At 43.8% G+C, this 144,179-nt stretch overlaps 2 protein-coding genes across 3 annotated transcripts; both read right to left on the bottom strand.

The window, feature by feature from the left end:
- Positions 1-43,278: 43,278 nt before the first annotated feature.
- Positions 43,279-63,772, bottom strand: LOC106565877 (uncharacterized). 2 transcript variants are annotated; one of them, XM_014133511.3, is made up of 8 exons: positions 63,508-63,772; positions 54,035-54,154; positions 52,424-52,665; positions 52,238-52,339; positions 49,241-49,361; positions 49,090-49,142; positions 47,094-47,243; positions 43,279-45,053 (listed from the first exon to the last, which is right to left on the bottom strand). In XM_014133511.3, the coding sequence occupies exons 1-8, from the start codon at positions 63,593-63,595 to the stop codon at positions 44,871-44,873; spliced, it is 1,059 nt and encodes a 352-aa protein (XP_013988986.3). In that variant the 5' UTR covers positions 63,596-63,772; the 3' UTR covers positions 43,279-44,870. The 2 variants fall into 2 exon arrangements, with proteins under 2 accessions (XP_013988986.3, XP_013988987.3); XM_014133512.3 differs by having other exon boundaries at positions 52,238-52,318; positions 63,508-63,767.
- An 11,070-nt stretch (positions 63,773-74,842) lies between these two features.
- Positions 74,843-143,248, bottom strand: LOC106565878 (plexin-A2). Its single transcript, XM_014133513.3, has 32 exons — positions 142,860-143,248; positions 124,168-125,505; positions 122,943-123,125; positions 111,842-111,976; positions 99,353-99,453; positions 93,124-93,247; positions 92,821-92,974; positions 92,575-92,671; positions 91,640-91,754; positions 91,250-91,450; positions 90,525-90,621; positions 89,472-89,671; positions 88,617-88,768; positions 85,897-86,014; positions 85,601-85,737; positions 85,033-85,200; positions 84,009-84,102; positions 83,611-83,850; positions 83,353-83,496; positions 82,924-83,158; positions 82,662-82,804; positions 82,171-82,439; positions 81,219-81,285; positions 80,690-80,836; positions 79,639-79,798; positions 79,433-79,536; positions 78,377-78,473; positions 78,060-78,253; positions 77,787-77,956; positions 77,451-77,663; positions 77,068-77,218; positions 74,843-76,761 (listed from the first exon to the last, which is right to left on the bottom strand). The coding sequence occupies exons 2-32, from the start codon at positions 125,380-125,382 to the stop codon at positions 76,666-76,668; spliced, it is 5,721 nt and encodes a 1,906-aa protein (XP_013988988.1). The 5' UTR covers positions 125,383-125,505; positions 142,860-143,248; the 3' UTR covers positions 74,843-76,665.
- Positions 143,249-144,179: the final 931 nt, after the last annotated feature.

The following is a 144,179-nucleotide window of genomic DNA, read 5'->3' as shown; positions in this document are numbered from 1 at the left end:
AGCATCTGCCTCTAACCCTAGGAAGCTCTTTGCTACCTTTTCCTCCCTCCTGAATCCTCCTCCCCCTCCCCCCCCTCCTCCCTCTCTGCGGATGACTTCGTCAACCATTTTGAAAAGAAGGTTGACGACATCCGATCCTCGTTTGCTAAGTCAAACGACACTGCTGGTCCTGCTCACACTGCCCTACCCTGTGCTTTGACCTCTTTCTCCCCTCTCTCTCCAGATGAAATCTCGCGTCTTGTGACGGCCGGCCGCCCAACAACCTGCCCACTTGACCCTATCCCCTCCTCTCTTCTCCAGACCATTTCCGGAGACCTTCTCACCTCGCTCATCAACTCATCCTTGACCGCTGGCTACGTCCCTTCCGTCTTCAAGAGAGCGAGAGTTGCACCCCTTCTGAAAAAACCTACACTCGATCCCTCCGATGTCAACAACTACAGACCAGTATCCCTTCTTTCCTTTCTCTCCAAAACTCTTGAACGTGCCGTCCTTGGCCAGCTCTCTTGCTATCTCTCTCAGAATGACCTTCTTGATCCTAATCAGTCAGGTTTCAAGACTGGGCATTCAACTGAGACTGCTCTTCTCTGTGTCACGGAGGCTCTCCGCACTGCTAAAGCTAACTCTCTCTCCTCTGCTCTCATCCTTCTAGACCTATCTGCTGCCTTTGATACCGTGAACCATCAGATCCTCCTCTCCACCCTCTCCGAGCTGGGCATCTCCGGCGCGGCCCACGCTTGGATTGCGTCCTACCTGACAGGTCGTTCCTACCAGGTGGCGTGGCGAGAATCTGTCTCCGCACCACGTGCTCTCACCACTGGTGTCCCCCAGGGCTCTGTTCTTGGCCCACTCCTATTCTCGCTATACACCAAGTCACTTGGCTCTGTCATATCCTCACATGGTCTCTCATATCATTGCTATGCAGATGACACACAATTAATCTTCTCCTTTCCCCCTTCTGACAACCAGGTGGCGAATCGCATCTCTGCATGTCTGGCAGACATATCAGTGTGGATGACGGATCACCACCTCAAGCTGAACCTCGGCAAGACGGAGCTGCTCTTCCTCCCGGGGAAGGACTGCCCGTTCCATGATCTCGCCATCACGGTTGACAACTCCCTTGTGTACTCCTCCCAGAGTGCTAAGAGCCTTGGCGTGACCCTGGACAACACCCTGTCGTTCTCCACCAACATCAAGGCGGTGACCCGATCCTGTAGGTTCATGCTCTACAACATTCGCAGAGTACGACCCTGCCTCACACAGGAAGCGGCGCAGGTCCTAATCCAGGCACTTGTCATCTCCCGTCTGGATTATTGCAACTCGCTGTTGGCTGGGCTCCCTGCCTGTGCCATTAAACCCCTACAACTCATCCAGAACGCCGCAGCCCGTCTGGTGTTCAACCTTCCCAAGTTCTCTCACGTCACCCCGCTCCTCCGCTCTCTCCACTGGCTTCCAGTCGAAGCTCGCATCCGCTACAAGACCATGGTGCTTGCCTACGGAGCTGTGAGGGGAACGGCACCTCCGTACCTTCAGGCTCTGATCAGGCCCTACACCCAAACAAGGGCACTCCGTTCATCCACCTCTGGCCTGCTCGCCTCCCTACCTTTGAGGAAGCACAGTTCCCGCTCAGCCCAGTCAAAACTGTTCGCTGCTCTGGCACCCCAATGGTGGAACAAGCTCCCTCACGATGCCAGGACAGCGGAGTCAATCACCACCTTCCGGAGACACCTGAAACCCCACCTCTTTAAGGAATACCTGGGATAGGATAAAGTAATCCTTCTAACCCCCCCCTTAAAAGATTTAGATGCACTATTGTAAAGTGGTTGTTCCACTGGATATTATAAGGTGAATGCACCAATTTGTAAGTCGCTCTGGATAAGAGCGTCTGCTAAATGACTTAAATGTAAATGTAAATGTATATAAACCTGACTTTGAACACATGGCCAGAATAGCCCCTCGTTACACTGTGCTCACACTGCTCCATTGTTCCTCTGTCTATGGTCTCAGAGCCTTGAACTGTGGCTCTTATGATTGCAGGTCCCAGCATGAGGCTTCTGGTATCTGATGCAATGGAGACATTGAGGCAAAACGTCAATAAGTAACGCTTCACAACAGGGAACTGTACTTGGTGAAAATTCCTAAATGATGCAAATAATTTTTTCTGTTTTGGTTACATATGTATTTCATGGATCATCAAAATAAATAAATGTACACATGTAGGCTACACTATGCTATTGTACAAAAAAAACTTGCATTACCCTCAGTCGCTCGTCTAGATGCCCCTTCTCATCCTTATGTTTTCACAACTTTAGTCACAGCATTCACACACCTCATCAGCCCCATGCACAGACAGCCATCTATGGAAACGGAGGCCACAGGACCCTGCTCTGATGGTCTGACTGCCCACTCGTCACATTTTACAACAATTATGGGTATTGAAGTGGTAAAACATGTGAATGTAAGTACAAAACTTGGCAGGAAATTATGCTAAAAATATCTCCATACTGTACCTTCTGCCTCCCCTGGATGTAGACTGGTCATATGTGTAGGCTTTGTTGACAGCAGTTATAGGGCTAGATGCAAAAGCTGCTTTCAAGGTACAGTTAATATAAACCTGCAACACAACAATAAGGCAACAAGTAACAGTGATAACTATGGCCATGGGTCTACCGATAAGCCACCACAGATACAGTATATGATGTTAGGAGTGTGTGACGTTTTTCATGAATGATTTTATAATCTCACTTTTGATATGTCCATGTTTTGAAAGCGGAAGGCATCCAGAAGAATTTGCAGAGTTCTGTTGTCCTCTCTAGCAATGCTGAAGTCAGACAGAGAGACCTGCATTTTGCCATCTACAAAGCAACTGGAGAGAAAGTCCACATCACAAAGAAAAATAAATTCAATCATGGCAAGGAAAGAGGAAGAAATTGAGATTGATGGAAAAGATGTACACGGGTGCTTCCTATGACTTAACCCGTGGCCAGAAATAAAGGGGGATTGAATGGGATTGTTTGCAGTTGGCATGGCAATGCATATGCCCACAAATATGGCAACTCCTTGGTGGCTTGGCCAGTTACAGTCGCCTTGATATAAATAGAGTCATCAAGAGTGGAGAGATTTGTCTCCCGCTCTGTAGTCATCATCTATCCTGAATAAAAGTACAAACGCAACATGGAAAGTGTTGGTCTCATGTTTCATGAGCTGAAATGAAAGATCCCAGAAATGTTCCATAAGCACAAAAAGCTTATTTCTCTCAAAATTTGTGCAGAAATGTGTTTACATCCCTGTTAGTGAGCATTTCTCCTTTGCCAAGATAATCCATCCACCTGGCAGGTGTGGCATTTCAAGAAGCTGATTAAACAACATGATCATTACAAAAGGTGTATCTAATGCTGGGGACAATGAAAGACCACTCTAAAATGTGCCACAGATGTCTCAAGTTTTGACGGAGCGTGCAATTAACATGCTGACTGCAGGAATATCCACCAGAGCTGTTGCCAGAGAATTTCATATTATTTTCTCTACCATAAGCTGCCTCCAATGTCGTTTTAGAGAATTTGGCAGTACGTCCAACCGGCCTCACAACCGCAGTTCACTTGTAACTACGCCAGCCCATGACCTACATATCCGGCTTCTTCACCTGTGGTTTAGTCTGAGACCAGCCACTCGGTTAGTTGATGAAACTGAGGAGTATTTCTGTTTGTATTAAAGCCCTTTTGGGGGGGAAACTTATTCTGATTGGCTGGGCCTGGCTCCCCAGTGGGTCGGCCTATGCCCTCCCAGGCCCACCCATGGCTGTGCCCCTGCCCAGTCATGTGAAATCCATAGATTAGGGCCTAATGAATTCATTTCAATTGACTGATTTCCTTATATGAACTGTAACTCAGTATAATCGTTGAAATTGTTGTATGTTGCATTTATATTTTTGTTCAGTATAGAACACAAGGCTTACCGTTGGCAACCTACTGTAGCTCAGTTGGTAGAGCATGGTGTTTGCAACGCCAGGGTTGTGGGTTCAATTCCCACGGGGGGCCAGCACAGAAAAAAAATAATATGTATGTAATGTATGCATTCACTACTGTAAGTCGCTCTGGATAAGAGCGTCTGCTAAATGACTAAAATGTTTTTAAAAAATGTGTTGATAGTGCCTTCTCCTCCAGTATTATTACATGTGCTGACAGACCTGCAAGTAAGGAGAGCAAGAAGGACATACTGCCTTGTGTCCAGCATGAGTGCCCAAGGGGTGTCCAGGCTGGCTGCAACCCCTTGCTAGACACTCACCCTCCGAGTAGAAAAACACAGTTAAGAGGTGGGGAAATGAAAGTAAATATTTATATTTTCACTACCTGTTAAATTTAGTTTCTCTTGATGGCCTTATTTTTATTTCATGGCCTTCATCCATGATTGATTAATTTAAGCACTGTCTTAGCCATCTTCACAATTCCTTAACAATCATATTTTTTAAGAGTGCTCTAACAAACTTAATCAGTATTTTTAGACACCAACAGCTGTGCCCATGAAGGCACATTTTGCCATCTCTTTAATGGATACATTATTTTGTTACATACAGTACAGCTGGGGTCTAACACTGTGTGCACAGATGTACAAGAACACAGCCCTATATGCAAGATCGCACCAGCGTACAGAGTCAAATTATCTGTGTTATAAAAACATTGCATTTCAAATCTGGGGTATATGCACTTCACAGGCAGCTGGGGTTGGGTTGGTACAAACAATAACCTCAAAACTGATAGAGCGGTAAAGCAGTGTTTTGAAGTAGATAAGAACCCCCTTTGTCATCTGGTTGGCTGGATGGAGGACAACATGTAGGCTAATGCATAGCAGTTGAAAGGTTAATACACATAATAAATATTTGGATTTAACAAATGAATCAAATTATATTATTGCCATTTTAGATTAATCAATGTCTGTCAATTAGACAGACTGATTAGACATTTTCTATTACCATACTTAGTGTATGATGGTGACGGGCTGTGTTGCCTGTCTTCACAGTGAAAGGCTGCCACCTTGTGGTATTAGAACGGGTTAGTGATAAATCTGCAAACTGCACTGCTCTGCATACCGAGTGATGTTTCCAAAGGGTAAGTAAAATAGATCCACTTGGGAGACAAGCAACCGATCCCACCCTTACAAAAAAAGATTGCAGTCAGAGTGCAGTATAACTGCAGTATGCTACAAATACTGCATCCAACATAACCATTTTTATTTTTACTGCAGTCAGTGCAGTGTCACAGATAGAGGAACAGAAGAAGCGAGAGGTAACACGACCCAAAATCGGTCTCCTCCAGCAGGCGGCGTTTTTCCACCCACCAAGCAAGGAGATTTTGTATGGAGGTCAATGAGTGTGTAAAGTTAGGTCAACAAAAAATTGGATGGCTTATTTACCACACCAGATGATTACATGACCCATCAAGTTAGCCAGGTGTATCTGACGGTGATTACGGCTATTTATTGTATAATAATGCTCAGATATTTGTATCTGGAATTTATCTTTCAGCATCAGTAGAACACACCCGACTCTCCTCCACCAGTCATACAAAGAGAATGGTCTAATGCCTCCCATCGAAAAGAGAGCTGGCCCAAGCAAGCATGAGGACTTGCAGCGAGTTGTGAACTTAATCAACCACTACACAGAGGATAATGCAATAATATTACCAGGACACAAACACTTTGGTGGAAAGCTGCTGCCATCCCATGTGACAATAGCAGCGATGTGGCATCTCTTCAAGGAATCGATGAAAACACTTGGTATGTAAAGCATAAACACGTTTTGATTATTTAATTGAACTCCAACATGATTGGCACTACTTTTATTGACCTCACATTATTTCTGTATTTTCCAGAGGCTCCACACCAGTCTGGACCTTCACTTCCTGATCACAGGCCACACCAAGTTTTTCCCCCGACTGGTGCCTCGGCCTCATCAAGCAGCGCTTCAGAAAGACCAAGGCTACTACTTTTACCACTTTTAGTCTTAATCTTTACTACACTACTCACTGTTCAGCACATAACCTCACACGTAAATGCTTAAAGAGATGGGTGGGGCTGGCTTAAGAGGGTGTGAACAATGCTGAATGGATGTAGACAAAGGAGAGCTCTCCAGTAGGTACCAAAAATATTCAAAGGCCATTTTCTCAAAAGTGAGGTTACAAGTTTACCAACTTTCAAAGCAGAATTACTTTCCCATTGTTCCTCAATATACAGTGTATCATATAGAATGTTGTAGCTCTGTGTCTCTGCTTTTATCCAATGAAATGTAAAAAACATATATTTGTATTTTTTTATATAAGACCAAATCAAGGCGGTCGGCCACATTTGGTACATAGCGAACATAAATACAACTGTTTATTATGGACTTTCATGAAAATTAAGTTGGCATACACTATGCAGTGTATGGGAATTGACGCTCTTTACTCTCGCACGCAAAGTTTGACCCTAACGTCGTGTGCGCGAGCGTTGCAAAATACATTTACACATCCTGTACATGTTATTCATTCATTGCACCCCCACTGCTCACAAGCATCTGCGTGGCCAGGTGCTAAAATAGAAATTGGTTCTATTTGTGACACTCAATGCGCTGCAAGTCCGGCCTCTCCTATCTCCTCATTGGTTTTTAGGAGCAAATACCCACATGGGTGATTGAAGGATGAACTTAGTTCCACAATCTGGTCAGTTGTAGTAATGCTGTAAAGTTGGTTGCCAACCGCCATATAAAGTCCAAAGAAGAAAAAGAAGCCTGAAGGAAGGAGAGATGATGAAAAATGAATTCGGTTTACCGTTTTATCTGTGGATTAAGTTACCTGTTTGGGATAGGGGGCAGTATTTTCACGGCCGGATAAAAAAACATACCCGATTTAAACTGGTTACTACTCTTGCCCAGAAACGAGAATATGCATATTATTAGTAGATTTGGATAGAAAACACTCCGAAGTTTCTAAAACTGTTTGAATGGTGTCTGTGAGTATAACATAACACATATGGCAGGCAGAAACCTGAGAACATTCCAAGCAGGAAGTGGCCTGTCTGAGAATTTGTAGTTCTTCTTTTGATTCTCCATCGAAACTACAGTATCTGTGGGGTTACGTAGCACTTTCTAAGACTTCCATTGGCTCTCTAAAGCCTTCAGAAAGCGGATTGAGGCGTCTCCTGTCTCTGGGCAGAGTATAGTAGCTCAGTTTCTCAGTGGTCTGCCTGGTGACAAAGAGATTGGATATGCACATTCACAAGACCACGCTGTATTTTCTTTTCCTCTTTGAATGAATACACTATTGTCCGGTTGGAATATTAGCGCTATTTTACGAGAAAAATACCATAAAAATGTATTTTAAACAGCGTTTGACATGCTTCTAAGTACGGTAATGGAACATTTTGAATTTTTTGGCTCGAAATGCGCTCGCGGGTTACCCTTTGGATAGTGACCTGAACGCACGAACAAAACGGAGGTATTTGGACATAACTATGGATTATTTGGAACAAAAACAACATTTCTTGTGGAAGTAGCAGTCCTGGGAGTGCATTCTGACGAAGCTCAGCAAAGGTAATACCATTTTTCTAATAGTAATTCTGAGTTTAGTGAGCCCCGAACTTGGCGGGTGTCAAAATAGCTAGCCGTGATGGCTGAGCTATGTACTCAGAATATTGCAAAATGTGCTTTCGCCGAAAAGCTTTTTTTAAATCTGACATAGCGATTGCATAAAGGAGTTCTGTATCTATAATTCTTAAAATAATTGTTATGTATTTTGTCAACGTTTATGATGAGTAATTTAGTAAATTCACCGGAAGTTTTGGGTGGGAATGCATGTTCTGAACATCACATGCCAATGTAAAAAGCTGTTTTTGGATATAAATATGAACTTGATTGAACAAAACATGCATGTATTGTATAACATAATGTCCTAGGTGTATCATCTGATGAAGATCATCAAAGGTTAGTGCTTCATTGTGTTTTGGGTTTTTGTGACATATGCCCTTGCTTGGAAAATGGCTGTGTGATTATTTGTGTCTATGTACTCTCCTAACATAATCTAATGTCCCCACGTAGCCCATAGAAGTTAAAACCTCTACAGGAACCTCTACAGAATCGGTGTCCCCCCTGCGTGACGGTTGAGCTAACATGCACTAATGTGATTAGCATGACGTTGTAAGTAGCAAGAAAATTTCACAGGACATAGACATACCTGATATGGGCAGAAAGCTAAAAAGTATTGTTAATCTAACTGCACAGTCCAATTTACAATAGCTATTAGAGTGAAAGAATACCATGCTATTGTTTGAGGAAAGTGCACAGTTATGAATTTGAAAATGTATCAATAAACCAATTAGGCACATTTGGGCAGACTTAATACAACATTTTGAACAGTAATGAAATGGATCATTTAATCAGTCTAATACTTTGCACATACACTGCTGCCATCTAGTGGCCAAATCTAAAATGCACCTAGGGTCCTAAGTCATATAACCTCTTAAGGCTAGGGGGCAGTATTCGGAAGTTCAGATGACTGACATGCCCAAAGTAAACTGCCTGTTACTCAGGCCCAGAAGCTAGGATATGCATATTGGTAACATTGGATGGACAACACTCTGAAGTTTCCAAAACTGTTCAAATAATGTCTGTGAGTATAACAGAACTGATATGGCAGGTGAAAACCCGAGGAGAATCCATCCAGAATTGTTGTTTTTTTTGAGGTCACAGGCCATTCAAATGCTTGTCTATGGAATATTCAAAGGAATTCCTCCCAGATTGCAGTTTCTATGGCTTCCACTAGATGTGGCCTGAAGGAAGGAGAGAGCTACAGGCAGTTAGATTTGGGTATGTCATTTTAGGGGAACATTTTTAAAAGTGTTCGATCCTTAAGAGGTGTTTAATTGTCAGAGTAGAGGACCTTGAGCATTTCAGGTAAAATAACAACCTAATGTTTATGTACCAGGACAAATTAGCTAGCTTTGCCGCCCTGTTTCCAATCATCCACATGGTTGGGAGAACCTATTCAAGTAAGTAAATACATTTTGAAAATGTAAAAAACACGATGTATTATTAGCTAACTAGGTACAGTGAAGGCTAACTCAAATGTGCTGCTAACGTACAGTGGCAAGAATTTGATCTGATCTTCATCTAGGTCACAACAATAGACAAACACAGCCTGCTTAAACTAATAACACACAAACAATTATATGTTTTCATGTCTTTATTGAACACACCGTGTAAACATTCACAGTGCAGGGTGAAAAAAGTATGTGAACACTTGGATTTAATAACTGGTTGACCCTCCTTTGGCAGCAATAACCTTTACCAAACATTTTCTGTAGTTGCGGATCAGACCTGCACAACGGTCAGGAGGAATTTTGGACCATTCCTCTTTACAAAACTGTTTCAGTTCAGCAATATTCTTGGGATGTCTGCTGTGAACTACTCATTTAAGGTCATGCCACAGCATCTCAATCGGGTTGAGGTCAGGACTCTGACTGGGCCACTCCAGAAGGCGTATTTTCTTCTGTTGAAGCCATTCTGTTGTTGATTTACTTCTGTGTTTTGGGTTGTTGTCCTGTTACATCACCCAACTTCTGTTGAGCTTCAATTGGCAGACTGATAGCCTAACATTCTCCGGCAAAATATCTTGATAAACTTGGGAATTCATTTTTCTGTCGATGATAGCAAGCTGTCCAGGCCCTTAGGCAGCAAAGCAGCCCCAAACCATGATGCTCCCTCCACCATACTTTACAGTTGGGATGACGTTTTGATGTTGGTGTGCTGTGCCTTTTTTTCTCCATGCGTAGTTTTGTGTGTTCCTTCCAAACAAGTCAACTGTAGTTTCACCTGTCAACAGAATATTTTGCCAGTAGCGTTGTAGAACATCCAGGTGCACTTTTGCAAACTTCAGACGTGCAGCAATGTTTTTTTTGGACAGCAATGGCTTCTTCCGTGGTGTCCTCCCATGAACACCATTCTTGTTTAGTGTTTTACGTATCGTAGACTCGTCAACAGAGATGTTAGCATGTTCCATAGATTTCTGTAAGTCTTTAGCTGACACTGGGATTCTTCTTAACCTCATTGAGAATTCTGCGCTGTGCTCTTGCAGTCATCTTTGCAGGATGGCCACTCCTAGGGAGAGTAGCAACAGTGCTGAACTTTCTCCATTTATAGACAAGTTGTCTTACCGTGGACTGATGAACATCAAGGCTTTTAGAGATACTTTTGTAACCCTTTCCAGTTTTATGCAAGTCAACAATTCTTAATCTTAGGTCTTCTGAGATGGCTTTTGTTCGAGGCATGGTTCACATCAGGCAATGCCTCTTGTGAATAGCAAACTCAAATTTTGTGTGTTTTTTTTATAGGGCAAGGCAGCTCTAACCAATATCTCCAATTTCATCTCATTGATTGGACTCCAGGTTAGCTGACTCCTGACTCCCATTAGCCTTTGGAGAAGTCATTAGCCTAGGGGTTCACATACTTTTTCTTGGCACTGTAGCTAGTTATCTAGCCAACTTGACATACTATATAGCTAGCTAAGTTAATTAAATATCACTAGCTAACTAACTTCATATTAGCTAGCTTTCTTGATGTATTTATCACTGAAAAAAAAAATCTAAATGCATTTGTCGGTAGCTAGCTAACAGCCATGGAGGAGGGTGAAAGGATAGCAGCCCCAACTGTCAAACGGAGAGAGTTGGCTATTCTGGATAGGGCAGGTACCTTTGTGTAGTTCCAGTCCCTAGAAGTGAGGACAGAGATAATAGTAGCATAATATTCAGTGCGGTCTAATTTGAGTATATTGAAGTCTGTTTCTTGTGAGGTTTTCTGTCCTCAGATACAGAGAGCTGTGAAAGCCTGTCTGCAGATGAAGAGGTCCCACTGAATAGCAGTGGTTCTCAGTCCTGGGGACTCAAAGGGGTACACATTTCTGTTTTTGCCTTAGCACTGCACAGCTGATTAAAATGATCAACTCATCATCAAGCTTCAAGTGGTATTTATGTATTCATTCATTCATTGGGGTGGCAGGTAGCCGAGTGGTTAGAGCGTTGTGTAAGATCGAATCCCCAAGCTGACAAGGTAAAAATCTGTTGTTCTGCCCCTGAACTAGGCAGTTAATCCACTGTTGCTAGGCAGTCATTGAAAATAAGAATGTGTTCTTAACTGACTTGCCTAGTTAAATAAAGGTAAAATAAATAAAACATTTGTGATGCTATACTTGATACAGCCTGCTATTGTCACATGCACATGTGTGCACATGCATCTATCAATCCAATGTTATCATGATTTGTTATAAGGGATATTATACTTTAGTAATCCACAATGACCTGGTGATGTAAAGGCTAATAATGACATTATCTTCCATATTCCTACAGATACCTTGTAACTGGAGATTCCTTCAAAACGATTGCCTTGTTACCGTGTAGGGGACTGCAAGGTTGGGTGACCAGGGCCATCTAGGAATGCCTCCTGGAGGAATTCAGGCTTGTGAAGGCTACCTGTGTCCTGCATGAGGATGAACACGAGGACCAGAAGGGAATCATTCATTTTCATGGAAGGAAAGTGGTGAGAAGCGGAGAGGGCAGGGGACCTTTGGGCGGTGCGAACATGGCGTGGGAGGCGGTGAAAAATATAACATTTTCACAACAATATGCAAATCCGCTGGGGGATGACCAATCATATCGAGTGGTTTCCATGATGAATTTGACGCTATGCGACCCAAAACTGGAGACTTTCTTCAGCAAAGATGGTTGACAAAAATACTAGGATACTCCTGGAGCGCGTGTTACGGGTGGGTGCTGCTATGGTGACCAGTGAGCTGAGATAAGGGGGGACTTTACCTAGCAAAGACTTACAGATGACCTGGAGCCAGTGGGTTTGGCGAAGAAAATGAAGCGAGGGCCAGCCAACGAGAGCATACAGGTCGCAGTGGTGGGTAGTATATGGGGCTTGGTGACAAAACGGATGGCACTGTGATAGACTGCATCCAATTTGCTGAGTAGAGTGTTGGAGGCTATTTTGTAAACGACATCGCCAAACTCAAGGATTGGTAGAATAGTCAGTTTTATGAGGGTATTTTTGGCAGCATGAGTGAAGGATGCTTTGTTGCGAAATAGGAAGCTGATTCTAGATGTAATTTTGGTATGGAGATGCTTAATGTGAGTCTGGAAGGAGAGTTTACAGTCTAACCAGACACTTAGGTATTTGTAGTTGTTCACATATTCTAAGTCAGAACCGTCCAGGGTAGTGATGAGGTAGTTGGAGTGATGCTGGACGGGCGGGCAGGTGTGGGCAGCGATCGGTTGAGGAGCATGCATTTCGTTTTACTTGCATTTAAGAGCAGTTGGAGGCCACAGAAGGAGAGTTGTAAGGCATTGAAGCTTGTCTGGAGGTTGGTTTACCTCTCTAGGATAGGTGGCACCAAATCGTCCCACCTACGTAACAGCCAGTCTAATCCCGTGGCGCGATATTCAAATACCTTAAAAATGCTATTACTTCAATTTCTCAAACATATAACTATTTTACACCATTTTAAAGACAAGACTCTCCTTTATCTAACCACACTGTCCGATTTCAAAAAGGCTTTACAACGAAAGCAAAACATTAGATTATGTCAGCAGAGTACCCAGCCAGAAATAATCAGACACCCATTTTTCAAGCTAGCATATAATGTCACATAAACCCAAACCACAGCTAAATGCAGCACTAACCTTTGATGATCTTCATCAGATGACAACCCTAGGACATTATGTTATACAATACATGCATGTTTTGTTCAATCAAGTTCATATTTATATCAAAAAAACGCTTTTTACATTAGCATGTGACGTTCAGAACTAGCATACCCCCCGCAAACTTCCGGGGAATTTACTAACAATTTACTAAATTACTCACGATAAACGTTCACAAAAAGCATAACAATTATTTTAATAATTATAGATACAGAACTCCTCTATGCACTCGATATGTCCGATTTTAAAATAGCTTTTTGGTGAAAGCACATTTTGCAATATTCTAAGTACATAGCCCAGCCATCACGGGCTAGCTATTTAGACACCCAGCAAGTTTAGCCTTCACCAAAATCAGATTTACTATAACAAAAATGGTATTACCTTTGCTGTTCTTCGTCAGAATGCACTCCCAGGACTTCTACTTCAATAACAAATGTTGGTTTGGTCCCAAATAATCCATCGTTATATCCAAACAGCGGCGTTTTGTTCGTGCGTTCTAGACACTATCCGAAATGGTAAATCAGGGTTACGAGCATGGCGCATTTCGTGACAAAAAAATTCTAAATATTCCATTACCGTACTTCGAAGCATGTCAACCGCTGTTTAAAATCAATTTTTATGCAATTTATCTTGTAAAAAAAGCGATAATATTCCGACCGGGAATCTGCGTTTCGGTAAATAGAGGAAAAAAAGAAAGACGGGGGCGACCAGTGCACGCGCCTAAGTCCACTGATCGGCCACTTGACAAAGGCGATAATGTGTTTCAGCCTGGGGCTGGAATGACGACATTCAGCTTTTTCCCGGGCTCTGAGAGCCTATGGGAGCCGTGGGAAGTGTCACGTTACCGCAGAGATCCTTTGTTTTGGAAAGAGATGTCAAAGAAAGCCAATAAATGGTCAGACAGGCCACTTCCTGTAAAGGAATCTCTCAGGTTTTTGCCTGCCATATGAGTTCTGTTATACTCACAGACACCATTCAGTTTTAGAAACTTTAGTGTGTTTTCTATCCATATCTAATAAGTATATGCATATTCTAGTTACTGGGTAGGAGTAGTAACCAGATTAAATCGGGTACGTTTTTTATCCGGCGGTGTAAATACTGCCCCCTAGCCCTAACAGGTTAATCTGGTTATTACTCCTGCCCAGAAACTAGAATATGCATATAATTGTTTGATTTGGATAGAAAACACCCTAAAGTTTCTTTCGCTTGAAGAGCCTGCATTTCGTTTTACTTACATTTAAGAGCAGTTGGAGGCCACAGAAGGAGAGTTGTATGGCATTGAAGCTCGTCTGGAGGTTAGTTAGCACAGTGTCCAAAGAAGGGCCAGAAGTATACAGAATGGTGTCGTCTGCGTAGAGGTGGATCAGAGAATCACCAACAGCAAGAGCGACATCATTGATGTATACAGAGTAAAGAGTCGGCCCGAGGATTGAACCCTGTGGCACCCCCATAGAGACTGCCAGAGGTCCGGACAACAGGCCCTCCGATTTGACACACTGAACTCTGTCTGAGAAGTAGTTGGTGAACCAGGCGAGGCAGTCATTTGAGGAACCAAGGCTGTTGAGTCTGCCGATAAGAATGTGGTGATTGACAGAGTCGAAAGCCTTGGCCAGGTCGATGAATACAGCTGCACAGTATTGTCTCTTATCGATAGCGGTTATGATATCGTTTAGGACCTTGAGCGTGGCTGAGGTGCAGCCATGGCCAGCTTGGAAACCAGATTGCATAGAGGAGAAGGTATGGTGGGATTCGAAATGGTCGGTGATCTGTTTGTTAACTTGGATTTCGAAGACCTTAGAAAGGCAGGGCTTTTACAGATATAGGTCGGTAGCAGTTTGGGGCTAGAGTGTCTCCCCCTTTGAATAGGGGGATGACCGCGGTAGCTTTCCAATCTTTGGGGATCTCAGACGATACGAAAGAGAGGTTCAACAGGCAAGTAAATGGGGTTGCAACAATTTCGGCGGATCATTTTAGAAAGAGAGGGTCCAGATTGTCTAGCCCGGCTGATTTGTAGGCGTCCAGATTTTGCAGCTCTTTCAGAACATCAGCTATCTGGATTTGGAGAAATGGGGGAGGCTTGGGCAAGTTGCCATGGGGGGTGCAGGGCTGTTGACCAGGGTAGGGGTAGTCAGGTGGAAAGCATGGCCAGCCGTAGAGAAATGCTTCTTGAAATTCTCAAGTATCGTGGATTTATCAGTGGTGACAGTGTTTCCTAGCCTCAGAGCAGTGGGCAGCTGGGAGGAGGTGCTCTTATTCTCCATGGACTTTTCAGTGTCCCAGAACTTTTTGGAGCAAATTTCTGTTTGAAAAAGCTAGCCTTTGCTTTCCTAATTGCCTGTGTGTATTGTTTCCTAACTTCCCTGAAAAGTTGCATATCGCGGGGGCTATTCGATGCTAATGCAGTACGCCACAGGATGTTTTTGTGCTGGTCAAGGGCAGTCAGGTCTGGAGTGAACCAAGGGCTATATCCTTCCAGGATACCTGGGCCAGGTCAATTAGAAAGGCCTGCTCGCTGAAGTGTTTTAGGGAGTGTTTGACAGTGATGAGGGGTGGTCGTTTGGTTGCAGACCCATTACGGATGCAGGCAATGAGGCAGTGATCGCTAATATCTTGATTGAAAACAGCAGAGGTGTATTTGGAGGGCAGGTTGGTTAGGATGATATCTATGAGGGTGCCCGTGTTTACGGATTTGGGGTTGTACCTGATAGGTTCATTGATAATTTGTGTGAGATTGAGGGCATCAAGCTTAGATTGTAGGATGGCCGGGGTGTTAAGCATGTCCCAGTTTAGGTCACCTAACAGCAGGAGCTCTGAAAATAGATGGGGGGCAATCAATTCACATATGGTGTCCAGGGCACAGCTGGGGGCAGAAGGTGGTCTGTAGCAAGCGGCAACGGTGAGAGACTTGTTTCTGGAAAGGTGGAGTTTTACAAGTAGAAGCTCGAATTGTTTGGGTACAGACTTGGACAGTAATACAGAACTCTGCAGGCTATCTTTGCAGTAGATTTCAACTCTGCCCCCTTTGGCAGTTCTATCTTGGCGGAAAATGTTATAGTTAGCGATGGAGATTTCAGGGATTTTGGTGGTTTTCCTAAGCCAGGATTCAGACACAGCTAAGACATCCGGGTTGGCAGAGTGTGCTAAAGCAGTGAGTAAAACAAACTTAGGGAGTAGGCTTCTAATGTTAACATGCACGAAACCAAGGCTTTTACGGTTACAGAAGTCAACAAATGAGAGCACCTGGGGAGTGGGAGTGGAGCTAGGCACTGCAGGACCTGGATTAACATCTACATCACCAGAGGAACAGAGAAGAAGTACGCTAAGGGTACGGCTAAAGGCTATAAGAACTGGCCGTCTAGCACGTTCGGAACAGAGAGTAAAAGGAGCATGTTTCTGGGAACGGTAGAATAGATTCAAGGCATAATGTACAGACAAAGGTATGGTAGGATGTGAATACAGTGGAGGTAAACCTGTGCATTGAGTGACAATGAGAGAGATATTGTCTCTAGAAACATCATTTAAACCAGATGAGGTCACCGCATGTGTGGGAGGTGGAACTAAAGGGTTAACGATTAACATATTGAGCAGGGCTAGAGGCTCTACAGTGAAATAAGGCAATAATTACTAACCAAAACAGCAATGGACAAGGTATATTGACATTAGGGAGAAGCATGTGTAGCCGAGTGATTATAGGGGTCCAGTGAGTAGCTCGGCGGGCCGGAGACACGGCGATTCAGACAGCTAGCGGGCCAGGGATAGCAAGCTAGCAGAAGGGCCTTAAAGGTAGTTGCGACGGAAGAAGTCTGTTGTAGCCCCCTCGTGCTGTTACGTCGGGAGACCAGTCGTAATGGATCAACAGGGCTCCGTGTGGTAAAAGGGTCCAGGCCAATTGGCAAAATAGGTATAGTGGCCAAAGAATTTGTCCGATGCGCCTCTTCAGCTAACAGTCCGATATGCTCTAGACAGCTAGTCTGCCGCGACTAGCAGGCTAGCAGATAGGCATTCTGGGGACGTCGCGACGGAGGAGCCAGTTGAAAAAAACCCTCGGGCGAATTACGTCGGTAGTCCAGTCGTGATGGGTCGGCGGGGCTCCGTGTCGGCAGTAAAAGGGGTCCAGGCCAATTGGTAAAATAGGTATTGTAGCCCAAGGAGTGGCTGATGAAGTCATTAGTCAGAGTTTTGCTCTCGCTTTAAAATGATTTGCTTGCAAGTTTTGGGGTTTTGATGTCTTATTTTTGTTTACAATTATATACATTTTGCTTCCAATTGTTTGGGTTTTTGATTTCAACATCCATTATTTCACCCGTCCTTGAAAATATAATGATTACATTCTCAACTTTATTTTTCATTTTCAGGATTTATTTTATTTAGAATTCAATGCATATGGTGTGAATTTGACTCCATAGGACTCTGGCTGGGCTGAAAAAATATGTGGATTCCGTCTCGCAATGGAAGCTTCAACTGCAAGGGGTGTTGCGTTTCCACTCCTTTCTAGACGTCGTCATTGAAATGCATGACATCTGGCGCAACATAACGGAATGCTTATGGGTAATGTGAATGAGGGGATGGTTTGGGATTCACCGTACGTGTTGCACCGGAAACCGTTTAAGAATCAAACGGAAGCAAACACCAAATGGAGCGAAACGGGGATGGAACTACCTGAATTTGACCAATAGAAACTCCTGTTTTCGATGCAAAACATTTTACGTTTGGAATAAACGGTTTCTGTTGCGAAACATTTTGCAACAGAATCTACGTAATGAATACACTTCTGGTTCAGCAAGGCTTTCCCTTCATCCACGTGTCCAACTTTCCAGAAAGTTCCTGTGCGAACGCAAACTGGAACACCATAGATCAGGGTTGGGCAACTTTGATGGTGGTGGGGGCCACAAAAAAATCTGAACTCATCATGAGGGGCTGCAGTGGCATGCTGAAATTATACACATTTTGCCATAGGGCTGAGAGAAGAGTTTGCAATTTCATAACAAATTTCATGTAATTCTACTCATTTTGCCATTGGGCAGAGGAAAATTAGCAGTTTTACAGCGAATTTACTGCAATTCTACACATTTTTGTCATTGGGTGGAGATAAATGCTTGCCGTTTTTAATGTGAGATCTTAGTGAGAGTGTAACGCCCTGGCCATAGAGAGAGGTTTTTTGTTCTTTATTTTGGTTAGGCCAGGGTGTTACATTGGGTGGGCGTTCTATGTTCATTTTTCTATGTTGGCTGGTTTCTTTGGTTTGGCCGTGTGTGACTCCCAATCAGGCACAGCTGTAGTTCGTTGTTGCTGATTGGGAGTCACACATAAGTAGCCTGTTTTTCCTTTGGGTTTTGTGGGTGATTGTATTCTGTTAGTGTGTTTTCCTGACAGGACTGTTTTGCTGTCGTCTTTGGTTTATTTTTGTAAAGTGTTCTCTTTTTCAATTAAAATTCAAATGATGAACACATCCTCCGCTGCACCTTGGTCTAATTCTGACGACGGCCGTTACAGAATCACCCACCAACAACGGACCAAGCAGCGGAGGAAGGAGGGAATGAAGCAGCGTGCTCGGGAGGTAACGGCATCCTGGTCGCTGGAGGTTTTGGAGTCAAGGATTGACTGGACATGGGAACAATTATTTGACCACTGCAACAACCTGCCGAGGGAGCGCGACGGACACGAGAGGCAGCCCCCAAAATCTTTTTTGGGGGGGGCACACGGGGAGATTAGCGGAGTCAGGCGTTAGACCTGAGCCAACTCCCCGTGCTTACCGGAAGCAGCGTGGTACTGGTCAGGCACCGTGTTATGCTGTGAAGCGCACGGTGTCTCCAGTGCGCGCTCATAGCCCGGTGCGCTATAGGCCAGCCCCCCGCAAGTGCCATGCGAGTGTAGGCATCGAGCCAGGACGGATTGTGCCAGCTCAGCACGTCTGGTCTCCAGTGCGCTGTTTCGGTCCAGGTTATCCTGCGCCGGCTCTGAGCACTGTGTCTCCAGGGCGCTGGGAGGGCTCAGTTCGCCCAATGCCTGCGCTCCGCCCGTGCCGGGCCAAAGTGGGCATTCAGCCTGGAGTATGGGTGAATAGCCTACGTATCAGAACTCCAGTGCTCCCCCACAGCCCAGTTTATCCTGTGCCTCCTCCTCGGACCAGGCCTCCAGTGGGTCTCCCCATCCTGGTCAGTCCTGTGCCTCCTCCACAGACCAGGCCTCCAGTGGGTCTCCCCATCCTGGTCAGTCCTGTGCCTCCTCCACGGACCAAGCCTCCAGTGGGTCTCCCCATCCTGGTCAGTCCTGTGCCTCCTCCACGGACCAGGCCTCCAGTGGGTCTCCCCAGCCTGGTGAGTCCAGTGCCTGCGCCCAGAGCCAGGCCTCCTTAATGTCTCCCCAGCCTGGTGAATCCTGGGCCAGAGCCGCCAGAGCCGCCCGCCTGTCCAGAGCCGCCCGCCTATCCGGAGCCGCCAGAGCCGCCCGCCTGTCCGCCCGGAGCCGCCCGCCGAATCGGAGCCGCCAGAGCCGCCGGCAAGTCTGGTGAGTCCTGTGCCTGCGCCCAGGGCCAGGCCTGCTTCATGTCTCCCCAGCCTGGTGAGTCCTGTGCCTGCGCCCAGGGCCAGGCCTCCTTCATGTCTCCCCAGCCTGGTGAATCCTGGGCCAGAGCCGCCAGAGCCGCCCGCCAGCCCGGAGCCGCCAGGGTCGCCCGCCAGCCCGGAGCTGCCAGGGCCGCTCGCCAGCCCGGAGCTGCTAGGGCCGCCCGCCAGGGCCGCCCGCCAGGGCCATCCGCCAGCCCGGAGCCGCCAGGGCCGCCCGCCAGCCCGGAGCCGCCCGCCAGCCCGAAGCCGCCGGAGCCGCCAGGGTCACCCGCCAGCCGGGCGCAGCCAGAATCACCCGCCAGCCGGGCGCAGCCAGGGTCGCCCACCAGTCCTCCGGCGCAGCCAGGGGCGCCACCTAAGTGGGCGAAGCCGAGGGTGGAGTGGAGTCCACGTCCCGCACCTGAGCCACCGCCGTAGGAAGGCCCACCCAGACCCTCCCCTTCAGAGTCAGGTTTTGCGGCCGGAGTCCGCACCTTTGGGGGGGGGGGGGGGGGGGGTACTGTAACGCCCTGGCCATAGAGAGGGGTTTTATGTTCTTTATTTTGGTTAGGCCAGGGTGTTACATTGGGTGGGCGTTCTATGTTCATTTTTCTATGTTGGCTGGTTTCTTTGGTTTGGCCGTGTGTGTCCCAATCAGGCACAGCTGTAGTTCTTTGTTGCTGATTGGGAGTCACACATAAGTAGCCTGTTTTTCCTTTGGGTTTTGTGGGTGATTGTATTCTGTTAGTGTGTTTTCCTGACAGGACTGTTTTGCTGTCGTCTTTGGTTTATTTTTGTAAAGTGTTCTCTTTTTCAATTAAAATTCTAATGATGAACACATCCTCCGCTGCACCTTGGTCTAATTCTGACGACGGCCGTTACAGAGAGTGACTAACAAAATCAATGGGGGACCCCGGTCAGTAATTCAACCATGATTAGGCCTACTACAAGTTTAGAAAGCTGGCCGCTAGACTAATTTACCAATCTAAAAATGTTTAGCTGACATGGGCTTATTGAGTGACAATCAGTGAATGACATAAGAGAAAAACTGCTGATGCACAACCAAGTTTTGAAATTGCACCTTGTGTATTATACCATTCTAACTAGCAACATAGAATTGAGACCCCGCCTGGGTGGGAGGGGGAATTGATCCGAGGGTGTCACATCCTGACCAGTAAAGGGGTAATTTGTTATTGTAAGTTTGGTCAGGACGTGGCAGGGGGTGTTTGTTTTATGTGTTTCAGGTTTTTTTGGTTAATGTTCTATGTTAGTCTATTTCTATGTCTGTGTCTAGTTATTCTATTTCTATGTTTAGTTTATTGGGAAAGAAGGGAGTGGAGGACATCATGGACATGGGAGGAGGTAATGGCAGGGGACAAGACACTGTCATGGAAACAGGTGGAGACAGCGAGGGAGGAACGGCAACAGTACGAAGAGCGTGCCCAACGACGGAAGCACGAGAAGCACCCCCGAGAAATATTTTTTGGGGGGCACACGGGTAGTTTGGCTGGGCCAAGGGTGAGCCCTAAGCCAACTCCCCGTGCTTATTATGGGGAGCAGCGGATCAGAAGATCGCCGGTCTATGCGGAAGTGCGCACGATCTCGCCCATGCGCACATGTGCACAGTCCGGTGCAAGCAATTCCAGCCCCTCGCAAGTGCCGTGCTAGAGTGGGCATCCAGCCAGGTAGGAGTATGCCTACACAGTACATCTGGCCACCAGTACGTCTCCTAGGCCCAGGCTACCCTGCGCCTGCTCTACGCATGGCAGCCATCAGGCCTCTGCACAGCCCAGTTCGCCCTGTGCCAGCACTCCGCTCGTGCAGGGCTACTGTTACCACCCAGCCAGGACGGGTTGTGCAGGCTGTGTGCTCCAGACCTCCAGTGCTTGTTCATGGCCCGGTGTATCCAGTTCCTGCTCCTCGCACTAGCCCTGAGGTGCGTGTCTCTAGTCTGACGCCTCCAAAGCCAGCACCACGCACCAGGCCTCCAGTGCATCAGCCCAGTACAGTATGTCCTGTTCCTGCTCCTCGCACTAGTCTTGAGGTGCGTGTCTCCAGTCTGGTACCTCCAGTACCAGCCCCACGCACTAGGCCTCCAGTACATCAGCCCAGTCCAGTTTGTCCTGCTCCTGCTCCTCGCACTGGCCTTGAGGTGCGTGTTACCAGTCTGGTGCCTCCAAAGCCAGCTCCACGCACCAGGCCTGTAGTGCGCCTGTCCAGTCCAGAGCTTCCGGAGACAGCTCCCCGTCCAGAGCTTCCGGCGACAGTTCCCCGTCCAGAGCTTCCGGCGACAGTTCCCCGTCTAGAGCTTCCGGTGACAGTTCCCCGTCCAGTGCTTCCGGCGACGTCCTACAGTCCAGAGCCTGAAAAGACGGCCCACAGTCCGGAACCGACAGAGACGGCCCACAGTCCGGAGCCTGCAGAGACGGCCCACAGTCCGGAGCCTGCAGAGACGGCCTACAGTCCGGAACCGGCGCAGCCAGAGTCGCCCTACAGTCCGGAACCGGCGCAGCCAAAGTCGCCCTACAGTCCGGAACCGGCGCAGCCAGAATCGCCTTACAGTCCGGAACCGGCACAGCCAGAGTGGCCCTACAGTCCGGAACCGGCGCAGCCAGAGTCGCCCTACAGTCCGGAACCGGCGCAGCCAGAGTCGCCCTCCAGTCCGGAGCTCCCAGAGTCGCCCTCCAGTCCGGAGCTCCCAGAGTCGCCCTCCAGTCCGGAGCTCCCAGAGTCGCCCTCCAGTCCGAGGTCTCCAGCGATGCGCATCAGCCCGAGGTCTCCAGCGACGCGCATCAGCCAGAGGTCTCCAGCGTCGCGCCTCAGCCCGAGGTCTCCAGCAACGCGCCTCAGCCCGAGGTCTCCAGCGACGCGCCTTAGCCCTGAGCCTTCAGCGGGGGTGGACAGGTTAGGTTGGGGACTAAGGCCGGAGCCTGAGCCACCTCCATAGTGGAGGATTGGGGAGGGGGGGTGTAGCACAAGAAACGTCAGTGACGGTGGCCACCCTCCCTTCCCTCCCTTTAGTTTGGGATTCTTTTTTTGTTTTTGGGTTTATTTTTATTTATTTTTTGTTTGAGGTGCACACGTCCTGACCAGTAAAGGGGTTATTTGTTATTGTAAGTTTGGTCAGGACGTGGCAGGGGGTGTTTGTTTTATGTGTTTCGGTTTTTTTTGGTTAATGTTCTATGTTAGTCTATTTCTATGTCTGTGTCTAGTTATTCTATTTCTATGTTTAGTTTATTGGGTTGACCTTTAATTGGAGGCAGCTGTTCCTCATTGCCTCTAATTAAAGGTCCTATTTAGTAGGGGTATTTTTTCATGGGTTTTTGTGGGTAGTTGTTCCGTATGTAAGCTGTGTGTCTTACAGGACTGTTTTTCGTCGTTGTTGTTTTGTATTAAGTGTTTGTTTTGGTTCTCTTCGTAATAAAAAGAAGATGAGCATACACATTCCCACTGCGCCTTCAAAAAAGGGGTGCATGCCTGTCATAGATGGTTTGCTTTCATGTTTGAAATACACAATAAACTTTTCCCTCCCCTTGTATAAACCTGATAAACAGCTTAAAGGGATCCTTTGGGATAATGGCATGGAAGCCCTTTATCTTCTTCCATTTTTAAGTTAGAGTCAATGCTAATGACTGGAAGTCTATGGTAACAGCTAACTCCTGAAAACCACTCACCTGCATCGACATGTCCTTCATTATGCCTCATAATGTGCAACATGAAAAACTATTAAAATTAAAAAGCTTTGCATGGTGAAGTCAATGAACATTTCACAACTGCGGCCCTTTGGCTCACTTTTGGTAAAGTCTACTTGAACTTTGAGCAAAAAGAATGTGAGTTGGTCAAGGACAACTCTTAAATGTGTGGGTGAATCCAAGGGTGTTTTTCTTCTTCTGTTCAGATGATATTCCCCCGACATTGTAACCGATTTCAAATGGTGCTAGAAATAGAGGAGACTCTAAACACCAAAAGAAAATGGTCAACCTTGGCAAGAGGGGTCATGAAGGGGGGCGGCAAGGTGTGATTGCTGTCTCGCGCGGGGGGGGGGGGGCTGTGGTGTCGCTTTAAATTGTGTCCTTCTTACACCAAGAACACTGATTTCAAATGGTGCTAGATATGTTATTGATACTCTAAAACACTGTCTGAAACCAGTTTCCAGGGGAAGTTATGAACAGGGTTGTGTATGAGTCTGCATTGGCCTCCCAAGTCATCCAGCCCTTTAGAAGTTTCAGAATAAAAATTGTTACTATCAAGTGATGAATAAACAGTGGGTGCTGTCTGTGCATTGCTTTCAGTCCTTATTGAACAGTATCAGCCACATTTGCATGAAAATAGGTTTAAAAGGCAAGTGCAATTTATCATAGCATGATGTCAATCATATGTGCTAAAACGTGCATAAACAAATGTTTCAGTTACTCAACCATCATCAGGTCATCAATGTATCACTTTTGGCATCATGCAGAAATACGAATTACATATTTTTGCATTTCTCATCTCTTCTTTTGGATTTGTCAAAATTATTACTAGTACTATCATGTAAAGTGCATTCGGAAAGTATTCAGACCCGTTGACTTTTTCCACATTTTGTTACGTTACAGCCTTATTCTAAAATGGATTAAATTATTATTTTTCCATTATCAATCTACACACAATACCCCATAATGACATAGCAAAAACAGGTTTTTATAAATGTTTTCAAATGTATTACAGATAAAAAAAACTGAAATATCACATTTACACCCTTTACGCAGTAATTTGTTGAAGCACCTTTGACAGCGATTACAGCCTCTCTTATTTGGAGAGTTTCTCCCATTCTTCTCTGCAGATCCGCTCAAGCTCTGTCAGGTTGGATGGGGAGCGGACTCCGGTTGAGCCACTCAAGGACTTTCAGAGACTCGCCCCGAAGCCACTCATGCATTGTCTTGGCTGTGTGCTTAGGGTCATTGTCCTGTTGGAAGGTGAACCTTCACCCCAGTCTGAGATCCTGAGTGCTCTGGAGCAGGTTTTCATCAAGGATCTCTTTGTACTTTGCTCCGTTCATATTTCTGTCGATCCTGATTAGTCTCCCAGTCCCTGCCACTGAAAAACATCCCCACAGCATGATGCTGCCACCACCACCATGCTTCACCGTAGGGATGGTACCAGGTTTTCTCCAGACATGACGCTTGGCATTCAGGCCAAAGAGTTCAATCTTGGTTTCATCAGACCAGAGAATATTGTTTCTCATGGTCTGAGAGTCTTTAATAAAAGGCACATGACAGCCCACAAACTCCAAGTGAGCTGTCATGTGCCTTTTACTGAGGAGTGGCTTCCATCTGGCCACTCTACCGTAAAGGCCTGATTGGTGGAGGCTGCAGAGTTGTAGATAAAGTTGTAGAAACATCTCAAGGGTGATCAATAGAAAACAGGCTGCACCTGAACTCAATTTCAAGTGTAATAGCAAAGGGTCTGAATACTTACGTAAATATCTGCTTTTTATTTTTAATAGATTTGCAAACATTTCTAAGTCATTGCTTTGTCATTATTGGGTATTGTGTGTAGATTGATGAGGAAATTGTTTTATTTAATACATTTTAAAATAAGGCTGTAACGTAACAAAGCGTGAAAAAAGACAAGGAGTCTGAATACTTTCCGAATGCACTGTATCAACAGGTTTTGATTTAAGACATTTTTGCAGGATGGGTACCAAAGCCAAGGTGCACATGTACCATCATCATGGATACCTTACAAGGAGGAAGATACCCAGTGTCACCAATTGAGCAGTTGTCCATCATCCTGCCTCCACAGCTGATTAGGTACAACACCGCCAGTGTCCCTATACTGGGAGGGTTGTTGCTAACGTGCCCTAATGTGACTAGTATGACATAAATAACAGCAAACTTTCCAGGACATAGACATGTCTTATATGGGCAGCAAGCTTAAATGATTGTTAATCTAACTACACTGTCCAATTTCTAGTAGCTATTACAGTGAAAAAAAGACCATGCTATTGTTTGAGGAGTGCACAACAACAAAAAACTTTTATCACGGCAACTAGATTGATACATTCACCTCTGGTAAATAATGTACTTACATTCAGTAATCGTGCTCTGATTTGTCATTCTGAGGGTCCCAGAGATAAAATGTAGCATAGTTCTGTTTGATAAAATACATTTTTATATTCAAATGTTGGAACTGGGTTCCACAGTTTGAACCCCTGCTATCTCTGTATTCTCCTACATTAATTTCACATTTCCACAAACTTCAAAGTGTTTCCTTTCAAATGGTATGAAGAATATGCATTTCCTTGCTTCAGGTCCTGAGCTACAGGCAGTTAGATTTGGGTATGTAATTTTAGGTGAAGATTTTAAAAAGGGTACGATCCTTAAGAGGTTTTAACAATATCTTATATGTTCAGTACTTTCCCCTTGCCATTATTATAGCATGGCCAATTTAAGATCACGATTGAGCTGTAAATATATAATTTCCTTTATCTTAACTCTATTTTTTGAACTGCGTTGTTGGTTAAGGGCTTGTAAGTAAGCATTTCACAGTAAGGTGTATTCAGCGCATGTGACAAATACAATTTGATTTGATCTTGTCAAAGAGCCATTTAGGCCCATTTTAGACGTATACATGCCTCCTGTAAGACCGTATGTTCTGTGAACCAAATTTGATACAGACACTGTCAGCAGCATACCACCCTGCATCCCACTGCTGGCTTGCTTCTGAAGCTAAGCAGCGTTGGTCCTGGATGGGAGACCAGATGCTGCTGGAAGTGGTTGGTGTTGGAGGGCCAGTAGGAGGCACCCTTTCCTCTGTTAAAAAAAAATATATCCCAATGCCCCAGGGCAGTGATTGGGGACATTGCCCTGTGTAGGGTGCCGTCTTTCAGATGGGATATTAAACGGGTGTCCTGACTCTCTGTGGTCACTAACGATCCCATGGCACTTATTGTAGGGGTGTTATGATAAATTAACCCCGGTGTCCTGGCTAAACTCCTAATCTGACACTCATACCATCACGGTCACCTAATCATCCCCAGTTTACAATTGGTTCATTCCTCTCCCCTGTAACTATTCTCCAAGTTGTTGCTGTAAATGAGAATGTGTTCTCAGTCAACTTACCTGGTTAAAAAAAAAAACATATTGGTGTCATTATACTCCTTATAGTGTTCTCTCAAATATTGAGTATGTCTAGATTCTGAAAGAAACATTTTCAAATTAATTTATTCTAAATTAAACATTAATATCTCAAAATTACCATTTTTGAATTAGCTTCTTTTAAGACACATTGTTTGTAACAATACAATACGTCAAATTCGTAACAACACGTACAATTTCAAAAGTGGGCTCTCTGTGACTTTTAATGATGAAATTGACATGATTGGTTGATGACCAATCACAGCCTTCCATTAGGATTGCACATTCAGCAAATCACCAACAGAGGGAGTTCCCTTTGAATCCATTTTCCCATTCACTGTGTTGGTGGTGCACATAAAATTGATCATACCTTCAGAATTTGCAGAGAGCCCACTCTGAAATTTGTATGTACTTGTTCCAAACAATATGTCTTAAAATAAACACAATCAAAAAGGGTACTTTTGAGATAGTAATATATATATATATATTTTTTTTATAAATTTGATTATTTTTCTGTATCATGTACGGTCCACAGATCATAGGCTCTTACAGGAGGCATGTATAGGTCTAAAAATGGCGTAAAATGGCCCCTTTCATCATAATGAAAAAAATGATGTATGATACAAATGTAAAAAGCATGTCAAACATCCTTCCCCCCAATTAAGTTTCTATGTTAAAATTGCCAGAACAATTTGTGATACCATAAATAATTTCCAGCTACGCTGGCATAGAATCTCCCAGATATGACGACGAGAAACTCAAGAGACTATTTAGCCAATCAAACTGAAAGGCCTTATGGAGTTAACTAAATCACAGACGTTCATGGCTTGGAATCATGTGTAGAGTTCCACTAAGTCTGTTGGTAAGGTTGAATTTGATTTCAGCTCCGAGTTGTATGAGAGAACATTTGATTACCTTGTACAGATGCATGTTGTCAAGTAGAAAACTGCAGGCCCATCTCTCCGCTTAATAGCATTCTGGGATGCATCCCATCTTTCTGGCCACCATGGGGTCTCAGCACTGCCAGAGACAACATAAGAGAGATGAGTGTCATCTTCACTGTTTAAGTGAGTGTGTGTTTCAAGGAATGAGTTACTGTGTTGGTTATGCAGAATTGGAGAGTGAAAGAGGATAAAAGTATCTAACTGTACGCAGAACTAGGAACACAATATCTGGGTTAAAATAGTAACTGTCTTCCTCAATCAGGCTACATTTTAAAAGATCTCTCCCATAAAACAAAAAAACAATGCCTCTAAAGGCCAATTCGTGGCCATCTTCCACTTCCTTGTTGTCATCCAATAAGAGGACACAGGGTCCTCCTCATAGACTAATAGGGGGAAAATGCATCCACTTAGCCTGTGGTCCAGTTGCTGCATGAGAAAGTATCCCATCCGATTACGACTGCTGCTTATGTTGAGTCACCAAGCGAGCAAGTTTAACGACTCCTCTCATATGGAACCATGATATACAGGACTCTGTTGTGCCCCTTCCTCTTCCAGGAAGCACAACTCGGATCCCTCCCCTGACTGACTGACATGGGATTGGAGAGAGCAAGAGAGGCAGGGAGAAAGTGAGAGAGACGAGGAAAGAAAAAGGCACAGATGCAGCTTGTCCCTCTGCTGGCACACTGAGGAGGAGAGAAGTAGAGATCACTGCATCAAGGCATGGGCCTTCAGGAGCCACACAGCAACTAATTTCCTGGCGGGAGAAGTACGCCCCTCACCCCAGAGCTCACTGCAGGAAAAGCGGGTAGGGTGGGCGGGTGCAACTGGATGGCACCATGGACGAACCCAGGCCACGGTATAAAAATGTCCTCTACCCATGTCTCTTCATGGTCTCCTGTGGATTTCCTGAAAATCAACACGTGCCTTGTACATGTATCCTCCCCTGAGCCTCCCTCGGTCCACTCAAGGTTTTCACTGCAGATGTGAGAGTCATTCAGAGGAGAAATTATCTGGAATGTGAAGAAAACATATCTCTCACTACAAGGATATTCATTCCAAAGAAGTACATCTGAAAATCTGGCTGCAACCCGGGTAATGTGCGCCACACAATCAGCATCCTGCAGCTTATCCACACTCTTCCTTGGATGAATACAGAATCTCAAATGGCAATGCAGTAGAGCACAGTTAATAAATACAAACATAACAAAATGCACGGCAAGGGAAACCCTCAAGGTAAACCCAGGCTTTAAAGTTCTGCCTGATCGAAAATAAAATTACCCTGGCCTCAACATGCTGTTGCCCTGCGGATGTGGAAAAACTGACGTAGCAACTAATTCCAAAATCTCCTCCTCTGTCTCCCTGTCACAATTTCCTGTCTCTCACCCATCTGGCCATATTCTCACTACACTGACTGCTACGGTTGTTTTATTTTCTCACGTCAACAATACAAGTTTAGTCTGACAGTTAGCCTCACTCACAAACAGAAGCACAGTCTCTCCAATGGGGTGATGCAGTTGTTCTTTCTCCAAGCATTCCCACTGTATACCTAAAAACAAATGCAGCTATTTGAACTACTCAGGCTGGCAGACTCACCACTACGTCGTCATCTAGTTTAAGAGCCACCGCGAGCTCCTCCTTTCTCTTCCCTCTCCCTGTTTTTGCTCTTCTCTTTCCTCACAGCTTTAAAATTGTCATCGTGAACTGGGTCTCTCGCGCTCCCTCTCTCTACTGTTCGCAGTTGCTCTGTTTTCTGCTTCAGAGCTGAGTTTGCTTCTGCTTACCAAGTCACCTGACTGTCTACTGCTTTTAAAGGCGCATCGTACCCTTTTAAACCAAAACAAAGGCCTGTTTTGGTTTTGTGAGGCCATTTTGTGGCCCTTTTTAGGCGGTCAACAGGGTGCCAGTTGTTATTGCAAAACCTATAGTTTTAACTATTGCACTGTTGGAGCTAGAAACATAAGCATTTCACTGCACCTGCGATTGTATCTGAAAATGTGTTCACGACCAATACAATTTGATGTAATTTGATATAGGGTAAGTACATTGTTTGTAGAGCCATTTATACTTTAAGGCATACTTTACTCATTTTAGGACATCCCATTGTCTATGATGAGGCAGGAGTGGTTGATGTTGAGAAGGGGAAAGGCACTGGTACAGGTCATTCAAGGCTAGAGCATTTGCATGGGCTCCAGACGTAACATGGAGGGCTGGGTGGGCAGGTGACAAAAAAGCATAGACAGATTATCCTCTTATAGATTAGAAGTCCTAATTTATCTGCCATGCAATGAGATGACAGAGACTATAATAACATTCAAACATGTACATTCAAAAGTTAATCCTATGAAAAAATATGATGAATTAATTCCCATGTTTTATATGTTGTATAATGTAACGGGGGGGGGGGGGGGCACATTGATTTATATGGTAAATTACAGAAATAGCTACACTCTCTAGACATCAGCCACTCTGCAATGAAGGAGAGAAGGTGTAGCAAAGCCTTGTTGACGACGTTGCTGAGGTGCAGTGATACCCCAAGGACTCTGAAAGGAAAAGCAACGAATTGAGATATTCCGTGAGAGATGAGATAGTGGGCAACCTGCTCAGGCTCCTGATAAGCGTGACATTGTATTTTGCTGGCAGGAGGGTGGGGTTAGCAGCGAGGCTATTGACGGAAGAGTTGGCTAACACCCTGTACACTCTGTTCCACCTCTTGCTCTGTCTGTATTGAAATGTAAGCTGCACGTCACATGATCAAAGCAGTGGTTTGTGTGCATCACAGAGTGGAAGACAAATTATCAGCAGTTTTTTGCCTATGAGGTCTATCTGTTTCGTACAAATACTTTGTAGTCTATAAACCCACTAGGCTTAACATGTTGGAACTTACAACTGTATATGCAGGGAATTACTGGAATGGAGTTGTGCATCTCACTGACGTATTTGAAAGAATGGTATTTTTAACAGGGAAAATAAGAAAGCGATGCACATTTAATAATATGGGCACAATAGGTTTTTCCCCTCAGCAGCACTTTTAAGTGCATAGCTGATAATGATGCCTGTGAATGAACACCACTTCTTCCCACTTGTCTATTTATACATCATCATCCAGCAGGCAGTGGGGTTTAATTTTAACACTTTCATCTCTCAGCAGTATTCCACCTCCCAAACTCTCATCTCCATGTAGAAGGGATAAGGCTCCGTTGTAAAGACAAGTGCCAGGGTCGCTGTTTTCTCTAAATTGAATTTACAGGTGATTCAGTTCCTGCAATAAACGACAACATTTAGTTTGGATGTTTTCCTGCCATTGCTACAGATTGAGAGATACTGAGTATTGGCAGACAAAAATAGCATTTGCTCTTTCTAAACTCAATTTAGTTGCACATGTCTTTCTTTCATAGTCCTCAACAAAAGCATTGATGTTAGATGTCAAAATCAAGCTTTATTTATACAGCACATTTCAGACATGGAATGCAACGCAATGTGCTTTACAGGAAATAAACTAATAAAAAACAATGAAAATAAAAGCTGAAATACTTACTACATAACAAACATAAGATAAAAGATATGCATGTGTGTCTGCTTTTTTGTTTGGCTGGAACAGCAGCCTCCCAGAAGAATAGAAAAACTGCAACTGTGGTCACGTATTGTCTCTGAAGGTGGGTCAGTTCATAAACTGGTCAGTAGTGGGAGGATATGGTAAATATTTGCATCATTTGTTATGAAACAACTATTTTGTGTTGGTTTTTATATCAAAACCTAAAGAAACATTGAGTCCAGAGTCTACGACATCTTGCAAGCTTTCAATGCACAGATGCTGAATGCATATTTCTATTCACAATATAACAGGAGAAGTTCTTTAAACACACCATTATTTTTCACATGCAAGATTTCTAGCCTGAGGTGGCATAAAGCATACGGACTGCCTCTTATTGTTGACTGGGCAGATCTACTTGGCAGGGGTAGTCAGTGATGGTCCTGTACTGTGACTGTGAGTCATTTTCACCTGTGTAGTTTCATGACCTTCCCCCCAGGGGGAAGCAGTGGGATGGTGCTAGACATCGACTGTTTGGGTCATTAGCCAGGACTGGGAAGCTTGTGGCTTGACTGTCGACAATAGTGGCATCACAACAGGTGTGTCAAGCTCCTATTGTGATATGGGCTTTTTCTGGTATGTGTAAGTTTTATTCTGCTCCCAATAGAAACGAGCCAAGCCTACTAAAGGACTTAACCTGTTTGGATGCCCCGTCATGCCTCCAATACAAAAGGGGAGAAATCTAGGGGTTTAGCTTCTATTATTTTTCACATTTATAAAACTGAGCTCATTTAGGCCCCCTCAGTTGATTATTATGTCTGTAAATTATTGTAATATGGTGCTAAAATCTCTTTAATATGAAAATATGAAAAGTAACTACCTAGTAACTACCCCCCTAAAAGATTTAGATGCACTATTGTAAAGTGGTTGTTCTACTGGATATCATAAGGTGAATGCACCAATTTGTAAGTCGCTCTGGATAAGAGCGTCTGCTAAATGACTTAAATGTAAATGTAAATGTAATAATATGATGCCATGAATGGAGAAAAGGCAACACCGTCATGGGAATATTGCTGAACAGCGCCCCCATCCTTATAGGAAGAAGGTGTTTTGGTTTCTTTACATCTATATTGGCATTTAACATTTTGGTCATTTAGCAGATGCTGATCAAGTGCGCACTGTCATTATGGCCTTCATTCACATACAGCCATAATATGAATATTTAACAACGCTAGTTGCACCGATAGTCCTTTACAAACACGAATTTACTGATTATAAAAATAGGCACCATCTTAATTAATTGATCAACAGATTGTTTGTTATAAGAATATTATGACATGTTCTTTTTCTATATCTCTTATTTTTATTATTGAGATGTGTTGTGTTTGATAATAATGTTTATGGCCACGAGGACATCATTGACCTGCCATTATGAAGTGCGTAACATCCTCCTCGCTCCTACGACACGATTATTTACACACATCCATCTCTTGCGCAGCATCCTATTCCCAATCCCGGCATCACACGCCATCTCGTCGCCAACATTTTAGCCTACCTGACATTCCTTTATCCAAAACAAATATCCTATATTCAGTAAAGGTTTAATCGCCCCAAGGTATGTTTCTAAGCGGTTTCCAGGATCTGTGGTTTGACTTCAATTCCCACCGGATTCCATTGCGTTTGTCGCAATAGCACTCGCTCCCTCTGACGCAGTCAAATTTACCTAGTTACCTATCGATGATAACTAATTGAGAATAGTAATTTTATTTGATTAATGTCTACCTCCACTATGTATCGTTTACTAAATTGCCATTTTCAGATTGATTTGAAGATGAAGAACATTTTGAGAGGACCATCATATTCATAATACCTTTATTATATGCTATACCCTATACACTTTGTTAAGAAATTGTTTGAGATACCATTTACATTTTAGTCATTTAACAGTCTTTACTAGGCTACATAGTTTGCATTAGGTTTCTGAAATAGGTTATGCATTTCTGTATTTCCTAGAATAAAAATATGGCTTTGCCTACTTGGACAGCCTGAAATAGCTTACCTCAACATATGTTTTCTCTTCTCCCTTGGGGACCCATTCGGCTAGATTATGTTTTCAATAACTGGGTTGTCAACTGTTTCTATGAACGTGTTGTCATTATTTTCTATCTTGAAGCACTGCTCACATTGATACAGTATCCCCATCGACTTTTCCAACGCGAACCCCGCCCATGACACACCTCCGTTCGCTCGTTGGCCAGATTCTGGTATTATTTTGCCTACGTTGGAATCACATGTGGTTGACGCATGTTTACAAACATTGGAAGACATCACATGGCGATGGGACCCAGTTTACCGCAAACCACTCGACGTTAACGCATCGATTGGAACCAATGCAAGTAGGCCTGCAGGGGGTTTATATAATCCCTCCAGGCTTCAAAATAAACATCTTCACATGGATATACCATTGCCTTGTGCATGTTTACAATAGACCCTCAACAATGTTTGATAGTAAAATAGGCCTATAGGATTTTAGAAGCTTATAGTAAGGGGCTATAGGGTATAGTGTCTTACATAATTACTTTTTTATGTGGGGGGATATTACACAATGTCTAATTGTGTTAGTATACAAATAATCTGTATGGGACAATTGCTTATTGGAGAAAGTTTTACTTTGGTATGCAGGCAGCCGGAAGAAAAGTTAATGTGCCAATGAGGGAGTTCGATTTACCTCGCCGCTTCACCCAGTGAGAGGAGTTTGATCGTTTTAAAACTGATTGCCTTGGTTTTGAAACTGGGCTGCCCCCTGGGGGTGAGCCAAGTGCCATATTGAAACCGACAGCGATGTCGGCTGAAAACAAGTGAACGTAAAGCACGTGGAGTACTGAGTTTGGATTTAGTATTCCCAAGGAAAATGACTTTGAAAATATTAACATACATTTGATAGATAATACATGTTCTATGTTTCTCAATGATTCATGATGCAGTTTGTTGACATGGCCTGGTAATTCTCGATTTGAGCAGGGCGATCCTCCCTCACTGCTCATAATAAAAACGCATTACCTGCCTTCCCAAGGAAAACGACTTTGAATTTTTTTTACGGAAAATACATGTATCATGTTTCTCAACAATTCATCATGCAGTTTTTTTTTTAAATGATGGCCTGGTGATTCTCGATTTGAGCAGGGCAATCCTCCCTCGCCGCTTTTGCCCGCTGACGGGCCATAGTTCGGTTCACCCCAGTTCAGTCTAATCGAAGTCCCTCAGTGTACCCAAACTGTTATTGTAATGCCTTCTTCAATACAGCAGAGGGCCATATGATACAGCGAAAACACAGGCCTATGCCAGTTGTCATTACTTTGCTGCGTAGTTTGATTTGAACAGTAAGGCCTTATATGCTCCTTATCAACTATAATGTTCCTGATAGAAGTGTTTTGTATGTGCATTTTTACTACACATCTAAACTAATTTATGCATTCATATTTACAGCACTGAAAACATTTGCTGAATATTGTTGGGTATGAGTACTGGCATGTCATGGCCTTCAGTTTACTGTTTTCCAAAATGCACATTTGTGGAATGAGAAGGTTTGGACAGTACAATACATTACAGTACAGTACAGTAGAGCACAGTAGAGAATAGCACAGTACAGAACAGTAAAGAAAAGTGGAGTACAGTACAGTAGAGCACAATAGCGTAGAGTACAGTATAATGTATTGTACTAAACTCTACTGTACTGTACTGAATATATCTACTTTACCGTACTGAACTGTGCTGTACTGTAACTGTACTCTACTCTACTGTGCTCTGCTGTGCTATACTGTGATGTCCAAACTTGTAAAGCATATAGTGCATTCAGAAAGTATTCAGACCCCTTGACTTTTCCACAAATTCAGTTACTTCACAGCCTTATTCTAAAATGTATTAAATAGTTTTTTCCCCTCATCATTCTACACACAATACCCCATAATGACAAAGCAAAAACAGTTTTTTAGAATTTTTGCAAAGAAATACAAATAAAAATGGTACATTTACATAATTATTCGGACCCTTTACTCAGTACTTTGTTGAAGCAACTTTGGCAGCGATTGCAGCCTCAAGTCTTCTTGGGTATGACACTACAAGCTTAGCACACCTATATTTGGGGATTTTCTCCCATTCTTCTCTGCAGATCCTCTCAAGCTCTGTCAGGTTGGATAAGGAGCGTCGCCGACAGGAATAAACATCTCTCCGGTAAGAAGAAGGGCGGTGTATATGTTTCATGATTAATGACTCATGATGTAAGTGTAACAACATACAGGAACTCAAGTCCTTTTGTTCACGTGACCTAGAATTCCTCACAATCAAATGCCGACGGTATTATCTCCCAAGAGAACTCTCCTCGGTTTTTGTCACAGCCGTGAAATATCCCCCCGCAAGCAGATACCAGAACGGCCATCAAGGAACTTCACTGGACTTTATGCAAACTGGAAACCATATATCCTGAGGCTGTATTTATTGTAGCTGGGGATTTTAACAAAGATAATTTGAGAACAAGGCTACCTAAATTCTATCAGCATATTGATTGCAGTACACGAGCGAGCAACATGCTCGACCAGTGCTACTCTCACTTCCGCGATGCATACAAGGCCCTCCCCCGCCCTCCTTTTGGCAAATCTGACCATGACTCCATCTTGTTGCTTCCCTCCTATAACCAGAAATTAAAACAGGAAGCGCTGTGCTTAGGTCTATCCAACGCTATTCTGACCAATCGGATTCCACACGTCAAGATTGCTTCAATCACGTGGACTGGGATATGTTCCAGGTATCCTCAGTGAACAACATTGACGTATACGCTGACTCGGTGAGCAAGTTTATAAGGAAGTGTATATGAGATGTTGTACCCACTGTGACTATTAAAACCTTCCCTAACCAGAAACCGTAGATTGATGGCAGCATCCACCAAAACTGAAAGCATGTACCACCCCATTTAATCATGGCAAGGCAACTGGAAATATGGCCGAATACAAACAGTGTAGTTATTCTCTCTGTAAGGCAATCAAACAGGCAAAGTGTCATTATAGAGACAAAGTGGAGTCGCAATTCAACAGCTCAAACACGAGACATATGTGGCAGGGTCTACAGACAATCACGGATTACAAAAATATAACCAGCCCCGTTGTGGACAATGACGTCTTGCTTCCAGACAAATTAAACAACTTCTTTGCACACTTTGAGGACAGTACAATGTCACCAACATGGCCCACTACCAAAGACTATGGGCTCTCCTTCTCCGTGGCCGACGTGAGTAAAACATTTAAAATGATTAACCCTCGCAAGGCTGCCGGCCCAGATGGCATCTCTAGGCGCGTCCTCAGAGCATGTGCAGACCAGCTGGCTGGTGTGTTTACAGACACATTCAACCAATCCCTATCCCAGTCTGCTGTCCCCACATGCTTCAAGATGGCCACCATCGTTCCTGTTCCCAAGAAAGCCAAGGTAACTGAACTAAATGACTGTCGCCCGCAGCCCTCACTTCTGTCATCACGAAGTGCTTTGAGAGACTAGTCAAGGATCATATCGCTTCCACCCTATCTGTCACCCTAGACCCACTTCAATTTGCTTACCACCCCAATAGGTCCACAGACGATGCAATCACCATCACACTGCCCTATCCCATCTGGACAAGAGGAATACCTATGTAAGAATTCTGTTTATTGACGACAGCTCAGCATTCAACACCATAGTACCCTCCAAACTCATCATTAAGCTTGAGTCCCTGGGTCTTGACCCCGCCCTGTGCAACTGGGTCCTGGACTTCCTGACGGGCCGCACCCAAGTGGTAAACATAGGAAACAACATCTCCACTCCGCAGATCCCCACAAGGGTGCGTTCTCAGCCCCCTCCTGTACTCTCTGTTCACCCGCGACTGTGTGGCCATGCATGCCTCCAACTCAATCAAGTTTTCAGACAACACAACACTGGTAGGCTTGATTACCAACAACGACGAGACAGCCTACAGGGAGGAGGTGAGGGCCCTCGGAGTGTGGTGTCAGGAAAACAAACTCTCACTCAATGTCAGCAAAACAAAAGAGATGATCGTGGACTTCAGGAAACAGCAAAGGGAGCACCGCCCTATCCACATTGAAGGGACAGCAGTGGAGAAGGTGGAAAGTTTTAAGTTCCTCGGTGTACATATCACCGAAAAACTGAAATGGTCCACGCACACAGACAGTGTGGTGAAGAAGGCGCAACAGTGCCTCTTCAACCTCAGTAGGCTGAAAAAATGTGGCTTGTCACCGAAAACCTTCACTAACTTTTACAGGTGCACAATCGAGAGCATCCTGTCGGGCTGTATCACCGCCTGGTACGGCAACTGCACCACCCACAACCGCTGTGCTCTCCAGAGGGTGGTGCGGTCTGCACAACGCATCACCGGGGACAAACTACCTGCCCTCCAGGACACCTACAACACTCGATGTCACAGGAAGGCAAAAAAGATCATCAAGGAAATAACTACCCGAGCCACTACCTGTTCACCCCGCTTCCATCCAGAAGGCGAGGTCAGTACAGATGCATCAAAGCTGGAACAGAGAGATTCAAAACATCTTCTATCTCAAAGCCATCAGATTGTTAATGCATCACTAGCACAGAGAAGTGACTGCCTACCTATAGACTTGATATTATTGTCCACTTTAATAAATGGAACACTAGTCACTTTAATAATGCCACTATAATAATGTTTACATATCTTGCATTACTTATCTCATATGTATATACTGTATACTGTATCCTACACTATCTATTCTATACTATCTATTGCATCTTAGCCGCTCTGTCACTGCTCATCCATATATTTTACATTTATATATTCTTATCCCATTCCTTTACTAGATTCTGTGTATTAGGTTTTGTTGTGGAAATTGTTAGATATTAGGTTTTGTTGTGGAATTGTTAGATATTACCTGTTAGATACTGCTGCACTGTTGGATCTAGAAGCATAAGCATTTCGCTACACTCACAATGACATCTGTTAACCATGTGTATGTGACCAATAACATTTTATTGGATTTGATTTGATTTTCAGATCTCTGCAGAGATGTTCGATCGGTTTTAAGTCCAGGCTCTGGCTGGGCCACTCAAGGACTTTCAGAGACTTGTCCCGAAGCCACTTCTGCATTGTTTTGGCTGTGTGCTTAGGGTCATTGTCCTGTTGGAAGGTGAACCTTCACCCTAGTCTGTGGTCCTGAGTGCTCTGGAGCAGGTTTTCATCAAGGATCTTACTGTACTTTGCTCTGTTCATCTTTCCCTCGATCCTGACTAGTCTCACAGTCCCTGCCACTGAAAAACATCTTCATAGCATGATCAGCTCCTTTGTCTTGTTGACGTTGAGGGAGAGGTTGTTGTCCTAGCACCACACTGCCTGGTCTCTGACCTCCTTCATGTAGGCTGTCTCATCGTCGTCTGTGATCAGGCCTACCACTATCGTGTTGTCGGCAAACTTAATGATGGTGTTGGTGTCGTGCACAACCACACAGTTGTGCGTGAATAGGGAGTACAGGAGGGGACTAAGCACAAACCCCTGAGGGGCTCCTGTGTTGAGTGTCAGCGTGGCGGATGTGTTGTTGCCTACCCTCACCACCCGGGGGTTTGGCCCGTCAGGAAGTCCAGGATTCCGTTGCAGAGGGAGGTGTTTAATCTCAGGATCCTTAGCTTAGTGATGAGTTTGGCGGGCACTACGGTGTTAAATGCTGAGCTGTAGTCAATGAACAGCATTCTCACGTAGGTGTTCCTTTTGTCCAGGTGGGTAAGAGTAGTGTGGAGTGCAATAGAGATTGTGTCATATGTGGATCTGTTCGGGCGGTATGCAAATTGGAGTGGGTCCATGGTGTCTGGGATAGTGGTGTTGATGTGAGCCATGACCAGCCTTTCAAAGCATTTCATGAGTGCTGCGGGGCGATAGGTCTGCTTGAAACATGTAGGTATTACAGACTGGGTCACTGCATGCTCTGAGTACGCATCCTGTTAACCTGTTTAAAGGTCTTACTCACATTGGCTACGGAGAGTGTGAACACACAGTTGTCCAGAACAGCTGGTGCTCTCATGAATGGTTCAAATCAAATCAAATTGTATTTGTCACATGCGCCGAATACAACAGAACTTAACGTGAAATGCGTACTTACAAGCCCTTAACCAACAATGCAGTTCAAGAAAGAGTTAAGAAATTATTTACTAAATAAACTAAAGTATAAAATAAAATAAAAAGCAACACAATAAAATAACAATAACGAGGCTTTATACAGGGGGTACCGGTACTGAGTCAATGTGCGAGGGTACAGGTTAGTCGAGGTAATTTGTACATGAAGGTCGGGGTAAAGTGATTATGCATAGAAAATAAACAGCGAGTAGCAGCAGTCTCAGCAGTCTTGGCTTGGTGGTAGAAGCTGTTGAAGGAGCCTTTTGGTTCTAGACTTGGCACTACGGTATCGCTTGCTGTGGGGTAGCAGAGAGAACAGTCTATGACTTGGGTGACTGGAGTCTTTGACAATGTTTTGGGCCTTCCTCTGACACCGCCTAGTATATAGGTCCTGGATGGCAGGTGTTGTGTTCCTCGAAGCGAGCTTAGAAGGTATTTAGCTTGTCTGGTAGGCTCGCGTCACTGGACAGCTCACGGCTGGGTTTGCCTTTGGAATCCGTGATAGTTTGCAAGCCCTGCCAAATCAGAGATGGTGTAATAGGATTCGATCTTGGTCCTGTATTGATGCTTTGCCTGTTTGATGGTTCGTTGGAGGGCATAGCGAGATTTCTTATAAGTGTCCGGATTAGTGTCCCGCTCCTTGAAAGCCGCAGCTCTAACCTTTAGCTCAGTGCGGATGCTGCCTGTAATCCATGCTTTCTGTTCGGGATATGTACGTACGGTCACTGTGAGGATTACATCATCAATGCACTTATTAATGAAGCTGGTAACTGATGTGGTAAATTCCTCAATGCCATCATATGAATCCCAGAACATATTCCAGCCTGTGCTAGTGAAACAGTCCTGTAGGTTAGCATCCGCTTCATTGGACCACTTCCGTATTGAGTGCATCACTGTTACTACCTTTTGAGTTTTTGCTTGTAAGCAGGAATCAGAAGGATAAAGTTATAGTCAGATTTGCCAAATGGAGGGCGAGGGAGAGCTTTGCATGCTCTCTGTTTGTGGAGTAACAGTGATCTAAAGTTTTTTCCAGTGTCTATATGGGTCCACAGAATCAAAAGTGTCAATGTTGCTGCAACACTGTCAGTGATAATTTCTTTGTTTTATTCCTTTTTAGCATCGCCTCCTCCTTCTCCGAGTGTCTGATCCAGGATAATCAATGTGTCCTTCGCCTCGGACTCATTGAAGTAGAAGTTCTCATTCAAATCGATCTTATTTGTATTGCTTTTAAATCTTTTTAATGAATAGCTGTTCTGATGTCCAGAAACTATTTTCAGTCAGAGGAAACAATGGTGGAATCATTATATACAAAATAAGTTACAATCAGTGCAAAGAAAATACACAAGATAGCACAATTAAACGGCTACTATTCCCTCCAGCGCCATTCTTCATTCTGCAGACATCTTTGAATGTTAAACGCCCACACCAGTAGAAATCCAACTTTTCAAGTTGAAAAAGAATGGCCAGATCTTACCCATAATGTTTCACAACAATTTAAGTCAATAAGTTGTTGTTTTTGTCAAAGTATGATATATTTGAGTTTGAAGTGACAAATCTGAACTGCCCACTTCGTGCAAATCCATGTGAAGGCAGTGTCTTTTTCTATGATATGACATACAAATTATTTTCCGCCTACGTTTTGTTACCACCCACCAACGTTGTTTATTAATCAGTAATAGCTGATTAATAACAACATTCCTATTTCTGACTGAGATGAGCTAAACAGCCGTGTGTCCACTTGGCCACCTGAGTCATGGAGCAAATTAAGATTGTGGGTGCAAACTCCTGTTTTTGCAGGTCCACTTTTGTTACCAGAAATGTATCATAATCCATTGGATAAATTGTACATTTTCACTTATTTTTTAGCTTATCTGTATATATACAGTACCATTCAAAAGTTTGGACACACCTACTCATTCAAGGGTTTTTCTTTATTTTTTACTATTTTTCAACATTGTAGAATAATAGTGAAGTAACCAAAAAAGTGTTAAACAAATGAAAATATATTTTATAATTTAGATTATTCAAATAGCCACTCTTTTCATTCTCTCAACCAGCTTCACCTGGAATACTTTCCCAACAGTCTTAAAGGAGTTCCCACATATGCTGAGCACTTGATGGCTGCTTTTCCTTCACTCTGCGGTCAAACTCATCCCAAACCATCTCAATTGGTTTGAGATCGGGTGATTGTGGAGGCCAGGTCATCTGATGCAGCACTCCATTACTCTCCTTCTTTGTCAAATAGTCCTTACACAGCCGGGAGGTGTGTTGGGTCTTTGACATATTGAAAAACAAATGATAGTCCCACTAAGTGCAAACCAGATGGGATGGTGTATCGCTGCAGAATGCTGTGGTAGCCGTGCTGGTTATGTGCGCTTGAATTCTAAATAAATCACTGACAGTGTCACCAGCAAAGCACCACCACACCATCACACCTCCTCTTCCATGCTTCACAGTGGGAATCACACATGTGGAGATAATCCGTTCATCTACTCTGCGTCTCACAAAGACACGGTGGTTGGAACCAAATATCTCAAATTTGGACTCATCAGACCAAAGGACAGATTTCCACAGGTCTAATGCCCATTGCTCGTGTTTCTTGGCCCAAGCAAGTCTTTTCTTCTTATTGGTGTCCTTTAGTAGTGGTTTCTTTGCAGCAATTCGACCATTAAGGTCTGATTCATGCAGTCTCCTCTGAACAGCGATGTTGAGATGTGTCTGTTACTTGAACTCTGTGAAGCATTTATTTGGGCTGCAATCTGAGGTGCAGTTAACTCTAATGAACTTATTCTCTGCAGCAGAGGTAACTCTGGGTCTTCCTTTCATGAGAGCCAGTTTCATCATATTGCTTGATGGTTTTTGAGACTGCACTTGAAGAAACTTTCAAAGTTCTTGACATTTTCCACGTTGACTGACCTTCATGCCTTAAAGTAATGATGGACTGACATTTCTCTTTGCTTTTTTGAGCTGTTCTTGCCATAATATGGACTTGGTATTTTACCAAATAGGGATATTTTCTGTATACCACCCCTACCTTGTCACAACACAACTGATTGGCTCAAATGCATTAAGAAGGAAAGAAATTCCACAAATTAACTTTTAACAAGGCACACCTGTTAATTGTAATGCATTCCAGGTGACTACCTCATGAAGCTGGTTGAGAGAATGCCAAGAGTGTGCAAAGCTGTCATCAAGGCAAAGGATGGCTACTTTGAAGAATCTCAAATATAAAATATATTTTCATTTGTTTAAGACTTTTTTTTCTTACTACATGATACCAAATGTGTTATTTCATAGTTTTGATGTCTTCACTATTATTCTACAATGTAGAAAATAGTAAAACTAAAGAAAAACCCTGGAATGAGTAGGTGTGTCCAAACGTTTGACTGGTACTGTATATAAAAAATAAATATATATGACCATTTTACAAATGGTATGATTGCTTGATATGATAGCATTTTGCAAACCCACTCCCCGTCGCCCTCAGATGAATGGTTTTGACACATAAACTTTTGCTTCACTACACGCTCCACTGCTTTGAATGGGGGAATGTTAGCTATAAACCTCAAGTGTCTATCCAGATAATTAAAATGCACCCGCAAAATAAAATTCAAGGAACTTATAGTTCACATGTCATTTGTGGCGTGCATGATCATGAGCGAAGTCATTGTAGCCTATCATGTGCATCGGCTGACTTGACTTTGCTGTACTGCAGCCGAAGACTCCCAGCAGCCTACCTACCAAATTTTTTACCATGTCCATTACAATGTAGAAATACGCAAATCAGCTATCTTTCAATAGTTATCCATGTTACCGAAGCGTCATCTTATTCTTACTACCTACTTTTAAAGCGGATTCTCGGACGCAATTAATGGAGATAACAGTAGGCAAAGTCAAAGATAGTCCAGTAGTTTCCATCTGTGGCGAAGTTTTCCCTAAATCAATGCTGTACATCAGATGCTGGTCAGTTCCCCAAAGAATACGTTTGTTCTATTTCTGTATGGACTCTGTAGTAACAACCGTTTATATTTTGCACTTTCTAATACTCTACTGATGTTGTTTTATTAAAAATGTCTCTATGACCATAAGCAAACATTTGTGACTGTCATGTGATCATGTCTAGTGTGGTATTGCTAGAAATATGCTTTACATGACTAGAATACACTGTCAGAGTCCAATTGTTTTACATATGTGGGTCAGTTCATCAGGCAATGCTTCTTAATACAGTAAACTGTATGCAGTTTGAAACTTTTTCAATTACTTATTAATAATTTGGTTTATTTAAGCCAAGATCAGATGTTGGATTTGATGAAAGGCCCTAAACAGCTGTAGGAATCATAATAAACTAACATTTTCCTTGTGTGGGGTCTATAAAGAGATGCAAGTTTGTATGTGTGCCATGCTATGTGACATGATCAGGCTAGTGTTACCTGTTCAGGTAGACAAAGAAACAGTAGCAACATTGACACAATCAAAATTGATAGGGCACACAGATATTTCTAACAGAGAAAGTAGGCATATTTACACATGCAGTATTGTATGAAAACAATCAGTCATTCAAAAAACAATAGCTAAAATACATCTTCACTTTCATCCATGTAACTGATGTTTCATGATGAACTGATTTATTAAGGACATAAAAAGTGCCTTTGGAATGTTGAACATGTTACTAGGGGTTTTGTAGATATTTAACGGCAGTGCTTCACCACACAAAACCGACAGGTTATGTCTATTTTCCGGATTTGATAAGATTAGTCTACCTGGTTCAACATTCTCAACGACACAGTGGTGAGTCAGAACAGAAAAAAAACATTTAAACTACAATATAATGTTTGTCATGATGGAAATTGTGACACACTACACTCTTAGTTCTTTGGCTGTCGCATAGGAGAACCCTTTTTGGTTCCAGGTAAAACCCTTTTGGGTGCCATGTAGAACTCTCTGTGGAAAGGGTTCTACATGGAACCCAAAAGGGTTCTACCTTCAAAGGGTTTTCCTATGGCGACAGCTGAAGAACCCTTTTTGGTTCTAGATAGCACCTTTTTTTCTAAGCGTGTAGGCCTACAGAATTATGAAACAAATATATGGCAGCCCATCTCACACAACTATTATGATAGGCCTTGATAAAAGCCAACAGGATTCAACTCTGATCTCTGCACTAGCCAATCATACTGATACCCATTTTAAAGCTGCCTATTCAAATCTCTTCAATGCTTGAAATAGTCTCCATGTATCACTCTTTCTCCGCTTCTGTTACACAAATGTCATTTTTTACCTCAAACAGGAGATTCAAGCAAACGATCACACCAGATCATACAAACAAATCAACCAAGCGATACTTTAAACTATGATGACCCTTTTGGTTCAAATGAGTCCATTTGAGATCTGAAAGACTAAGAACTAGAATATACTGTGCTTCATACTTGAATTTGGAAACAGCAACACAAACTGTCAATTTTGGTGATTTCTTGTTCATTTCTTGCAGTAATTATTGTTTTTGGAATGCAGTCTCTGAACCTGCTGTCCAGTCCCCCAAACTCAGTGTTTAGGCTCCTTCTCTACCACCACTGAAACCTGATAGAGGCCAGTGATCACAATCTCTTCTCTTCACATTACAGGTATCGTCATCATTGTCATAGTCATCATCTTCATCATTGTCATCATCCTGGGAGTCAAGGGTTGCATGGGGTAGGGTGAGGTGGGCTTGGATATTGAATGGGTGTTTAGTGTTAGAGTCTTGTATCCCCAGGTACACTATGAGGGGGGAGGGATTGTGAATGTGGTGATGATGGGGAGCAGGAGGAATGAGATTGGGCGTTGGGGATGTAATTCAGAGTTCGTTCACATCTCAGTGTCAGCAACCGAGGTCTGGGTGGCAGGTTGGCCGTTGTTGGGTGGTGGCTGGCTCTCAGGAAACTCCCCATTGCTGGTGGGCTTCACCAGGGGCTCTTGTGACTGCAGAGGGGCCACAGACACCAGGGTGTTGGCCTGGTTCTCCTCATACACCTGGAAACCCTCTTCAGCCTATGGGCAGAGGAACCATAGAGATTCAGTTAGAGGAACTTTGATGGTAGGTTGGGCTGTGTAATAAGTGTTATTGGGATATAGTGTAGATTTAACTGAAGGAATAATATGTTTTGTATGTTGTTCAGAAAAGCAAACATGTGAACAGTGAGGGAAAAAAGTATTTGATCCCCTGCTAATTTTGTACGTTTGCCAACTGACAAAGAAATTATCAATCTATAATTTTAATGGTAGGTTTATTTGAACAGTAAGAGACAGAATAACAACAAAAAAATCCAGAAAAACACATGTCAAAAATGTTAGAAATTGATTTGCATTTTAATGAGGGAAATCAGTATTTGACCCCCTCTCAATCAGAAAGATTTCTGGCTCCCAGGTGTCTTTTATACAGGTAACGAGCTGAGATTAGGAGCACACTCTTAAAGTGAGTGCTCCTAATCTCAGCTTGTTACCTGTATAAAAGACACCTGTCCACAGAAGCAATCAATCAATCAGATTCCAAGCTCTCCACCATGGCGAAGACCAAAGAGCTCTTCAAGGATGTCAGGGACAAGATTGTAGACCTACACAAGGCTGGAATGGGCTACAAGACCATCGCCAAGCAGCTTGGTGAGAAGGTGACAACAGTTGGTGCGATTATTCGCAAATGGAAGAAACACAAAAGAACTGTCAATCTCCCTCGGCCTGGGGCTCCATGCAAGATCTCACCTCGTGGAGTTGCAATGATCATGAGAACGGTGCGGAATCAGCCCAGAACTACACGGGAGAATCTTGTCAATGATCTCAAGGCAGCTGGGACCATAGTCACCAAGAAAACAATTGGTAACACACTACGCCGTGAAGGACTGAAATCCTGCCGCACCCGCAAGGTCCCTGCTCAAGAAAGCACATATACATGCCTGTCTGAAGTTTGCCAATGAACATCTGAATGATTCAGAGGACAACTGGGTGAAAGTGTTGTGGTCAGATGAGACCAAAATAGAGCTCTTTGGCATCAACTCAACTCTCCGTGTTTGGAGGAGGAGGAATGCTGCCTATGACCCCAAGAACCACCATCCCCTCCGTCAAACATGGAGGTGGAAGCATTATGCTTTGGGGGTGTTTTTCTGCTAAGGGGACATGACAACTTCACCGCATCAAAGGGACAATGGACGGGGCCATGTATCGTCAAATCTTGGGTGAGAACCTCCTTCCCTCAGCCAGGGCATTGAAAATAGGTCGTGGATGGGTATTCCAGCATGACAATGACGCAAAACACACAGCCAAGGCCACAAAGGAGTGGCTCAAGAAGAAGCACATTAAGGTCCTGGAGTGGCCTAGCCAGTCTCCAGACCTTAATCCCATAGAAAATCTGTGGAGGGAGCTGAAGGTTCGAGTTGCCAAACGTCAGCCTCGGAACCTTAATGACTTGGAGAAGATCTGCAAAGAGGAGTGGGACAAAATCCCTCCTAAGATGTGTGCAAACTTGGTGGCCAACTACAAGAAACGTCTGACCTCTGAGGGTTTTGCCACCAAGTACTAAGTCATGTTTTGCAGAGGGGTCAAATACTTATTTCCCTCATTAAAATGCAAATAATTTTATAGCATTTTTGACATGCGTTTTTCTGGATTTTTTGGTTGTTATTCTGTCTCTCACTGTTCAAATAAACCTACCATTAAAATGATGGGCAAACGTACAAAATCAGCAGGGGATCAAATACTTTTTTCCCTCACTGTATATGTGTACTGACGGGAAGGTAAAGTTGAAGGTGAAGCCTGATGACGAGAGGATCAAAAGCAATCACTTTCTCCCTATGATGGAATTTAAACACGAATGGTGGAGACAGGGAGTCCTGTCACTTTTGTCTGAGGTCTTAACTATCTTGGCTGAGGATAGGAATATTTGTGTCAATCAGATGAGGACATTGAGGTTAGTTTATACGATGCCTATGATAAATGATTGTGAAAACAAGACCCACCCAATCTTCCCAGTAAACTGGGTCCTGTACACAGTATTAGTTTGCTATGGGTCTCTCTCACATCATGGCCACTCTGACTCACCAGTCTCGCTCCCTTGGATGGTGGGCGGTGGGTTTTCAGGTAGTAGCCTGCAATGAGAAGAATAGCCAGGAGCAGTCCAGTGAGCAGCAGGGAGACCAGTACCAGCTTGGACTTCTTCCCCCAGCGAGGAACAGCCTCCTCAAAATCAATCTAGAGAGACAAGGAGAGTTATACACATAATAATATAAGGATTTCGGGCTGTACTTTGAAGTTATACCCAATGTGAATTATAGTAGTATGTAATCTGCATTGTCTTGTTTTAGATGGTTTACTGACACTAGGAATAGCAGTGCCCCTGATGCCTCCTTGGATCAGGCTATTTTACCCCCAGACTGTAGAGGATGGATGAATAGCAGTGCCCCTGATGCCTCCTTAGATCAGGCTATTTTACCCCCAGACTGTAGAGGATGGATGAATAGCAGTACCCCTGATGCCTCCTTGGATCAGGCTATTTTACCCCCAGACTGTAGAGGATGGATGAATAGCAGTACCCCTGATGCCTCCTTGGATCAGGCTATTTTACCCCCAGACTGTAGAGGATGGATGAATAGCAGTGCCCCTGATGCCTCCTTGGATCAGGCTATTTTATCCCCAGACAGTAGAGGATGGATGAATAGCAGTGCCACTAATGCCTCCTTGGATCAGGCTATTTTACCCCCAGACTGTAGAGGATGGATGAATAGCAGTGCCCCTGATGCCTCCTTGGATCAGGCTATTTTACCCCCAGACTGTAGAGAATGGATGAATAGCAGTGCCCCTGATGCCTGGGCTAGCATAAAGGTCAAGAGATTCAACTGAGTGGAAAAAGGCCAGAATCTCCCTACACCAGTGTTCCCCAACTGGCAGCCCACAATTTTTTGAATTTTAATTATTGGACATAAAAGACTGTAAAAACACCAGCAAATCAGCTCGAACACATAATAGAGATATATCCCTTTTGGCTGAGGAGGTCTTAAGTATCTTGGCTGAGGTTAGGAATGTTTGTGTCAACCAGATAGGAGATTGAGGTTAGCTTATACGATGCCTATGATGAATGATAGTGAAAACAAGACACCAAAGGAAGGCAGTTCCACATGCTTCTCTCTAAACCAGTATGTGGGTGTGGCCCATATAAAGCTATTTCAGATTGTCATTTTTTATTTTAATTGTTGGACATAAAACACTTTAAAACACCAGCAAATCCAAGTGATTTTCATTTGGGAAATCTGTTCCAAAGTATTCCCATGCATAATTGAGAGATATACAGTATGTGATCGCATACAAATGCAAGCAAGGTTTGAAATGATTATGTTTTAGTCAAATACTATATCTGTTTGGGCTTCTTGCAGTCAATTTGCAGTCTACAAATGATTTGTAATTATGTTCCGGCCCCCTGACCATGAATCTAGTTAATGATCCCTGCCCTACGCCCTTCAGACCAGGGCAGTATCTAAACACAAAGGTGCCGTTGAACTAACTGACCAACATAATGAGAAGATTGTGGACGGGTGCAGCTCACTTAACTGTTTAATGCGGCAGGGCAGAGTTAGGGGGTTTTAAGGATGGGTGTAGGGATGGAGCACAGAGTATGTCTAAAGTCAAAGGGACAACCAGGTTGAATCATGAGAAGGAAACACCCATTCCTCAATCCCACTGGGAACACTCAACCCCATCTCCACCGGGAACATAAATGAATTCCAGCTGACAGGAAAGTGGGGATTATTTCTGTTTGTCATATAGCATCTTCCCAGCAGCTTGGAGCCATGAGTGAGGATTCCTGTCTGGTGGAGGAGTGTCTCACAGTGGTGTTTATCTCAGTGGTTAGATAAGGAGCCGAATCAGCATTGTGGTTTTGCCTCACCTACCACGGTGCACAAATTAAAGCATTTTATTGTGGGTGTGACAGCAATGATCATAATGCCTTTCTCATGAAGTGTATGTGGTGTGAATTATGTGAACGTCATATGTATATGGGGAATTGGAATACTCTAATGAATGGAGAGAAGTGATACTCTACCTTGTCTTTTATGTTGTCATTGTTGAACTTCTCAGCCATTCCTTTTGCATCAGCTGTAAGTAGAGATAAGATGATTTGGTTAATGTTTTTTCAACACCAGACACTCAACAGAATAATCCCACATCATTAAAAAGGAGAAGAGGGAAGCAACCTTCTATGCATTTGCCAGAGATCAGGATTTCATTGGAGTTGTCCTCCTGGTAGACCTCCAGTTTACAATCGTCTCCACACAGGTGCTCCAACACACTCTCAATTTTAGACCTGGTCTCCTCCTGTGGAAATATCAGTTGGATTAATAACACAGCATGTGAATTTGGGGCTGAATCTGGTCATCCTAGTTAACAGAAATGTGTTCACACAGAAATGTGTGAACACAGAAATGTGGTAATATACACTGCTCAAAAAAATAAAGGGAACACTTAAACAACACATCCTAGATCTGAATGAAATAAATAATCTTATTAAATACTTTTTTCTTTACATAGTTGAATGTGCTGAAAACAAAATCACACAAAAATAATCAATGGAAATCCAATTTATCAACCCATGGAGGTCTGGATTTGGAGTCACACTCAAAATTAAAGTGGAAAACCACACTACAGGCTGATCCAACTTTGATGTAATGTCCTTAAAACAAGTCAAAACGAGGCTCAGTAGTGTGTGTGGCCTCCACGTGCCTGTATGACCTCCCTACAACGCCTGGGCATGCTCCTGATGAGGTGGCGGATGGTCTCCTGAGGGATCTCCTCCTAGCCCTGGACTAAAGCATCCGCCAACTCCTGGACAGTCTGTGGTGCAATGTGGCGTTGGTGGATGGAGCGAGACATGATGTCCCAGATGTGCTCAATTGGATTCAGGTCTGGGGAACGGGCGGGCCAGTCCATAGCATCAATGCCTTCCTCTTGCAGGAACTGCTGACACACTCCAGCCACATGAGGTCTAGCATTGCCATGCATTAGGAGGAACCCAGGGCCAACCGCACCAGCATATGGTCTCACAAGGGGTCTGAGGAAGTCATCTCGGCACCTAATGGCAGTCAGGCTACCTCTGGCGAGCACATGGAGGGCTGTGCAGCCCCCCAAAGAAATGCCACCCCACACCATGACTGACCCACCGCCAAACCGGTCATGCTGGAGGATGTTGCAGGCAGCAGAACGTTCTCCACAGCGTCTCCAGACTCTGTCACGTCTGTCATGTGCTCAGTGTGAACCTGCTTTCATCTGTGAAGAGCACAGGGTGCCAGTTGCGAATTTGCCAATCTTGGTGTTCTCTGGCAAATTCCAAACGTCCTGCACGGTGTTGGGCTGTAAGCACAACCCCCACCTGTGGACGTTGGGCCCTCATACCACCCTCATGGAGTCTGTTTCTGACCGTTTGAGCAGACACATGCACATTTGTGGCCTGCTGGAGGTCATTTTGCAGGGTTCTGGCAGTGCTCCTCCTGCTCCTCCTGTTGCTGGGTTGTTGCCCTCCTACGGCCTCCTCCACGTCTCCTGATGTACTGGCCTGTCTCTTGGTAGCGCCTCCATGCTCTGGACACTACGCTGACAGACACAGCAAACCTTCTTGCCACAGCTCGCATTGATGTGCCATCCTGGATGAGCTGCACTACCTGAGCCACTTGTGTGGGTTGTAGACTCCGTCTCATGCTACCACTAGAGTGAAAGCACCGCCAGCATTCAAAAGTGACCAAAACATCAGCCAGGAAGCATAGGAACTGAGAAGTGGTCTGTGGTCTCCACCTGCAGAACCACTCCTTTATTGGGGGTGTCTTGCTTATTGCCTATAATTTCCACCTGTTGTCTATTCCATTTGCACAACAGCATGTGAAATTTATTGTCAATCAGTGTTGCTTCCTAAGTGGACAGTTTGATTTCACAGAAGTGTGATTGACTTGGAGTTGCATTGTGTTGTTTAAGTGTTCCCTTTATTTTTTTGAGCAGTATACATTCTTGTGAATACACAGTTACAACTATGGCTCTTTGGAAATGTACACCACGAAAGGGCCACACCCCCTCCCATATCCCTCTCCCTTAACCCAATAAATGATATCACAACCTTGCAATACTCCACCCTATTTAACATGGTCCAAAAACAGCCACTAGCACTCACAGACGGCTCTGCTCAAACCTTTGATCCCAGCCCCAGATAGGACAGCTGGCTTCGTTACAAAGCTAACGGGCTCTGTGCCAAGGAAACAGGACCGCTCTCAAGGCCTCATCTGCTTCGGCACTCAGAACATGTTCAATACAGTGCATGTAAAGCACATGAATTCTCATCTTTAAGTTGAAAACAGTTTTATTCACGTCTTTCTCAGCTGTTTCTTGATCCCTGATGCAGTCTCTTGGGTCTTCAAACATTTTCAAGATGTTTCCATTATATAATTTTTTCAGTATTTCTTCTTTAGTCATTTGTTCATAATTGAAAAACATATTTTAAAAAACCCATCTACAGTATATATGATCCTCATATAATTGGAAACATACATGGATCTTCACAAATGGGATGTGGTGTCTAACCCAGATGAAGCCAATCAAGTCATAAAGCATAGCCTGGTGTAGGAGTGAGTGTGTCACTGATTACATGCCATGCTGCAGGGGGCTTTCCCATGCAGGCCTAGATTGAGAGGGGGTAGCTAAGTCCCATTCAAGACTCTTACACATGCCTCTTGATGTGTGATATCACCAAGGTATCCTTTATTTCAGGGCACCATTTAATACAATTTTATCTCGACTGAGATCAGAGGGGCTGGAGCTCCAGACGGCAGGCAGCCTGGCAGACAGACACAGTTGAGGAACGTGAGACGCCCCTATCCCTTCACTTCCCTGGCCGGCTCAGAGCAGAATTCCTGTTAGCCCAGCAGCCATTGCCCCAAGACGCTGAGGAATCCCTTTGATACACACGCTACAGCAGCATCCCCACCACCTCCTTCCCACCTTTCACACCAAAACTTTGAACACGTTCTTCCCTCTCCTTCCCTCTGTGTGTGTGTGTGTGTGTGTGTGTGTGTGTGTGTGTGTGTGTGTGTGTGTGTGTGTGTGTGTGTGTGTGTGTGTGTGTGTGTGTGTGTGTGTGTGTGTGTGTGTGTGTGTGTGTGTGTGTGTGTGTGTGTGTGTGTGTGTGTGCACGTGGTGTGCTCATTACTTACACAGCTGGATGAGGCCTTGAGTTTCAGATTCACTGCATCTCTGTCCTGGACAGCTTCTTTATCAACACACATCACATCAGCCTGTAGAGAGAGACCAGACCACTTCAGTTAGACTAGAGTGTGTATCGTTCATTCTGAACTTTGATTGGCGATTTGGATGGCATTGTCACTGAACTCGAGGCTCACCTCTGGGATGAGCACAGTGTCACTGGATTGGGAGGTCTGAAACTGCTGGGGAGCCTGGGTCTCCTGGTCATCATCTGGGTCTGTGATTCCTGCTTCACCAGCCTCCACTGTGGCCTCCATGTCTGTGGTCTCTAATACCCCCTTGGTGACTGGAGTCGCTGTGGTGTCATGTAAGACGACTGACAGATCCAGGCCAGGAATACTGGGCAATACAATGATCTGGACTTGGGGTTTATCTGCTTCTGAAAAGAAGAGAAAAGAAAAGTATCTTTCTTAGTGTTTTATGTCCAGTCAGAGGCATCATGACCATAGGGGTCACAGGGGCACGTGCCCCCTCAGATTTTATTATTATTTTTGTTGTTGTTGTTTCTCTGTAATACTACTAGCCACCTAGCAATTTTATTAAGTTGTCTTTAGCTAGGCCAGAGAGGTTCCCAATTTCCCAACCACATAACTAGCTAACCAAGAAGCCATTTCAGGCTATCAAGCATAAAATAACCACCAGTCAGGAGGATACAGACAGCTCAAGAGGTACAGTTGAAGTCGGAAGTTTACATACACCTTAGCCAAATACATTTAAACTCAGTTTGTCACAATTCCTGACATTTAATCCTTGTAAAAATTCCCGGTCTTATGTCAGTTAGCTTCCCCACTTTATTTTAATAATTTGAAATGTCAGAATAATAGTAGAGATAATTATTTATTTCAGCTTTTATTTCTTTCATATTTGTAACATGTCCTAACCGACTTCCCAAAACTATAGTTTGTTAACAAGAAATTTGTGGAGTGGTTGAAAAACGAGTTTTAATCACTCCAACCTAAGTGTATGTAAACTTCTGACTTCAACTGTATGCTTAGATATGCAGAAAAATATACATATTTTTAAATAGAATTAAGCATAATGATTATGGCTCTAGATTGCAAAATTCTCCAACTTCCGGAGGGGGGGCAAGGACCACCCCCGAGACATCCTCATGTACTGTCACAGGTGTAGCCATGTTGAATAGACCAAAACGCAGCCGGGATATGTATGCTCATCTTTAATTATATTTGAATAAAGTGAACACAGGAAACCAATAAACAAAAACGACTAGTAACAGTTTCACATGCTGAACAGACAGCAATGCAAAAGATAACTACCCACAACCTACCAAACAAACACACACCCCTATATAGGACTATCAATCAGAGGCAACTAGAAACACCTGCCTCCAATTGAGAGTCCAGCACCCAAACCTAAACATAGAAAACCTAAACTAGACAGAATGCAGAAATACAACCTAGAACATACTAACCTAGAACATACACACAAAACCCAGGAACACATAAATCAAACACCCCTCTATAACACACACAAAACCCCCACCATACAAAACAAACATCCCTCTGCCACATCCTGACCAAAATACTAAACAACTACTCCCTCTGCTGGTCAGGACGTGACATGTACTTTGTGTCCCCACAGATTTCTGAGGTGCATTGCGCCCCTGTGTCCACTTGATTTAAAACATTTATGACAAAAGCTGATAGGATGAGCCTAGGACGGTATATTAATACAGCAACACCAATAGTGGCTCTGTGGAGATCATCTCTAATGGATCCATTTCTTACCTTCTTCTGCCAGTTGTGTGGTGTCAATGTCATCTCCACGAATTAATTCAGCAACATCCACTGGCTGTGTGGGCCCAGTGACAACATCTGATTCACTCTTATCTTGTGCAACTGCACCACCTGGAAGAGAACAACAAAGGGCTAACTTGCACTATAACACTTGCATGCCAGCACGTACTGTAGAAACCATGACAACTTTGTCACAGCAGTGATGTCCCTTTCTGAAAGAGTTTTCTACCTCACTAAGCTTAATAGCTGCTATTCTCATTTACACCAAGCTACATGGTCATTTGTCTGGACCTTTATATGACATTGTCATTCTGTGCTATGTTCAACTGATCCCACACCTGTGTCCAGGTCTACAGCAACACATTAATAGACAGTGTGCAAACTGACTTGACTTAGCACTTAGACTCACAGGACTGATAGCAATCCTGCCACACCCATATAGTCTGGTATTACTAGTGATCCCAGGGGGGAGATCTCATTGGATGTGAATGTAATCTTGACTGAGGTGTTTGTGTTGGAGCTATGCAGTCCGTCTCTAATAGGTTCCAGGGCCTGACCTGAAATCAATTAGGCCCCATGCAGCACTAAGGAAGGGACTGTAATTAATAGCCCAACTGTGGGGTAACTCCTCAGCTCAGCCTGTGCAAATAAATGTTCTTGTCCCCGCCTGCAAGGGGGCCTGACCCCTGACACACTCCCGCTGGGATGGTGGGTACAAGCCCCCCAGGGGAAATCTCTCTCTGGTCTAATGACAGACATTATGGGAGCTATGCAGCAAGCACACTGGCTTTAATACATGGGCCTCTGGGTCATTTACTCTTTAAAGTCTTAGTATGTGCATCCATTTCCTCATACCTAGGACCGATGGATGTGATTCTTTCTTCCTCCTTCATAGCTACTTATGTGGATAAAAATAATAACTGCACAGACTTTCACGCTCTCAAAAACAATCTTGTAATTTCAGTGCTCAACTATCAGAAGACTGTAAAGTCTTTCATTGCCAGGTGTCATGCAATAAGAGAGATGCTGCTCAATGCTAAGAGGGTAAGGATTTCTCCCCAGTGTGTGATTATAACACCCATTTATCCTCCAACAGGGTGAAGTCATACTGTGTATGTAAGCCTCTTGTGCCCGTATGTGCCTGTAAGTGGGTGCTTTGACTGGGCGTCTTGATAGACCACTGATACCCTTACTTGGGTATGGCCATGTCTTTTAGACTGATGGGCTTTGGTACTGACACCATCTCAGTCCCAGCTCTCACATGCAAATAAGTAATGGGAGAGCTGTGCCTCCCAACAACAGTTCAGACTCATTAGTCAGTGGGATACACAACATAAAGTCATCTAGGTGAATTAAGTTTCCATCTAGCTAGCCTGTTAAACAGCCGAACGCCCTGCTGAAATATACTGCTGCTTTACTAAAACTGTTGGTGCACAGTGATGTCGAAACCCTAATTTGATTTAAAAAAAATAGCCATAGTTCTACCTATCAGGCCCTCTGAGGTAAAAGCTTGTTTTACACAATGTGATGTGTCATTTTATCTTTTCAAGTGAGTTACTATGGTGGTGGGTTGAATCAAGTTCAAAACTTATAATGTAGTTTGTCATATTGTTTTCTAGTCTTGTCAGCAACTATATTTCATGTGGGCAGTGCTAATGCAGTGCCTACCATACAGGGCAGTGAATGTTTAATAAACTAAACTGGGCAAAGATCTTGCTGCTATGAAATATCTTAATAAGCTGTGCGTCTGACTCCCTTTTTCCTGAGATTGAACATATTTACTGAGATACTTATGGCAACGAAGAAAGCTCTGCAATCGTTTGCCCCCCGTAGCCTTCTCCTCTAACACAACTGCATTACCTCATCCACGAGGCTTTGCCATAATTCTGTAAATCTCATTAAGACTCTCTCCTCCCTCCCTGCCTTTTCCCCATGCAGTTAAACAATGTTGTTTTCTGGTTAAACCCACAGAAGCTTTGTCCAAGACAGAACTGAATGTTGCATAATTGGGCTGGGTTTGGATAAGCTACTGTATCACCAGGTTGGACATTTCCGACTGTCTTTCCACCCTGTTTGTTTGTGGAATTTAACTTTTATAGTCAGTTGTTGCAGCATGCTAAATGCAGTGTGCTGCATTGATTGGACTTGCTAAATCAGTATAACGAGCAAGTGCCACAAGTGCGAAACAGTCAGCGTGCCATGTAAACAGGTGGGTCAACAGTACTGAAGGAGGTCTCACACTGATATACTTAGACTAGCAACTGTTGGTTATAGCTGTCACTTGTGTTTGGTTTGTCCTGCAATTTTGTGACAATTTAATTGTGTTTACGAGCTACCTCTCTGTCATTGTAAATAATTTATGTGCGCATTGCTACCAGCTCTGTTTTAGGTATATAACAGCCCACAGAGCCAGCCAACCCGCGTCTATTTACCAAGAGAGTTTTCATCTGTATTTTTTTGTAGCTGTCTATATACCACCACAAACTGATGCTGGCACTAAAACCGTACTCAATGAGCTGTATACGGCCATAAGCAAACAGGAAAATGCTCCAGAGGCGGCGCTTCTAGTGGCCGAGGACTTTAATGCACCACTGACTCGGGCGATAAGAAAGTGGTCAGATGAAGCAGATGCTAAGCTAAAGGACTGTTGTGCCAGCACAGACTGGAATATGTTCTGGGATTCTTCCGATGGCATTGTGGAGTACACCACATCAGTCACAGGCTTCATCAATAAGTGACGTCATCCACATAGTGACGTACATAGATACCCCAACCAGAAACCATGGATGACAGGCAACATCCACACTGAGCTAAAGGGTAGAGCTTCCGCTTTCAAGGAGTGGGACTCTTACCCGGAAGCTTTTAAGAAATTCCGCTATGCCCTCCAACAAACCATCACACAAGAAAAAGCATCTATACAGGACTAAGATGGAATCGTACTACACCGCCTCCGACGCTCGTCGAATGTGGCAGGGCTTGCAAACTATTACAGACTACAAAGGGAAGCACAGCCCCGAGCTGCCCAGTGACACAAGCCTACCAGACAAGATAAATAACTTCTATGCTTGCTTTGAGGCAAGTAACACTGAAGCATGCATGAGAGCATCAGCTGTTCCGGACGACTGTGTGATCATGCTCTCCGTAGCCTATGTGAGTAAGACCTTTAAACAGGTCAACATTCACAAGGACGCAGGGCCAGACGGATTACCAGGACGTGTACTCCGAACATGCGCTGACCAACTGGCAAGTGTCTTCACTGACATTTTCAACCTGTCCCTGACTGAGTCTGTAAAACCAACATGTTTCAAGCAGACCACCATAGTCCCTGTGCCCAACAACACCAAGGTAGCATGCCTAAATGACTACCGACCCATAGCACTCACATCTGTAGCCATGAAGTGCTTTGAAAGGCTGGTCATGGCTCACATCTACACCATTATCTCAGAAACCCTAGACCCCCTAATTTGCATACTGCCCAAACAGATCCACAGATGATGCAATCTCTATTGCACTCAACACTGCCCTTTCCCACCTGGACAAAAAGAACACCTATGTGAGAATGCTATTCATTGACTACAGCTCAGCGTTCAACACCATAGTGCCCACAAAGCTCATCACTAAGCTAAGGACCCTGGGACTAAACAACTCCCTCTGCAACTGGACCCTGGACTTCCTGACAGGCCGCCACCAGGTAGTAAGGGTAGGTAACAACACATCCGCCACGCTGACCCTCAACACAGGGGACCCTCAGGGGTGCATGCTCAGTCCCCTCCTGTACTCCCTGTTCACTCCCAATTACCTTGACTAACCGGTGCCCCTGCACATTGACTCTGTACCGGTACCCGGTACAGAGTATATAGCCTGTATATAGCCTCGCTATTGTTATTTTATTGCTGCTGTTTAATTATTTGTTACTTATCTATTTTTTACTTAACAACATCTTGAAAACAAACTCACTCTCCATCATCCGAGTCTGACCTGATTCACGTAACTGTTTTTTTTTACTTGATAGCCAATTAGATGAGGAGGCCGAGGCGGGCTGCCGCCGGTACCGCTGAGAAATAGGCTAATTAGATCCATGAAAACTAGTCTGACTACTCATCTTCTACCCATGTAGATGTAGACAACACAAACACTTTGCTTGCTACATGTGGTAAATAAAAAGCAGGGTTACTGTCATAGGTATTTATAAAAAATAGACATAGGTGGGAGATGACAGGCACATGAGGCCCCAGAGTTCGTCCCACACCCTCAATGTCCCTCCACGGTGTTTACGCTATGCCAGTACATAGCAGTCATCTCATCGTTACCAGACATGGTAACGGCAAGGAACATTTGAACACCATTTTGCTTCATTTTGATTTGCTTTTTAAGGGCTCCATGTTTTATGACATTATATGGTGGTTAATGTTAAGTTCAGTCAACTGGTGGTGCGATTTGATATAGTTGTTAGTCATCACCGATGATTCTCACTATATGGGAATGGGGAAGTGTAAATAACCTTTAGCATAGCTGTGGAGCACACAGTAGGGCCAGTAAGTAGTCATCCCCTTTGGTTTGTGTTGTAATGGATACAGTGGGTATTGTGGGGTGAGCTGCCATGCCGCTCAGAGCAGGAGGTTAGCAATCAGACAGAACACTTCCTCTGATTCTCACAGGATGACCTCTCCTTTGCCCTCTACCCAGGAACCACAGCTATAGCTAACCTGTCTATGATTTACTGCATCCATTCCTTATATTGAGACCCCCTTTGTCTCTCACCCCTCTCTTTATTCTTCTTACCTATTCTTTATGTGTTGCATGGAGCACTAATGTGAAGCCCTGAACCATGTTACTTAACCCCCTCAGCCCCCCCCCCCCCCCCCCCCCCCCCTATAGCCACTCCGCTCCAGATGTTATTCCAACGGCCTCGACTGCCCTGCACTCTGAGATTTTTCCAGCAGATGGTCAGATTGACAGGTCTGGATATCCTCCGGCTTTCACTCGTCTCAAGGGAGTTCTGGATGGGGGAATGCCGGCAGCAGCCTTGGAGGAGAACAAGCCAGCTAAACGTATAGGCAACCCCCCATCTGTTCCACCCACCCTCCTCCAGTTGTGGACATCTAATCCCCAGGATCTACAGAGGTGAGAAGTATATGCTTTCACCAGACGCATCCCTCCCATGCAACGCAACACGTCATGCCCACAGTCAGAGCTGGGTAGTGGCTCTGCCCATGGTCAGCAACAGACAACCAGACTGGCCCATACAGTAGGATACTCCTCTCTGCTGCTGGAGGGGCAGAGTAGGCTTTGGACTGTGACACAGGGCTTAGTGAGGTGATAATGGTCTGCAGGCACGAGTGGACCACCATTCTCACATAGTGTGCAATGGTAACCACATGAGATAGTGTTTGCATAAGGAGAGCCAAACACACAAACTCTAAAACAAACTCTGCTTTAGCCAAAACCTTTTTTTTCCACAGCTAAATTAATGTCTTTAAAATAAGGGAGTCTCCTCTATACAAGACAGGTTCTATAAACTGGACTGACATATCTATTTTTTTTGCATCAGCGATATATGTTTGGAATGTTCCTCACAATCCTCCAGCAGGATCTGTGTGAAGGGTGGCTCAGTGAGGAATGAGATGGGTGTGTGGGAGAAGGGGCACCGGGTGATACTGCGTGTCAGACCCTCATTATAACCCACCCATGTCTGTCATAACACCCCTCTGACACCCTCCATGTATAGTTATCTGTACACAGTGCCACCAAAGCACAAGGCCAGGGTAACATTCTCAGGAAACAATTTATTTTCTTCCACGGTGATTATAAGGTTCTCCCTCCCTTTTGTGTTCAGTTTTGAAGTCCTGTTCTCACTAATAGTTACAATGCTGAATGAAACCTCACTCTACTGGCAATTCTAGCCACTCTTCAGATTTCTCTTGTGTATGATTCTATGATTCTATAGTACAACTCTCCTAGTACAACTGAGGAATTTCCATCTGAAAGTGCCGCTTTTAGTGGCTGAGGAATGGAACATTGGACCTCAGTCCCTCGGGAGGGGAACACAGTATTGCAACTCTAGATTCCTGACCTGCTATCTTAAACTCTGTCTCTGTCACAGAACCAGCCCAACCCTCTTTTCCCTGGCATTAAACCCAGAAAGAGGATGGAGGATCTCATGTTTTTAATCAAGCTCCAGTGCTGCACCCATGGCTGCCCAGAAGCTCTCATCCCACCCTGGGGCTACGACAGCCAAGTGCTGGGGACTTCAGTCAGAAGCTCTCATCCCACCCTGGGGCTATGATAGCCAAGTGCTGGGGACTTCAATCAGGCTCATCTGTTTCTACTTGTGAATGTATTTCACTTTACAGATTGTCTGTTACAGTTTCACTGCTATATACATTGCCTTAACTGTTCCTGTCCGGGAGGAGTAAATCAGTAAAAGTTTGGACATTGATTCAGTGCAGAGAGAATTACAAGGAGATTTCAAATCTCCTGCAGACAAATTACTACCATGCCTCTGGAGGTGGTATTGAATAACAGCCATGTCCAGATTAAACTAGACAATATCAAGACACTAAACTGGAAACGTAGACTGGCCCTCAACAAAAAACAGAATGTCTTTCTATTTAGAATGATACATTTCTTATCTAATGTTAAGTATCCATGTTTATTCTGCTTATCACCACAGATAGTAAAGGAAAGACATGGACATGTCCACTCTCCCACACAGTTATAAAACAGACTACAAAAATGTAACGATCAACTTGAAACAGTGTGATTTAGCAATCTTACAGAAACTAATATTAATTTATCCTTTATTTAACTAGGCAACTCAGTTAAAGAACAAATTCTTATTTACAATGACGGCCTACCCCAGCCAAACCCAGACAACGCTGGGCCAATTGTGCACCTCCCTATGGGACTCCCAATCACAGCCAGATGTGATGCAGCCTGGATTCAAACCAGGTACTGTAGTGATCCATCTTGCACTGAGATGTAGTGCCTTAGACAGCTGTGCCACTCAGGAGCACAAATAGGATGACCTATCCTTCTTCAGGCCTTATAAGATACAAAATAAATGTTCCTCTTCCACAGGTGCTGGACTTGGACTGGGTTTTCAGCCATGCCCTGGACATAATGGGATTTACTTTATGGGAGGAGTGGCTTCTTTGTTGGACATGTTCCTGTGTCAGTGTTCAGTAGATGTTGCTAAAACAATATCTATGATTCACATAATTACAGGTCCTGAGGTCAGGTCGAGTTCCCTCTGAAACTAGTAAGCCTCCTAAAACCAGGGAAAAGCATATGGCTTAAATCCTTTGTAGTGTGTTTATAAACACAACCTCTCGAAATGTTAGAAACTTCACTTGAGAACACTAGGTGGTTCTTCTCCAATTGTGATTCATGCATGTGGCAGGTAGACTAGTGGTTGGGCCAATAACTGAAACGTTGCTGGTTTGAATCCCTGAGCTGACTAGGTGAAAAAGCTGTCAATGTGTCATTGAGCAAGGCATTTAACCCTCGTTTCTCTGGCTAAGAGTGTCAGCTAAATTACTCAAATGTAAACATGTACATTTACTCTCATCATGTGATGCTGAAATGAGATCCATTTATACTAGGTTTTGTTAAATTTAACTTTTAGAGGTGACTTTAAAAAGTTACAATTGCATTCACTTTTGAGTGCCACAGTATGTTAGTAGTTCCCCTCATTCTGCTGTTTGGCTATAGCTCTTGAATCCATTCTCCACACCCATCTCTGACAAGCCCCTCCACCTTAACTACTGTACTGCAGCTATGCCAACATCTGTCTTTTAGCTCTGACTTAATCCACAGTACTACAGTAATTCTGCACAGTGCTTACATAATACAGCCCTCTCCCAGATTTCTAAAGTTGACCGGAGCATCCGGCGATAAAACAAATGGTATACAGTAAGTTGGACTTTGATTGAAAGCAGAAGTACTTGCCTCTTCTCGGGAAATAGACTTTAAGCAAACTATAGACTGTTTTGTTGTTTTCCCTCCATTTCTCCCTCTTGCTTCTCCCGTTGCTTTACCACCTCTTGCGCCCATGCATTCTCCCTCCTACTGTTTAGGATAACTGTGAGGCATTCTGCTACCATTCATTTTTGTCAGCTAGCTTGGCATGGCGTTGTAATGTCCAGCTTTTCAGTGAATGGTAAATTATATTAAACATGTGTCCACACATTCTTCAGATTCAAGATTCTCTTAAGATATATGGAAACATAACATTTTTACTTTTCAACATTAATCTACATACATGTGTTCCTCAGATCATAGCAGAACCAGCTGCCTTCTACTTATAGGAATATATTTGTGCTTCCAATACCAATTACATCATTTGTAATAAATCTAATAAACCTTGCATTACTTTCAGATTAAGCAATTTACTATGTCAATGTTTCTTCTCACACCACAGCAAAAGACTAATGCAATTAGGGAGAACATAAATAACTGCTATTGTTGTAATGTTAATTGATGTGCAGTTTGGTGTTGTGGGCAGAACAAATACAAATGTTTTGAGTTAACTTTCTGGGCTCCCAAGTGGCGCAGTGGTCTAAGACACTGCATCTCAGTGCTATGAAGTGGCACTACAGAAAACCTGGTTTGAATCCACACTGTAGTCTCTTCTGGAAATGTGTTAGATCAGATGGAGATGGCAGGAAAAACCTCCCAATTGTGTACTTAATCCTCTCATCAGGCATGTGTTTATGGTCCAGACAATAGCTGCTATTCTGCCAAGACTAGTTGATACTCTAGGTGAACACAAAGAGAGTCTCTAATTGACATAATTTTACCCCTGGGTGCCTTTTTACAGCCCCTGCTGTATCAACACAAGCACAACTCCCACTCACATTTTATACCCAACAGTTCCTCAATCAACTTCCATCCTCCCCTCCCCACCCACCCCATACATCCACACACAGCCATCTGCTAATTATAAACACACACAGCTCTCTCCCATGTATAGTACAACATTGGCATACAGTCAATCAAATAGCAGACATTGCAGTACAGCAAGTCAGCCCTGGGGCCTTGAAAGGGTCACATTGTTGAGAAGTAGTATAATTTGGAGAGAAAGTTCCCATAGGCAATAAATAGGCACAGGTTATGCATGCAAGATTCAGCTGCACCATGACTGTAGGCTTCATATTCAAATTAGCCCATTTGTTTGCTACATTATGCTCCAAAGTAACTTTTCCCTCTCAGAATCATGGGGGGGGGGGGAAATTTCATGAAGTTATCCTGCATTTATAAATTATTACACACTGCTAAAGCATGGGTTTATTTTCATGAAAGTGAAAATCATGTTGATACCGTTGTATAAAGTTAATAACATGAAAATCTCTGTGTTCAGTCAGAGACAACCCCTGACCCCTCCCCTGACCCCTCCCCTGACCCCTCCCATGCTTTCTTTCAAGTTCAGCTTGAGGAGTCTGGATGTATGAGTTTTTACTTACCGTGAAAGAGGGTGGTGATGAGAAGCAAAGTGAATGCCAGCATTTTGTGGGTCTCATTCATTCTCTGTGTGGATGCTGCTACTGCCATTCTCCTCCTGTTTGTGTGAGCGTCCAGCGTGTGTGAGCGTCCAGGGTGTGTGAGCGAGAGAGAAAGGGAGCACCAGTGGACCAGACCAGTTTAGGATTTCCTCTTACCGTGAGTGGGACGGGACGGATAAAGTGCCACTTGTGCTCTGGGACTTTTATATGGCTGCACTCCCTCGCTGAGGCCCAACCCCACACCCCTTCTCTCACTGGTTACTTTAATCCTTCCTCTGTGGCCCCGCCCTACTGGGTGGATGGGGAAAGAGAAGGAGCATGGCAGAAGGGGGGAAAAGAGAAAGAAGAAAATAATGGACTTGTGTTGGGATTCTAAACTTGTGTTTGGTGTATAGTTGAATGTAGTTTGAAAATAGTTCTGCAGAAATCTTCCAATATTTCTGAGTAGTTTTATTTTGTTGACCTGTATTATATAGATTATGTTGGTTAATTAATAACTTCAAAGTTACAATGCCTGTCATAAAATGAAACATCCAGCATCATCAGTGGTTATAACGTAACATCTATTGTTCATAGTGGAGATGTTCACAGTTAGAGTCTAATTCTGTTGTGGACTCCTGAAAGGCTTTGGAGGGAAGCAGTCATTCTGCACACAATGGAAGGTATTAGAGGACAATAGACTGTGAGCCATTTGCCTGTAATGGGCTTATGCAGATGCCGTAAGGTAAGGTAAGCTTTAAGGTGCTAGCTGAAACAGTGGTGTGCTTCTTATGCTAAAGTACTTAAATCCATCCCAGCAAGTTTTAGCTGCCGATGTCCCCATCCAGGAAATCAATCAACACCAACCAATCCAATACTGTCAGCAGCACAACAGGGCCTAGCACCGCTGGAGATGCCTCAAGCTTTCACACCCATACAGGGTACACAACAGTCCTCTCCCTCCCCTTGTCGATCTTTGGATTACTGTTAGTTCTTCTCCTCTGTTCTTATATACAATGCACATCCAACATCTGGAACCACTGGTAGAGGTATGCTAAATGACTTGTAAAAAGCTCCAATCCCCCCCACCCCACCCCTCCCCCAAAGGCAGTCGAAGCCAAATGGAGTTTTTAAGACCTTCCTATACATTTTCTTTTTGTTTTTGAAAAAACAGGCCTGTAACATGATACCAAAGGTCCCCTGTCCCTGCTTTGACCTCCATCCCCCTCTCTACCATCACCCCATTTCCTCCCTCTCAGCCATCCCCCCCTACCCAAACCCATATTAGTAACATTCAATGAAAAACAATGGGGCACTGAGGTGGGTAGTTGGCCTCTCGCTGCTTCTCAGCCTGAGCTTTGCCCCCGTCCCGGTGGGCTGCATTTGATGGGGCAGCATGGGTAACTGGGTATATTGGGACACAGCTGGGGGACAGCGTCCATGTCACAGAAGTAAAACATTCACTACTGTTAGATAGAGGCATTCACTGGCTGCTGGGGTTCCATTGAATCATGACTACCTCTCAGATGACAGTAAATGCACAGAATACCCCTTTTCCTCTGTGAAAGGGCAATGGGAAGTGCCAGGGCAAATTCCTCTATCTGTTTCTGTTTCTGTTTCTCTCTCTCTCTCTTTCTCTCTCTCTCTCTCGCTCTCGCTCCCGCTCTCTCTCTAGCTGTCTCTCTCTCTAGCTGTCTCTCTCTCTAGCTGTCTCTCGCTCTTGCTGTCTTTCTCTCTCGCTGTCTCTCGCTCTCTCTGTTCTCTATCCTTTCCTCTCAATTCAATTCAAAGGGCTTTATTGGCATGGGAAACGTATGTTTACATTGCCAAAGAAAATGGAATAGACAATAAGCAAAAGGGAAATAAACAAGGGAAATAAACAATCAACAAACATTACACTCACAAAAGTTTTAAAAGAATATAAACACTTCAACTGTTATAATGACCTGCCACTGGCATTAAACAAAGCATGTGTGTCCATGTATGCTGATGATTCAACCATACGCATCACCAACCACAGCTAATGAAGTCACTGAAACCCTTAACAAAGAGTTGCAGTCTGTTTTGGAATGGGTGGCCAGTAATAAACTGGTCCTGAACATCTCTAAAACTATGTGCATTTGTCATGTCCTGACCAGCAGAGGGCGTAATGGTGTTAGTTTTGGTCAGGATGTGGCAGGGTTTTTGTGTGTGTGAATGGTTGTGTTGGTGATTGGACTCCCAATTGAAGGCAGGTGTGTTGAGTTGCCTTTGATTGGGAGTCCTATATAGTAGTGTGTGTTTTTCTTTGGGGTTGTGGGTTGTTGTTCTTGCATTGCGTTTGTATGCCTGCAAGACTGTTCCTGTCTTGTTTATTGTTGTTTTCCGGTGGATGCTTTACTCCTTTTTGGAATTAAAATATGAGTATCCACATTCACGCTGCGCCTTGGTCCATTTTTGAAGACAGCTGTGGAGGCACTGAGAAGAGCAGAGGCAGCAGGAGAAGGGAGCGAACGTTATGCTGGAACACGGCTGGCGAGGAAGCCAGAGAGGCACCCCCAAGATTTCTTTGGGGGGGGGCACACGGGTAGGTTGGCCAGGCCAAGGAAGAGCCGTAAGCCAGCTACCCTTGATTACAGGGAGGTGCGTAGGAGGTGGAGGGCGCCATGTTACGCTGAGGTACGCACCATCTCGTCTATACCCACGCACAGGCCAGTCCGCCCTGTACCAGCGCCCCGCATGTGCCAGGGTGAGGTGAGCATCGAGCCGGAAGGGGTGATGCTAACCCTGCGCTCAAGACCGCCAGTGCGCCTCGACGGTCCGGTGTTTCCCGCTATACGCACTAGCATGGAGGTGCGTGTCTCCAGGCTGGCACGTCCAGTACCACGCATCAGGCGTCTAGTGCGTCAGCCCAGCCTCGCCAGTCAAGAGTCGCCAGGGCTGCCCACCAGTCAAGAGTCGCCAGGGCTGCCCGCCAGTCAAGAGTCGCCAGGGCTGCCCGCCAGTCAAGAGTCGCCAGAGCTGCCCGCCAGTCAAGAGTCGCCAGAGCTGCCCGCCAGTCAAGAGTCGCCAGAGCTGCCCGCCAGTCAAGAGTCGCCAGAGCTGCCCGCCAGTCAAGAGTTGCCAGAGCTGCCCGACTGCCCGGAGTTGCCAGAGCTGCCCGAATGCCCGGAGTCGCCAGAGCTGCCCGAATGCCCGGAGCCGCCAGAGCGGCCCGACTGCCCGGAGCCGCCAGAGCGGCCCGACTGCCCGGAGCCGCCCGAGCGGCCCGACTGCCCTCCGGCCCAGCCCGAGCGGCCCGCCTGCCCTCCGGCCCAGCCCGAGCGGCCCGCCTGCCCTCCGGCCCAGCCCGAGCGGCCCTCCTGCCCTCCGGCCCAGCCCGAGCGCCCCGCCTGCCCTCCGGCCCAGCCCGAGCGGCCCGTCTGCCAGGGTCAGCCCGAGCGGCCCGTCTGCCCGGCGCAGCTATTGGCGCCACCGAAGTGGGCGACGCCGAAGGTGGTGCGAGGTCCACGTCCTGCACCTGAGCCACCTCCAGGAGAGGTGGGTTGGGGAGGGAGGGTGTAGCACAGTGCCATCGTTGACGGCAGCCACCCTCCCTTCCCTCCCTTATTATTTAGGGGGATATTTTTTGTTGTTTGGGGGTTTGTTTTTTCTTTTAGGTGCATTCCGGGGTCTGCACCTTGAGGGGGGGGGGGGGGTACTGTCACGTCCTGACCAGCAGAGGGCGTAATGGTGTTAGTTTTGGTCAGGATGTGGCAGGGTTTTTGTGTGTGTGAGGGGTTGTGTTGGTGATTGGACTCCCAATTGAAGGCAGGTGTGTTGAGTTGCCTTTGATTGGGAGTCCTATATAGTAGTGTGTGTTTTTCTTTGGGGTTGGGGGTAGTTGTTCTTGCATTGCGTTTGTATGCCTGCAAGACTGTTCCTGTCTTGTTTATTGTTGTTTTCCGGTGGATGCTTTACTCCTTTTTGGAATTAAAATATGAGTATCCACATTCACGCTGCGCCTTGGTCCATTTTTAAAGACAGCTGTTACAGCATTGTATTTGGTACAGATCATTTCCTAAGTTCTAGCTGAATCTGGTAATGCATAGTGTGGCTGTTGAACAAGTTGAGCAGACTAAATAACTTGCCGTTACCTTAGATTGTAAACTGTCATTGTCAAAACATATAGATTCAATGGTTGTAAAGATGGAGAGAGGTTTGTCCGTAATAAAGAGATGCTCTGCTTTTTTGACTGCACATTCCAAAAATCAATCCCTGCAGGCTCTAGTTTTGTCTAATCTTGATTATTGTCCAGTCGTGTGCTCCAGTGCTGCAAGGAAATACCTAGTTAAGCTGCAGCTGGCCCAGAACAGAGTGGCACGTCTTACTCATCATTGTAATCAGAGGGCTGATATAAATACTATGCATACCAGTCTCTCTTGTCTAAGAGTTGAGGAGAGACTGCCTGCGTCACTTCTTCTTTTTATAAGAAACAATGTGTTGAAAATCCCAAATTCTTTTCATAGTCAATTTACACACAGCTCTGACACACACACTTACCCCACCAGACATGCCACCAGGGGTCTTTTCACAGTCCCCAAATCCAGAACAAATTCAAGAAAGCATACAGTATTATATAGAGCCATTATTGCATGGAACTCCATTCCATCTCATTTTGCTCAAATAAACAGCAAACCTGTTTTCAAAAATCAGACAAAGAAACAATTCACGGCACAACGCCTCTCCCCTATTTGACCTAGATAGTTTGTATGTATGTATTGATATGTAGGCTACGAGTGCCTTTAACAAAAAAATTACGCAGTTCTGTCCTTGAGCTGTTCTTGTCTATTAATGTTCTGTATTATGTCATGTTTCATGTTTTGTGTGGACCCCAGGAAGAGTAGCTGCTGCTTTTGCAACAGCTAATGGGGATCCTAATAAAGTTATTGGTTATGTACAGTGTTGTAACAATGTGCAAATAGTTGAAGTATGAAAAGGAAAATAAATAAACACCTCTCTCTCGCTCTCTCTCTCTGACTCTCTCTCTCTCTCAGACTTAGATGATGTGCTGCAGCCCGGGCTGTTATTGTCTCAGCCCAGGTAACCAACATAGACAGTGTGCATTTCTCTCCAGATTGTGAGAAGCCAATCTGGAAGGCATTTCTCCTCCTTACATTTACACTATGATTGAGGCATTGCATAGACATTGCTTCATACAGCTTTTATTTGTTTACAGTATGTTGACTGTTGGCCACATCTGTTTTAGCTTAGAGAGATTGAAAACTCCGCCTCTGTTCCTCTAGCCGTGTCAATATTTCTTCAGTAACGGTACATTGACTAGACTATACAGTGCATTCGGAAAGTATTCAGACCCCTTGGCTTTTTCCACATTTTGTTACATTACAGCCTTTTTTAAAATGGATTAAATGCATTTTTTTCCTCATCAATCTACACACAATACCCCGTAACGGCAAAGTGAAAACAGGTTTTTAGAAATGTTTGCAAATCTATAAAACCTAGAAAACAGAAATAGTTTATTTAAATAAGTATGCAGTTCCTTTGCTGTGAGACTTGAAATTGAGCTCAGGTGCATCCTGTTTCCATTGATCCATCTTTGAGATGGTTCTACAACTTGATTGGAGTCCACCTGTGATAAATTCAATTGATTGGACATGATTTGGAAAGGCACACACCTGTCTATATAAGCTCCCACAGTTGACAGTGCATGTCAGAGGAAAAACCAAGAGGTTGAAGGAATTGTCCGTTGTCGTGTCTTTGGGCACCATTAAACTGAAGACATGTTTATCAAAATAACTCCCTGTTATTATTATTACGCAATTAAACTGATTAATCGTTTAACTGTAATTAACTAGGAGATCAGGGCACCAAGGAAAACATTCAGATTACAAAGTTATAATTTTCCTAAATTAACTTTCCTATATTATAACATTATATATTATATTATAGTATAGGCCGATTATCTTCTGGTTTAAATGGTGTATTTTACCTCGCGTCAGTCTCATTCCAAACGTCGTAAATTGTTGTATCTGCACGAACCCAGTCTTTACTAAGTCATCCATACATCAACTTTCTTAAAATCATTTATTTACTAAACAAAGTAATTCACAGAAAGCATACAAACAGTAATTATCAAAGAATTGGTAGAGTAATGTGCCCTAGTGGGCTAAACCGGCATGGCGGCTTGTTAAACCAACAAGGGGGGCTCAGCTGCGAAGACCCTACAGAGTTGATAAATATTAACAATTTATATGCTAAACCTTTGCACATGAACGCTCACTCATTCGGGAACAATTGCAATCAATATATATTTACGCTCAGTGTGTTGTCGGGATCCTTGTTGGAGAGTTTTTGTCCTGTTGGAGAGTTTTTGTCCGAGTTCTCTCTCGCTCAGTTAGAATGGATCTTTCAAAGCGACATTCATTAATGTCGTTATAGAATGAATGTTTCGTCGGTCTTCGCGTTCGATGATATCAAATTTCTAGCTGCAGACTATTAATTAATATCAAAGACTTGTTATTATTCTGTCGGTATCGATAGTCTAAAAGTTTAACCACGTGGTATGGTCAAAGTTCAGTAGAGGAATGCATGGTCAAACCTTGGCTCTCTCTTCTGAGGTAAGCTGGTCTTAAGAAAGTAACCCTGGGTGGGCTTATATACTGAACGTAGAAAAACTGTCACTTGACGCCTTGTCCTGTCTGTGTCCCTGGGGGTGTGCTGATGACTGAGTTAAGCTTTGAACAGAAATACAATTATATCACATTAACATCAGTACATAGCCTCTCAACATATTCCAAATAGCTTTAATCTTATTAAATCATTGTATACAACCATTTAGATGCAAGTCCCATAGCTGAGACTATTATATAAACCTTAGTATGGTAATATGGCACTATTGTCTCTAATGAGTATCACAAAATTGTACCAAGCGGACCAGTTCGTAGCTGGATTCTTCACCGATCTTTTATACCTTCTCCAGAACATAAATGTCGTTCGGTTCTCCAATTCTGTGAGTTGGAAGAACTCCTTTGTCTCTCTATGAAACCCCTCTCTGTCTCAAAACTGGGCCATGAGGCCGGACATTCTCCTTTGGAATTTTATGACCCCTCTCACCACAGCCTGGGTGGGGGGAGGTAGGTAGGGGGATAGTGCATAGAAAAGGCCTGGTGCAGAGGGAGGGGGTTCAACTGTGTTCTCTGTACCCAGAGAGAGGGCAACGTCATGACACCGTAGAGCTCCAAGACAGGATTATGTTGAGGCACAGATCTGGGGAAGGGTACCAAAAAATGTCTGCAGCATTGAAGGTCCCCAAGAACACAATGGCCTCCATCATCCTTAAATGAAAGAAGTTTGGAACCACCAAGACTCTTCCTAGAGCTGGCCACCCGGCCAAACTGAGCAATCAGGGGAGAAGGGCCTTGGTCAGCGAGGTGACCAAGAGCCCGATTGTCACTCTGACAGAGCTCCAGAGTTCCTCTGTGGAAATGGGAGAACCTTCCAGAAGGACAACAGTCTCTGCAGCACTCCACCAATCAGGCCTTTATGGTGAAGAGGACAGACAGAAGCCACTCCTCAGTAAAAGGCACATGACAGTCCGCTTGGAGTTTTCCAAAAGTCACCTAAAGGACTGAGACCATGAGAAACAAGATTCTCTGGTCTGATGAAACCAAGATTGAACTCTTTGGCCTCAATGCCAAGTGTCACGTCTGGAGAAAACCTTGCACCATACCGACAGTGCAGCATGGTGGTGGCAGCATCATGCTGTGGGCATGAGGAGAAAAAATTATTTAATCTATTTTAAGTAGGGTTGTAACGTAACAAATTGTGGAAAAAGTCAAGGGGTCTGAATATACTTTCCAAATGCACTGTACAAGGCAATTCTTCAATTAAATCATTCAAATGTTGACAATGCAAAATAGATGAAGATCCCCTTCTCTTTCCATGTCCCTCCCTCTGACACACACACACTCATTGAGGAAGTCCCAGAGAGGACTGTGCTTCGTCAGACTGGCTGACTGTGGTCTGTGCTACCATGGGCTTAGGACCTTTAACCTTATAGCTATGTGACCATGTGCAGCTCAGCAGCTGTCTTCTACCATCAGGCAACCCTCAGTGATGAGACAGACACTTTGTTTGTCACAAAGACACTGGCATATGCATTTACACACACACACTCAACAATATACAGACATGTATCCAGTGCAACTCATGTCAACTACCAGTACGATGTTGCATTCTTCCTTTTGCTTTATTGCTAGTGTGAAGAGAACCTTCTGTTCAAAATGTTACAATAAAAGTTACGTGAGCATGCCACAGTGTGGGGGTATTTCTATACCCCTCAAATTCAACTTTGGACCTCAAAGCCAGGTCATTCTTCCCCTCTAATCAGGGACTGATTTAGACCTGGGACACCAGGTGGTTATCAGGTAGAACAAAACCAGCAGGCTCCAGACATCTTAGGGTAAGAGGCAATTTATGCTTGATCCGAAAATGTGGTCAGAGGGACCGTATGGATGGTGTGACGCAACTGCGGAGCTTCCGAAGGCATGCAGAGGCCAAATTGTGCTCCTTACCGCATCGCCGTGCGTCACCCAAATTTTCTAACAAAGCGGAGGGCTCCATATAGCTCCACATTGACATGATTGGTTGACGGTAGGTGAGAGCGAGAGGTCCTGTATAAACACAAACTCACTTCCTTGACAACTTCCTGAAGTGTAAGAAGTATGAATGCCCTGACTTACGGCAGAGGCCGTATCACCGTAAATGCTTCACGGCCAATGCAGATGTCGGATTGACCATGCAGAGCCTTTAAGGTTTGAATACACCTGTTATATACCTTTCTTAGTTGTTTTTTTCCATCCTGTGTATATGATGATGGATCTGACCAGGAGATGGCGCCATCAGACTTGCTCATATAATCAATGATGATACAGTGTGTGTGAATTATGTTTTGTCAATACTATAATTAATACAACAAAAAGGCAACAAAATGATATGTATTTTAGGGAATATGTAATCATTACTCAATTAGAGATGGCATAGGGTGATATAGAGAATTATTATTTATCTTATACCGTTTCCAATAATAACATTATCTGATGAAGCTAGAATGAAAAAATGGAATACAAATACACTGACATGTGGTTTTGCAGTAAGTCCAATCATTAGTCTACCTCTCTATCCAGGTCTCTACAGTATTTTCCCCACTCAAGAGAGTTGTTTCTGCCAGCCTTGTTTTTTTCTGACTGACGATGGATCAATACATTTTTGTGAAGTGCTCTCTGATACATGGACATTTAATTGAAACACACTTTTTAGACATTGATGAAAGATGCTTGTAATGCAGTGTACACCTCCCAGCCTAAGAACTAAAAGTTCGTAGCAATCTCAATGCTACGTTCTAGTGGCATGAAAATGATTTATTGACTAGGGTACATTCATTTTTTGCAAATATGACTTTTATGTAAAATTGATTAGTGTGTGAGAAAAGGTTAGGTTGACTAACCACCTTGTTCTCACCTGAGCTATGACTGGTTTATGAATATTGAAGAGGTCGCCTGGGGACCAGACCGGAGAATAACAAGCAATGAACAGTAAACTGTAGGTCTAACAGTCTACTGTAGAGAAAAGACTATCCATCTATCCAACAACACTGACTGTGATGGCTATTCTAAGCCCTTTATTTCATAAACAATTTATTTCAACTACATTATAGTAGAATCTGTGTGTTTGTAAATGTGCACCTGCATAATTTATAATGTGAGTAAGAAAAAGTGAGGTGAGATATTGAGTGAGAAATATATATTTAAAATTTGTGCATAGATAATTGGCTACGCTTTCTATTGACTGTTCTGTTGCTCAGGATCCAAAGGGACTCCATTTAGTATTCACTGCAGTTACAGCGAAGAATGGAATTATTCTCCAAGATCTGCAGCGAGAGCAAGGTCTTGCTTTCCCTGGCTCAAACATACTGTAGCCAGGGCTATGGAGGGAGAAGACCGAGCTGAAGGACTATTAAAGCAGGCAGATTGTGGCTGTGGATTGAATCAAATAGGCTTTACTTATGTTCCTATCAAGCAGGGGGAAAGCACTCTCAGATTGTAGGGTTGTTGGGTTGTGATTAAAGTGCCACAGTGTTTCTTGTAGCTCTACTGTATTGTGAATCTAGCCAGTCTGTTTCTGGCCAGCCATACATATGCCAAATAAGAGGACTCCCTGTCGGCTGCTCGTCTGTCTGTCTGTGGGTGAAGAAGGTGTGAGCTCTAATGATGCTCCCCAGTGTTTCTCAGGGAGGTGAGCTGGCTGCAAGTTGCTGGGTGAAGGCTCTCTGACAGGCAAAGGAGTGAGGCTGTCAGTTCTGAAGAACAGGTACATTATAGAGTCTTAAAGGTAAGATACCTCTCCCCCACTCCTTTACATAGAGCCCTGTAGGGTTAGTATGAATAATGAATTACTCTTATGATAAGTACCCTTGAGGCCCCCTCTATTGTACCTACATACTGTAGAATTGTATGCTGGCTGTAGGACAAGTGGTCAAGGACTATCTCCAATTTAAAAGTTTGTGGCTCCAATTTTATTCAAGCTATTTTCCCAAAATGTATTTTCAGAGACTCTGAGAATTCAATCCCTCTTCATTTGCTCAAATGATTTATCTTAGCTCAATAACATACCCAGGATCATTTTCTTAGAAAAAAGACAGACCTGAAGTTGGAATTTACTTTTCCAAACTCACTTTGTTGAAGACTTATTTCCGAGGTCTAAAGGCATCAGTAATAATGGAGATGGAGCCAAATCAATGTTAGCAATTACCCAGATTAATGAACAAGAATAGGACAATATCCCGGAGATCATGGTTGACCTCTGACATCAGACTGTGGGAGCCCTGTCCAGAGACAGGGCCCTGTCCGATACCAATTTACAACACTATTCAATTTGCATGCTGATGCGGCCTAAGCATGGTAAGTAGAGTAGGCTACATGGTTGGGTTGTCAAGGGCTGCTTACGCCGGCACGACAGACAAATCACCTCCCCAATAACAGCATCAGACATTGGCTCCAGTGTGAGAATGGGAACACAGAGTGGAGTGGCCATGAATTATGAAACATAAAACGCTTGAGTAGATAATCCACTGCATGTTAGCTTCATCGTGAGGATTGGGAGACGGGCCAAGTTGGCGTCAATGCCATCTATTCTGTTGGTCTAAAATATTGTCCAAAATAATATGCGTATCTGTAAGCTACTAGTGTAACATATCCTCAAGGCTCTCACATTCTAGTTATGACTCATTCATGCTAATTCAAAAACACATTATTGCTGTAAAAGAATCCAGACAAATGTATTTCCTCAAGTTGACTTTTAATGTATAGCAACAGTACAAAGTGAATCGTTTGCTTGCAAAATAGGAGTGTTTTGTATGTACAGTATTTATACAATAATATATCGTTTTTAAAAAGGTTCAATGTTAAAATGTCTTACAGTTTATTGCACATCACATTTCTAAATGATCATCATCAAAACGTCACACATGAAACAGTGTAGCTATAATAGTGGGAGGGAATATTTGTAATATTTTTTTTTTTTTTTACACAAACAGGACATGACAGGTTTTTTCTTCTTTTCTTTAACCTCTTAGTTTTTATACTCTTTTACAATGACTGTAGAATAACGGAGAAATCATCAGGAGTGTAATAAATGTCTTCAATGCAGATAAAGACAAACACAAACCCTGGATTAAAGCAATCCTCTGGAGTGTCCAGTTTTATAATGACCATCTTTAAGATTGCACTCAATGAATGCAGCAGCAAAAATAATAAGTAATTTGAATATGTTAAAATCAAATCATTTAAACGGCTATTCTGTCATGTTGATCTCATTCTGTAAAAACATTCATGGGACATTTAAAAGAATGATACAGACTACTTGATGCAACAGGAATCTTGAGTGTCCACCTTTAAAAGCATGCTACGTGGAACCCTGAGGAAAATATAACACACAACAAAGATCTACTGTAATTCAAGTATCATGTTCAGTGTAAACAATGACTGATGGCTGAGAAGTCTCATTAACCAGGATGAAAATGATCTGGCCCACAGGAAGTAGTTAGCTGTCATTAATCTTCCAGCTCTATGGAATGATTCCCAAAGCTCCATTTGGCTACTTTGGGTCACTGGTAATCTAGTTCTTCCCTCACTTCCCTCATGTCTGTCATCCCCAGAGTGCCTTAATAATTTAAGACCACCTTATTCAACAATTTTATATATAATTCCTACTTTGTCTACAGGGCATTTAGGCCTAGTATGATAAACTTTTGGCACTAAGAGGTCAACAAACTGAAGTGATCATTTTAAATAAGTTATATATTTGTAATGGCTTTCTATATAGATGTGTTCTATTTATAATGTATGGAATTCTGATGGCTTAATTCAATCAAATATGCACTGCAGTATTTACACAATAGCATAAATAGATTCACAGAAAGATTTTGGGCACCAGATTACCTCCCCTCGCCATGCACCCAGTGTCCAGATTTAGGCGCATGTTTACACAGGCAGTAGGCAGTGTAACTGTGTAACCATTGCTAAGGCAGATTTGATTGGATCCAGCCCAAAGTATGCAAAACTGGAATTCAACCCTCAACCTGTAATAATAGCGTTGTATGTTGTCTGGAAAGCTGAGTGTTGGGCAGAGAGGTAGCCAAACAAAAAAAAGTATGCTACTTTGGATGACATGGAGATTCAGGATAACATTTTACTGCCACCCAATCTCAGAATAAATTCTAACTTTCATAGAGCCTTCATATGGTTTCTTAAAGGCTTATTAGACTTGTCCACTGAAGTGGAAATGCCAGTCCAAGGCCAAGGCTATCATATGTATGTCATTAGTTCATACTTAGATAAATGTATTTTGTTTTTGTAGTAAAAACAGAAAGTTATTTTGTCTTTGCCTCCACATGTGGTCTCATTGCAGCCAACAGAAAGAGAACAGCAGTGCTTGGTGAATTTGCTTGTCTATCCATGTTCTTCCCTTGTTGAGCACTCAGGCTGAATTATTCTGTAGTTCACTTCCCCTGCGGCTTTTGGATGTGTTTGCTCTGCTGACAGCTTGTGGCCTGTGCCTTGTCATGTCAGTGTGTCTCTGAGTACACACATCTGTATGTCTGTCTCAGCTCTCCACAGACATGGCTGCGATGATCTGCTCCACCTTGTAGGCCAGCCGCTGCTTCTGGGCCTGCTCATCCTGCTCCAGGGCCTCAATGATCTGACACACACACACACACACACACACACACACACACACACACACACACACACACACACACACACACACACACACACACACACACACACACACACACACACACACACACACACACACACACACAAATCAACAAAGCAGGCAGGGAAACAAGGTTACTGTACTTTGTGCTGCAAATTCCCTCCTGTTACTACACATAGACAGGCTAAGGGATACTTTGATAATAGTTTTAATCTAGATGCATATGTTTTGAATGCCACCCTGGCCCCCTACTATAATGTGTAAAGATATTGAGGTATAGGACCTCACCTCTTGGCTGTACTTGCTGACGTAGGCGTAGATCTCATGAAGGGCACTGAGCACATTGAACTCATTGGAGTGAAGGCGGGCCTGCTCGGCCAGGTAGGCATTCATGTCCTGGTCGCTGATGGCAGGCAAGCGGTTTATGTCTGCGTAGTACCTAGAGGGAGACAGAGACACACACTGTACTGTCAGCAGCCATCAAGCCTGGGGGTTAGAGCTGTTCTGTCAGCCCACGTGTGACTGTAAGATATAAAGGCAGTCTGGCTAATAAAGTCTGTCTACCTCAGTCATTTCAGTGGGAAATAATAACTAAGAATCTAATTAATAATATCACAGTTGAGTGATGTAACTAACACACACACACACACACACACACACACACATCTCACCTCTCTACCCAGCTCTTGTAGTGGGGGATGTCCTTGGCGTAGAGTAGCTTGGTGGAGGGGGAGTCCTTGCCCAGGCGATGCTCTGAGGTAGAGCAGGAGTCCATGAAGGTCTGCGCCACAACAGACAGACAGGCATCTGTGATGCTGCTCTTGTGGATGTCAAACACAAACTGAGGGTTCTTGATCACATTCACCCAGAAGCGCAGAGGCAGGCTGGGGCAGAGAGAGGACGAGAAATACCATTTTCCAAACCGTCTATATATTAAGACAATCAGTATAAATTCATTATTTTGTACTGTTGCTTTCAAGTAGCATATTAAATCTGCACTCCCTCACCAGTTGCTTTTCCATGTGTGGCGAACATCCATGTCATGGATGCCATGCTTGTCAGCCTGCTCGTCCAGGAAGTCAAACATGTACTTGATGGCGAGTGGCAGAGCACTGCCCCAGCAGACGGTGCTGAACAAAGTCTCAAACAGGTCATCGACAAACTTCTGCAGCGTACCCTAACAAAAACACCACAGCAATGTTAAAAGCACACCATATCGTTGGAACATACTTACTGAATCTGTAATTGCTAAGATGCTCTGGGAGAGGGTGAGGTAATACCTTAGTAGCCAGTAGCCTGGTCAGGTAGATTTCTGACACCATCTTGGAGCCGCGTTCGCCCTCCTTCTGGTCCCCGTGGTCGTGGTTCTTGACCAGGTGCCACACCTTCACCCCGCTCTCCATGTCCGGGGTGAGCATGGGCATGCGGGAGTGAGGGCTGTCAGGGCTGGTGGGGTTGGAGCGGAACGGTACATCTGCAGACAGACGGACGGTCTCAAAACGTGATCAGGAACATCAGTAGGTCAGGTAGAATAATGAATAGGTAAGTGAGTGGTTTGGTGGTGATGGTGGCTCCAGGACAAGCCTGACTGACTGACCGTATCGGCTAATGCTGCGTGGGAAGCTGGCTGAGGAGGGCAGGTTGTAAGAGGACATCTGCTTGGGCACCAGGGCCACCACACAGCGGTCTGACACCTGCAGGATGCATAGGAGAAACACAAGGGTTCATGTCAATTTGACCCACTCCCAATTCAACATTATTGGGTCAGAATGATTTCCACAGAAACATGACATTGATATGATGAATCCAGCCTGATGAGACCTATAGGAGTTATTTAATTTACTATTTGAGATATATAATGAACTTGATAATACAGTCTGTGAAATAAAACATGCATTTGCAGTGATCTAGCAAGGACTATTTTTTAGATATCAAATCAAATTTATTTATATAGCCCTTCGTACATCAGCTGATATCTCAAAGTGCTGTACAGAAACCCAGCCTAAAACCCCAAACAGCAAGCAATGCAGGTGAACCATATCGGTTGCTATGCTATAAATGCCATTGATGATGCTTTGTGTGATATTGATGATGCTTTGTGTGATATCCATTTCATGCTGAGAAATGACCTATAGAGTCTGCTCACTTATGCTATGTGCATGCCTTTTATAGTAAAGCAGGTTCCCAACATGAGCAGAAGTCACTGCTGCTGCTGCTTTGCAGATTCAGCTGTCACACAGAACCAGGTATGCACCAGAGAGACTAAAAGTAATTGAGGAAAACTGTTCACATCCTTGATAGATTTTATAAACACATTACGCCTCTTTCAAACCTCTCTCCTGGTGTGGCAGCCAAGGCTGAATGTATTTGTCAATGGCTTCATGCAAACGTGTTTTACACCCCAGCTGGAGAGTCAGAGCATTTGTGGGTATAGAGTGAGATTGACTGTAATGTGTTTATACTTGTGCTCTATTTGGAGCTGTTATGAACACCCCCCATGATTTACCTGTAAGAGGAAGCAGCTGACTCATACAGGAGATGAAAGAGGTGCATCAGTTTGGTTTACTATGGCCAGAGGCAGCAGTGAGGACAACATACTGTACATTCATGTTAGTGAACTGTGTGATAGGGATTGGGGAGTGAGTGGCTTGACCTGGTAGTGCATGAGGGTGTTGAGTCTTTTCCAATCGCCTTCAATCTTAGTGGTGATGTCTTCATCCTGCAGGACCACACGTGCCGTCCTCCCCTGGCGCCATTCTGTTGGGGATATAAACAAGCAGACAGAATAATCACTTGTTTATCTCAATATCAGTTATTGTAGGTCATCCATTAATACCGACTGGAGCCAGTCTGACTAACCTAGGTCCATGTCTGCAGCGCGGGGCCTCTGGGAGAAGTGCATGTTCCTACAGACAGCATCCAGGATCTTCTCCTTCACCTGGGTGATGGTGTCACAATTGAGCGCCTTGACAGGGATCTCAGGGCTGTTCTCATTGTCTGGGTTTACACAGCTCAGAGTCTGAGTAGGGACCAGAGAGAGAGAGAGGGAGAGAGAGAGAGAGAGAGAGAGAGAGAGAGAGAGAGAGAGAGAGAGAGAGAGAGAGAGAGAGAGCTGTCAGCACTACCCACTGTCCCTCTCTATACACTGGTCTACTGGCTGCATGGAGGAGTCTCTCATCTCATTGTGTGCCATCTCTTTCACAGCTTTGGCCAGAAATGTAATTTCACACTTTCAGCTGGATGCTGGGTTGCCAGCTCCAGCGGGGCACTAAACGGGTAATGAAACACAACCTCTACGACAGTGAGGTGTCATCTTGTCACTGGGCTGCTCTCAGCCTGGGGGATGAGGCACATTGCTGCTGCATCCAACTTCTGCTTTAGCTACAGACCATTTTCTCCAGTAGCCAAGCAAAGACTGGAACTGTCTGGCCCTGGTTAGATAATGTAATTTAATTCTTAGCTGATTGTGTCACTAAAAAGCATGTAAAATATTATTTGGCTCTTTTTGCTCTTTACTGTTTTATTATCAAGCAAATTAATTCTCCCTTATTCAGCGGTTTAACATAAGGGCACCATGAGTTGATATTTACAGAGCACAGCATGTTGCCTACCAGCTGTGCTGTAAGCGGAAAGGGGGATACCTAGTCTGTTGTACAACTGAATGCATTCAACTGAAATTTGTCTTCCGCATTTAACCCAACCCATCTGAATCAGAGAGGTGCGGGGGGATGCCATAATCGACATCCACGTCTTCTTCGCCCGGGAAACAGTCGGTTGACTGCCTTGCTCAGGGGCAGAACGACATGTAGGCAAGCTTTCCACTATCATGGTGGTAACTCAGAAAATATTCCAAGTGGTTTTAATGCAATCTGACATCTAAGACAAATTGTTGTGTGGTATGTTGACTCACCAGGGTCTTGTATTCAATCTGTTGGCGGATGAGTTTGTCTTCACTGAGGGAGTAGCGCGCCTCCCCGGTGATGCAGTCTATAGGTCCCTTCTCCATCTGCTGCTTGATGGCACAGTACAGCATGAAGAGAGGCTCACCTGCACACTCCTTTGTCCAGGGAGGAACAGAGGATGTGAGAGGAGAGGATTGAGAGAGGCAGGAGAGGAGAGACATGCCTGTGAGCTATTCACCCCCATATGACTGGGATTCAGAGAACAGAGCATGAGTCATCAACTCTAATAAACTCCAGGTTGCTTAGCATTGATTTGTAGAGACCAATAAGACCTGCTTGACCTCTGAGGTGAACATTATCGCTCTACATTGTTCATAAAACATATTCATATCACACATCATGGGACACAAGTGTAATCCAAATGCACATAGAAATCCATCAGGTGTATAATCAATAACAATCATTAGAGGATTGCAGTAATACATCAAGCTGACATCTGCAGTAATGAGGTTCCAAGTTGATATTCATTGATATTACCTTAAGGAATTTGTGAAGTAGGAAGGCAAACCAATTTGTCAGCATCTTCTCTGCAACTGACTCAGTTCTTCAAGAAAGAGATAGACGGATACATTTTAAACAGGTAGATGTCTAAAGGTAGACTGGTCTGATCATGTAGATAGAGAAAATGCTTATTAAGAGGTAAAAAAAAACAATGTTTATGTAAAAGTAACATGTTGCTCTGCATGGTCTCAGAGGTCGAACACAGCAGAACCTGAGTGCTGCTGCTATAGAATAGAACCTATTTGGGTCATGACATAATTGTGCAAAAGCTACTTTGTGTCCTTTCTCTGTGTCAGGAGCACTCATCCCATCATCAAATGCTGTGTGTGCAAGATTAACTGATTTGTTATGTATCAATAGACAAATACCACACTAAAAACATACGTGTATCTTATATCTGATAAAGCAATCCAACATCAAAGATAACTGTTAAATATTAGCCCTTTGTCTCCCTATAGAGTTAACCATATATCTGCATTGCAGCCTCCTAACTTGCTCATCTCTTTCTCTTGCTCATGCTCTGTCCATCATACTTATATACCTGGCTGTCACTTCTTTCTCATTGCCTGCATTTCATTGTCTTTTCATGAGTGCAGAATGTTTGGGCTAACAAGGTCAGCCTTGCTGCCTCCCATGTTAACTCATCCCTATATTCAATGAGTGTGTCTTAGACTGAGTGCTCCCCCAAAAATCCTATGAAAGATTTAGCAGGCTTCTCCCAGTCCTGGGAGAGCAATGTGCAGAAGAAAGCAAGGTGGAGGGGAGGAAACGTGCGCCACAGCTGAATGTTTCATGAGTGGCACACAGAGGATAAGTCAGACTGACAATGGCTGTATACACTCCGCATTCCTTCCCCTCTCCCCCTCCCTCTCTCCACTGTCACTGCTCCTGTCTTTCACCTGTCTGCTCTAGCGTTATCTATCTATACCTGCGCAGCAGTAGTTTGGGGTGGTTCTTGCTCTCCAGGTTGCGCTCGATGAGGTCAGAGAGGAGGTGTTTGAGCACGTCGGTGGCGTACTCCAGACGGCCCTGCAGCGCAGTCATGATGAGTGAGGCCACGTAGCCGCGGTCACGCATGGAGAAGGAGCGCTGGAGCTCCAGAGTATGGATAAAGGTCAGCAGGAACACCTTGTTATCCACCAGCTGGGCAAACTGCTTCAGGGCCTTCTCCATACCCTGCTGTCCGCTTCCAGACACCTACACACACAGAAACACACACATAACCCTCAGTTAGAGAGTAGAGGGATCTTGCGTTGGACTCATGATCCGTTTTGTCTCCCAATTGTAAAATGATTTATCTATGTATGCCATATTGGTTGTGTTGGTTAGATATTCTGATTCTACAAATCATTAACAGTTAAAGTAGATGACAAGGGGTCAGGTGTGGCCAGGTTTGTAATGGTGGTAATGGTTGGTTACCTCCAGCTCCCTGAGTACAGGATGGTCATCAATGCCAGGGAAGAGGACCCTCATGGTATAGGTGCGGTAGTCCAGATGGGGGATCCCAGCCCTGTCTAGGTCACTGGTCAGCTCATTGATGTCAGTCTGCAGCTCAGCGAACGCTGGGCACAATTACAGAGAATGAGAATGATTGGAGGAATTTAGTCCATATTCTAGCAATTTGTCAGTTGTCAGCATTATATTTCTCTCAGTTGTCTGATAAAGTGCTGGTCAGACTCACCCTCCTTGCACTCCAGAGCCACCCGAGACTCCAGGGTGTCCATCTGCATCTGCAGGCGTTTGAGAGTGAGATCATTCTCGTGTGACTTTCGTCTGTAGGCCAATAGGACAATGAAGACGATGATGAGCAACAGGCCTCCTCCAGCCGTGATGCTGAAGATGGCGGGGAGGGTGAGCAGGCTGTCTGAACGGATGTGGACTGCACCAGGAGAGATGTGAAGACCACCCACCTGGACCTGTACATTGGCAATAAACCATGAACACACGTGTACAAAGGCCATAAATCAAATAGACTTTAACAGATAGGGAAACCATACTGAACAATAGTTTCCTTTTATACATTTGTTTGACCTTGGTCAAGCTGCATTTTACTTAATAGCTTATCTAGATCTGGACTTAGACAGACAGACAGACAGACAGAATGACTGACCAGGACTTTGTGCTGGCCTGTGAGGTTTGGGGGCTCACAGAGGAGCTGTGTGTCAGAGACGGTGAGGGAGCAGGGTGTGTCCCCGATCAGCACGGTGTAGTTCAGCCTGGCCCCTCCAGATGCTGAGGGCACCAGGTTGCGCCCCTGCAACACAGAGAGGGAAACCCCACATCCATCAGGTCAGTAGATAGAACTCATCATCTAATGACAATTGTGCTACAGTTACGGGCTGCCCTTGGCTGGGCTGGGCTGTCCCACCTTGAGTATGATGGGGGAGCCAGGTTTCTGCTCCAGCACCCCAGACAAGCTGAGGGGCTCCAGGTAAGGGTTGGGGTAGTAGATGAAGCTTGTACTGTTGTAGGTGAGCAGGGCCTGCACATTGTTGAAAACAAAACCAAACTCTTCCACGTGTTTCACTGACTCCTGCTCCAGTGTGTACTCTGCCTTCAGGGATGGAGCGAAGCAGATTATCGTGGTGGTGTTGAGCACCTTACACACCTGGGGAGAGATCCACAGTCAGTGACAGACAAGCAAAGATAAATATTTGTCAAGAGTTTTGAAATTACAATTCTAATTGGCCACCATTTATCAGTACTATACAAGATACTGGACAGGAGAAAGAGATATCCTCCTATGTTATCAGTGGACAGACTCACATTGACAGACTCGTGGCCGGCGTACTTGACCCTGACCCTCGGCTCCTGCACCACATCCAGGTTGGTCCCGGTCACCATCAGGGTAGTGTGTCCACTATGAAACACAACGCATTCACCAATATACACATCCATATTGGCCTCTGAATAGGTGAGCAAGATAAACTGTCAGTTTCCTCTGCTTCCTTTCGTTATCAAATGCCTCTGAAAAGGTGAGCCAAGATAGACATTTCCTCTGCTTCCTGTCGTTATCAAAAGCCTCCGAATAGGAGAGCCAAGATAAACAGTTTCCTCTGCTTCCTGTCGTTATCAAAAGCACCTGATTTGCATTGAACTGTGCTTTGGTACTAAGAAAACATCTAATTGTTCTGGCCAGATAGGGCCAGATTGAACGGTTCTGCCAGCTGGCTTCCTATTTATTCATCTATCAGGTATCCATGGCTGGCATTTCATGAAAGCTACATGATTGTGCTACATATATGTAGATGCCATTAACACAAACAAAGTAGCCGCGATATCATGTAGAGCTCCGAAATTGTTTGAGAGTGTGGGAATAGAGTCCCACCTGAAGAGAAGAGAGAAACTAAATGAAAAAGGGGCACATCTGTCTTGTCAGCTTGAGACGAATCCAATCATTCCCACACTTCAAAGGATACCTAAGCCTAGGTGGCCACATGGTGTGACTGCACACAGATGATGAGACGATGGGACTTTGATTATAAGTCTGTGAAATCCCCTGTCAGTTGACAGAGTAGAAAGCCAGTAGCCATGCCGCTGCACCATTCTCCCTGGCTGGCTGTCTCTGTGTCAAGTCACATTCAGCCCTGCACCAACCATCATGCATAATATGTGACTGGAAGGCCAGCAGAGCAGGCTGCTGTGGTGCCTTGCACCTTCACTCACCTTATTCCTCAATAATATACAGCTGAACCAAATGGAGGGGGTGGGTGGGGGGGATAAATAGGAGGCCATGTTATCAAAATATCAGGTTGCACACACAACTTATTAGCTGGGAGGTTTGTTGTACCTAGTGATGCTCCACTCTGGCTCGATGCGCTGGACTGTGGGATCCTCGATGTACTCAAAGCCCAGGCTTCCTGGCACCATGGCCAGATCTACACTGAGGCTGACCTGCACCAAGGTGGCGCCCGTCACAGAGGGTGCCGAGAAACACACGATCTCCGACATGGTCCGCCTGGGAAAACCAACAAGGAATACCAATAGGGTTCAATTCCCTTGATTCTGTCTGTACCTGCTCTTTACCGTGGTGGGAATCTTAACTCTACTACAGTGAGGTATGCACATTACAATGCAGGGCAAGTGAGCATTATGGTCTGCCCCTCCCTCCTTAGAGATGAAACATAGTAATTAGAGGATTTCTAGCTAATGGTGCCTTTTCTTCACCCTCCCGAGACTCACAATGAGGGCCCTTTTTGATCTTTAAATAGATCCCTAAAAATAAGAGTAGAAAACAATGCACTGTCCTGGCTTTCAGCCTTTCCACAGGCACCTTCATCAAGTCCCCATTTTTATATAAGGGTCTTTGTAGGAGCTTCAGTAGAGGGTTCTCGGTTGGCTTGTTCCTGTGCACTCACCTGTACAGCTCACAAGTCTGGTTTCCAAAGGTAACGTTCACACTGCTCCCAGCACCCAGGTTCTCCCCTACGATGGTGACCTTAGTGCCCCCAGACTCAGGCCCTCGGCCAGGGGTCAGTCCCACCATGGTAGGGGTCTATGAAAAAATAATTTTCTCAATATTCCACATGGCATGCTACTTTGTGGACTTTTTGTTGATGACTCATATGATAGTGTATGAGAACAAACTGTTCCAAAGCAATAATACTGTAGTAGAGAGATGTGTTCTATGTATGGTTTAAGATGCAGATCATACCTCAAAGGAGTAGAGCTGGGAGGACTGAGTTCGTAGTTCTGGTCTACATTCACCAACACACAGCTGGACTGGACCAGGTGCACTTCCCTGAGACGTAGAGGCCATTTTACACACAATCCTGTCAGAACACATACACAGACAGACAGAGACAGAGACAGAGAGAGAGAGAGAGAGAGAGAGAGAGAGAGAGAGAGAGAGAGAGAGAGAGAGAGGGAGAGGGAGAGAGGGAGAAAAGGAGGGAGAGAAAGAGAGAGATTACTGTGCTGTACACGTTTTTCAATTGAAAAAAAGTGCTGTTTTCTGTTGGTGTCTCTAGACAATGTGATTGAAGCAGACTTTCATAGTAGTGGTAGGTCAATATGGAGGGCCATCTTTCTTCCTAATGAAAAACCAAAAGCACCAATATAACAGCAATAATAAACTCCACCACATCCACTACACACCATTACCTCCATCACCATGGCAACAGTGTGTTCTCGATAAATCAGTTAGCCTGTCAGGTCAATAAGATAATGTAGAACGAAATGAATAAGTCATTAGAAAAACTGACCTACAATAACATTTATGTTTGTAATGCCATGTTTTAAAGCACTGTATGGGGTCTTAATGAATAGTCACAGAAAAGTATTGCTAAGTCTTAGGGATAAACCTTTCACCCCGACAACAGGACCCAATGAATCCTCTTCTCTCCACCCTCTGCTGTCAGGAGAGTTTTCAGTTTTTCTGCTGGCATGTTCCTTTTTTATACAAGGATATAAATAAGGTCCCTTCATCCATGGCCCAATCGAATTACATGGCTGTGAGAGAAACACATGGCTAACAGATTGTCTCTGCAGTCAGTGACATGCGGCGCATTTCAATTACAGCAGTGCCGTTACCCTCACACAAAACAGTTTTGCTCTCTACTCCTCAGAACACTAAAGAAAGCCTGCTGCAACCTGTATATCTTTATGTTCATCATTAGTTATAGTGTGTGTGTGTGTGTGTGTGTGTGTGTGGTGTGTGTGTGTGTGGTGTGTGTGTGTGTGTGTGTGTGTGTGTGTGTGTGTGTGTGTGTGTGTGTGTGTGTGTGTGTGTGTGGGGGACGTGTTTAACTACAGTTGAAGTCGGAAGTTTACATACACTTAGGTTGGAGTCATTAAAACTCATTTTTCAACCACTCCGCAAATTTCTTGTTAACAAACTATAGTTTTGGCAAGTCAGTTAGGACATCTACTTTATGTATGACACAAGTAGTTTTTCCAACAATTGTTTACAGACAGATTATTTCACAAATAATTCACGGTATCACAATTCCAGTGGGTCAGAACATTATACACAAAGTCAACTGTGCCTTTAAACAGCTTGGAAAATTCCAGAAAATGATGTCATGGCTTTAGAAGCTTCTGATAGGCTAATTGACATAATTTCAGTCAATTGGAGGTGTGCCTGTGGATGTATTTCAAGGCCTACCATCAAACTCAGTGCCTCTTTGCTTGACATCATGGGAAAATCAAAAGAAATCAGCCAAGACTTCAGAAAAAAAACTGTAGACCTCCACAAGTCTGGTTCATCCTTGGGAGCAATTTCCAAATTCCTGAAGGTACCACGTTCATCTGTACAAAAAATAGCACGCAAGTATAAACACCATGGGACCACGCAACCGTCATACCGCTCAGGAAGGAGACGCGTTCTGTCTCCTAGAGATGAACGCACTTTGGTGCGAAAAGAGCAAATCAATCCCAGAACAACAGCAAAGGACCTTGTGAAGATGCTGGAGGAAACAAGTGCAAAAGTATGTGGCAACATCATGTTGTGGGGGTGCTTTGCTGCAGGAGGGACTGGTGCACTTCACAAAATAGATGGCATCATGAGGGAGGAAAAATATGTGGATATATTGAAGCAACATCTCAAGACATCAGTCAGGAAGATAAAGCTTGGTCGCAAATGGGTCTTCCAAATGGACAATGACCCCAAGCATACTTCCAAAGTTGTGGCAAACTGGCTTAAGGACAACAAAGTCAAGATATTGGAGTGGCCATCACAAAGCCCTGACCTCAATCCTGTAGAAAATTTGTGGGCAGAACTGATAAAGCGTGTGCGAGCAAGGAGGCCTACAAACCTGACTCAGTTACATCAGCTCTGTTGGGAGGAATGGGCCAAAATTCACCCAACTTATTGTGGGAAGCTTGTGGAAGGCTACCCGAAACGTTTGACCCAAGTTAAACAATTTAAAGGCAATGCTACCAAATACTAATTGAGTGTATGTAAACTTCTGACCCACTGGGAATGTGATGAAAGAAATAAAAGCAGAAATAAATCATTCTCTCTACTATTATTCTGACATTTCACATTCTTAAAATAAAGTGGTGATCCTAACTGACCTAACACAGGGAATTTTTACTAGGATTAAATGTCAGGAATTGTGAAAAACTGAGTTTAAATGTATTTGGCTAAGGTGTATGTAAACATCCGACTTCAACTGTATATTTGTAGAGACCAGAAGTCGCCACAAGAGTAGTAAACAAATAAAAATTTGACTAACTGGGGACATTTTGTTTGTCCCCAAAAGGTCTAATGCAATTTCTAGGGGGGTTAGGGTTATGGTTAGAATTAGGTTTAGGGTTAGGAGCTAGGGTTAGTGTTAGGGTCAGGAGCTAGGGTTAGGTTTAGGGCTAGGGTTAGGTTTTGGGGTTAAGGTTATGGGGAGTCTGGGTGCTTCTGTGCGTTTTGGTTCTTACTGTTCTGCAGTGATGTAGCCCTCTTCCTGTGGGGTACACTGAACCCCTGCCACCTCCACGTTGCCCACCAGCTCAGAGAAGGACAGGCCCAAGTTCAGGCCCTGGATGGTGACCAGTGTTCCCCCCTCTGGAGGCCCTGCCACTGGGCTCACCTACAGGAAGGAGAGGGGGGCATGGAGAAGGAACAGATTTATGGTGGCAGCACACAAGTAGTGTAATATTTTCAATACATGACAACAGATTAATGCAGTGTATCACTATGCCCCAAAACAACTATGCAACTCTATCTAAAATGGCTTGACCACACAAAGAGCCTTCAGGCCTGTTGAGCAGTGCTCTCCCAGTTCCCAGCAGCAGGCAGTAGCAGCCCGGGTCTGAATCAATTCACTCCCAGACTGCCACTGAAACACTAATAATGTGACAGGGACTTCAAAGGCTCATGGCTCTTTGAAGTTGGAGCAGTAATTCTCTGTGGCTGTCTGACCTACTGTGTCTCTCTCATTCTAAAAAATGAACAGTGTGTTGCGGCCAAGAACACTCATTGCCACCCACAAAATAGGATGCATAGGGCATAACTTAAGGTTGCATTAATTTGGCACAAGCTGTATGTCTGATATAGTCTTATTTATACAACGGGTGGGTCTAATCCTCGATGATGATTGGTAGTAAAAACCGCATTCCAGCCGGTGTCTATTCCACAAGCTACCACCCGTCTTGCTCATGTCTAAGGACTGATCTCAATGGTTTTTACTGGTTATTTCTGAGAAGGCCTCTTATCACTAAGGCCATATGATGGATAATGGTGAAGGTTAAAGTAGGGGTTAGTTGTAAAAGATAAGGGTCTGACTGACTAACCTCAGTTATGCGTGGGTTGGTACACTTAACGTTCCTGGTGGACACGTTGAGCCAGCGGCTGGCATAGGGGCTGATGGGCAGGCAGTGCTGCCTCATGGTGCAACGGCCTTCTCCACTGCACCAGCCACACTGGAACTTCCTCTCAGCCCGCAGACACATGCCACAGCTGTCCCGCTGGGCACCACACTTATACAGGTGCACTGTGGAATACAGGAGGATCGCAGTTGAATTACATTCAGTGCTTGTACACTGAGTGTACAAAACATTAAGAACACCTTCCTAATATTGAGTTGCACCCACTTTTGCCCTCAAAACAGCCTCAATTCACTGGGGCATGGACTCTACAAGGTGTCAAAAGCCTTCCACATGGATTCTGGCCCATGTTGACTCCAATGCTTTTATACAGTTGTTGGCTGGATGTCCTTTGGGTGGTGGACCATTCTTGATACACACTGGAAACTGTTGAGCATGAAAAACCCAGAAGTGTTGCAGTTCTTGTCACAATCAAACTGGTGCACCTGTCACCTACTACCATACCCCGTTCAAAGGCACTTACATGTTTTGTCTTGCCCATTCACCCTCTGAATGGCACATATACACAATCCATGTCTCAATTGTCTCAAAGCTTAAAAAATATGTTTTAACCTGTCTCCTCCCCTTCATCTTCATGACATCAATATGGGATCAAAGCTTTCACCTGGATTCATCTAGTTAGTCTATGTCATAAAAAAAGCAGCTGTTCCTAATGTTTTGTGCACTTAGTATATATTTGACAGTATTTAGATATTGAATGGCACTATCCTAAAACCAAATACACACTCAAGCAGGATAATGGAGAGATCTAAGAGTTAGTGAGAAATCAAAATGGTAAACACAAAAGGCCTCCCTCATAGCCCAGATGATTGGCTAGGACTAATAACACAGTAGAGAGTGCCATGTGAACGTTCTCCCAAGGCTGAGTGAAAGCCGTGGCGTGGGCTAAACCCCATCCATCCCAGAGTGAGAGCTTTCCACTCCTCAGCCATGGCAGACAGTGATGGATGGCAAAGGCACCTTTAATCTTATCTGGATTGTCGATGATGAAATTGCCATTCCAAATGATGGAGAGGTCCACTGCCAGGTCACTGATCCTCACACCCTCATATATGTACTGCCGGAGAGAGAGAGGTAGGAAGAGGGAAAGAAAGAGGGGTGGGAGAGGGAGAGGGATGTGAGAGGGAGGAAGAGAGAGAGATGAGGCTTTTAACCACCTGTCATTTCTATGATAACTGTCTGCTCCTCTCCACTGTGCATGGCCATATTGGGACAGGACTCTGCGGGGAATGGAGAGGCTGTTCATCTAGAGCTGAGGAAAATGGGCTTTTCACTGGACATGAGATAGGAGAGTGAGGTATAGATGCATTAAAAATGGATTGTGTGTCATGTAGTCTATGCAGCACTGTCTGCCACTCATCCTCACTGTCGACTATCTGAGACGTGAACCTATTATGTCCCTATTACATGGACCTAGATGCACCTTTGAATGACACTGACGTTTGGTTTCAGACATAAATTAAATGTTTTAGTCATTCCGCTGCAGACAACCTACTTCTTATTTGATCAAGACACGGCATACCTGAGCTCATCTCAGTGGGATGAGATCAGATTCAGATTGCTCTCAGAGACTAGCTCAGATGTAATTCACTAGACTACAGATAATGGTCCTGGATAATGCACAGCCAGGCTGAGACTGGTGCCAGGGGGAGTGTTAGAGAGGGTCACACAGTCACAGTACGTACCGAGCTGTTCTGGCACTGCACACTGGAGCTGTTGAAGCGCAGGGCGGTGACACGGTGGTTGATTCCCTGGACGTGGAGCACACACTCGTACCCCCGCTGGCCAGACTGGGGCTGTGGAAGGTTCCGGGCCCTCAGGGTGATGGGTCTCACCTCCCCTGCTGGGATCAGGATCTCCCCAGAGTGCAGCAGCTGGGGGCAGTCCTAGAGAACATATTCCAATAGTCAAAGGACCTCAGCAGGGATCTATCAAGGTTTATTAAATTATAAAGATAGATTGCCTAAAAAATAACATGTTATGTAAATATGGATTAATGAAAACATGGGTTAATGTGCATTATACCAGAAAATACTGTTAATCTGATGTATGTTTATCAGTAGCCATGTAACTACCTCTGAGGCGTTGACCCGGCCCTCCTGAAAGGAGCAACTGAAGGGATTGTGGGTACACAGGTTGCGATATTTACACCAGTGGCAGCGGAAGGAACTGTTCACACAGGACAGACACCTGCAGTGCAAGGAGAGGGACAGATGGACATGTTACACACATCATATGACTAACCAGCCAACAGACATCCCAATGCTTCTAGAGACTCTGTGGCCAAACATATGCTCTTAGAGAATGGAAGTTCCTAATGACATACAGTTAACTGTATATTATACAGTTCATGGAGAGCTCAGAGTTAGGCTGTTTCCTCAACATTGTACCACTAGCACATACTGTTAATACAGCAGTGTTGCAGAGAGGGCAGTATTAGGCACCAGCACACAGTAAGTCAGTATGTTCTGTAACAACTCTGTATACACAGAACTGGCCTGCCAGGTCCTTTCAGACACAGGATAATTAATTATGGAGGTTGATGTGATGCTTCTGTACTGTGCTGTGTGAGGCAGAGTGGAGATGGAGAGGCTGTTTAGACTAAAATATTAATCACAGCTAGCTACTGTCTCTGACCATTTTGCTAATGGACACCTCATTTTGATCAAACAGATATGATTTGGCTTTGGACTGTATTTCTATTATGTTAAAGTGGACCTGAAGGTCGCGATCAGGGAATTATATTTAGATGTATGTACTCATACTACTCAGTATGTACACTGTTCCTCAGGGAACCAGTCTAGAAACACTAAGTAGAACCAAACAAGCTAACAATGCGGGGTTAACTGCCTTAGGTTGACCTAAATCAAAATGGATGGGTCATTTGAAATTAGGGGTTACCTATCTGCCTGATCTTAAGTGTGGTTGTCCGCATCAATGTCCTAATGAGGTTGTGCCCTACTATCTTCTGAATGCATCAGATAACGTGTGGGCCGGGAGATGAACTTACGTGTGATGCATGCTGCAGTTATAGAACTTGACCTCTGTACTGCCCAGCATTTGACCTGTCTCCTTAGAGTTCAGACGCAGCGCAACACCCAACCAGTCTGATGGAGAAAAGCAGAGGGGAGGGAGGAAACTGGTAGTATAGTAGTTGGCTTTATTCAGACTGCTGGTCCTCTGTAAAAGAGTCACAAATGTATCACTGAGGATCACAGAGCAATACGTCCTATGTTGGAGCTATATATTTTGTCACCTTGTCCTTCAGGTATGTGTGGGACCTCTTTGCCAGATGGAGACAGGCACATGACTCTGTTGCCATTGACATGGCCCTCCACCTCGGTCTGCTCTCCAAATAAACAGGTGATCCCAGTTGAGAGGTCAGGTACATTGCTCACCTCCAGCAGGAGCTATCGGAGAGGAGCAGAGAGAGATAGCTGGGTTGGAACAGTATGGTCTATCATGAAACACTGAGGACTTCTTCCCACCATCAAGATTCAGAACACGTCAGAATCAGTATGATCAGAAGTAAATAATTAACTGTTTATAGTTGACTTACAGGCACACTGTGTGCTGACACGGCAATGCTGTCTGGGTGAGAGATAACTTTCACACAACGTTCGATATTAGTGGCGAACCGGAAGGGCTCCTCTGCTCTCTGGCATTGGTCTCTTCTGGCACACCTGTAGATGGGAACCAGCACATTATTCATTCTTACTGGTTACTGTACATGTAAGATAAACATTTTCCTTTAAGGAACATCTAAACATCAATGCAAAACGCATCATACTGTGACACTTTCTGTATTTTGAAAGTTCCACACATTGAAAACTTGATTGCTGACATACAAAACAATTAGGGAATTAGGGACTGTATCAACACTGGACTAATGAAACAAATAGCAAGATAGTTTTGGCGTGGTATGATCCCCTATCAGTTTGGTTTGATTGCTCTGCCGAAGGAAATCCAGTTTTACGATGGGATAAATGGATTTTAAGCAGTGAGCGTTTTGTGTAAGCGTTATTTAACATTTTACATTGACATTTTAGTAATTTAGCAGACTCTCTTATCCAGAGCGACTTACAACTAGTGCATTCATCTAATTGGCTAGGTGAGACAACCACATATCACAGCTGCAGTAAGTACATTTTCCCTCAATAAAGTACAGATAACTGCCAAAATAATGGAAACACTAAATCAAGGAGTAAATCAAGGATACAAAGTATGTTGAAAGCAGGTGCTTCCACACAGGTGTGGTTCCTGAATTAAATAAGCAATTAACATTCCATCATGCTTAGGGTCATGCATAAAAATGCTGACGACAATGTCCCCATCCACAGGGCACGAGTGGTCCCTGAATGGTTTGATGTGCATGAAAACGATGTAAACCATATGCCATGGCCGTCTCAGTCACCAGATTTCAACCCAAATGAACACTTGCTGGAGCAGCGCCTGAGACAGCTTTTTCCACCACCATCAACAAAACACATCCCTCCAATAGAGTTCCAGACACTTATAGAATCCAAAGTGCATTGAAGCTGTTCTGGCTTGTGGTGGCACAACGCCCTAATAAGACACTTTTTGTTGGTGTTTCTTTTATTTTGTCAGTTACCTGTACTTATCAGCAAATCAGTACTAGTAGAAAATACACATTATTTTGAATTGAAGTGCCAGGACAGAGAGAGCTTTGACTGAACTGACCCCCGGTAGGGGTGGGAGGGCCAAGAGACCAGAGGTGGCAGAACGGAGTGCTCAGGATGGAGTGTAAGGTTTGAGCATAGCCTGAATGTAGAGTCTTGCATCACGTCGGATACTCACGGTTCCCCACAGTTGACCCGCAAAAAAATCAGATGGCTGGTGGAATGAAAACATTCTTACAACCCGCGCTTCAGAACAATCATATTGTGGGACGGAAACGTTTCAAATCAAGATTATATATATTTTTTACAAACCCAGAAGCTTGTTGTGTTGAATTGTGTTGAATTGTGCTGCTATTTCAATTAAGCTTTGTGAGAGGTGAGACATTTAGGCCATACACAGGCCATATAAAGCAGGGAATGGGAATAGCCTAATAGCCTACTACTATGAAAATAAACTGATGTTATTGGCGGGTTACAGATCAGCTCTTGGAACAATTCCATGTGCGTGAGATTAGTTGATACATTTCCGCATCCTATTCTGTGAGCTTGCAGTGAGTCACTTAGCCTCAAAGCAGGAGGGGAGGGCCGAGCCGGCCGGGAGGAAAGATACAACGATAGTCATAGGATGCGGAAATGGAGGTCAGTGGGGTCGAAGAGGCCGAATCAGGACAGTAGAGAGAGGGATTTAGCAGAAGGTAGAGTTGATAGGATAGAGTAGGAGAGAGTAGTGGGAGAGAGAGAGTGAAGATTGATGTACAGGACCATCAGGGTAGGGGCTCAGTGGGTAGGGTTGGAGGAGAGAGGGAGAGAAAAGGTAACCAAGTAGTGATCAGAAATATGGAGGGGGTTGCAGTACGGTTAGTAGGTGAACAGGATTTAGTAAAGAAGTCAAGCGCATTGCCCGCCTTGAGAGTAGGAGGAGACTGGGAAAGGGTGAGCTCAAAAGAGGAAAGGAGTGGGAGGTTGAAGTCAATCAGTACGATGAGTGGTGAGTCATCATTGTAAAAATTAGCTTATCAAGGTGTCAAGCTCATTGAGGAACTCTCCAATGGCACCTGGTGGGTGATATATGACAACAATGTTAAGCTTTAGTGGACAAGTGACAGTGACAACATGGAATTCAAATGAAGAGAGAGATGGGGAAAATAGAAAATGTTCACTTAGGAGAAATGAGTAGCCCTGTGCCACCACTATGAAGACCTATCTCTTCAAATGAGAAATTGTGGTAACTTGGGACGTGCAGATTTAGACATTCAAAATGCACACAAACACACATAAACATTGCACTTAAAGGTCCAATGCAACCATTTTTATCTCAATATAAAATCATTTAGGGGTAACATCTAAGTACCTTACTGTGATTGTGTTAAATTAAAATAATCCAAAAGAAACAAAATTTGCTTCTTAGCAAAGAAAATAGCTTCTTAGCAAAAGTCTGGGAGTGGTCTGAGTGGGGAGGGGGAATCTGAAAACGACCTCTCATTGGCAGAGAGGTTTGAAACTCCCTTTCTTGTTGGTATATTTACTAATTTACAGGTTATGCCAAAACTCCATCCCACTAAAACAGGCTGCAAGTTCACACGGTCCTTTTAAACAGCTCTAACACTAAAATAAAATTCTAATAATTTTCACAATATTATTCTAATCTCATGGTGTGAAAATATACACTGAGTATACAAAACAATAAGAAAACCTGCTCTTTCCATGACTGATCAGGTGAATCCAGGTGTGATCAGGTGAATCCAAGCCATGATCCCTTATTGATGTCAGTTGTTAAATCCACTTTAAATCAGTGTAGATGAAGGGGAGGAGACAAGGTAAAGAAGGATTTTTAAGTCTTGAGACAATTGAGACATGTGTGCCATTCAGAAGGTGAATAGGAAAGACAAAATAGTTAAGCGCCTTTAAACAGGGTATGGTAGTAGGTGTCAGCGCACCGGTTTGTGTCAAGAACTGCAACGCTGTTGGGTTTTTCACGCTCAACTGTTTCCTGTGTGTATCAAGAATGGTCCACCGCCCAAAGGACACCCAGCCAATTTCACAAAACTGTGGGAAGCATTGGAATCAATATGGGCCAGCATCCCTGTGGAACATTTTCGACACCTTGTAGAGTCCATGCCCTGACAAATTGAGGCTGTTCTGAGGGCAAAAGGGGGTGCAGCTCAATATTAGTAAGGTATTCCTAATGTTTGGTATACTCAGTGTATATAAAACACAGATAAATCATGTTTTTGAATGCACTGGGCCTTTAAAAGAATGAGAGGCTCTCCAGGTTGCATCTCTCAGCGATCACGCTTCCTTTTGACGGGGATCTAACAATAGAGCGTGTCTCTCTTTTACATGTGTAATGTCCACTGTGGGATGAGACAGTGCTTAATGGACTCTCAGATGTGGTCGAGGGTGACATCTCATGGGAGCCTTCAAAGCGCACAGAGACCTCAACAGTAATTACAAGACAATGAGGGCAGAATGGAAACCCAATGATGGTTGTTGTTCCTGCTGGCTCCTTGATACAGCCGGTATCCATAGGGAGAATAGATACTAACCTCTTAGCTTCTTATCCATCGAAGTGCCCCTGGATACCCATTTCATCCCAGGCGCCCTTTCATTCCCTTCTATTTCATCTCCCCTCCATGTTATGTCTGATAGTGCTGTTTGTTCTCCTGTCCTAGACTCTTAGACATTAACACACCACATATACAGTTGAAGTCGGAAGTTTACATAGACTTAGGTTTTTCAACCACTCCACAAATTTCTTGTTAACAAACTATAGTTTTGGCAAGTCAGTTAGGACATCTACTTTTTGCATGACACAAGTAATTTTTCCAACAATTGTTTACAGACAGATTATTTCACAAATAATTCACGGTATCACAATTCCAGTGGGTCAGAGGTTTACATACACTAAGTTGACTGGGCCTTTAAACAGCTTGGAAAATTCCAGAAAATTATGTCATGGCTTTTGAAGCTTCTGATAGGCTAATTGACATAATTTTTGTCAATTGCAGGTGAACCTGTGGATGTATTTCAAGGCCTACCATCAAACAGTGCCTCTTTGCTTGACACCATGGGAAAATCAAAAGAAATCAGCCAAGACCTGAAATCAGCCAAGAATTATAGAACTCCACAAGTCTGCTTCATCCTTGGGAGCAATTTCCAAATGCCTGAAGGTACCACGTTCATCTGTACAAACAATAGTATGCAAGTATAAACACCATGGGACCACACAGTTGTCATACCGCTCAGGAAGGAGATGCGTTCTGTCCCCTAGAGATGAACGCACTTTGGTGCGAAAAGTGCAAATCAATCCCAGAACAACAGCAAAGGACCTTGTGAAGAGGCTGGAGGAAACAAGTACCAAAGTATCTATATCCACAGTAAAACGAGTCCTATATCGACATAACCTGAAAGGCAGCTCAGCAAGGAAGAAGCCACTGCTCCAAAACCTCCATAAAAAAAGCCAGACTACGGTTTGCAATTGCACATGGGAACAAAGATCGTACTTTTTGGATAAATGTTCTCTGGTCTGATGAAACAAAAATAGAACTGTTTGGCCATAATGACCATCGTTATGTTTGGAGGAAAAAGGTGGAGGCTTGCAAGCCGAAGAACACCATCCCAACCGTGAAGCATGGGGGTAGAAGCATCACGTTGTGGGGGTGCTTTGCTGCAGAAGGGACTGGTGCACTTCACAAAATAGATGGCATCATGAGGGAGGAAAAATATGTGGATATATTGAAGCAACATCTCAAGGCATCAGTCAGGAAGATAAAGCTCGGTCGCAAATGGGTCTTCCAAATGGACAATAACCCCAAGCATACTTCCAAAGTTGTGGCAAAATGACTTAAGGACAACAAAGTCAAGATATTAGAGTGGCCATCACAAAGCCCTGACCTCAATCCTATAGAAAATGTGTGGGCAGAACTGAAAAAGTGTGTGCGAGGAAGGAGGCCTACAAACCTGACTCAGTTACATCAGCTCTGTCGGGAGGAATGGGTCAAATTTTACCCAACTTATTGTGGGAAGCTTGTGGAAGGCTACCCGAAACATTTGACCCAAGTTAAACAATTTAAAGGCAATGCTACCAAATACTAATTGAGTGTATGTACACTTCTGACCCACTGGGAATGTGATGAAGGAAATAAAAGCAGAAATAAATCATTCTCTCTACTATTATTCTGACATTTCACCTTCTTAAAATAAATTGGTGATCCTAACTGACCTAAGACAGGGATTTTTATTAGGATTACATTTCAGGAATTGTGAAAAACTGAGTTTAAATGTATTTGGCTAAGGTATGTAAACTTCCAACTTCAACTGTACATACACACACACCCCTATATGGCACATGGTGCTTTACCTCAACCTGCTTTGGGTGGGCATATACAGTGACTGTATGTTGCATTTTCTAACAGTTTTACTGTAGAGAGACAAGGTGAGTATTACACTTAGGAAACCATTCAGTGAACAGTAGCTAGACAGTGAATAGTAGCTAGACAGTCAATAGTAGCTCATGGAAGTGGCATACATACAAGTATAATCGTGGGAATTGGAGCAGAAAATGCACTTAGGAAAATAGATGAGGAATAAAGTAATTAGGATAAATATGTTCTGTGTTTTGCTAGTCAAGTGGGGTGATAACATAGAGAGGGCTCTCCATGAGCTGCAATTTAGATAATGATGATCGTAGAGATTGCTGAAATGCAAATGCCATATAATAATGCATTAATCCTTTCTGAGGTCTGTTTCAGTGTATTTTCAGAAACACTGCTGGGTTTTAATCTTCTGAATCTCTTCTGCTCTGTCCTGTTCTATTACGTAAGCTAACCTGGCGGTCAGATAATTAAGATGTCGAAGATAAGCCTCTTTCACAGTCCTAAATTTTCTAGAGACTGCAGCAGTCCATTTGGTTACCCTCTGCACTACTCTCTGTCTGTAATCCCTCTGTGCTCTGTCCCCATTATCTCAGTCATTCTGCCACTCCATACCAGCAGTGGCAGACAGGCTGTTATCTGTGTGCTCAGTAGCATCATTTTGTATTTGAGAGCTTGTATGACCTCTTACTCCTTTTTTCTTGGAAAATGATGTGATTTGTGTTTTAAAACATGGTCATTGTGCCTTCTGAGAATAGTGTAGTAGTGGACTTACATGTTGAGCAGGACACACCAGCCGCAGTGAGGATCCTCAGAGCTCAGACACTCTCCGCAGGTCCCATACTGCTCACAGGCCTCCACTGGGACCTGGGTCACCTACAACACAACAGAGGAAGGCTTAGATGCTTAACATAGGCCATGGAGCCTACAACATTCACATGAACAGCACATAATTTACAATTAGTGTAAAACTTATTGCTCTTTATAACTGCTTCATGATTTGTTTAGCTGGTTAATTGTGTGGGATACATTATGTAGTACAATATGTAATATATCCATTGAAATAGTGTCCCTGTTGACTTAGTAAACATGATCTAAGGAAATGGGGGAAAGCCTGGTAGTATGCACTAGGTTGAAGATGACAAAGTTAAGACAATATAATAATTCTACACGGCAGCTTTCAGAAATAAACAAATTAATTGGACCAGAATCGTTGATAACTACTAGCATCATTGCTAACTAGCAACACTGGTCTCAATTTTGCAAAGAGTTATTGGATATTAGAATCCTATTGTCTTAACCTTTGTCATCTTCAACCTAGGTTCAACAGAGGAAGTAGCTCTGGCAAACAGGCTGAGAAACGAGTTAAGCCACAGCAAAGATAAGCCTGATATCCATGGGTGTGCTCACAGCTTGGATCAGCCTACACACACAGATACACACACACATATACACCGCCACCTCTCTGTGTGGACGCCTGGCAAAGCATACGCTCCCATTAGTCGCTGTGACAGACGCTGCTGTTGAGTGGGCAACGCCAGCCCGTGCATACACAAACAGGTTGTAGCTTTGCTATTTTATACTTTGTTATTATGCTCCCCCTTGACGGACCATGCAAGTCATTTCCTGATGTAAGCAATCACAAATGAAGAGTGGATTATGGATTAGAGCGTCTCCGCTTCTCTTGATAGCGTAAATGGGTTCTCTCTCAGTTATGTGTTGGCAAAACAGATTATCTGCCGCTCTCCGCAAAATCACTTTTTATTTTTTTAAGAAAATGCTAAATGATTTTAGAAGGGATGAGGGGACAGGCTCTACGTCCAAATCTGACACAGAAAGAGTAATCCTCCCAACCAGCCCAACTCAGATTAGCCTCTCCAAAACTAGCTAAGGAGGGGAATGAGCAGACAGACAGATGGGTCTTGCTGTTACCGTGCCAACAGTGTGCCTCTGGTGCTGCTCAGATTTAATGTTCAGCTCACATGATGTGAGTTTATTTGTCCATCGAATATTACCTGAGCATGCAGGCAAAGCTATGAATCACAATGAGATGACATTTGTCAGCAGACAACAATTTGTTTGAGGACCACAATTTCCCACACTTTTACAGCCCTAGAAATCCCTTCAAATGTAACTACAATTAATTACCACACTAAAATGTGGCAGCCATTTGATGAAAGCTTCAGATTTTTCTCTTTATTACATTATTTTATTTATAGGACAGCACAAACCTACAGTACACACTACATAGAGATACAAGCAAGAGAAAGTGAGAGGAAGAGAATTCTACCATAGATGGTTATAATTATGGTGTGATATGTTATTTTCAACAGTCATATACTCTAATCCATTCTGCAACTGTCAACTTTGGCTATTATGCAATCCTCGTCATCTCATATCATGCTCTTGGGGGAGGGGGTTCCAACCTGAGTTAAGTGCGCGTAAATGGAATGTAATTCCCTTTTAATGCACTTTTTCTCTATGTGTATTCTGACCTTGACCTGAAGCATCAGAACAGATCATGGCAAAAAGTGTTTTAGCTCTGTGGTCTTGGAATTATCTTCAGACCAGCTTGAAACTCCAGGATCTTGTTTCCTTGGAGGAGTTTAAAAGTTTGGTTGACTCACATTTACATTTGCATTTGACATTTTAGGAATTTAGCAGACACTCTTATCCAGAGGTTAGGAGGTGTTGCGAGGGGGTGTGTGCTGTGGGATTATTTAAGACACTTGTTTCAGATGTTTTTGGAAGATGGACAGGGAGATGCGTGTCGCCACCTGGGTGTCAGAAGAGGGGAAGGAGAAAAGTAGTTTAGTGTCATCCGCATAGCAATGATAGGCGAGACCATGTGAGGATATGACAGAGCCGCGTGACTTGGTGTGTAGAGAAAAGAGGAGAGGGCCTGGAACCGAGCGCTGGGGGACACCAGTAGTGAGAGTACGTGGTGCAGACACAGATCCTCTCCCCGTCACCTGGTAGGAGAGGCCTGTCAGGTAGGATGCAATCCAAGAGTGTACAGGGCCTGAGACACCCAGCCCTGAGAGAGTGGAGGAGAATCTCATGGTTCACGGTGTTGAAGGCAGCTGATAGATCTAGGAGGATGAGAACAGAAGAGAGAGTCAGCTTTGGCAGTGTGGAGGGCCTCCATGTAAGAGAGAAGAGCAATCTCGGTTGAGTGACACGTCTTGAAACCTGACTGGTTAGGGTCAAGGAGATCGTTCTGAGAAAGATAGTGAGAGAGTTGGTCAGAGATAGCACGCTCAAGTGTTTTGGAAAGAAAAGAAAGAAGGGATACCATTGTTTTTTATGTCAGATGAGTTGAGTATTGGTTTCATGAAGAGGGGAGCAACTCAAGCCATTTTGAAGTCAGAGGGGACAGTCAGTGGTCAAGGATGAGTTGAGATGGTCTGGAGAAGGATGAGAAGACGAGGTTGAGCAGGCACATTATCGGGATGCCGGACCTCACTAGTCGCAGGATTTCATCTGAAGAGAGGGGAGTGAAAGAGGTCAAGACGTAGAGTAGTTCTCTATGAGTGGGACCAGTGGACTTAAGAGGCTGAGGGAATGAGTAGCAGATGTCATCAACCTTCTTTTCAAAGTGGTTGATGCAAAGAGAGGTAGAGAGGAGGGAGTGAAAGGATGATAGGTCCTCCGGAAGTTTAGTTTTTCGATATTTTCACTCAGTTTCCCGCAGCCCTGTTCTGTAAGCTCGCAATGAGTCCCTCAGCCACAGAGCAGGAGGGGAGGGCCGAGCTGGCCGGGAGGAATGGAGATGGTGCGAGTCATAGGATGCGGAAAGGGAGGAGAGTAGGGTCGAAGAATCAGAATCAGGAGACAGGAGGGAGATGGATTTGGCAGAAGTGAGAGATGATAGGATAGAAGAGGAAAGAGTAGTGGGAGATGGAGAGCGAAGATCATGACCATCTGGGTAGGGGCTGAGTGGCTAGGGTTGGAGGAAAGCGACACAGAAAAGGAAACAAAGTAGTGATCAGAGACCTGGAGGGGGGTTGCAGTGAGATTAGCAGGCGAACAGCCTCCAGTAAAGATGAGGTCAAGCGTATTACCTGCCTTGTGAGTGGGAGGGGACTGTGAAAGGGTGAGGTCAAAAGAGGCCAGGGGAAAGAGAGAGTTAGAAAGAAATGAATCGAAGGCAGACGTTGGGAGGTTGAAGTTTCCAAGTACAAAGAACAGAGAGACATCAACAGGAAATTAGCTTATCAAGGTGTCAAGCTTATTGAGGAACTCTCTATGGACACCTGCTGGGCAGTAGATGACAACAATTTTAAACTTGAGTGGCATGGAATTCAAATGAGGAGATGGACAGGTAAGAGAGGGAAAACATTTTAAATATCTGCTTAGGAGAAATGAGTAGCCCTGTGCCACCACCGCGACGACCAGATGCTCTCGGACTATGAGAGAAAACGTAGTCAGATGAAGTCAGATGAAGATGAGAGCAGCTGGAGTAGCAGTGTTTTCTGGGGTGATCCCTGTCTACGTCAGGGCCAAAAAGTCAAGGGACTGAAGGGCTGCATTGGCTGAGATGAACTCGGCGCTCTTGACTGTTCCAAACGTACACTAAATTAGAAGAGTTGCAGCCAAGGGATGGGAAGCGTCTGTAAAGCCTACAGGGAAAGGAGCGAACAGGTACAGAAAACACACACATACTGTAGTTGCCAATGCTACAAAAGAGCAAAATGAGATCTGAAAATAACTAGGTAAGATACCAAAGTGAGAGAGTGGTGTGGAGCAGAGTATGTGAGTGGAGTTGGCGGAGTTGAGCAGTCCACGTACCCCTAAAAAACACTCCTCTCTCAGAGGGAAAAAACTGCTGCTCCAAATACGCTCCATTCATTAAAATCCCCAGTTGAACCAACAACCATCTATTTTTGTTACTACCTGGAACTACCATTTGGTTTTGAAGTATTGGAACCAAACGCATTCCAATAAACATGAAAAGGTGACTGTAGGAAGGGTTCATCATTTGTTTTAAATAGGCTACTGTCACGTCCTGACCATGGTAAGATGTTATTTTCTATGGTAGAGTAGGTCAGGGCGTGACAGGGGGTGGTTTGGGTTTTTCTATGTTTTCTATTTCTATGTTTAGTTCTAGTCTTTCTATTTCTATGTTGTTTTTTTTGGGATGATCTCCAATTAGAGGCAGCTGGTTCTCGTTGTCTCTAATTGGAGATCATATTTAAGTACGGGTTTTTTCCAACTGTTTTTGTGGGTAGTTGTTTCTGTTTAGTCTATGTACCTGACAGTACTGTGAGCTGATCGTTTTCGCGTTTGTTATTTTCTGTAGTGTTCTGTGTTAAAATAAAGTCATTATGAGCACTCAACACGCTGCGCTTTGGTCCCCTTTCTAGACAGCCGTTACAGCTACATGTCGTAATAAATAGCATGCAAACACAGAAAGACAGGCAACGTAAGAAGAAATGAAAATGCATTATTTAGGCTGTATTATTTAAAAATGATAGCCTACAAAGAAATAAATTGTGAAGCATTTGCGAGTGCGCCACACTAGGCTGCACGCTAGGCTGGCAGGAACATTAAGCATTCAGCATTTAAACAACATTTTGTTGTATTAAACAGTTATAGTCTATAAATTGTGCATATAGTCTGACTTACTTAGAATTAAATACACATTTTATGAAAAATACCTTATTAGGCTCAGTCTACAGTGCCTTTGAATTCACTTTTAGAAACACGAGTTTGGCCAGAGGCTGTGGCTTCAGGCTCATGCCCGGAGAGCAGGCCAGCAGCGGATACTAAACACCCTTCAGGCCACTCTTGCCAGGCTGGGCAGGGATGCAGAGTTTTTTTATTTTTCTATAGGTAAGCCTAAACATTTTTTGGAAAATAACCCTATCAAAACGGAAAGCTCCTTGAAAGAGGTTATATGTCTCACCTATTGGGCCAAAATCTATGATAGCCTATTGTATAGATAATAGAACAAACATTAACAAAACTTTTAAGAGATCAGATTTTTTTGTTTATAAATACTTTGCTACAATGACACACTTAGCTAGCTACCCACTTGATTTATTTATGTTAGCATGTGCACGTATTACACCTTCATGCTTTTGGGATATGTGTCTTTTCAGATTCCACAACGACACTACATCACTGCACTCATTCTCTTGCTGTTGGTCCTCCTCTTTGTAAGTCACCTTGATTTTGCACCTAAAGCATGGGGCTATAGCAGCACACAAATAGCCTACAATTGCATGCTGGGCCGGGAATGCCCTGAGCTCGTGAAGTGAAGTGATGCCTACTGGAGCGCTACTGAAGGCGAAATTGGAGCAAGCGAGAAGGCCAATGCTCCAGCCATTTGGAAACTCGCTCTGCGCTCCAGTCAAATTGAGCACGCTCCGTTCTGGTGTGAAGCCTTCCTCTCTTTCCTTCCTTGAACACCTCAGCAGGACCGTCTTTGTTTTCGGCGACGGTCTTAGTTTTGCGACGAGACCCCCACCTACAGCTGCAACTGAGAAAACAGGGGAGACTGAAGTACTAATACCAGTGGTGGAAAAAGTACCCAATTGTCATACTTGAGTAAAAGTAAAGATACCTTGATAGAAAATAACTCAAGTAAAAGTGAAAGTTACCCAGAAAAATACTACTTGAGTAAAAGTCTAAAAGAATTTCATTTTAAATATACTTAAGTATCAAAAGTAAATGTATTTGCTAAAATATACTTAAGTATAAAAATGTATAAATCATTTCAAATTCCTTATATTAAGCAAAGCAGATGGCCACATTTCTTAATTTTTTTATTTACAGATAGCAAAGGACACACTCCAACACTCAGACATAATATACAAATGTAGCATGTGATGACCTGGGATGTTCTCTTGATTAGTGTGTGAATTAGACAATTTTCCTGTCCTGTTAATCATTGAAAATGTAAGGAGTACTTTTGGATGTCAGGGGGGGGAGTACATAATTTTCTTTAGGAAAAAAAGTAAAACTAAAAGTTGTCAAAAATATAAATAGTAAAGGACAGATACCCCCAAAAACTACTTAAGTAGTACTTTAAAGTATTTTTACTTAAGAACTTCACACCACTGACTAATACTAACAGCTAACTCCCTTGCAAAGGTGAAGAGCACACCTCCCGATACTAATTGCTGATTGCCTAGGAGAGGAGAAACCACTCCCCCTCCAATACAGCCACTGATTACAAAAACAACAATAGTCACAAATTGCCCTGCCCCTTAATCCTGGGTGATGTGTCAACAATCATCTGCTAGTACTAGTTAATAGCTGTCAGCGGTTCACCTACCAGGTAGGCTACTGGGAAGATAGGGTCATCTACTTGAAGTGCTTCCTATCTAGTAAAAAGACAACACTAGACAACAACAGATAAAGACAAAAATTATACTTATCACTCCTGGAGATATCACGAGTATAGGAATGTGAGGAATGTGATTGTCATTAGGACTTGACGCGGTGGTACATATGATATATTTTTTTAATCTATGACGCTTGTATGTTTGTAATTGAAATGTATGTGTGTCTACGTCCCACAAATTTTTTTCATGGTGTCTACGAATTGTTGTTACAGTATGTCTGATATTTGTCTCAAACATTGTTCACCTCTGCTCCTGTCTTGGTTAGACCAAGTGTCTCTTAAATGAGATTAACCTGAATTAATAAAAGTAAAATAAGATAAAATAATTGCGAATAGCATGCTATTCACCCTCTATTCATTTGGGGTGGAGCAGGAATAAATCAAATCAAAGTTTATTTGTCACGTGCGCCAAATACAACAGGTGTAGACCTTACAGTGAAATGCTTACCTACAGGCTCTAACCAATAGTGAAAAAAAGGTATTAGGTGAACAATATGTAAGTAAAGAAATAAAAACAACAGTAAAAAGACAGTGAAAAACAGTAGCGAGAGAGGCTGGACTGAGGACTTGTAGGCCTGTTGTAAGGCAGGTCCTCACTAGACATCACCGGCAACAACGTCGCCTATGGGCACAAACCCACCGTCGCTGGACCACACAGTACTGGCAAAAAGTGCTCTTCACTGACGAGTCACGGTTTTGTCTCACCAGGGGTGATGGTCAGATTCGCGTTTATCGTCGAAGGAATGAGCGTTACACCGAGGCCTGTACTCTGGAGCGGGATCGAGGTGGAGGGTCCGTCATGGTCTTGGGCGGTGTGTCACAGCATCAACGGACTGAGCTTGTTGTCATTGCAGGCAATCTCCACGCTGTGCATTACAGGGAAGACATCCTCCTCCCTCATGTGGTACCCTTCCTGCAGGCTCATCCTGACATGACCCTCCAGCATGACAATGCCACCAGCCATACTGCTTGTTTTGTGCGTGATTTCCTGCAAGACAGGATTGTCAGTGTTCTACCATGGCCAGCGAAGAGCCCGGATCTCAATCCCATTGAGCACGTCTGGGACCTGCTGGATCGGAGAATGAGGGCTAGGGCCATTCCCCCCAGAAATGTCCGGGAACTTGCAGGTGCCTTGGTGGAAGAGTGGGGTAACATCTCACAGCAAGAACTGGCAAATCTGGTACAGTCAATGAGGAGGAGATGCACTACAGTAATTAATGCAGCTGGTGGCCACACCAGATACTGACTGTTACTTTTGATTTTGACTCCCCCTTTGTTCAGGGACACATTATTCAATTTCTGTTAGTCACATGTCTGTGGAACTTGTTCAGTTTATGTCTCATTTGCAGGATTTTGTTATGTTCATACAAATATTTACACATGTTAAGTTTGCTGTAAATAAACGCAGTTGACAGTGAGAGGACGTTTCTTTTTTTGGTGAGTTTATATACATATACAACGATACGGTACACCGTATTTATAGAGATGACTTAAGATAAATCTACAGAAAACCCTATTGAATGAAAACTCCACGAGACAATCTGTTGGCCAGCAAGTAGGAGGGTTTTCAGCAGTTTAATGAAATGTATTCAGTGCGCGGAAGGTAACCACACCTGCAGAGCGCGTTATGCGACTGAATTAGGTAAGTCTGAATTTCAATACTGAAAAGTGCATAGGAAAGGCCTACATTTACTAAGTCTGAATCGGCCCTTACAGTGATGCTAGGCACATGTAATGCCTATGAAAGTAAGGCTTATCTTATCAGCCTACTATCACCTTACCACTTTTATTCAGATTTATCTGTAATTTAACATGTTTTCAAATGATAGAGATTTGTGTTCTCTTCTCCAATGAAAACACACTAAAAGCACAACAGTGCTTCGTCTGCAATAATGTGATTTCTCCTTTGCCTTTAAAAGTTGTCTCTATTAATTACTGTTAAATGTAAATGCAGCTGACCATATCCATCAACCATCAGCTTATTATCTGACCCATCGAGCTGCTGGGTGAAGGTGGGTGGGAGAACAAAGGGCACTGATGGACATGGCTAGAGGTTGCTCTCCTCCCTGACCTGTTGTTTTCACAGCTGCTGACCCCTTGACAGGGATAACAAAAGGTCTAATGATGGGTTAGGTGGAAGCCCAGACAGAGACTGATAACCCTCCCTGTCCAAACAAGCTCACACAAAGTCAGACCAGACCACGCTCAACAAATGGCACAGATATGAAGCATTTCCTCCTCTGCCTTTAGCCCTTGACAAGACGGGTCATGGGTGCCTCTATAGCAGGGCTCTCCAACCCTGTTCCTGGAGAGCTACCCTCCTGTAGGTTTCGATTGAACCCCAGTTGTAATTAACCTGATTCATCTCATCAATCAGCTAATTAATAGAATAATGATCACTAGATTAGGGTTGAAGCAAACACCTACAGGATGTTAGCTCTCCAGGAACAGGGTTGGAGAGCCCTGCTCTATAAGCACTACAGTCAGTCTATAATGTTTAATGACTATGTGTACTGTATGAGCATGATGATGTGACATTTCACCTGGGTTATAGCTATTGCCTTCAGGTTGATTATACTGATCAAGAGGAGAATTCATTATCTAATGTTTCCCCCCCAAAAAATGTACTCTTGAAAATGAAGTTACACACAAAACAAGCAAATGTGAAACCGGGGGATGAGGATTTCCCATTTTACAGCGTAGCACTTTGAGAGATTGCCTTGTAGCCAATACAGGTTGTATTCCCTCTGAGTGATTAACTGTAATAACGCTTGTTATGGTGCAGCTTTAAACATCTGGCCCCATGATGTAGACCAGGGATGGGCAACTGGCGGCCCGCTGGCTGACCAATTAAAAAAAAAATATATATATATATATATATATATATATATATATATATATATATATATATATAGTTGAAGTCGGAAGTTTACATACACTTAGGTTGGAGTCATTAAAACTCGTTTTTCAACCACTCCACAAATTTCTCGTTAACAAAATATAGTTTTGGCAAGTCGGTTAGGACATCTACTTTTTGCATGACAGAAGTAATTTTTCCAACAATTGCTTACAGACAGATTATTTCACTTATAATTAACCGTATCACAATTCCAGTGGGTCAGAAGTTTACATACACTAAGTTGACTGGGCCTTTAAACAGCTTGGAAAATTCCAGAAAATGATGTCATGGCTTTAGAAGCTTGTCATGGCTTTAGAAGTATTTCAAAGTCTACCTTCAAACTCAGTGCCTCTTTACTTGACATCATGGGAAAATCTAAAGAAATCAGCCAAGACCAAGAAAATACTAATTGAGTGTATGTAAACCTCTGACCCACTGGGAATATGATGAAGGAAATGAAAGCTGATATAAATCATTCTCCCTACTATTATTCTGACATTTCACATTCTTAAAATAAAGTGGTGATCCTACCTGACCTTAAACAGGGAATTTTTACTAGGATTAAATGTCAGGAATTGTGAAAAGCTGAGTTTAAATGTATTTGGCTAAGGTGTATGTAAACACCCGACCTCAACTGTGTATATATATTAATCATCAGTTATCATATTAAAAACCACAAACATTTGCCTCCACCCTGTTGCGTACTAACTTCTAAACTTGAAATATCCTTATTCATGTTACCATATTACAACTGAGGGTATGGAAATCTACTGAGTGAGAAAGTTTAGATTCTGTCAGAACATGTTACTGTTAAATCTCAAGTATCCTATGGAGAGGAGAAGGGCCACAGTCTGGTTTCAGTCAACAGATAAGGTAGGACAGCCGTGAGTTGGGGAAGAGTGAGAAATTTGGGCCGAGGTCAGGTCAGTTGAAGTGAGACAGAACAGTCACCACTAAAGTCCTGTCTAGCAACAGAGATGTATTGGCTGTCCAGATGTGCAAGGAGGGGACTCGGCATAAGACGAAGGTATAAATATATGTGCTTGTGTAAACATGTCTGTCTTATGCAGCTGTGTGACCCAGTGGGTGAATAAACTTGGTTTGAGTTTTACTAGTCATCCGTGAGTTTTACTCTGTTTGGCAAAATGTGTAGAATTACAGGAAATGTCCTTTAAAACTGCTAATTTTTCTCTCCACCCCATGGCAAAATGAGTAGAATTGCAGGAAATTAACTTTAGAACAAAAATGTGTTTTCTATTTGCTGTCACGAAAGGTGCAGCTAAAATGTTTTGCACGCAAAGTGGGGGGGCCACTGCGGCCCCTCATGATGAGTTTAGTTTTTTTGTGGCCACCATCAAAGTTGCCCATCCCTGATGTAGACCATTACAATTCAATAGAGAGTGTGACTGTTCGGACAATACTTCTCCACGTGAAGCAGGGATAGATCTTTCAATAAATAATCAACCCGAGGACATCAAACAGATCAACTATTACACACACTCACACACACACTCCATTCCTCTCCACTCTGCATCATCATGCTTGCCCTGTGTGCTGTGCCGCGCTCGGCAGGAGAAAGAGAGGCTCATTGTTATTCTGCGAAGGTCGCCTGATCTCAGCCAAATCTGTCTGTGCCTCGCTCTTGATTCCACATCATTTCTCTATTGTTTGGCTCAGAGAAATCCCCAAATCCCCCTACTCTGGCATCGGCTGGAAAAGCAGGAAATCTGAGAGAGCAGCCCAGCAAGCTCCTCTCCTCCTGGAATTCCTCTCTAAAGCTCTAGGAAGGCCTGATTGAAATGAGAGAGAGGGAGAAAGTATTGTCGCCTTCCTGGTTCTTAAGGGCCAAAAGCCACAAGCAGTCGGTATGGTTCCAATATTAGGAGAGAGAGAGTGCATGGCCATGGCCTGGTTTGTTGGTTACATGCGTCCATGTTCTCATAATAGTCAGAATGGGGAGACTATCTCCTTGAAGGGAGAATATGTCTCTCTCCTTGAACAACCAAGGCTCATCAATAAGTGATGTCCTGTCTCTTCCAGTCCATCACACTCCAGGAAGTGCTGCCTTGATTTGTAGCAAGAGACACTTCTGTACAATGCCTGTGCCCGTTTCTCCCTCATTTCATAAAAACCTTATTTGAGCCTTCACTTGACGTTTATAGGATATTTCCAGACACATTTAACAAATTTTTGCTGCCTGTATTGTCCAAACACCCTCTGCCTCCTTGTCCTTCAGTTTAGTTTAAAAATACATTCCAACAGTCGGGAGACAAGTGAGTGTAGCAGTGATAGCAGGGCTTTTGGTCGCACTGAAATCTAATCCCATTACACAGTGCCATGCGACTGAGCCAGAATAATCACTTGAGTTGAAAGTGATTACCACTGTTCCCTCTTATCTCCCAATGAGTCCAGAGGACTTCAGCCAACAACAACTGCTCTGCTAGCTGATGTGATGCTGGTCCAACTGGAGAACACCATATGACATCTACAAACCAAGGAAATGTCTCTAATGGTTTTCTATGGGATGTGTGTAGCAAGTATAACATGCATGTTAGTCTAGAGGTTTTCTATTGGATGTGTGAGGCATGTATGATGCATGTTAGTCGTAGTCGGTGCACATGGGTGAGTAATTAGAGCATGTGTCCTTCTGTCTGAACATGCCCTGCATATCTTACACACAACCCCAACATGGAGTTTACATATAATATGAGAGATACATGAAAAAAGTAGTACCACGATGTGTGAAGGAGAGCACAATTTCAAATATTTCTGATATTTGCTTGAGTTCCAATTAATCTTTACTATTTTCGATTATTGTGGTAATATTGTGATATTATACACATGACCCTCAGCCCAAATAATGTTGGCTAGTCATAAATAAATGTATTATTATTTTCATCACAACTCTAAACCCATGAAGTACATAAAGTACATCATTGTATTCATATCCACAGGAAAGGATCTTGTTAACCTATAAACATTTCTGTTAAAATAGGAAATGGGAGATTCCTCACCTGATTGTCAGACATGATGTAGAGAGAGTTGCGGTCCAGAGAGAAGGCCATGTCTCGGAGGATAGGACTACCTTCTGTCATCACGGTCAGGGTCTCATACTGCCCCCCGCCCTCAGGAGGCCCATCCACTCGGACCTGGAGGACAGAGAGACAGACATAGGGCTGGTCAATTACATCTGTATGCTTGACTATAAAATAGTGACGGTTTTGACCAAACAAACCTATGGAGTACTGTACTCCTAGCTCCGCTTTGTAAGGTTTGTCCCTACTCCAGGATTAGTTCATTATGTTACCTGTGATGGCATGTTTCTGGCTTGTTTTCAAGTAAACCAGACTAAAGATTAATTTAACTTTGGCACGACTTCAAACCACCATCTTTTGGGGGTGCATTAAAAGCATGTTTGCGGATAGGCACACACATACAAACAGAGAATTGGATTCCCTTCCCCAACCCCTTTCTGTCCATTTTCATCAATACACATTTTCCTCATTAGTAGGTGATGTCAGAAATCTGAATGACTTCATACAGTAACAGTACATTATTATCACATCTGAAAATGTAAATTGATATACCCTGAGTCTTATTAAAAGACATAAATAAGTTGGACAACCGAGAAATAAGATCCCCATTAGCTACACTATCTCCAGTTTAATGGTTGCTTAGAATTCAGCATGATAATATCAATGGGCTGATTAAACCTATGTAACTGCTGTGAAGTGGAAATGCTTTCTCAGATAAAGAAGATACTCATCTAAATACAGAATGACAGGAGACTAAGCAGAGGGGTAGACATTAGGGAGCAGACGTAAGAAGCCCACAATAAACTACATATCCTCCATTCTGGTTATCTGGACAGTACAAATCTCCAGCACCAAGATCAGGTTGGACTGCAGCAAATCTCCCTGCGTGCCAGGCCAGTGCACACAGCCACTGGCAGGCCCACAACACTCTCTCAATAGACACAGCAGGAATCAATAGAAACTGATTACATGATTGGATCCCCTGGGCTCAAAAACAGCACCAATTAAATCAACCCTTCCACCTTCCAGTCAGCAGCCCTCTCCTAAAGGTTGGGGTCTCCACCATAAACATAGGGGAATATAGAGAAAAACACCTCATGGACTGAGATGGGAGAATCCTACAGGCAAAATCTCTTCTGTGACAAAGAGACCAAAGCCTGGCAAGCAGCCCCAGCGCTGCAGTCATTTAGAGACACGGTCAGGGGATTCTATCAGAAGGATCATTAGGATCACAGTGTCCACTCTGCTCCGTTTGTCATTTAACCAGCTCTGTCCACCATTGATTTGACACTGTCATCCTCCTAACCAGTCACTCAATAGAAAGTTGTATCCAGTAAAGCCTCTGTAACTCTTCATCTATTTCGTGGTTCCCTGCCCCCTCATCCTCTTTCTCTCTTACCACAATCCCACGGAAGGTGGAGTCGGCTTTCATTCCATTTCCCACACTCTCTATTTCATTCATAGAAACCAGCGCTTGTATGAGTTCCACTTGCAAAACTTGATTGGAAATAAAACCAAAATTTCCCAGAGAGATATTGTACCAGCGGTATTAAGCAGGGCATTAGCAAGTTGACCAGGAGCAACCACAGTGAACAAGGTCCAATTTATTATCTCAGAGGAAATAGTGACCATTTGACTGGCCCAGAGTTTGATTTCAGTCCATTTATACATGAGTTTATAATCTAAAACAGGGTTGCTAGGGCTTTGGCCCTGTGGGACTACATCAGGTCCTCAATCTCTCTTAAGCCTCAAAGTTCGTAATGAGAGGAGGACCGTTTAATTGGTTTTATAATGAGCCTGCTGGTAGCTGCTGAGATGTGCACAGTATCTGGAAGCTGTCCTAGTTCAGCCAGAGTTTCTGGTAGAAGTAATGTACATGATGAAAAGTGGCTAGTTTACAAAGATCAACTCATGCCTGCTACCCCATCAACCTTAGCCATGTAATAATGAAAATGTTTTGTAAATGAGTAGGAAACACCATTCAAGGTCCAGAACATATGAACAAAAAACCCCACAAATAAATTAATTTCATGGCTCTTAGAGTATGTGCACAAAATATTTTTTCTCTTCCTTCGTATGCAGTCTGTTTTACTGAATAGGAAGGTTACTAATGCTTTGGCTAAATGCCTTTTTCTACTCTAGTTTTTCTGTTGTCTTTCTTTAAATGTCCAAACTGTAATGTAACGCTACAAGAGGAAATACATTTTACTCCTGAATTATATTTAGACCTACAACGGTGTGTTTTCTTTCCCCATACCGATAGGGGGAATTCATCTTAAAGGCCAACATTGGAGGCCAACATTGGATACAAACAAGAAAGTAAAATAACACTACAAATAACTTTTAGAATGTCATATGACCCCATATACTCTTAGTAAGGAATTAATACAATTTACCTGTTCCCTTCAAGAGCTCTTTTAGCATGGTTTGTTGCATCTCTCAGTGGTAGCGTATTGTGATTCCATCCTTTAAAGAGATTCTCCGGTGCTTTGTATAATTTTTTGCCAGTAGTTCTGAAAGTAACATTCATGAGCCAAAGGTGGTCCTGACATTTGCATACTACATCACATACAGTACCAGTCAAAAGTTTGGACACCTACTCATTCAAGGGTTTTTCTTTATTTTTACTATGTTCTACATTGTAGAATATTAGTAAAGACATCAAAACTATGAAAAAACACATATGGCATCATGTAGTAACCAAAAAAAGTGTTAAACAAATCAAAATATATTTTATATTTAAGATTCTTCAAAGTAGCCACCCTTTGCCTTGATGACAGTTTTGCACACTCTTTGCATTCTCTCAACCAGCTTCATGAGGTAGTCACCTGGAATGCATTTCAATTAACAGGTGTGCCTTGTTAAAAGTTAAAAGTTAATTTGTGGAATTTATTTCCTTCTTAATTTGAGCCAATCAGTTGTGTTGAGCCAATCAGTTGTGTTGTGATAAGGTATGGGTGGTATACAGAAGATAGCCCTATTTGGTAAAAGACCAAGTCCATATTATAGCAAGAACAGCTCAAATAAGGACAGAGAAATGACAGTCCATCATTACCTTAAGACATGAAGGTCAGTCAATGTGGAAAATTTCAAGAACTTTGAAAGTTTCTTCAAGTGCAGTCGCAAAAACCATCAAGCACTATGTCTCTCATGAGGACCGCCACAGGAAAGGAAGACCCAGAGTTACCTCTGCTGCAGAGGATAAGTTAATTAGAGTTAACTGCACCTCAGATTGCAGCCCAAATAAATGCGTCACAGAGTTCAAGTAACAGACACATCTCAACATCAGCTGTTCAGAGGAGACTGCGTGAATCAGGCCTTCATGGTCTAATTGCTGCAAAGAACCCACTACTAAAGGACACCAATAAGAAGAAAAGACTTGCTTGGGCAAAGAAACACGAGCAATGGACATTCGACCGGTGGAAATTTGTTCTTTGGTCTGATGAGTTGAAATTTGCGATGTTTGGTCCCAACCGCTGTGTCTTTGTGAGACGCAGAGTAGGTGAACGGACGATCTCCGCATGTGTGGTTCCCACCGTGAAGCGTGGAGGTGGTGTTATGGTGTGGGGGTGCTTTGCTGGTGACACTGTCTGTGATTTATTTAGAATTCAAGACATACTAAACCAGCATGGCTACCATAGCATTCTGCAGTGATACACCATCCCATCTGGTTTGTGCTTAGTGGGACTATCATTTGTTTTTCAACAGGACAATGACCCAAAACACACCTCCGGGCTGTGTAAGGGCTATTTTACCAAAAAGGAGAGTTATGGAGTGCTGCATCAGATGACCTGGCCTCCACAATCCCCCAACCTCAACCAAATTGAGATGGTTTGGGATGAGTCAGACCACAGAGTGAAGGAAAAGCAGCCAACAAGTGCTCAAAATATGTGGGAACTCCTTCAAGACTGTTGGAAAAGCATTCCTCATGAAGCTGGTTTAGAGAATGCCAAGAGTGTGCAAAGCTGTCATCAAGACAAAGGGTGGCTATTTGAAGAATCTCAAATATAAAATAAATGTTGATTTGTTTAACAATTTTTGGTTATTATGATTCCATATGTGTTATTTCATAGTTTTGATGTCTTCAATATTATTTTACAATTTAGAAAAAAGTAAAAATAAAGAAAAACGCTTGAATGAGTAGGTGTGTCCAAACTTTTGACTGATACTGTATGATATGCACACCACATCATTGCTCTCTCTCTCTCACTCTGCTGTGTGCGCATCTTGCTAGCTGTCACGCAAATGGTGAGGGGCTGAAGCGCATTGGCTAGAACTCAAAATGCTAGTGGGCTGGCCCACGTGGGGGAAAATTTGGGGAAAATGTCGCAGCACAGCCTCCAGAAAATCAATCGCTTGCAAACTAGTGATTTCGTGACTAATTGAGCTATGGCAGTAATTCTGTTCATAGATTATGCATGTATGAACTACACATTGACACATCAAGCCCAAAGCAGGAGGTTTAAAAAATACTTAGTAGTCACCAAATCCCCCAACCTCAACCAAAGTTCCAGAGCATGTCTTTAAATGACAGTAAAAACAAAAGCACAAACCTATAGGATGTCATTCAAAAATGGTCTATGTAGGGGTAGTTTGAAAGTTGCCAGACAGCTTCCCGGACCCACATCACAACATGTTCTTACATTTCTCTCCCTTTAACTATTGCCATATGGAATTGATTATGAGATTATTGTGATCAATGAAGCAATTTGGGAGGGTTCTAGAAGAGGTACACATTACTGTACATAAATGTTCCTTCTAGCTCTCCATTTCCCTGGAAGTTGGTATGAAAGATGATCAGTTCACAGTACATGTCTTTGGCCTGCCAATCCCACTAAATGTAACCATATGGATAATAGACTGGGAACACTCTCTTCAGCTAGCCTATCTGTTTTAGTCTAGTATCCTTACAGTCTCCCTTATTCCTTTGCCCCATATACAGTACTGTATGGTAGCAAGGACACTCTAGCAACAAAGATTCATGACATTTTCCAAACATAACGTCTTTCTAAGAGAATAAAAATACAATGACATAAGGCCAGTACGTCTGGCAACCTTCAGGGTTGAGTGGCTGTGTGTTTGGGCAGATTCTAACTGACAGACTGGAGAGCGGACATTGATTAGCCCATATCCATCACAACTTTGCCTGAACGCTGATGAAGAGGAGTGTGGGTCTGTCCTGCGAAGACAGGATGGTGCTGCAGTGCCTAATGAAAGGGGGACGTGTTTAGTGAGAGCCAAATAGGTGGATGTCTGTATTACACCCCTGCGCTAATCAGTCAGACATGACATCACCGCTACTAAGAGAGCTGTATTGATTCCTAGCATTGAACAAGCTGTATGTTAGCAAATGCTATTACCAAACAGGATTACTAACTATGATGAATGCACTCTAAGTGTGTGTGTGTGTGTGTGTGTGTGTGTGTGTGTGTGTGTGTGTGTGTGTGTGTGTGTGTGTGTGTGTGTGTGTGTGTGTGTGTGTGGGAGAGAGCTCGTCTGATAAAGAAAATAAAAACATACAGCAGTATTGTCCCAAAGGTACAGGATGTTTTCTGAATGATCCTTGAGGTTTTCCCTAAATCCCTGAAGTTAACGTTCTACAGCATGGCTAGCTTCCAAGGCCCCATACCACAGTTTCTACTACGTAACCAGAGACTCCTCTAAGTCACCTGAGGTGAGGTGACAGATGATGGCGCCGATGGGTAGGGCAGCCGTCTTATCGGCCCTCAACCAATCATACTATTTTGATTGTTTTTCCGCGTTGTTCGTAACATGTTTTGTATATAATGTTGCTGCTACCGTCTCCTATGACCAAGTTTTTCTTGGAGATTCGCTGGAGAAGGAAACGGAGAGTGAGGCAAAAGATCAGGGTGCCTTGTGAGGACCCTCCATTCTGCTAGCTAATGTTCAAGCGCTAGAAAATAAATGGGACGAACTGAAAGCACGTATATCCGACCAACGGGACATTAAAAACTGTAATATTTTATGCTTCACCGAGTCGTGGATGAACGACGACACTAAGAACATACACTCTATTGGAAAGACAGAACAGCAGCCTCTGGTAAGACACGGGGCGGGGGCCTATGCATTTATGTAAACAACAGCTGGTGCACGATATCTAAGGAAGTCTCAAAGTTTTGCTTGCCTGAGGTTGAGTATCTTATGATAAGCTCTAGATCACACTATTTACCCAGAGAGTTTTCATCTGTATTTTTCGTAGCTGTCTACATACCACCACAGAGCGAGGGTGGAACTAAAACCGCACTAAATGAGCTGTATTCCGCCATAAGCAAACAGGAAAAAGCTCATCCAGAGGCGGCGTTCCAAGTGGCGGATGACTTGCAGGGAAACTTAAATCAGTTTTACCGAATTTCTATCAATATGTTAAATGTGCAACCAGAGGGAAAATAAATCTACACCACCTCTACTCCACACACAGAGACGCATACAAAGCTCTCCCTCGCCCTCCATTTGGCAAATCTGACCATAACTCTATCCTCCTGATTCCTGCTTACAAGCAAAAATGTAAGCAGGAAGCACCAGTGACTCGGTCTATAAAAAAGTGGTCAGATGAAGCAGATGCTTAACTACAGGACTGTTTTACTAGCACAGAATGGAATTTGTTCCGGGATTCTTCCGATGGCATTGAGGAGTACACCACATCAGTCACTGGCTTTATCAATAAGTGCATCGAGGACGTCGTCACCACAGTGACTGTACGTACATACCCCAACCAGAAGCCATGGATTACAGGCAACATTCACACTGAGCTAAAGGGTAGAGCTGCCGCTTTCAAAGAGTGGGACTCTAACCCGGAAGCTTATAAGAAATCCCGCTATGCCCTCCGACGAACCATCAAACAGGCAAAGCATCAATACAGGACTAAGATCGAATCGTACTACCCTGGCTCCGACGCGCATCAGATGTGGTAGAGCTTGCAAACTATTAGAGACTACAAACGGAAGCACAGCCGAGAGCTGCCCAGTGACACAAGCCTTGTAAGTAAGCATTTCACCTGTTGTATTCGGCGTGACAAATAAAATTTGATTTGATTTTCCCCTCTGAGATTTTGGGCTCTCCTTCAGGTCCCTGCTTCCTGTTCTCTCCTCCTGTATAACCCCCTCCTCCATTCCCTTTGTTTTGGGGGGTTCCCAGGGTCAACCAAATAATACAGTACTGTGGGAGATAGAAAACAGAGAAATTCACACACTCGTCTGGTCTTCATTTTCTTAACTGATATCCTATGGTAACATCCTGTTGTGTATATGCATGGCCGTGTGTGAGTGTGTGTGTGTGTGTGGGTGTCTTTGCATACATGCTCATGGGTATGTACTAAGTACAGGATATGTTTAAATATCCAAATGCGAGCAGAACTCAAGGGAAGCAGAGGATATAAACGTAGTCATGCCATCAGTAAATGTTGTCACTTTAATGATATGTAGATATTAATTTGTAGTGAACGGTCTATCTACTGTGAAGATTTCTGTATTGAGACTACTGTTCACAGCATGCAGTTAAATTTAGCCTCAAACACACCTTCCTTGCCAGTCGTCCTCCTGTCTGAAATTCTCTACTAATCCCTTCAATCACCAAATATCTCCTTCCTGTCCACTGTGAAGTCATGTTTCTGAAAAGCTTGAATCGTTTAGATTTACTTTCGAGAGTTTCCTCACTTGGTCAGTTCTCAAAAAGCTTTAATTAATGCACTATCTGCACTTGAGAGCATTCATGAGAGCTTTGTTTGCTGTGTGCTTAGTAGTATTTCCAAAGGAAATACTACTAACTTATTATAGTTTATCACTGAGGAGAATGTTGGATGCATTTGTGACTCGTTTCAAGAAACTAGGCGTATGTAGCACATCACTACTTCACAGGAGAGGGATTTGAACGTAAACATAGATATATTTTATCAAAACGGGATTTTGGGCGGAAATGCCTTCTGAAACATGATATTTCATGTGCCTTAATAACAAACTTATATTCCATCCATAAATACAAATAAAATTGTTAAAACCTCTTACATCTAGATGTTCCGCTAGCGGAACACCGCTCCAATATCCAATGATAGGGCGTGGCGCGAATTACAAACACGTCAGAAATCCAAAAACTTCCATTTTTCAAACATATGACTATTTTACACCATTTTAAAGACAAGACTCTCCTTTATCTAACCACATTGTCCGATTTCAAAAAGGCTTTACAACGAAAGCAAAACATTAGATTATGTCAGGAGAGTACCCAGCCAGAATTAATCACACACCCATTTTTCAAGCTAACATATAATGTCACAAAAACCAAAACCACAGCTAAATGCAGCACTAACCTTTGATGATCTTCATCAGATGACACTCCTAGGACATTATGTTATACAATACATGCATGTTTTGTTCAATCAAGTTCATATTTATATCAAAAACCAGCTTTTTACATTAGCATGTGACGTTCAGAACTAGCATACCCACCGAAACTTCCGGTGAATTTACTAAATTACTCACGATAAACATTCATAAAAACATAACAATTATTTTAAGAATTATAGATACAGAACTCCTTTATGCAATCGCGGTGTCAGATTTTAAAATAGCTTTTCGGTGAAAGCACATTTTGCAATATTCTGAGTAGATAGCTAGCCATGATGGCCGGGCTATTTTGACACCCACCAAGTTTGGCACTCACCAAACTCAGATTTACTATAAGAAAAATTGGATTACCTTTGCTGTTCTTCGTCAGAATGCACTCCCAGGACTACTAGTTTACACCCAATGTTGTTTTGGTTCCAAATAATCCATAGTTATATCCAAATAGCGGCGTTTTGTTCTTGCGTTCAAGACACTATCCGAAGGGTGACGCGCCGGCGCGTATCGTGACAAAAAATTCAAAATATTCCATTACCGTACTTTGAAGCATGTCAAACGCTGTTTAAAATCAATTTTTATGTGATTTTTCTCGTAAAATAGCGATAGTATTCCGACCGGGAGACGTCGTTTTCGTTCAAAGACTGAAAATGTAAAATGGACTCTTCACATGCACGCGCACGCCCGTTTCATTGTTCTCAGATCGACCACTATCTAAATGCGCTACTGTTTTTCAGCCAGGGACTGCAGAGTCATCATTCCCCGTTCTGGCGCCTTCTGCGAGCCTATGGGAGCCTTAGAAAATGTCACGTTACAGCAGAGATCCTCTATTTTCCATAAAGAGGCTATAGAAGGCCAAGAAATGGTCAGAGAGGGCACTTCCTGTATGCAATCTTCTCAGGTTTTGGCCTGCCATATGAGTTCTGTTATACTCACAGACACCATTCAAACAGTTTTAGAAACTTTAGGGTGTTTTCTATCCAAATCAAACAATTATATGCATATTCTAGTTTCTGGGCAGGAGTAATAACCAGATTAAATTGGGTACGTTTTTTTATCCGGCCGTGAAAATACTGCCCCCTATCCTAAACAGGTTCAATTACGAGCCTAGTCGGTTTAGCCATGGAAGAAGACAGGAACCATCCCACTAGCCATGATTGGCTGAGATACTGGATGGGCTGGACATGCCGGGAGATGAATTTGGATTGGTCTGCCATGTAGCATGCTTCTGTCTTTAACGTGAGCTGTTCAGTTTGTGTTGATAGTACTTTCTACCACACAGTTTTTGAAAGATATGACGTTAGCCATCGAGAACTACTTTTCTCAACAATATTGATGCCCTGAATTTATCAGGCGCTTTCAACAGATCAGTTGGAAAAAATGATGGGCTACTTTCTGCACACGGTCAGTGTGAACCGGAGTGACTTGACATAACGCTGGCCAAACAAGATGTATCTACAAACAAAACGGAGTTAAATGGTTCCAGTCTGCCGTGAAGTGTTCATTCATGTATACGGGTAAGAGTCTAGCTACATTTTCAGATTTAAGTTTCTAATTTTGTCTGGAAGTAATTTTTATTGCAAATTAAAGCGCACTGTTAGTTAGCTAGTGAACGTTAGCTTGCTGGCTCATTAGCTAACCTTACATGTATGATCTGTGCAGTAATATTATTCGAATCAGAAAGCCATTTGCATTGCTAGTTATAGCCTATTGTTAGTTATCTAACATTGAACCTAGTTTGTTAGCTTTAGCTACCTGAAGATTCCTAGTACAGCTATGACAATGTTTGTATTGATAGTAGTATGAGTTTGGATTATGCTGGTTCATTGTTTAGCTAGCTAGCTACCTAGCTAGCTACATGTCTAAACAAAAGACTCCACTTCGGCCGGATTATTACATGACCCATCTAATTAGCCAGGTGTGTCTGGGGGTGATTACGGCCATCTATTGTATTTCATGAAGAATAGTCACCCATCTACTTAGCTAGAAGTGGCTGGGGGGTGGATATAGCATTTCTTTCACATGACCCATCAATTTAGACAAGTGTGTCGGGTAAGCATCATCTAATAATTATAAAATATTTATAAATTATTTTCAGCAAAAAACATGACAAAAACACACTTTTTTAACTATAGTAAATACTACAGTATTTCATTTGCATATACCCTGCCGATTCCCCTCCTCCATATCCCAATTTGTGCAACCCATAAGTGAGAAACCTACAGTACATGCCATGTGTAGACCATATATTGTGTTATAGAAAAGTGCAGAAGCTCTGAACTATCCATTCAGACCTACCTACCTACCTACAGGTTATGGAAAATGTGCTCTTTTAGTATTTCTCAATTAGGTTTCGTCAAGGAATCTATATTAGGTTTCCTCAAGGAATCTATATCTATGTAAAAGATAATAAAACAAAAACACTATAGTAAATAACACAGTAATGTCCGCAAAAACACTACAGTAAATAGTACAGTCCGAAAAAACACTACAGTATACTAAATCCGTAAAAACACTACAATAACTACTATAGTATATACTACAATTTTAATTTACTACAGTAAACTGTAAATACTATAGTTAGCTGGAAATACTACAGTATAGTCCCCGAAATACTACAGTATTCACAGTAGTGAAAAAACACAACAGTGAATACAAGTATTTATACCATAGTATATTATAATATTTTTTCATGTGGGTGTGGAGAAAGAATCCCCCATGCTCACCTTCTTCAGTCTGCCACTCCTGGTGCCGATAAAGGCCACGCTGTAGCCATTATAGACGTAGGAGATGACAGAGGTCAGCCTGTCCCTGGTCTCAATATACACCGTCAGGCCAGCTACCAGCTGGGAGCCCCCAAGGGGCTGGTTGATATCCAGCCCACAGAAGTGATCATCGATAGGCACAGGCTGCAGAGCGAGATGGGGGAAGACAGGGAGAGATGGGTGAGACAGAGAGCAAGAGAATGAGAGTAAGAAATCTAAAAAAGACTGCTGTAAAAATCCTTACATATTTGCTACACACAATTACCATGGTTTTCAAGGCCGTTATTGGGGCTGTTACATTTGTAAACAATGCCACGACAGTGTGTTTGTTGAGCAGTTTAATTGCTCATGGCAAACAGGAGAACGCCATGTGTTTTGTTCCGGTTTCTGTGATTTAAATCGCTTGATCTGACATCACACAAATACACAGTCCCAGAGATGTCAGGTTTTGATTTAGCATCAAAGAGGCTCGCATGCTAAGCAGTCCTTTTACATCTAGCACAACCCACCTCAAACATCCACTAATGGCCTGTCAGACGGAATAGAAATCTCACTTTTTAGGGCAACACATTTGTACTTTCATTTCCTGCACCTCTGGAGAGTATCTATTCTGCTTTCTTCTGCACTGGAACAGATGGATGACATGGGTAAGAGGCAGTATATGACTATTAGCAAAATAGGATATTGGAGGCAATGGTGGAATCAAAGTGGTTAGGTGAGAGTTGCTGAATAACAACCTTGATGGATGTCCTTGTTACCGTTTTTCTGAACACTGACAGCTTCATATCATACAGAATTACAGTCACAAATGGAAAGAGAGAGAGTGAGAGAGAAAGAGAGAGAGAGAGAGCCTGAGCCTCTAAATGGAATCAAAGCGACATACAAAACTTCTCTGATTAGCATTGTACATTCATCGCCCCCACTTACTCTGCTGCTCTTTTGGAATATAGAAAACGGTGAATGGGACTCTTCAGCGGGATTCTGGCTACTGTTAGTGTAATCAAGGCTGTGGGGTAATCAAAGAGCTTCAAATATTACATTCTCTAACCTGTCAGCTCCACTGTCTGAATAATGTGTACGTATGCCACATCAGAGGAGCCAATGCTGGTTGGCCCCAGGCTAGCTGGATGTTAATGAAGGGACTGGATGCAGAGCCCTCTTCAGGGGTTTAGCTACAGGTACCTACCGCCTTGGTGCACTGCACGTCCTTTCCCAGCAGCCAGTGCAATTCCAGGTTACCCTCTCCCTGGTAGCAGGACTGCAGGCGCTCTTTGATGCGGGCGTTGACGTCTCGGATGGTAAAGATACACAGGGCGGAGTTGTCCAGAGGCTTGTGGTACTGCTTCTGACCCTTGGTGAACACAGCAAAGAGGATGTCATCCTGGGCACTGATGTTGAAGGACCTGGCCAATACCTTCCCTGCCTTAGACAGGTGGGCGGCCTGTAGGAGGCGATACTCCTCTCCCTTGTGTACACAGCCCACTGGCAAAGACACATAAGAGTGGAACTTTGTGTCCCCTTTGCAGAGGCGTATGATGCGGGTTGTGTAGAACAGGTCACCAGGGGAACTGCCAGCTGGCATCCCATTCTCTGGGGTCTCTGGCTGCACGGTCAGGAAGTAGACAAAGTTCCCGCTGGCGAAGCCGTAGATGTAGTAGATGTCAAAGCGCGGGACCAGAGCTAGCGTGTCAGAGGGGATCTTAATGAGAGAGGAGACAAAGTCTGTGTGGAGCTCGTAGTCCAGCATGGCAGAGGACTCTGGGTCTCGGGGCAGCTTACGGCTGGAGATGGTGGGAAAATAGTCCTGCTTCCCACCCACGGCTGTGCCGATGAACAGGGTGTCGTCCTGGCCCTGCGAGGAGGGTACGATGACACCATACATGGTGCCTGTCTGGTTGACACTGGAGAGGTAATGCTCTTTCTTGTGAGTGGGCTCTACCAGGATAAACAGGTCGTCCTGTCGCATCAGCTTGCAGACTCCCTGGTAGAGGCTGCCACAGGCCAGCAGGCGGTTGTGGGAGTAGTCTATGAGCAGCAGTTTGTTAATGTTGTCAGTGGATGCCAAGGGCTCTGAGCAGGGCTGCACTATAAGAGGAGGGTAGCAGGCGTTGTTGTCGTACTCAGGACCTGTGTCGTGGGAGACCAGAAGTGTCAGGTTGGCAGACAGCTTGTAGATCCGGTTCACAGCACCAACATAGAGAACACCAGTGGTCTTGTGCACTGTCAGGTGGTTCAGGGTCCACTCTCTCCTCTCTGACTGGAAAGTGTTGACGGAATGACCTTGGCCCATTGCTAGGGAGATGGACATCAGGACCAACAGCCACCACGTCAGGGGCCATGACTGCTCCTTAGTACGGCCGCAGTAAGTGCATCCTATATCCAAACACGTCCCCATCCCCATAGGGCTTCTAAGAGATGGCAAGTCCAGACAAAATGTCTAGTGCTGTAGGGCAGGAATGATCAAGGCTGTACTCAGTCAGGCTGCACTCTAGTTGATATCCTCAACAATGGTCTTCACATCATCCTGAAATAGAAGATAAATAAACCGAACATGTTATAATAAACCTTTCATAAACCTTTAGCAAGGACTCATAAAACAGGGTTTTATTTATAAAACAATTTGATTTAAAAAAAAAATTATTATGAATAACCTCCCTCCAATTATACAAGGGTGACATTTTAGTGACAAGAGTTTTCCATTATAAAAGACAGGCCTAAGAGATACAGGCCAGAGACAGCACAGAATCACACTGAAAAATAACATCTTGAAACGGTTTCACCCTTGTTCTTCTGCTCTGCTTTCTCAGACACAACATACATCAATGGAACACGGAATTGCAGTAATCACTTCACAGTGTAGACCTCTATCCCCACTGCAATCAATACGTTGGGCTAGATTAGCAGGAGAGGTGTTCTCTCTGCTTCCCCTATCTGCAGGGGCTCATTCTCTCTCTGAGGTGTTCTCTCTGCTTCCCCTATCTGCAGGGGCTCATTCTCTCTCTGAGGTGTTCTCTCTGCTCCCCCTATCTGCAGGGGCTCATTCTCTCTCTGAGGTGTTCTCCCTGCTTCCCCTATCTGCAGAGGCTCATTCTCTCTCTGAGGTGTTCTCTCTGCTTCCCCTATCTGCAGAGGCTCATTCTCTCTCTGAGGTGTTCTCTCTGCTCCCCCTATCTGCAGGGGCTCATTCTCTCTCTGAGGTGTTCTCTCTGCTCCCCCTATCTGCAGGGGCTCATTCTCTCTCTGAGGTGTTCTCTCTGCTTCCCCTATCTGCAGGGGCTCATTCTCTCTCGGAGGTGTTCTCTCTGCTTCCCCTATCTGCAGGTGTAACAGTGTAGGTTCCGTCCCTCTCTTCGCCCCAACCCGGGCTCGAACCAGGGACCCTTGCACACATCAACAACTGACACCCCACGAAGCATCGTTACCCATCGCGCCACAAAAGCCGCGGCCCTTGCAACGCAAGGGGAAACCCTACTTCAAGTCTCAGAGCGAGTGACGTCACCGATTGAAACGCTATTAGCGCGCACCACCGCTAACTAACTAGCCATTTCACATCGGTTACACAGGGGCTCATTCTCTCTCTGAGGTGTTCTCTCTGCTTCCCCTATCTGCAGGGGCTCATTCTCTCTCTGAGGTGTTCTCTCTGCTTCCCCTATCTGCAGGGGCTCATTCTCTCTCTGAGGTGTTCTCTCTGCTCCCCCTATCTGCAGGGGCTCATTCTCTCTGTGAGGTGTTCTCTCTGCTCCCCCTATCTGCAGGGGCTCATTCTCTCTGTGAGGTGTTCTCTCTGCTTCCCCTATCTGCAGGATAGGATCCAAGTGTATTAATTATGTTTCCATGTATCCAGTTCCCTGTTTTCTTTACTCCCCTCCCTCTTGTTCTCCTAAATAGTCAAATCCTCCAGGAATTAGTCACTCTCTCCAGCGCGGCAGACATTCCTAAATTAATCAGGCCTTTTCCAGGGATGGTAAGAATCATTAGGGATTCAAAGTCAGGCAGCATCAACCCTTTCGCTTCCTCGGTTAATTTCATTAGCATAGTTTATGTAGATGTTTCAACCAGGAGACAAACAATGCCTCTAGAATATTGCATGGAATGCATGGATAGATGAGTGGATGGATGAGTAGATTGATGGATGGATTAGAGAAAGGAGAGTGAAAGCCTTGAAAAATCATGTATTGTATGACTTTCTTTCTTTTCACAATCTACTGATCATCATGTGTTTTATGCTTTAGTTTGAGTTCACATCTGTCTAAATTAAAACATTTCTCACATTGATTAGTCAAGTTAACCTGGTTAGTCACTTTGGACCTGGAGAACAAATGGCATGTTTACCAGGCATCCTGTTTATATGAGTCCTTATTAATCTAGGGTAGGGAACATTGATCAGAGATGAGGGAGAACTGGTGGTTTCATACTTGCACTCACTTCATCCCAGTCCATTATAGTAGTAATAAAAGTGCCATGCGCAGAGGAAAGGACTGTAAATTAGGAGTCCACATCTGCTTGCACTGCACCCACTCCTTTTGTCTAAGTCCCAGCAACTCTGGAGGCTTAGCCAAGCTGGCTCCACAAGCCACACACTCTGTCCTGTCTGATTCCAGACCAACAGCTCTCTACTGTAGCCTCTTCGCTTCACAAACCATTCACCTTCCCAGTGAAATGGTACAGAAGCATTTGGCCAGCTCAAAGCCTTTAGCGTGGAAAGAATTGCCTTCTCGGTCCTAGGTCCCCTTAAGATAGGAAAATAGATGATTTATCTCAATGAGACGTCCTGGTTAGAGTAAAGGTTAAATAAAAATGGTAATGTGTGTCCTAGAATTGGACAGAGGTGGCCATGGCTGCACTCCATTGCTAACTACTAACAGGATGTCTGGCAGTGTATGTTGTGTATGAGCCAGGGAAGGGGAGGAAAGACAGGACTGGAGGATTGACACAGTGGTGTCTGGGATCTCTCCAACTCCACTTGTGTCTCATCTCCATCTGTCCCTGCCTCAAAGACATCAAGGGGGAAATCACTGGAGTGTTCCTTTTTCCTCTGGTCGCTTTGGCAGACAAACACACTTTGTGTATTCTCTCCCTGTTCTCTAAAACATACAACACATACCACCTTTGCCACCGGTGCTGAAAGAAATCCTAGGGGAAACACTTTACTGGCACCGACATTGCTGCCCTATTCTGTTGCCATCCTTTCATCATGGAGTTCTTTGGTTGTTATACATGTCAGTTACAAATCTAAATGTTACAAGAAAATATCAAAACTCTATATCCAGATAAATAAATAAATAAAATGTCACTGCCCTGGCAAGCTGTGCTGTGCAGGATACACATAAAAGGTCAATCCTGTGGCTCCTGGGAGGGAGAGCCACAGGTGCTGACTGGAGATAGCTGCCTACCAGCAGAGTCTTAGCTACCAGCAGAGCCTTAGCTAATACTGTAGCAGAGCCTTGGCTACCAGCAGAGCCTTGGCTACCAGCAGAGCCTTGGCTACCAACAGAGCCTTGGCTACCAACAGAGCCTTGGCTACCAACAGAGCCTTGGCTACCAGCAGGGCCTTGGCTACCAACAGAGCCTTGGCTACTAACAGAGCCTTGGCTACCAGCAGAGCCTTGGCTACCAGCAGAGCCTTGGCTACCAGCAGAGCCTTGGCTACCAGCAGAGCCTTAGCTACCAGCAGAGCCTTAGCTACCAGCAGAGCCTTGGCTACCAGCAGAGCCTTAGCTACCAGCAGAGCCTTAGCTAATACTGTAGCAGAGCCTTGGCTACTAGCAGAGCCTTAGCTAATACTGTAGCAGAGCCTTGGCTACTAGCAGAGCCTTGGCTACCAGCAGAGCCTTGGCTACTAACAGAGCCTTGGCTACCAGCAGAGCCTTGGCTAATACTGTAGCAGAGCCTTGGCTACTAGCAGAGCCTTGGCTACTAGCAGACTCTTGGCTACTAGCAGAGCCTTGGCTACTAGCAGAGCTTTGGCTACTAACAGAGCCTTGGCTACTAACAGAGCCTTGGCTACTAACAGAGCCTTGGCTACCAACAGAGCCCTGGCTACCAGCAGAGCCTTGGCTACCAGCAGAGCCTTGGCTACCAGCAGAGCCTTGGCTACCAGCAGAGCCTTAGCTACCAGCAGAGCCTTAGCTAATACTGTAGCAGAGCCTTGGCTACCAGCAGAGCCTTGGCTACCAGCAGAGCCTTGGCTACCAGCAGAGCCTTAGCTAATACTGTAGCAGAGCCTTGGCTACTAGCAGAGCCTTGGCTACTAGCAGAGCCTTGGCTACTAGCAGAGCCTTGGCTACCAGCAAAGCCTTAGCTACTAGCAGAGCATTGGCTACTAGCAGAGCCATAGCTACCAACAGAGCATTGGCTACCAGCAGAGCCTTAGCTACTAGCAGAGCCTTGGCTACTAGCAGAGCCATAGCTACCAACAGAGCCTTGGCTACCAGCAGAGCCTTAGCTACTAGCAGAGCCTTAGCTACCAGCAGAGCCTTGGCTACCAACAGAGCCTTGGCTACCAACAGAGCCTTGGCTACCAACAGAGCCTTGGCTACCGTAGCTCTACCAAGCATTCCCTCTCCTTTGATTTGAATAAAGATATCACATGTCCTTCTCCTGACAATCTCTCTCTCACATCTGCAGTAACTAGACATTCCTTATCTAGTTTCTATGCTAATATAATAACATGTTGTATTCAATTGGCCTTTGTAGTGAAACATTATGAATAGTCTTAGCCTAGTGAATCTACGGGCCCTGTTACATGATTCTCACACAGGTGTGAGCTGTAGCTCTGTTTTATGAAGGCTTCAGGGTAATCTGGCTTGACTCTATGCAGCATTTAATTGTTGTACATGCAGAAAATGAATTCAATTAACAGGTTGCCCAAGCAAATGGATTGTCACAAATCATTTTTACCCCCCCATGAGTGCACCCCATTTCAAACACTATATTAAGCTTCCAGTTTACAATATCATGGGAGACCACCTTGAGTTGCTGTGTTCAGTGGTTTGGGAAAGCTATTATTTTATTGTTAATCATTCCAATCCAAATCATATGACCAACTTCAGTGTTATGAACCAACATCATTTGCATTAAAATCTTAGTTGCGCCTCAAGTATTATGTCTGTGTCTGTGCAAAATGATATGTAATCCCTCAATTTTCATTGAAACCGTAAAGCTAAGGACAAATATTATAGAAACGACAAGGGGCCGCATAGTTCCTCAATACAGAGACCAACAGAGGTGAATTCAGTGTTGTGAAGATCAAGCCAAACCTTCTATAGAGAACAACAAGGTGGGCCAGAAGCAGGAAGTAACAGCAGTCTATCCATTTATTTTCTGCTGGATTTCAGTCATGTTCGAGGCGTGCCATGCAGTCACACTGCTCTGTGTTTACCCTGGATTATAGGGACAGCTCCTTGCTGGCTGCAGCCCTCCCTGCTGAATACACTGCCTTGCCAGTCAGACACACTCCTTCCAACCCCAGCCTTAGCCCCAGACATGACTCATTCACACACACTCATTGAAAAACATGCTCAGGCCTCTGGGGATGCCAGGCTATGGTGGAGGGCACCAATCTGAGTCAAAATGCCATGCCATGCCATTATGTTTAATTCAACCTTAAGACCTCCACCAAGGGCTGTGCCTATGTTTTCAGCCTACATTGGAGTACATTGGCTCGGCATTCTGGCATACACTCTGCAGTGTGTTGTTATGTGTGATTCATTGGAGGGTAACCGTCTGTGACCATACATAAACATGATTTAAAATGATCACAGAAATGTCTCCTTCTTTCCCTCTGTGCACTTTATGCACAGTGCGTATTGTGCTTTATATCTCAGGAATGTGTTCCATTTGCAGCAGCCTCTGAGGCTCGTGCTGGGCCCAGGCTGATAACGTGTGAGAGGATTGGAAACAGTCAGCCGGCTGTGACACCATCTTTCAGGCTGCAGGACAGACACAGTGTTCTCACACTGAGGCAACAATAGAGTTGTGTCCTTTCATCAGATGTGATGAAAACTGTGTCCCTTGTGGCCATGTCTGATCAGGCTGGACAAGACCGAGTATTAACCCAGTATGGAGGCACAGGGACAGGACTGGATGTGATCTAGTTATATAAAACCTTCAGAGAATTGCTGTGTTCCCCAATCCTAGGTTTTAGGGTGGAATATCAGGGGTTTTGACAATTGAGAGAAAAATTACGTATTTACCTGATTTAATTAATATGAATTGTTAACCATTAATATTTAACCAATAGTAAGACATTTCTGTCCTGCTAGTGTCTGTGTTTTTATGGTCTCCACTCTAGTTCCATGCAGCTAATCTGGGCATATGGTCACTAGAGATGGCTTGAGCTGACAAATGAGTTAAAGACTGCATTACATAGACAAGAATGTGTTTTACTAGAGATAGCTTAGAAGTAGAACAATCCCCCATTGTCTCAAAATCATCCTTGCATCTGGGAAACTAAGCCAGGGTGGGGTTAAGACAATACACCCCCATGCAGATAACGACAGGATGAACCCAGAGTGGCTTCTGATGCCCCAATCTCCATGGGAGGGGTGGAACCAACCATGACTAAGCATTCTTAGTGTTAGACATTTACATTTACATTTAAGTCATTTAGCAGACGCTCTTATCCAGAGCGACTTACAAATTGGTGCATTCACCTTATAATATCCAGTGGAACAACCACTTTACAATAGTGCATCTAAATCTTTTAAGGGGGGGGGGGTTAGAAGGATTACTTTATCCTATCCTAGGTATTCCTTAAAGAGGTGGGGTTTCAGGTGTCTCCGGAAGGTGGTGATTGACTCCGCTGTCCTGGCGTCGTGAGGGAGCTTGTTCCACCATTGGGGTGCCAGAGCAGCGAACAGTTTTGACTGGGCTGAGCGGGAACTGTGCTTCCTCAGAGGTAGGGAGGCGAGCAGGCCAGAGGTGGATGAACGCAGTGCCCTTGTTTGAGTGTAGGGCCTGATCAGAGCCTGAAGGTACGGAGGTGACGTTCCCCTCACAGCTCCGTAGGCAAGCACCATGGTCTTGTAGTGGAAGCGAGCTTCGACTGGAAGCCAGTGGAGAGAGCGGAGGAGCGGGGTGACGTGAGAGAACTTGGGAAGGTTGAACACCAGACGGGCTGTGGCGTTCTGGATGAGTTGGAGGGGTTTAATGGCACAGGCAGGGAGCCCAGCCAACAACGAGTTGCAGTAATCCAGACGGGAGATGACAAGTGCCTGGATTAGGACCTGCGCCGCTTCCTGTGTGAGGCAGAGTCGTACTCTGCGAATGTTGTAGAGCATGAACCTACAGGATCGGGTCACCGCCTTGATGTTAGTGGAGAACGACAGGGTGTTGTCCAGGGTCACGCCGAGGCTCTTAGCACTCTGGGAGGAGGACACAAGGGAGTTGTCAACCGTGATGGCGAGATCATGGAACGGGCAGTCCTTCCCCGGGAGGAAGAGCAGCTCCGTCTTGCCGAGGTTCAGCTTGAGGTGGTGATCCGTCATCCACACTGATATGTCTGCCAGACATGCAGAGATGCGATTCGCCACCTGGTTGTCAGAAGGGGGAAAGGAGAAGATTAATTGTGTGTCATCTGCATAGCAATGATATGAGAGACCATGTGAGGATATGACAGAGCCAAGTGACTTGGTGTATATCGAGAATAGGAGTGGGCCTAGAACAGAGCCCTGGGGGACACCAGTGGTGAGAGCACGTGGTGCGGAGACAGATTCTCGCCACGCCACCTGGTAGGAGCGACATGTCAGGTAGGACGCAATCCAAGCGTGGGCCGCGCCGGAGATGCCCAGCTCGGAGAGGGTGGAGAGGAGGATCTGATGGTTCACAGTATCAAAGGCAGCAGATAGGTCTAGAAGGATGAGAGCAGAGGAGAGAGAGTTAGCTTTAGCAGTGCGGAGAGCCTCCGTGACACAGAGAAGAGCAGTCTCAGTTGAATGCCCAGTCTTGAAACCTGACTGATTAGGATCAAGAAGGTCATTCTGAGAGAGATAGCAAGAGAGCTGGCCAAGGACGGCACGTTCAAGAGTTTTGGAGAGAAAGGAAAGAAGGGATACTGGTCTGTAGTTGTTGACATCGGAGGGATCGAGTGTAGGTTTTTTCAGAAGGGGTGCAACTCTCGCTCTCTTGAAGACGGAAGGAACGTAGCCAGCGGTCAAGGATGAGTTGATGAGCGAGGTGAGGTAGGGGAGAAGGTCTCCGGAAATGGTCTGGAGAAGAGAGGAGGGGATAGGGTCAAGTGGGCAGGTTGTTGGGCGGCCGGCCGTCACAAGACGCGAGATTTAATCTGGAGAGAGAGGGGAGAAAGAGGTCAAAGCACAGGGTAGGGCAGTGTGAGCAGGACCAGCGGTGTCGTTTGACTTAGCAAACGAGGATCGGATGTCGTCAACCTTCTTTTCAAAATGGTTGACGAAGTCATCCGCAGAGAGGGAGGAGGGGGGGGGAGGGGGAGGAGGATTCAGGAGGGAGGAGAAGGTAGCAAAGAGCTTCCTAGGGTTAGAGGCAGATGCTTGGAGTTTAGAGTGGTAGAAAGTGGCTTTAGCAGCAGAGACAGAAGAGGAAAATGTAGAGAGGAGGGAGTGAAAGGATGCCAGGTCCGCAGGGAGGCGAGTTTTCCTCCATTTCCGCTCGGCTGCCCGGAGCCCTGTTCTGTGAGCTCGCAGTGAGTCGTCAAGCCACGGAGCAGGAGGGGAGGACCGAGCCGGCCTGGAGGATAGGGGACAGAGGAAATCAAAGGATGCAGAGAGGGAGGAGAGGAGGGTTGAGGAGGCAGAATCAGGAGATAGGTTGGAGAAGGTTTGAGCAGAGGGAAGAGATGATAGGATGGAAGAGGAGAGAGTAGCGGGAGAGAGAGAGCGAAGGTTGGGACGGCGCAATACCATCCAAGTAGGGGCAGAGTGAGAAGTGTTGGATGAGAGCGAGAGGGAAAAGGATACAAGGTAGTGGTCGGAGACTTGGAGGGGAGTTGCAATTAGATAGTGGAAGAACAGCATCTAGTAAAGATGAGGTCAAGCGTATTACCTGCCTTGTGAGTAGGGGGGGGAAGGTGAGAGGGTGAGGTCGAAAGAGGAGAGGAGTGGAAAGAAGGAGGCAGAGAGGAATGAGTCGAAGGTAGACGTGGGGAGGTTAAAGTCACCCAGAACTGTGAGAGGTGAGCCATCCTCAGGAAAGGAACTTATCAAGGCGTCAAGCTCATTGATGAACTCTCCAAGGGAACCTGGAGGGCGATAAATGATAAGGATGTTAAGCTTGAAAGGGCTGGTAACTGTGACAGCATGGAATTCAAATGAGGAGATAGACAGATGGGTCAGGGGAGAAAGAGAGAATGTCCACTTGGGAGAGATGAGGATTCCAGTGCCACCACCCTGCTGGCTCGATGCTCTAGGGGTATGCGAGAACACGTAGTCAGACGAGGAGAGAGCAGTAGGAGTAGCAGTGTTATCTGTGGTAATCCATGTTTCCGTCAGCGCCAGGAAGTCAGCTAGTTAGCTATATAAAGAACTCTGCATTTGTGTAAAGGTTAGATTACTCGTTCCAACACTCAAGGGTGTTGGGTGGACCAGCCTCATTATTGCAATAATTAATCGATATTGAATAAAGATGATTGTTTGAAGAAATGACAAAGTCTCACTTGATTAGACTATTCCACCACACAAACCCTTTACAAAGCCATATAACCATAAAGACATCTTCATCCCTTCTAGAGCTTATGTCGATGCATTATGTGCAGTATATTGCCATGTCCCCACATCTGGGTCAGTCTGCACAATGGGACACTGCGGAAATGTCTCATGCCCCTCAAATTGGCACTCATTTAATCATGAGCTAAATCACAAAGCCTGACGGGATACCTTTGTCTTGGGGTCCGCAAATCCATGTGGACGAGTCATAGGGAGGGGGAAATTGTAAACATTACACATCAATGAACTGGGAGGGCGCCAGCCCCAACAGAACTTGACTTCCAAATGAATAAATGAAGGCAATTAGTAGATCTGTTTACAATGATGCAGAGACAGAAGTAGGTCATACGTGTTGGAGATTGGGGGGAGAGTGAGCCAGAGAGCCAGAGCCGGAGGCTGACACTGGTACCTACAGTGAGGGGTAGAGGAATTAGGACATGAAAATGGCGTCTTTAATAATGATGACTTTTAAATGAATGTCAGATTTAATCACGAGGGACCTGTGAGGTTTATGGTAAAATAAATGTTTTGTGATCACTCCTCTGTGTCTTATTTGTGTTCTCATTGGAGGGCCAGGCCCGGGGCTATGGATTCTTCTTTTATTGGTCTTCTTACAAACCCACATTCAGCCCTCAAATGGCTATAATGACATATGGATGTTCATTTAAAACACATGACACTGTGATTATTGGACAGGCCTACAAGCAGTGAATTCTAACAGATTTAGTGACCATTTGCCTCTTCAAATCAATTCAGGCTATTCCTCATTTTATTTGATAGAATCATTTGTTGGATTGTTTGATGTTATGAGTAAAATAATAATTAAATGTATTTTATATCAATTGTGTTGTCTAATGAACAATTCTCAGACTGATGGCTTTAGAGACCATGCATTAAGAACCATAAAACATCACTCAATCAATCCAAAATATTACGGTTGTAAAAACCACAGGGTAGTGAACCAAGCTAGGGGAAAGGAATCCCCTCAAGCATATTGTCAAAACACAATCAGTGACCTCTGACAATGATTGGCATTATGCACAGCGGTAAAACTTAAATTGCTGCAACACTGCAGAATTCTGAGTCCGCATGGAAATATAGAGCTTCCCAACATTGCCATAGTCAGATTCACTCATCAATTCCCTTCCCTGGGCTCTCTCTTCAGTACATTTCACTTTGGATCTCTACTGACTAATGGTGACCTGAAACAGGCTCTTTGAATCAGGGAACGCTCATGTTGCATGAATGATGAGAATCAAAGGGGAAAGTCAAAGTGACCTCCAGCACTCTGATGAAAACCTGTGCAGCCCAAGTGCAATACCAGGTCTTCTATAATTCAACATTCAGTGAAAGACAGAGCAAGTCTGTACGCCGCTAAATCACCCCCATCGGTAATGACATTTAAGGGACTTAAAAAGAACCGGGGAAGAGCAAGGCTACGAGTACACTGTTGGCATGACAGCTGAGAGGACTAGGGAATAAGGCTAATGAAATACAAGCTCTCTTCTCCAGTGTGGTTTGGGCAGGGACAAGGAACATCTATAGAGTTCTGTTCAGATATGCTCTCTCACTGTTCCCGTAGATTACCAGCTAGTTGCACCATTAGTCTGTTCCTGCCTTGAGTGTATTTTTTTTAATATAGTTTACGACATCCTACATTTATTGTAACTGTCCCTGTAGATCAGCTATATTCGTCTCAGTCAGTTACAGTATGACTGGGTGTGTAGTATGCTATACTGTGTAAGCTTTGATGGCATCAATCATTCAAGATAGAAAAGCCAAACATAGTAGTGAAAGATGTTGCTCTCTGAAATTATAGACAGTAGACTTCCATATACAAAGTGCACTTCCATGTACAGAGTACAGTATATGAGGGGGAAATAACATGCACAATGGAAAAGAACATATGAAGCGGCAAATTCACACACACCCTTATATGGACACGCACACAAAGCCAACAACAACTGATTCAGAACAAGCCTGTATGTTTCCTCAGCTTCCCTCTACTGGCCCATATGGCTGTGTAGGGATCAGGATGCCAAGGATGGAGGTAGCTGGCACAAAAAATTGCGATGAAAGAAATGACAACGCAAAGAGAGCAGCTGCTACCTTCACTGCTGACAAATCAATGGGAGCCCAGAAAGAAACAGGGAAGAGGAGAGACAATACATGGTGTCTACTATTCACAACGTCACCCCTGGAGACTCTGGTGCACCGGCAGCACCCATTCCTCATTTAATCCCCAGTGTAAATAAGACCAAGGAGGTGGGACACAGCCAGAGCCCTGAAAATAAAAGCATCTGCTCATACAGCTTAGCTTCTTCCATCCTGCCCCTAACTTTAACCTACATTGAAACTCTGCACTAATGCCCGAGTCAATGGCACGGTACAGGGAATAAAAACATAGAGACTGACTTACTGCACAAATCATGTTCCCCTAAATACTTAATTGCTTCCTCCTCACATTACATGTTCGACACTGCCAAGTCCCCTCCTATAGAGTACTATATGTCTTTATCGCTGCTCTTATCTCTTAGTTCTCAACCCTGCTCATCTATTCAATGTCCCGTCATTACCTCATAGGTCTCTAGAAGCACAAGCATTTTGCTACACTCACATTAACATCTGCTAACCATGGGTATGTGACGAATAACATTTGATTTGATTTCTCTCACTAATGAATCTGTGGCTCTCGCCTATTGTCTAAAAAGCTCAACCATTTACACTAGCACAATGCCATCTCACAAAGTGCCAGGGATTACAAATCAACATGGAAGTAGCCTGTAGGAGAACATCCAGTACAACAGCACTGTGACAGCAGCATTTACATTGAAAATAGGGATAACAATCTGGAGGCGTCGTGCCATATTGCATGCAGTGTACTGCCAATGGTACCACCTGGCAGGTGAGCTCCCTGTATGCCTCCACCTGTATCTCTCCTCCTACACTCTCCACTAACCTCTCTACACTTTGAATAGACACGTACAGTCTTTTTACCTCTATGCTGGCTTTTAGACACCACTAAATAAACAGGTACTTGATAGAGGACGGAAGAGAGAAGAAAACAGCTACAGGCCATGTTTGTTCATTTGGGGATTGTATTTATCTTTCTCACCTTCATACTCTCACTCTGTCTTTGTCTGTCTTTGTGACGTTCCCTCTTTCACATACGCAAAAGTGTGTACACTCGCTCAAGCACATACATACAGTACATACATACATACAGTACATACATACTTACAGTACATACATACATACAGTACATACATACATACAGTACATACATATGTACATACATACATACTAGCCAACATGAGGGCCCTCCTCCTCTTCCTCCTCAGGCTACAGCATCTGAGCTGTCGTGTTTCATCAGTTTCTCCGTGGGCAACGGGAGGGGTCTCCAGCTCTGGGTAGTGAGCTGATGTGCAGTCACACACCGTGTAATTGTCTTACATACACTAATTTGCCTGACTTACCACTGCAAATAGAGTGCAGGGCATTGCCGCTGACCCACATTGCTCCTGATGATGTTTGGATCACACAACAACCATATTTAATGTCAACATTTGATCAGGCTATTACTCCACACTAAAATATCATAATGTGAGTTTAGTGAACGTGCCTCCTGTTATCTATAATCATTTTAAAATGGGGAATCATGACACCTCGGTAAAGAACACACTAGCCAGTGTTGCAACGTTAAATCAAAAAATATGAAGAGAACTCATGACTGATGAGAGGCAATGAAAACAGGGTCAGTAGATTATAGAAAGTTATGCTGCAGGAAATAGCCCTATTTTTACCATTGCAAAGAATGATATAGAGATACAGTAATAGAAGCAATCCAGAGTCACCTCTAAAGGAAAACGCAATCTCATTATATGACAGTAGGCCTACAGTAATAAAAAATGAACTAAAATAAAGACCTATTTAAATTCTAAAATCAGCAGGCAACTGATAAAGCTACTGGCCTGGCATTAGTGAGTCAACAGAGAGAAGTCAATCTCTCTCTCTGTGAGAAGCTTTACAGCTCTGGTGGGACCATCTGAATAAATGCCAGTCCAACTGGCCAGTGAGATAAGCATGAGCGTAGAGAGCACAGAGAGCACACCAAGAGCCCTGGGTTCATCTGGTTTGCATGACTAGGAGAGTCTAAAAGGCAACAAATCCAATCCCCCTTCCAAACACACAGACAGAACAAAGATGAGATGAGCTTGGTCAACAGCATTGTGAAGTTTGCACTGCAGATGCTGTTTAGGCTTAAAGGAGCAGTTCACTATTTTACAACATGATCTTAGATTGTTCCTCACCCTGAAAGTAGTCTATGGGCCAAGAAAAACTGTAATCCATTGTTCAGTTCTTTAAACAGTCACTACAAACTTCAGCTAACCTTAGCCACCACAAGCTAATAATGAATGGAAGTGATGGGGGCATGTATGTTTAAAAAAAAAGTCCACATTACCTGAAATCAATTCAAATCAACTCCATATTTGGTTTGATGTTACTTAAAGGTGATTTTGACATTTAAAAAAAACATGATCACATGCCCCCATCCAACACAATCTCACACTAACTTTGTGAAAATTATGTAAAAATTTAATTTTACTACATATTTGTGTGTTTTTGTGTGGCTTAATTTGTGTGAAAATACACACATTTTGTGCAACTTCATTTATAGGAAAATACATTTTTGGGGGGCAAACTTCAGAACAATCTTTTGAAAGTTATTGGAGCAATGCATTCTGGGCGATGGTTTTCTACACTGCCTTTTTTGTGTGTATTTATATAAAAAACAAATGTGTTAACAACACAATATTGTTAATCAACCAGGTTGTCACTGAAATACTTATAATAGTAGCCTTACTTTTTTTATATTAATGCCAATGCTGTTTTCTATGTTTGTTTGTTAATACTTTGGGATACTGATGCAATGTCAGATTTTATGAGGGTTGCCAGATTTGAGAAAAATAACCTGTATTTGTCAGTTTTTTTTGTGGTATCAATGAAGGTATTTGATTGGAGAATCCGGATACATTTTCATGATGGGCAATTAATTAATCAATAAATGTGGGGAAACAGAAGACCTGCAAAACAAATCTGTTTATTTTTAATTCCCCTTGTGCAACTGCATGGTATTTGCAACTATAACGATCAATTAAGCCATATCAATGCAGTTAAACAGGTTAATGTAAAATAATGAATTGTTGGCTTACACTTATGGCACTTCCAAGGCTGTTTCATTATGACTACTACAGTTGTGTCAATCATGTTATATACTTTTTAGATGTTTATATTTAACTAGGCAAATCAGTTAAGAAAAATGTCTTATATACAATGACGGTCTACCCTGGCCAAACCCTCCCCTAACCCGGATGACGCTGGGCCAATTGTGAACCGCCCTATGAGATTTCCGATCACGGGCGGTTGTGATACAGTGACGCCTCTAGCGCTGCGATTCAGTGCCTTACAGGCTGACTACACCGCTCGCGTCGTGTGCGCCTCCCATCTCCTCATTGGTTTATAGAAGCAGGTACCCACGTGCCATCTCCTCATTGGTTATACCCACGTGGGTGACTGAAAGACGAACGAGGTCAGTGGCGGTAATGCACCTAGTTTATGAAAGTTGCCAATCGCAATATAAAGTCAAGAGAAGAAAAGGCCTGGAAGGAAGAGAGATGACTAGAAAGGATTCGGTTGACCGTTTTATGTGTGGATTAATTGTCGGAGTAGAGGACCTTGTGCATTTCAGGTAAAATAACAACTCAATGTTTACATCCCAGGACAAATTAGCTAGCAACAGCAAGCTAGCTAAATAGGACAAATTAGCTAGCAAGTGCAAGCTAGCTAGCTAGCTAAATTGCCATAAATGTTTAATGCTTTTCGACCTGTCCCCAAATTAATGTAATTGGTTCAGAGTTTGTTTTTATATTTTAACCTGCGTGTCGTGATCGCGTTTGGTGTGGGGGGACAAAATAAATGCACAATGGCGCACGCGCGCAGCCGGTTTGGGTTCCGTTTTAGACTGCTGCATCACTCGGGAGCCCGATGGGCGAGGCTATTGTAACAAGTTATATGCCAGCACTGTAGGCTCAGTGCCTCTGCCCAGAGACCGGCTAAGATTTCATGGCTAGGGCCGTTAGAGCTCACCTCACCACGTATGTGCCCTGGTTAGAGTCCCTGTTGCAGCTTTCACTTTCTTCTGCTAGATTGGTGGCTGCGTTGGGATCACATCCAGCTCACGTCTACTTATGTGATCTAGTGGTGGGAAGCATTCTGTTTTTCCACATTGTGTTGGGTGTAATTACATTGGTATATCTAGTGAACAATGGATAAGCAGCAATGGGCATGATGGATAGAAGTAGTCACTACAGGTGTGATCAAGCCTTACATCAATGTTGCCTGAAGCTGAATGGAAAGTGCTATGCTCTGACCAGTTATTCAGAAGAAAATCCTCTGTGACTGTTTATTTAAAATAAGTTAATTTACCAGTGTGGACCCAAACGACCTGTTTAAAGTGTTATTACAACCATGGTGTTCTGTTGTTACTGAAGCTTAAATATAAAATAACATGACAATGATCCACATCACATGGGTAGACAAATTATATGTGTGTTATGCAGCAAAACACAACTATCCTTTTTTAGGATGTAAACCAGTAATATGAATAACTTTTGATCCATCCTGTTCAGATCTAATTAGATGGATGTAGGACTTTCTACAGCCCAGAATAGAGGCCTTTCCCAGTCATGAAGGACGAAGCTAGGCCCCTCTTGGTTCTCATTGGCGAAGACTGAACTCAAGTTAAGGGTTATACGTCAGACTCTCCTATACCACTTTGCCCAACATGTTTTACCCCATAGGTTGTAAATAAACTCATTTTATGCTGATACAACTTGCATTATTACTATAGGGCTGTGAAACCCATAGCCGAATGGCTTCAGACTGAGCCTTTCTCACTGGAAATTGCTGCTGGCATTTAACATAGCATAGGGTTAGGCTATTTCATTCATTTCAGACTCTCCTATACCACTATTCCCGACATCTATGAAAAATAATTCATACAAAAGTCAAGAGTTGGCTATAACATGAGTACAAACAGAGTGTGTATATGTGTGTAAGTGTTTGTGTGCATGTGTGTATTATGGTGTGCATTATAATTTCCCATCATAAAAATGTATCCCCAATCCCCAATCAAATACCTTAATCGATACCACAAAATTGAAATCTGGCAACCCTCATAAAATTCGACATAGCCTTGTATTAAATGCATTATGAAAACAAATTGTGTAATGTACACAAAAAAGTGGAGCCTTGTATTAAATGCATTTGTGTAATGTAGGCCCCACGAAATATGAAATGTGTTAGGAAGAAAATCGTGTAGGTTGCCTACACGAAGAAAAGGTATTTCTGACTACAAGTGCACAGTATCCTGAAGTATTAAGTGAAAACAAGCATAGAAAATAGTATTGCCATTAATAAAAATAAACCATTTAAGGCTACTATTATAATTATTTTGGTGACAACCTGGTTGATGAATACTATTGGGTTGTTAAGGATGCACATTTTGATGTATGCCCATTTGAGCATGATTAGGATGTTGAGAATGATGATGATAGGTCTCATGAAAGGGTCTTCAGGTTGTGTGTGCCTATTGCTGCTGCTGCCTAAACCCAGAATCCCTGACAGTTGTCAATCATAAGTAACGTGCCTGCCTCAAAAACACAGAGGGGATGCCTCTATAGAGAAATATGTCCACGATTTTGCATCACCACAAAATAGCGATTCAGTAGGAAATGTATCACAATATGAGATTCTCCAGATAGCCTATTCTATCTGACTATCTCTATATAAAGAACTCATGAAGCATGAGTACTAGATGCGTTGGTACCCCATCAGCTGCTTGCTGAGTGGGAGAACGAGATGATATCACAGTAAATGCAATTCAATTTAACCTGACTTCTACGGAATGGTTACCATTGTCTACATCCTGAAAGATCCCGAAAGAATATACCTGTATGTAAATACATGTGGAAAGAATATACATGCATGTAAATCCCTTCAAAAAATAAGAATGTAGCTCGTTTATTTTGGACGCGCGGGTATATAATTTCACTGCGTCCTGAGCGCGCGAAGTAATAACCCAACTTTTCCATTTAATCCTCTCATGAGCTGCACTTATCAATGTTAGTATGGTACTCACCTTGAAATGTAAAAAGGCTCAGTCATGATGTGTCTGGTGTGCTAAATGAATAAAGAACCTGCTGAATGTAGTGTCCTTCCTTTGGTGTTGGAAAATGTCCCACAATGGCACCGTCAGCTGTGAAGCGCGCTATGTCCATATGCCGACAAAAAAAAAAACATTCAGGACGCGATTATCATTATCATTTATCAGGCTGAAACAGTTATCTGATCTCTCATTTTATTAGTGGAAATTTAGCCCTACAAGTGTTCTAAACTCGCATCCCTAATTCAACATCAATAATTTTCTCGTTGCCACATTTCAAAAGACTCGTTCACGTTTCAATTCGGTGTTTCAATGCCGGTGGTAGGCTTCAAGATAGGACTCTCATCAGTTCACTTGCATCTCACGTACAGTGTGCTGTTCAAACCCAACCTTCCTCGCGTCATCCTTTGGAAAGGGCTCAATGTCTTTTTTCTTGAACTGACAGTGAACGTTAGTTGGCTTCATCTTTAAAATATGAGGAATTGGTGCCTATAGGGAATTTCAGACTGCTGTTAGGGGACCATTTTAATGAAGAATGTGTCGTTTTTTTATGATTGTGTTTTTATTTTCATATAGTGTTGTGTATATTAACGTATGTTTTAATGTGTATATGGATGTGTAGTTGAATGTGCATATTGTATTTTGATGTGTATTGTTGTGCTAAATAGAGCTAATCTTGGAAAGAGACCTTGGTCTCAGCATTAACAAAAAGTCGACAAATTAGTCCACAGGACTGAGTCATTTGATGCGCTCACATTCACACACTGTGCTCTATTGCACTTTTTTATATAGTGACAACCCACTAGGAAAAAACTGTCTGAATCAATGTTGTTTCCATGTAATTTCAACCAAAACAATCAATGTGATGACATTGAAACAATGTGGAAAGCTGATTGGATTTGCAAAAAGTAATCAACCGGGTGACATTTCTTGTTGATTTCACGTTGATTTCACATTAGTTGACAACTCAACCAAATGTCAATAAAAACTAGACATTGGACTGACATCTCCAGTGGGAAAAGTAAGAAATATTGCACACTGCAACATTATCATTCATAAAAATGTGTTTTACTCTTTTCTCCATGTACCCTTGGAGATTTAAATGTCAAATTTCCCTTTTAAACACTGACATCTATAGGTTCAATGCTGCAACCACACTCTTTCAATTAACTCATTCTCTTTGCTTCTAGCTGCCTGAAAATCTAACTAGTAGAGAAAACATCCAGAATATCTCATTTGCAAATGTACATATGCATTCTACCCCTGAGTAAATGTTGTTGTAAGGATAACATTCCT

This window comes from Salmo salar, chromosome 12, assembly GCF_965601325.2.
Source record: "Salmo salar chromosome 12, fSalSal1, whole genome shotgun sequence".
NCBI classification, from domain to species: domain Eukaryota; kingdom Metazoa; phylum Chordata; class Actinopteri; order Salmoniformes; family Salmonidae; genus Salmo; species Salmo salar.
This window is presented reverse-complemented; position numbering and strand designations above follow the sequence as displayed.

What these genes read in the sequence shown, in the direction of transcription:
- LOC106565878 (XM_014133513.3), bottom strand. Translation starts at nt 125,382, where the DNA reads ATGGGGATGGGGACGTGTTTGGATATAGGATGCACTTACTGCGGCCGT. An exon ending in ACGTGCAGTGCACCAAGGCG is followed by an intron (nt 123,126 to 124,167) that starts GTAGGTACCTGT and finishes CTCGCTCTGCAG; the next exon opens with CCTGTGCCTATCGATGATCA. An exon ending in CACACATGGAAAAGCAACTG is followed by an intron (nt 77,664 to 77,786) that starts GTGAGGGAGTGC and finishes TCTCTGCCCCAG; the next exon opens with CCTGCCTCTGCGCTTCTGGG.
- LOC106565877 (XM_014133511.3), bottom strand. Translation starts at nt 63,595, where the DNA reads ATGGCAGTAGCAGCATCCACACAGAGAATGAATGAGACCCACAAAATG. An exon ending in ACACTGTGCTCATCCCAGAG is followed by an intron (nt 52,340 to 52,423) that starts GTGAGCCTCGAG and finishes GTCTAACTGAAG; the next exon opens with TGGTCTGGTCTCTCTCTACA. An exon ending in ATGACAACATAAAAGACAAG is followed by an intron (nt 47,244 to 49,089) that starts GTAGAGTATCAC and finishes TTGTCTCTCTAG; the next exon opens with ATTGATTTTGAGGAGGCTGT.